At 36.1% G+C, this 144179-nt stretch overlaps 1 protein-coding gene across 5 annotated transcripts; it reads left to right on the top strand.

Annotated features, from left to right (window-relative positions):
- Positions 1–29165: 29165 nt before the first annotated feature.
- LOC149799847 (leukotriene A-4 hydrolase-like) lies at positions 29166–132748 on the top strand. 5 transcript variants are annotated; one of them, XM_089959271.1, is made up of 17 exons: positions 29166–29291; positions 40113–40273; positions 42395–42534; positions 48544–48655; positions 54003–54071; positions 57821–57978; positions 58508–58580; positions 62184–62324; positions 64951–65045; positions 97730–97844; positions 105336–105480; positions 106158–106261; positions 112063–112133; positions 113676–113826; positions 114638–114720; positions 128557–128661; positions 131116–132748. In XM_089959271.1, exons 2-17 carry the CDS (start codon positions 40118–40120, stop codon positions 131231–131233), a joined length of 1836 nt encoding a protein of 611 aa, XP_089815397.1. In that variant the 5' UTR covers positions 29166–29291; positions 40113–40117; the 3' UTR covers positions 131234–132748. The 5 variants fall into 5 exon arrangements, with proteins under 5 accessions (XP_089815397.1, XP_089815396.1, XP_089815398.1 ...); XM_089959270.1 differs by having other exon boundaries at positions 29206–29298; XM_089959272.1 differs by lacking the exon at positions 29166–29291 and adding an exon at positions 29339–29462.
- Positions 132749–144179: the final 11431 nt, after the last annotated feature.

Here is a 144179-nt window from a genome sequence, read left to right as displayed (position 1 = left end):
TAGACCTGGATCTTGGTGTGCTCTGTCAGCGCGTTGTTTTCTCATACCCTCTTCTTTAGTTATGCCATGATGATGTTTGCGAGAGAGTGTTGCTGATGGTTGACCCCAGGTAAGTAAAGTTGTTGACTGCTTCCAGGGTGACACCGTCAATTTTGATGCAAGGGGCACTGGTGGTATCTTGCACCCTGGCGTGTTTCTTTTCCAGGATGATGGTGAGTCAAATCTGCTTGCAGGCGTCAGCGAAACGGTCTCCCAGTCTCTGGAGGGCGTCCTCGGTGTGGGTCACAAGAGCCGCGTCATCTGCAATAAACATGTTCCTGATGAGAGCCGACCTCACTTTGGTCTTCGAGCGCAGTGTGGGGTGTGTGTGCGAGGCCTGGGCCTGACGTCCCGCTCGCCAAAGGAAAATGAAGCGTCTCTCACAGCCTCTCTTTTCCAGGTGTAGTAATCTCCGCGTGAGCTCAGTGTGTTGCTCAGGATGACAAGCAGACGGTAATTCCACACCAAAGAGATTCGCAGTCAACAGCGGCGTGAAGCAGGGCTACGTGCAGGCGCCCACGTTTTCAGGATCATCTTCTCACTGCTTCTGTCCTACGCCTTCGACTTGTCCACTGATGGCGTATACACACCAGGTCCTACGGGAGGCTGTTCAACTTGGCAGAAGATGGTTCTGGTCCAACATAACCAAAGTGACAATGCCAATTAAATGTTACGCATCTTAAAATCGGGTGTAAGAATAACTTTTTCTCTTTGTATCTCCCTCTCCCTCTTTTTGGATCAAAAGGTTACACTTTAATAACATCCATGCATCAGAGAACCATTTCACGATGTAGACTATTTGTGCCCAGGAAAAAATAGGCAATAACACGATCGGATCATGTTAGAAATCATTTGAATATCTTAAATTAATGAGAGTATACATTAAAGTAAAACCTTTTGAGCCAATCATATTTCGCCATTGACTTGTGCGCCGCATAGTGTACATGTTTTGAAAACGAGAGTCGCTTGAATACGATGTGTGCAGTGAAGAAGACAATATCTAATTTTTCCATGGAATAGGATTCCTAAAGTTGAATCGAGTTAATGGTAAGTAAAAACTCACTTTTGCATCTACCAATGTTCTGTAATTAAAGAAAGGGTGTATCGTAGTGTCGCAAACATGGTATATGCATCTCTTTTCACCTGTTGTAACATAAGCGCCACGTTGTCCCGGCAGAAAAAATTCGTGAAAATCGCACGTTTTGGAGCCCGTAATCTAAGGTATTTTTGTCACTCTGTATGATTTTTTTTCCCTTTAGATTATTGTTTTTTTTCCCTCAAGATCAAGCTCGCGTCGAACACCCGTGTATTGACTCAGACATCACCAGCTTTCCGGGAACCCGAGTGGCCGAGTGGTCTAAAGCGCTCTTCGTTACGGATCACTGCCATCTCACCTCTGTCTGCGGCGGTTCGAGTCTAAGATTCAGCCAATCTGGGTATGTGAGAAAGCTTGCCAGTAGCTTCTCGAGGGTCGGTGGTTCTTTCCCGGGTTTTCCCGGGTTCTTCCTCCACCATTAATACTGGCCGCCATGTATAGCCTATCTTGTGCTGAAAAATGGCGTTAAACCCCACAACAACAACAACAACCAGCTTTCCTTTTGCCTCATTCAAACTCCTTAATTATTTTTCTAGTGTCAACTTAACCGAGATCACCACATTAGAAACACTCCGTTTGTTACTAAACTTACGTATTCTGGTGATCGACTCAGGCTATGTACTAAATTGCAGTTATAACTCTGTCTGAATTATTCTATTTCTTTGCTTTTGTTTAGGGTAAACGTTTCGAAATACGACCTGCCATGGAAATAAATGTCTGTTGGGGTGATGGTACATGAGAGATAAGCCATACTGACGGTACTCGAGGTTCGATTCCCACTTAAAGTGAAATATAACTCTTTATCTCTAAGAGATTATATGGATATCATTATATATACCTGTATGTATGTATGTATGTATGTGCAATTTTCCTCAGTTAAAGAATAGTTGCAGTTAGTTTTCAAAATAAGAATAAAAAAGCGTTCAATCAAAATCTGACCCCCGCGCTTTAGGGATATTGTGATATTTCTTTTTAAAGCTGTCCGTCATTCCGTCTGTTTATTATCTAGTTCTCACGTAAAGCATTAGTTGCATGCACTGGATGTATCTTTTTCGTCATTCAACAGTGGACCTTGTAAGAAACGACTCAAAAAAACAAATAGTATGTATAACTAACCCAGTTAATAAAAACATCATGAAAGATCTTATTACTTTATTTTTAAATGCTTACCTACAGAAATGACAGAAGTGCCCCAGTGCTAGACATCACTATATACTGCTACACTGCAGACATCGTAGGGATATGACTAAAAAATTGTTACAGCTACGTTAAAAATGATGATCACTAAATCAACCCCGTATCTAATTTATTTATAGAGTTTCAAACTCGTATTTCTCGTATTTCGTTCTTTAGTAACTACTTTTTATTGTACGTCCTGTTCAACAAAAAAGTGGAATGGATGATAGTCAAATAATTTATGTATTCAGTCCATCAGATGTGAAGCAGTTGTGCTTTTCCCCACCCAACCTGTTTTTGAGCTCATTAAGGTTATAGTATGTCTTTACTCCTACCTCTGCCATTCCAATTAGGAGAAAAATGTTGATACTGCTTTTATTTTACCTGCCACAACAAAACTTATGTTTCGTTTAAATCGAGTTATATATATATATATATATATATATATATATATATATATATATATATATATATATATATATATATATATATATATATATATATATATATATATATGTGTGTGTGTGTGTGTGTGTGTGTGCATGCTTTTGAAAATGGAAATAGACCAGTGTTACATTCCTTGCGATTGGAAAGTCGGTTAATAAAGGCAGAGGGAAATCTAACACTGACCCAGACAATTATTTTCCTGTTACCTGTATTGTACAAACTATTTGAAAACTGCTTATTCGATGGATTTACTGGATGATGTGATACTGCTATACACAACTTCTGAAGTACCGAACAACAGGGGTCTTAAAAGAGACTGAGTAGTAGAACAGCGTCCTTCAACCCACATGAAACTATTTTTACACTTTAGAATTAAGTACACGAGTGTTTACTGCTTTCTTAAGTATTAAAAAGGCATTTGACTCTGTGAATCAAGGGAAAATGTTACATGTAACAAAGGAATCGTATTCAATTATGCAAAGCATTGTCCTGATATACAAATTAAAATCAGTATCTTTTCCAAAAAGACACGGCATCCAACAGGGATGTGTTTTAACAACCTTTATGTACCTTGATTATATTAAGAACCTTCTATTAGAATTACAGAAGTCAAAATTAGGACTACTTCTTGGGCCCACTCCATCCTTCACTAGACGATGATATAACTTTGCTTGAAAACACAATCCATTTGCAAATGATAAGGATGCTTGATATATATAACAGTTACTCTCTGAAATGAAACTACACCTTCAACGTTAATAAAAGCTGTGTATGCGTTTTTAGCCAGAATTCTTTCGGGCAAACAACATGGGAGCAGTTTAAATAGAAAATCGGGAACCATACTATACCTATTTTAAATCAAACTGAACAGACTGGAATTCCTATTAGCTCAAATATGAAATGTTTGACAAAAAAGGTGACAGGGCTTATATTAAAGGCAGAAAATTGTTTTATTCTATTGTAGGGATTGGCATATATGAAGATGGAGTCAATCCTCATACCTACGTCAGTTTGTACAGAACAACTGTGATTCTACCAGTCCCTTATGGCTGTGAAATTTGGTAAAAAATCAGACACAGTGAATTAAGAAAGTTTTATGAATTTCAGCATAGATCCACCACGTTTTCACAAAGATTTCTTCAAACAACACGATCAGGAATGATCTAAAGTTTACTGGGAATAAAGATAATTATATTTTAAATTTATAAAAGGGAACTAAATGTTTTTGGTATATTAGCAATCATCTAGAAAATGTAACATCCAAAAGAATATTTGTTGTTTAGATTATACTTATGTTTTTAGAAAAGATCAGAAAAGATCCTACAGTACACAAACATAATATTTATGTTATTATTTAACATTTTGTAAGAGACAAAATACTTCCAGGAAAAATATAATTGAAACAAATGATAAAACATGCTATTTTTTAGTATGAAAATGATGAGCGCTTTACAAACTTGTCCACACTGATATGTCCAACAAAAAAAAAATATATTCTTACTTTTATTATACCTCATTTTTATGGCAAACTCCCAAAACAATAAGAGAATTACAATCAATTACAACTCTTGCAAACACTGTGGCCATTGTTCCTACTACTACCACACAAGTTTGTAAACACTGCAGCTGTTCTTACATGGATGTAATAATTACATGTATTTATTTGCTGTCAAAGTATTGTGCGACACAGAGAAATATTTCTGAAACATATTTTAAATAATTTTGACATTCATCTTGGTTGTTCCTTCATAATATATCAGATAAGGAATTCTGGGTAGGGAATTCTCAAAGGTATAGGCATATATGATATAGCCCAAAATACTAAGAAATTAAAAAATGTCTGCTTCAGTGTTTTCTGCATCTGTAGTAGATGGATTCGTTTCTTAATATTAAGATCCACTGGAAGACACGTGATCGTAGAAAACATGACAGTCTTATCTCCTTGAACTCTGTTTATTACATAAGATATTAAATATTACTGAGTGTACAAAATTACTGATGACATGTACACTAATTAAGTATCTGGTTTCACAGGAGTACCTTACTTTGCACAAAATGTAATGAGAATGGGAATTTTCAAAGAGGAGCTGCGCTTCTAAGAGACTTTTTTATGTTCATCAATGTATGCATTTCATATATTAGTTTTACTATGTTCTTACGCATATTTTCCTATTTTCTGTCTCTGATAACGATGACCTGTAAATGATTACCTTGTACTTGCAAGGGATACTCTCTGGTTACATGAATGGTAAAACAATTTATTGAAACATTCGTTTTACCTGACAAAGATAAAAAGTATTCCAATTTTTGAGTTATATCGCTACGATGTCTGCAATGTGGCAGTTTATAGCGATGTCTAGCACTGGGACATCATGCCGCAGACATGTAGCATGATGTCCCACTCAGTCCAATTATCCTGACACCAGGCCGACCAGTCCTAACACTAACCTGTTAATACTGAACGCCAAGCGAGGGAGCTGTTAGTGCCATTTTTGTTAGTCTTTGGTATAACTCGGCCGGGGATGGAACCCACCACCTCCCGCATCCGAGGCAGCCGCTCTAACGACTAGGCCACCGGAGCGGTAATTCTTGGGTGTTGTCCTGAGAAAAAAGTATATAAACAAACAGACAGCCGCTGAGCCATAACATTCTGGGAATTTGTGAATTTGCTGTTGTTGTTATTTTCACACTGATGTCATCACTGGCATTCAAACAATTATTATTATCGTGTGCAATGCGTACTCAGTCATTTAACAGCGTCATGATCAGCAAGGCGCGGAGCCCGCAGTTCACCGTAGAACTTTGTCAGTGGACAGTTGTTCGCAATGCGTGACATGGTCTCCAGAGCTCCACAGCAACAGGAAGAGTCAGTGGCCTGGCTGCATTGGACAAAGTCGGATGCACAACGACCCTGTCCTGGCAGAAAGCGGTTCAGCGTGGTCCACAGATGACATGGAAGTTTAAAGCCAGGAGAGCAGACAGATGGCTCAGCTACGAGGGAGTGATCTACCACATCTGTTGAAAACCACTCCACACTCCATGCCAAAATAGCTGTCATATCATCCGGCAACGAACCAAACCAGATTAGGCATCTCGAAGTCAAGCGGACTGCTGGATGTATGGTGATGTGCATGTACTGTGGAAGTTTCTCACTGGCATATTCCTTAGCGAACACTTTTGTGGTTTCTTTCTGGTAACGCAGATGTGGAGGAGGAATATTGCCGAGTACCGGCAGCCATGGTAAAGGAGTAGGACGTCTTGTTCCAGAGATTATGCGCATTGTTGTATTGAGCTGGACATTAATTAACTTGGTGTGGGATGATCAAGCCCAGACGGTAGTACAATCCTTGGCTATCGAATAGCAGAGGGCCATTGCTGATGTCTTGAGTGTCTGACTACTGGCGCCCCAGGTTGAGCCAGACAGTTTGCAGAGTAGGTTGTTACGAGTGCTAAGTTTTGCTGCAGTTTTCTTCAGGTGGTTGTAGAATGTTAATGATCTGTCCAGAGTCGCACAAAGGTATGTTGGTGTCGGGTCGTGTTTTTATTTGCTGCCCATTGAAGAGGATGCAAAGCTCATGGTTCGCATTTGCATTGTTATGGTGGAAGTTGCTGTAGACTATCTTTGTTGTGCTTGGCTGTAGACGACATTTCTTGAAGAAGTCCATCATATCCTCCAGGTCCTTGTCCAACATCTCCAAAAGCCCAGCAAATGAGCGACTCTTAGGCCCGAGAGCAATGTCATTTACATACACGAACTTGCGCGACTGTGTTACAGGTAAGTCATTCATATAGACATTGAACAAACTTGGCGAAAGAACATATTCTTGTGGGAGACCGTTAGTCTGACGCCTCCACAAGCTGCAACTCTCTCTCTCTCTCTCTCTCTCTCTCTGATGTGCACTCCGGAGCGCCTGTCGCGAAGGAAGAGTTCGATAATCTCAACTATCCAGCGTGGCAATACTCTAGAAATTTTCAACAACCGCCAGCATGCCAGACCGTGTCATATGCCGCGGTTAGATTAAGGAAAACAACCCTAGTTTTAAGGTCCCTCTGAAAACCGTTTTCAACAAACGTAGACAGGGCAAAGACTTAATCGCAAGTGCTACGGCCATGCATGAAGCCTGCCTGATCAACAGTTATGATATTTTCCTAGTCTGGATAAATTCTTAGGAGAATCAGTCTCTCCAGTTCCTTAAAACAGACTGAAAGCAAGGAGATCGGCCTATAACTCACAGCATTGTGGGCATCATTGTCAGGCTTTGGGATCGCAATAATCTTTGCCGGACGCCACAAAGTCTGCATGTACTTTTCTCTAACAACCCAGGTGATAAAAGCGGCGAGCCATTCCTTTGCCTTCGGGCCAGGCTGCTTTAAAACTTACGTAGCATGTTGTCATATATTTGCCTAATTTGATGCTGCGTAGCACCGTTTAAAGTTATGTTGTTGTAAATGCCTCTGGAGTATTTTGATTTAATTCATCTGACTTCCGACGGCAGTATTGTCGCCACTCATCTCATTCTTGACGTCAGTGCTGTTTCTCCAGGGTGCTTTTGACACTTGTAATAAGTGGCTAGCTACAGCATTTGGGTTGACAACAAGGTGAGCTTGAACTAGTGGTTGCTGAGCGGTGCCAAGTCTTCGAATCAAGCTTTAACATTTCCGGCTAAAGCGCGTAAAGTTGAGTGATCCTGTAGTTTCTTCTCATCGAGTGCGCCTGGCAGTGTTCATGGATTCGATCAGGTGATCTGCTACGTCTGGGTCTTCAGATGCTTCATTATTCTTGAGAAGAGCATGGCATTCTTCATTCAAACAGGGTGTATATACTGGACGACGACCACGAGGGACATACTGAGTGGCTGCCTTGAATATGGCTCTTTGGAAACGGTGGTAGGATTCCTTTATTGGTATGCAGCTAGAAGGTATAGTGACAATGCTACGCCCCAGTATGTCAATGAACTTCGTCCAATCTGCTTTGCGAAAGTTCCAACGTCGTTTTGAATAGCCGTGCATAGCCGGCAGCTGAAGTCCAATATGGATAAGTATTGGTCTGTGCTGACTGTGTGGTCTAGAACAATTAGGCTTACTTGTTGGGGATGGTCACCAATGGAGCTGACCTAACAGAGGTCTGGTGAGTAGTTCTTTTACCATCTTGCAGTATGAAAGGTTCCACGTTGCTTGGAGTCGTGGTTCAGAAAGAGGTCACTGTTCACTGCCCACTCTACCAAGTGTTCCCCGTCTCATCGGGGTGTGAGTAGCCCCAGTCAGAGTGATGATTGTTGAAGTCGCCAATATAAGCTAGAGTTGGAAGCATATTGTTGTCCCGGTGGGCACTATGCGGGTTGTAGACATTAGTAATCTGGTACCCTCCAACCCGGACCACATCGCAGAATCTGGTAGAGGAAACTGGAGGGGCATCAGTAATGTCTCAGCGTGCGTACGTAGCACGGTCAAATATGGAATCTGGTGTTGATGAAATGAGGTCAAAGCTTAGCTTCCAATGGTGTATCGTCCTGCTACCTGGTCTGCTACATGAATCTCCTGCAGGCAGATTATGTCAACATTATGACAGTGGGCTATAGTACTCATGATGGTTTGTTTAGCTGCTGAGAGTTGTTGTTGTTGTTGTTGTGGGGTTTACCGCCATTTTTCAGCACACGATATGCTATGCATGGCGGCCAATATTAATGGTGGAGGAGGAACCCGGAAAAACCCCGAGAAGAACCACCGACCCACGAGAAGCTACTGGCAAGCTTTCTCACATACCCACATTGGCCGAATGGCTGCTGAGAGACTCTAGACGTTAAGTTGAAAAACTCGTAGGACCGGCCTGACGGCTTGAGAACGTGAATTACTGGATTTTCCTAGTGAAATAAATGATACATCGCTTGAGTGATTTACAATAGTTATTTTCGAGCTGTTTTTAGACGCTTACCTGGTGTAGTGGTAAGTATGGATCCCTTGCAAACCAACCATGTTCAAATCAAATAATGTGCACATAGTTTTTTCTTCCGTTTGTTTTCTTCGAGTGGGCTTTTTTTGTCTTGTATTAGAAAGAAAAAATGTGTTATTACTGATATTTACACAATACATAGCAAAACTCAAAGGATAAACCGCTAACATCGCGAGGGACACATTAAGAAATATGCTATCAGTCTGTTATGCATATGGCTTGCCAATACAATTCAACATTAAAATACAAAAATTCTTCTCCTGAGTGAATAATGGATATTTTTATCTTGTGTATTGTAGGTGAATTTATTTTTTATTATAAAGAAAGACATTTGAAAGTGGTTTGCAAACATAAATTTTTTGTTAAGTCTTATGACACATGTACAAATATAATGACCTATGGTTCATATACTGAATGATGGCTCATTCGAAATATGTCTGGTTCGCACCAAATTCCAGGCTGATGCAGACCATGTGAAACTTTATATAATGATGAAATACAATGGAACAATTATTCCTATTTTATTTTATTTTTGTTGTCTTTGTTCTCATTTTGATAACATAGTAAGAGAGTATAAAAAGCTGATTTTCTGTTCGTAAATTTACATGAAACAGCTTTGTCGTGAAGATGTACTAGTCTTTCCACCGTGCCAGTTAAAACTTATCTCGTACATTTCTTGCCGAAATCAGTAGAAAAAAAAAATAGATATGAGCAGGGCTATTCAAAGGGCTTTTGACGTCCCCTCCCCGAGACACTCCCCAAAAAACAAGAACAAAAATAATTAACAAGCACCCCACCTCCGTCTAATTTGGCGCCCAATACAACCTGGCGCCATTTGCGAACGCCTAGTTTGGTGAGTCCGGTCATGGATATGAGTTATATCATATTTATATCTTTTATAACGAAAATAACTTTCAGCATTTACAATAAAAAAAAAACATAATGTCCAAAAGCTTGTTAAAACAATGTTGTGCCGAATTAAATGCTGACTTTCACATGATCCATTTTTATTTTTGTCCGAATATAAGTTTTATTTTCCATGTTTTCATGATGTTTTCTGTGCTAGTAATTGTATTTTTTCTCGATAAAATAAAGCGTAATATTTAAATATTTCATTATTAAATTGGCATTGAAAAATAAGCTGCCTTAACTATTGGATATTTTTTTTTGTTTTGTTTTGGGCATCCGGGTATTTTTGTGCTGCTTTTATTCTTTAAGTAGAAATATTAATACCTTATTTGAACTGTTTTTCTCAAACTTGCACAAAAACATGTAATATAACAACTGCATACTGCGCCCGTCATACACTCTGCTTTTGCGGAAGATCTATATATATATATATATATATATATATATATATATATATATATATATATATATATATATATATGACTGAGTGTTTACGGGAACCAGTTTTCCTTTTCAACTATGGAGGGGCAATACCGCCATAATTCTATACATGTATCTTCTATTCTTCCATAATGCATTATTTCAAATGGCTGCTTGGAAGTACTACTTTCATAATTCTGTCCATGTATATTGTATTCTTCATTGATGCAAACTGTACGTGGCAGTTAGCAAGTGCTACTATCCTTGTGCATTATTGTAAATGGCTGCTTGGAAGTGTTACATTCATAATTCTAGTCATGAATTTTCTATTCTTCATTGGTGCAAGCTGTAAATGACTGCTCGCAAGTGCTTAGATCTACTTTCCTTCTGGGTCATGATATCTTGCAGTTTGTCAGCTGCTGAATTCATTATGAAGTTTATCGTACGGCATATGCTATATCAGTTATTACAAGTTTTAATGTTCTATTTATAAACTTGCTATAACACAAGTTACATCGTTTCAACTGTTGAATTTATTCTGCATTGCATAGATTTTGCCTTTGCAACAATGTAACTTCAAAATGCTCTCATATTCCATTCTTTATGCCAGATTGCACCTTCTAAAATCATGATTATAATGTTGCAAGTTAGCATCAGTGAAGTTAGCATAAAATAATGCCTCATTATGACAACAGATGGCGCCGTGATACGTCAATTTCTTACAAAACAACTACTCCCCTGACCCTAGCAAAACGTGGTTATACCACTTTACGGCATGTTTGGGCGTCTTATTTTAAAATATCGTTCAAGTTATATTGGGGCATTGCAGTCAGCTGCTTTCCAGCGTATTAACATTCGGGAGGGAGGTGGCCTGCAAGAAGCATAACATAAATTAAATGCATAAAACTGTATACAATTAGATGTATACACAATGTTACATTTCTGCTGACCCTTCCCACCCCATTTTTATTTGGACATTTTGTGGGTGTAAATTACGGTGGCAGAATAGGGTAGCCGCTTAAAACCAAGGTTCAAGGTCCTAATTTGTTTACACATTCTCATTCACAATGTTATCAATTTAGAGCATGTTTATTATTTTATAGTAATGCAGTGCAATTCTGCATTTTGTATCAGTAATGACCTCATAAGGTTTGAGCAAATTGCAGATAATTTTACCTCAAGACCGTACTTTCTCTTTCTCATCTATTCACGAGAGAGAGAGAGAGAGAGATTCATTCATAAGTAAGTTTCTTCATAGAATAATAGAATCCACTAGCAAATTTCTGACTGCATTTGTAAGATATCTGAGCAGAATGTAACAGGTACTTTATACGCATGCAATACATTTTAATGTGAGTTACAGGCCTCCAACTACTATTCCTCAGAGAAGACACAAGACTGGGTTTCAGAAATTGAAGCCACACAAGTACCAGTTTGTTAATTTGTGAAAAATGAGGTAGGTAGGTAGAGTGTATCTGATAGGGATAAAGTGAGTTTTATAGGGACAAACAGAGACCAATACACACACACACACACACACACACACACACACACACACACACAACGTACGCGTGGAGACACACACACACACACAGGGAAGAGGAAAAAACAAACCCCAAATATACTATCAACACAGAAGGGAGATAATAAAACCCCAAATAAACTATCCACACAAACGTACGCGAACGCATACAAACCCCAAATATAAAATCAACACAGAAGGGAGATAATACAAACCCCAAATAAACTATCCACACAAACGTACGCGAACGCATACAAACCCCAAATATACTATCCACACAACCTCGCTAACGCATACAAACCCCAAATATGCTATCCACACTCGGGAGGAAGAAGAAAAAAAAAACAAATATACGATCTACACAATGTACGCGAACACACACACATACACACACACACACACACACACACACAGAGGGAAGAGGAAAAAACAAACCCCAAATATACTATCAACACAGAAGGGAGATAATACAAACCCCAAATAAACTATCCACACAAATGTACGCGAACGCATACAAACCCCAAATATACTATCAACACAGAAGGGAGATAATACAAACCCCAAATAAACTATCCACACAAACGTACGCGAACGCATACAAACTCCAAATATACTATCCACACAACGTCGCTAACGAATACAAACCCCAAATATACTATCCACACTCGGGAGGAAGAAGAAAAAAACAACCAAATATACGATCTACACAAAGTACGCGAACACACACACACACACACACACACACACACACACACACAGGGAAGAGTAAAAAACAAACCCCAAATATACTATCAACACAGAAGGGAGATAATACAAACCCAAAATAAACTATCCACACAAACGTACGCGAACGCATACAAACCCCAAATATACTATCCACACAACGTCGCTAACGCATACAAACCCCAAATATACTATCCACACTCGGGAGGAAGAAGAAAAAAAACAACCAAATATACGATCTACACAACGTACGCGAACACACACACACACACACACATCACAGAGGGAAGGAGAAGAAAACCATTATACAAATAACCCTTTATATATACTATCAACAGAGAGTGAAGAAAATAACCCATTATATTCCATCAACACAGAGTGAAGAAGAAAAAGTTTTTTGAAAGCACCTAAGCCCTCACCTGCAATGACCAACTCTGCCAAACACCTACACCCCACCCCACCCCCACTCCCAACACTACAAAACCCATTTAACCCGTTATTTTATGGCATCAGTGTGTGATTTAGGAAACATCAAGACACAAAATGATGGATGAATAGACTGACTATTGTTTACCGACTTGCATGCCTAAAGAGCGTGCGTGAAGGAAAACATCCTTCCATTTCAATTCTAACTAAAACATGATCCAGAGGGATAGAGAGAGGTGAAAGAGCACAATTTCATAAAGTGTGAGTAAAAACAAAACACGCCATCCTTATTATACAATGTCAAGACCAAGAGACACTTACGTTTTCTTTCTCGTCTATTCTCTTTTAGAAGGTAGTATGAAATTTCACATCAGGGCCAACGTATCGGCTCACATTGTCAATTTTTCCATTTCCGTGTCTTTACTGGCACAAGTTCTTCATCATCTTCAATTTCTTCTTCTTCTGAATCCCTCTTCTCTGTTTCGTCTTGTTTTTGTTTCTTCTCTTTTCTCGTAGGGCACTCTGAATTCCAGTGTCCTTTCTCCTGACAACGATATTAGGTATCTTGACTTTTGTCTCTCTTTCTTAGACGAAGCAGGTATTCTGGAGACAAATACCCATTTACCTTTGCAGATATAGCAAACTTCATTAGCACTTACACACTTTCGTATGACTCTCATCAAATCAACGACCAAAAGAGTAAGTTCTGTTGCCACTTTCGCATGTGAATTATGCTTTCGTTTGACTTTTAGCAAATATTTGACCAGCAGGTCGATCTGTGCTGACTCTTCCATCTTCTTGATCGTTTGAGAGCGGAATGAATACTCTGACGCTAAGACACTCTCCTTATATACAGGGACCTGCTGCGTATGAAACTTAGTCAAATGTAATTTTGCAATAAGATGAAACGATTTCATTGAGGAAGTAAAAGGCAATGATGTACCGTATCGCCTCACACAAAACCTGAAGTGTTAGTTCAAATCCGTGTCAGCGATTTCGAAGACGACATAACTGAGCTTTAATCAATGCTCTTCAATTATGCCACAAAACCACGAGTCCTGATTCACGCCAAAAGAAATTTCGTTCGGTCCATAAAAATAGTATCACATCTGAGAAACGCAAAAACGAACTTCCAGAAAACTGAGAACGACGGCTTACACCTACAACGTAAATGTATGAGTTCAAGTAGAGTGCGTAAAACTTAGTCAAATTAAATTTTTATAGTCAAGACGAAACGATCTCTTTTCGAACAAGAAAGCAGACACCAAGCGACAATGGCGATCCGTGTCACACAACACTTTTCAAAATGTATATTATCAGAGGTTTGTTCTAGCGATCTGCACGGTTAAATTAAATGTTGATGTATTTTGCAATAAGACGGACACAATTTCCATGGGATCGCCCATGGTACGATTGTTCATGCATTAGTTTAATTTTTAAAAATATTTTTTTTATATAAATCGCCTATAGGATAGACCCAGTAAAGCATGGCCATTCTCGTCACTGTCTGAATAGCTACTCAAGTCAATTCGAAGCGAACGCGGTAAGAAAATAAATATAGCCAATGAAATGGCTTACAACGGGTGATGCATTGTTTTGTTCTAGGACTGTGTGGCATAATAATCCCTGTGTTCTTGCGTTGTTACCATTACAGAGCAGACACTGAAATGTGAACTTACAAGCCCTCTTTGTGTGTGTTGTACCATTTCCTCTTACCACATCAAAATACTGAGCGTCACAGTATTGGTTCGCGTTTTCAAGCTGACCATTTTTTTATATCTCACTTAAACATTTCGACATAAACACTCACACTCACATCGGTAGAGTCAGAACAGAAGTGTTACAGTATTGAGGGGCATGTTATCTTTTTTTTTTAAACTAATAAATTTGGTGTTTGTATGAAGTAAAGAACCGAAAGTACAGTGAAACTCAAGGATGATGACCCAATCTGTCTGTCTATTGATGCGTGTATTTACTTAAGAAGAAATATGACCTCTAAAACACAAAGAGATACTGCAAGCATGATTAGATTAAACACAACGATGTTTTCCTTCACGCCCGTGTAATTTAGAGTTTCAATCGTCTTTGAAGACAAACTTGGTCTCCTTTTGTAGGGCTTGAAATAATAAAAAAAAGCTGAAAAATCTTAAGCACTATGCTATAGATAATTTCATCAACAGACTAAACAACATAAATACCGTTACAACAATAGAAAGCCTTAAATCTTCTATCAAAAAGAAATGCATGAAAAAAATTAAAGATTAACGATAACTAACCAATGAAACCGAATTTAACAAAGGCAATGACATGTGAAGAAATGCCTCTCACTTGGGAAAGGTAGGCGAATGTACTCTGTCATGCACCATCAACTTGAAAAAAATTATAAACAGAGAGAAACCTGAATTCAAAATTCAGTTGTTTTTTTTTCTTCAAAATTATTTCGTCTCTTTTTTCTTTTTTTTTGAAACAAATCTAAGCACTAATATAGAGTGGAAAAGGCAAAATGCACATACAAGCTTTGATATTTCTGAAAAACTGAGGGGATATTCCTAACGTTCATAACCACCTATATATGCTTGGACTTGTCTGTGACTTATCCACAAAACAAGATGTACATATTTCTGGTCAAGCTGCAAGTGTGTGCGTGTTTTTGAAAATGGTAAAAATTGGATATACAATTTTCTCATGACACTTATAAAGTGAAGAGTCTGTGCAAGTGTCAAAAACCAAAGTCATATAAGTTTTGTATTTTGTATGGCTTGTAAAGATTTCCACTTTAGGAAATGTGAAGTATCACAAGTTATTATCACAAACAGAAGTGGAACATAGGGGCTTGCAAGAAAGAAAATAACCCAGACAGTTGGTGTCATCAAGAGTGCTAGAGACGGTACCCGAACTTGCTTGCTTGCTTACTTGAATTAAAGTGATTTTCGCTCTAATGGAGCATGTATCACTGGTTTAATAACGCACCGCGTGATTTTTAATTACTCCTGGGGAAGGAAAGAGAGCCTCATCCCCCAGGCTTTTATGTACTCACAGACTATTTTTAAATTTAGCCACTCAGGTGTAGGACTAACTAGTCCTTAACAACCTGACTGAAAGGCTTTAAACATGAGTGGGAATTGTCTCACCACACACTCATTTTTCTGTCCGAGCGTGGTAAAGGAGGAAAAAGGTGCTCAGCAAGACAACCATGGATCTTAAGTACTCACCAAAACGCTAGCCCGTACTTATTTCAAATCAAGTCGTGTCACCAAAAAAGACGACGTGTACGACATCAAAGGCATTGTCAAACGCAGAAACCGTAAAGTGGGCAAACGACGTGTCAAAGAAGTCGAAGTACGTTGGAAAGGATATCCGACCAGTTATCATTCTTGGATCGACGCTTCGCACGTCATCGACTATAAAAAGAAGTGACCATCATTCCCTTTCACACAGATTCAGCTACTGCGATCACTCCTTCACCCAATTCTTCTCTGCAAGATTTACAAAAACAACCCTTGTGGGTGAGGTATAGAGAACGTGTGCCTATAACGCAAATCGTCTTTTTCTGCCAAACCTTCGTGGTGTATTGTGTCATCGGTGCAGCCATCGCCAATTTGAGTTTGCAACAAGGAGACAAACAATTGTGGACCATTGTATTGAGCAGTTGCATCGGTTACCTGCTTCCTAATCCCTCCCTGAAATTCTCCTCGAACGGGAACCACGGGAACCTTGTGTCCAGTGTCAGTGCCAGCCACCACTCCAACAACAACTCCATTTTGGGCGGAGACACTCCTCTGACTTCCAGTAACACCTCGGAGAGCCACAGAACTCTGGAATTATGAGCAATAACAACCAATTTTACTTAACCTTACCCAGTGACAGTTCCATGGAGGTGTTTCGCAAGAACACGTTGTGCTGTTACACGGTCAAATTACCTCAGACCATTCAGTTAGATCACGAAGCCCATTGGGAAGTGGCTTTAGTGGAAATCATTCACCCAACACAAATCAAAAACATCACCGAAAAGCAAAACACTTTCGAGGTGGAAATCCTGAATGCCCAATTGGAGGAAGAAATCAATAAAATCGGGTTTTTAAGGGACACAAGACCAGCCAGCAATCCAGCCTTCATTATCTACACCTTGAAAATTCCTTTAGGTTATTATTTTAGTGGTGAACATTTGGTGGACACTATTGCGGACAGGTTCAACTTAGCCTTTGGCAAAGCACTGAACAGAGCCAAAAAAAGTGTGAAGATTGAGTACATTAAAGTGGCTCATCGTCTCATGATCAAATTTCAAGATACGGACACATTGTCCCTCAGGTTCAATGGTAGTTTGTTTGAAATTTTGGGTGGACATGCAGAAATGGTCGCAAACAATTTGAGCCCCAAGATCAAAAGTAATATGGATTTTTACAGAGCTTTTGGAAACCCGGTAGAACTGAACCAAGGACTTAATTTGATCTTTGTGTATTCCGATGTGGTGGAGTACAACGTGGTGGGACACACCTCTATTCCGTTACTGCGTGTCATTCCTTTCAAAGTGGATAGTACCACAAACAATGACCTGGAAGGTGCAAACACCTATCAGGTACACCGTGAATTTGTACATCCTCACTATTTGCCCGTCAGTAAGTCGTATTTAGACACTGTCAACATTGCTATAAAAGGAGATCTGGGACAAAATATTCCATTCTCCAAAGGGAAAGTTACAGTGAAACTCCATTTTCGAAAATGGTTCTCTAACGAATTGTAAGTCAAGACAGCGACGAGTGACATTTTCACCCTATAAAATCCGGCCAGATGCGTGTGGAATTTCAGTTTGCAGAAAATCTACGCGCAGATAATACGGTGAACGTCCTCCTGTATGCTGAATTTGACAATACGATATAAACCAACAATTTGAGAGAAGTCTTTCTACACTATTAGAAGTCATGGAAGACTTTTATCAATGTTTATATAGTAGGGATTCTTTGGACATGGAATGTGAAGATCCTGAGGAAGGAGAACCCCAAGACAAAGACGAAGAAGTCATCATGATGAAGTCTAGATGGCCAGAACAAGAATCACATTTAGTTTCCTGTTATGCTATAGTCTTGACAGAAAAAAAATAAGGAACTGATCAAGAAAGATTGCTATGGATGTCATAACGATCATCCCAGTCAAATTCAACACGATAAATGCCTGATGCCGAGTCAAGAAGAAATATCGGACGAGTATCTTGACGAAGCTTGGAGTCTCATCTCGGAAGAAGACGTGTTACAACAGTGGCATAAAGGCTTGCGTGAACATTATTGTCCTCCATTAACAACTCAAGAGATCCATCGCATCGAAGCTCTCTTGGATCAGAGTTGGGAGACAAGGCGAAGAAACGGTTACTTGTCAGACATTTTCAAGCAAAAAGTCAGGATCGAATTGATCACTTATCATTACCTGTGAAGAAGAAAAAAACAAAAAATGGATACCTGAGAACTTTATTACCTTTTGAACCACAGTTTGTACACTGCTTCTTGGAATCCTGTCGTCTGTGCTAAAGATGAACTCCCTCATTGCACACCTCAAAACCATCAAGCTTATGTGATCAACACGGACGACAGTCATCTCCCAGGAACCCACTGGGTAGCCGTCTACTTTCCTCAAGAAGGATGTGTGGAATATTTTGATTCCTATGGACTGCCCCCTTTGGAAGACGATATCATTGACTTTATGAGAAGAAATGCTCAGACCACATGATTCAATAATGTGAAATAACAAGGCACATATTCCTTGGTGCGTGGACAGTACTGTGTGTATTTTCTGCATCATTGCAGCCTGGGCTATTCCTTAGAACATTTAGTGACTCATTTTGATCCTCGTCATTCTTCTAGAAACGATGTGAAAGTACATCGATGGTTTTGTGACCAGTATGCTTGTCTTTTGTCTCTAACTAGGAAACGTAGTGTCCATCAATGGCCTAATGACTTCCAACAGTGGAAATCACAATTTCATTCACAACGTTGTCAGCCCTGTCCAAAATAATGTGTTACTTGAAAAAAAATGTTTGGTATTTGAAAAAAATGTTTGATGTTATATTGTTGGATTATTGTTAAAAATGTTAGAGTTGTTTGTTAGTATGAATAAAAAAAATGTTGTGTTTTGAAGAAAAAAATGCCTTTGTGGTTTGTTTGGCTATAGGAATCTTGATTCATGCTCTTTGACTTCTCTCTATCCCTCCCATAACACTATTTGAACGGTTCGACTCGAAAACCGTGTAGTAATGATTTCCTTCACGTCCGCGCTTTGAAACTAAATACGGGCCAGTCTCCAGTCTGCCCATCCATTGTCGACTCATCTTCCTACGAAGATGTGCTCAAGATTAGCCAAGTTGAACGAAGCCTATGTGAATTTGCATAGGGTCATGACAAGTCTGATACCGAGACCTGAAGAGATAGACAATATCATAATGTTGAAAGTCACTGAAGACCTGAAAGAAGAGCTCTTCAAGGAGGAATTCAAGAAGGAGAAAGAAGAATGGATGGAGAAGTACAGACTTCATAAACAGCAGAGAAAGCAGCAACAGCAGCAGCATGAACCTGACAGAGGCTTTGTCAACAGTTGTATCGACACCAAAGAGTTCTTCTTCTCTTTTCCGAAGAAGCAGACCTTATCCTGTGAGAAAGCCTGTCGTCAGAGGAGGCCGTCATCTTATAACCTACGCGATCGCCATAGCTTCAAGTTCCCAAAAAAAATTTCAGGGCATACTCTCGAAAAGAAATAACATGCCATTGCCTATGATATGTTAGTGAGTTAGAAGAAAAAATACAGAAGTGAGTCTATCAGCGCATGATTTCTTTATCTTGGTTAGAAAGTGTGACTCTAAGTTGTTCGTTTCCGTCGCTTATCAAAATTTTAAAAATAGTAATGTTCTGTAAAAAGTGAGTGAGTGTTTCTTTTAGGTCTGTGCGTTTTTGTTTTTGTTTTGTTGGTGATAATATGGATAATGTAAGTTCGGGTACAACGAAATTTAAAGAATTAGGCCCAGAACTCGGTGTGGAGGGAAGAAATATACGCAACAACAGCGGGAGCAAGAAATGCAGACCTAGCCAGTTAGCACTCCACCCACCTCGAGAACACAAATAACATCTAGTCAACAGCCGACTATATCTAACAAACAACCCGTCCCGGAAAGAGTGGTGGCAAAACAAAGGTCCAATTATGTTAGACAAACGGTATGGCAAACTCAAATGTAATTATCGGAGGCACTACGTTCTTTTCTCACTCCGATACTACAGGCAATCCCAGCTGAAAGAACAACCACAACAACAATAACAGCGACAGACACCATAGCAGCGGATTTGAAACTATCTACCTCAACTGAAGAATTAGTATCAGAACCAGAAGAGGAAATTGAGGCGGTTGAGGAGGAGGAGGGGGACGCTGACCCTCGTTGAAAAGTACACCGAAATGGGGCTAGATCAAGCATTGTATGACGTCAACATAGCAGGACAGTTTATTAGAGCCATACAATACGTTGCCTACAAATCTCTATACACCTTTAAACCAAGACCTTCTCAATGGGGATTTGGGGTCAGAGTTCTTCCCCAATTCTACAGACAAGCCTACACTGGATACCCCATCAGTCAACTGGTAGAAGCCGCTGCTTACATTACCGCCCATCATGGCTACGCATTTCCTGATATCAAGAATCATGACACTAGGGGTGCGGGAAAGAACTTGAAAGCAAAAGAGAGACGTGTTACCTTCTAACAGAAAAAACAGACTTTTTTTAGGGCTCCAAAAGATTGCTTTTTATTAAATAGGGAACCATATTTGGCTTGGTATTCCTCCTTGACTAAACTATTCTCGAAACAAACTTAACCCATTGGAACACCGCAACAAACTTAACTTTTTAAACCTAACAGTGACCAAACTGGTATATCTCGCTTAGACATAATAATTTAAATAAGATCAGTATGGCTATTTTTATGTACACTAAGTACTAATATTAGACAGATATGTTAGGAAATTTAACAGACTCGTTAGATTTGAACTAATTGCACAGGTGGTTAACACATTATTGGTACTTTTTACTGTCCATTAGCAAAAACGGGACTTGATTTGAAATAAGTACGGGCTAGCGTTTTGGTGAGTACTTAACATCAATGGCTGTCTTGCTGAGCACCTTTTTCCTCCTTTACCACGCTCGGACAGAAAAATGAGTGTGTGGTGAGACAATTCCCACTCATGTTTAAAGCCTTTCAGTCAGGTTGTTAAGGACTAGTTAGTCCTACACCTGAGTGGCTAAATTTAAAAATAGTCTGTGAGTACATAAAAGCCTGGGGGATGAGGCTCTCTTTCCTTCCCCAGGAGTAATTAAAAATCACGCGGTGCGTTATTAAACCAGTGATACATGCTCCATTAGAGCGAAAATCACTTTAATTCAAGTAAGCAAGCAAGCAAGTTCGGGTACCGTCTCTAGCACTCTTGATGACACCAACTGTCTGGGTTATTTTCTTTCTTGCAAGCCCCTATGTTCCACTTCTGTTTGTGATAATAACTTGTGATACTTCACATTTCCTAAAGTGGAAATCTTTACAAGCCGTACAAAATACAAAACTTATATGACTTTGGTTTTTGACACTTGCACAGACTCTTCACTTTATAAGTGTCATGAGAAAATTGTATATCCAATTTTTACCATTTTCAAAAACACGCACACACTTGCAGCTTGACCAGAAATATGTACATCTTGTTTTGTGGATAAGTCACAGACAAGTCCAAGCATATATAGGTGGTTATGAACGTTAGGAATATCCCCTCAGTTTTTCAGAAATATCAAAGCTTGTATGTGCATTTTGCCTTTTCCACTCTATATTAGTGCTTAGATTTGTTTCAAAAAAAAAGAAAAAAGAGACGAAATAATTTTGAAGAAAAAAAAACAACTGAATTTTGAATTCAGGTTTCTCTCTGTTTATAATTTTTTTTCAAGTTGATGGTGCATGACAGAGCACATTCGCCAACCTTTCCCAAGTGAGAGGCATTTCTTCACATGTCATTGCCTTTGTTAAATTCGGTTTCATTGGTTAGTTATCGTTAATCTTTAATTTTTTTCATGCATTTCTTTTTGATAGAAGATTTAAGGCTTTCTATTGTTGTAACGGTATTTATGTTGTTTAGTCTGTTGATGAAATTATCTATAGCATAGTGCTTAAGATTTTTCAGCTTTTTTTTATTATTTCAAGCCCTACAAAAGGAGACCAAGTTTGTCTTCAAAGACGATTGAAACTCTAAATCACACGGGCGTGAAGGAAAACATCGTTGTGTTTAATCTAATCATGCTTGCAGTATCTCTTTGTGTTTTAGAGGTCATATTTCTTCTTAAGTAAATACACGCATCAATAGACAGACAGATTGGGTCATCATCCTTGAGTTTCACTGTACTTTCGGTTCTTTACTTCATACAAACACCAAATTTATTAGTTTAAAAAAAAAGATAACATGCCCCTCAATACTGTAACACTTCTGTTCTGACTCTACCGATGTGAGTGTGAGTGTTTATGTCGAAATGTTTAAGTGAGATATAAAAAAAATGGTCAGCTTGAAAACGCGAACCAATACTGTGACGCTCAGTATTTTGATGTGGTAAGAGGAAATGGTACAACACACACAAAGAGGGCTTGTAAGTTCACATTTCAGTGTCTGCTCTGTAATGGTAACAACGCAAGAACACAGGGATTATTATGCCACACAGTCCTAGAACAAAACAATGCATCACCCGTTGTAAGCCATTTCATTGGCTATATTTATTTTCTTACCGCGTTCGCTTCGAATTGACTTGAGTAGCTATTCAGACAGTGACGAGAATGGCCATGCTTTACTGGGTCTATCCTATAGGCGATTTATATAAAAAAATATTTTTAAAAATTAAACTAATGCATGAACAATCGTACCATGGGCGATCCCATGGAAATTGTGTCCGTCTTATTGCAAAATACATCAACATTTAATTTAACCGTGCAGATCGCTAGAACAAACCTCTGATAATATACATTTTGAAAAGTGTTGTGTGACACGGATCGCCATTGTCGCTTGGTGTCTGCTTTCTTGTTCGAAAAGAGATCGTTTCGTCTTGACTATAAAAATTTAATTTGACTAAGTTTTACGCACTACTTGAACTCATACATTTACATTGTAGGTGTAAGCCGTCGTTCTCAGTTTTCTGGAAGTTCGTTTTTGCGTTTCTCAGATGTGATACTATTTTTATGGACCGAACGAAATTTCTTTTGGCGTGAATCAGGACTCGTGGTTTTGTGGCATAATTGAAGAGCATTGATTAAAGCTCAGTTATGTCGTCTTCGAAATCGCTGACACGGATTTGAACTAACACTTCAGGTTTTGTGTGAGGCGATACGGTACATCATTGCCTTTTACTTCCTCAATGAAATCGTTTCATCTTATTGCAAAATTACATTTGACTAAGTTTCATACGCAGCAGGTCCCTGTATATAAGGAGAGTGTCTTAGCGTCAGAGTATTCATTCCGCTCTCAAACGATCAAGAAGATGGAAGAGTCAGCACAGATCGACCTGCTGGTCAAATATTTGCTAAAAGTCAAACGAAAGCATAATTCACATGCGAAAGTGGCAACAGAACTTACTCTTTTGGTCGTTGATTTGATGAGAGTCATACGAAAGTGTGTAAGTGCTAATGAAGTTTGCTATATCTGCAAAGGTAAATGGGTATTTGTCTCCAGAATACCTGCTTCGTCTAAGAAAGAGAGACAAAAGTCAAGATACCTAATATCGTTGTCAGGAGAAAGGACACTGGAATTCAGAGTGCCCTACGAGAAAAGAGAAGAAACAAAAACAAGACGAAACAGAGAAGAGGGATTCAGAAGAAGAAGAAATTGAAGATGATGAAGAACTTGTGCCAGTAAAGACACGGAAATGGAAAAATTGACAATGTGAGCCGATGCGTTGGCCCTGATGTGAAATTTCATACTACCTTCTAAAAGAGAATAGACGAGAAAGAAAACGTAAGTGTCTCTTGGTCTTGACATTGTATAATAAGGATGGCGTGTTTTGTTTTTACTCACACTTTATGAAATTGTGCTCTTTCACCTCTCTCTATCCCTCTGGATCAAGTTTTAGTTAGAATTGAAATGGAAGGATGTTTTCCTTCACGCACGCTCTTTAGGCATGCAAGTCGGTAAACAATAGTCAGTCCATTCATCCATCATTTTGTGTCTTGATGTTTCCTAAATCACACACTGATGCCATAAAATAACGGGTTAAATGGGTTTTGTAGTGTTGGGAGTGGGGGTGGGGTGGGGTGTAGGTGTTTGGCAGAGTTGGTCATTGCAGGTGAGGGCTTAGGTGCTTTCAAAAAACTTTTTCTTCTTCACTCTGTGTTGATGGAATATAATGGGTTATTTTCTTCACTCTCTGTTGATAGTATATATAAAGGGTTATTTGTATAATGGTTTTCTTCTCCTTCCCTCTGTGATGTGTGTGTGTGTGTGTGTGTGTTCGCGTACGTTGTGTAGATCGTATATTTGGTTGTTTTTTTTTCTTCTTCCTCCCGAGTGTGGATAGTATATTTGGGGTTTGTATGCGTTAGCGACGTTGTGTGGATAGTATATTTGGGGTTTGTATGCGTTCGCGTACGTTTGTGTGGATAGTTTATTTTGGGTTTGTATTATCTCCCTTCTGTGTTGATAGTATATTTGGGGTTTGTTTTTTCCTCTTCCCTGTGTTTGTGTGTGTGTTCGCGTACTTTGTGTAGATCGTATATTTGGTTGTTTTTTTCTTCTTCCTCCCGAGTGTGGATAGTATATTTGGGGTTTGTATTCGTTAGCGACGTTGTGTGGATAGTATATTTGGAGTTTGTATGCGTTCGCGTACGTTTGTGTGGATAGTTTATTTGGGGTTTGTATTATCTCCCTTCTGTGTTGATAGTATATTTGGGGTTTGTTTTTTCCTCTTCCCTGTGTTTGTGTGTGTGTTCGCGTACTTTGTGTAGATCGTATATTTGGTTGTTTTTTTCTTCTTCCTCCCGAGTGTGGATAGTATATTTGGGGTTTGTATTCGTTAACGACGTTGTGTGGATAGTATATTTGGAGTTTGTATGCGTTCGCGTACGTTTGTGTGGATAGTTTATTTGGGGTTTGTATTATCTCCCTTCTGTGTTGATAGTATATTTGGGGTTTGTATGCGTTCGCGTACATTTGTTTGGATAGTTTATTTGGGGTTTGTATTATCTCCCTTCTGTATTGATAGTATATTTGGGGTTTGTTTTTTCCTCTTCCCTCTGTGTGTGTGTATGTGTGTGTGTTCGCGTACGTTGTGTAGATCGTATATTTGGTTGTTTTTTTTCTTCTTCCTCCCGAGTGTGGATAGCATATTTGGGGTTTGTATGCGTTAGCGACGTTGTATGGATACTATATTTGGGGTTTATATGCGTTCGCGTACGTTTGTGTGGATAGTTTATTTGGGGTTTGTATTATCTCCCTTCTGTGTTGATTTTATATTTGGGGTTTGTATGCGTTCGCGTACGTTTGTGTGGATAGTTTATTTGGGGTTTGTATTATCTCCCTTCTGTGTTGATAGTATATTTGGGGTTTGTTTTTTCCTCTTCCCTGTGTGTATGTGTGTGTGTGTGTGCGTTTGTCTGCGCGCGTACGTTGTGTGTGTGTGGGTGTGTGTGTATTGGTCTCTGTTTGTCCCTATAAAACTCACTTTATCCCTATCAGATACACTCTACCTACCTACCTTCAGTAGCGTGTATTCAGGTCAGCCACTTACAACACTGTTGACATTTATCCCCTAGTGTTCAGTACAGTGACGTCACTGACGCTGGAAATTTTGAGACTATAAATATGGACTAGGGGATTTCCATAGGTTGTAGCTATACATATGTACTAGAGTTCATAAACAGGAACGTCACTCAAGCCGAGGCTATAAAAAGATAGTGGGATTTTCCAAAGGAATAACCCACAAGTTGTAATATAAACAGATAGTGAGATTTCATAGGAATTTTAGCTGATTATAGCTATAAATAGATACATGGGTGTTTATCCACGATCGTCACACAAGTTGATATTGTAAGTAGTTGCTAATTTTATCCATTTTAGTCTAAACCATTGTAACTTAATTTTCGGGGATATGTTTATTTTCCTTAAAATTCTGGGACAATTTCGTCATTTTAGCGTTACTTTTAGTCACATCCATTTTGTCGTTGAGCATTTCCTTGAGTATAGCTATTTATAGCATCATTACAATTATGCAAATTTTTGAACACCCCAGCAAGATTTCAGGTCTTGGTAATGCTTTATATATAAATCTCACGCTTGTACTAGTGTATGTATGGTTCTGTCTCTGTTGTGTTTGACCCTCTACCATCATTGTCCCTAGACAATCCCACCATGTTCAATTCCCCTTGACGCTATACAGACCCACCATGTTCAAGTTCCATATGTTAAATTCCCCTAGTCCCTAGACAGACCCACACTCTATTGCCATGTTCAATTCCCTTTGTCCCTAGAGTGACCCAGCAATTTTTCCCATGTTCAATTTCCCTTGACGCTATACAGTCCCACCCTGTTTATTCCCATATTCCCATTGTTCAATTCCCCTTGAGGCTAAACAGTCCCACCCATATTAATTTCCCCTTGAGGCTATACAGTCCCAAAATCTATTCCCATGTTAATTTCCCTTGAGACTATATAGTCCCAGGAGTTTCCGTAATGTTAAATTTCCCACTGAGGCTATATCGTCCCACTTTACTACTCAGAATCAGTTCAGTAGCTGGGAAACTATAAGATACAATGATGCAGAAGGAAAGTAGATTTAAGCGCTTGTATGCATGAGTAGAATTATGAATGTAGCACTTGAACACCCCAGCAAGATTTCAGGTCTTGGTAATGCTTTATATATAAATCTCACGCTTGTACTAGTGTATGTATGGTTCTGTCTCTGTTGTGTTTGACCCTCTACCATCATTGTCCCTAGACAATCCCACCATGTTCAATTCCCCTTGACGCTATACAGACCCACCATGTTCAAGTTCCATATGTTAAATTCCCCTAGTCCCTAGACAGACCCACACTCTATTGCCATGTTCAATTCCCTTTGTCCCTAGAGTGACCCAGCAATTTTTCCCATGTTCAATTTCCCTTGACGCTATACAGTCCCACCCTGTTTATTCCCATATTCCCATTGTTCAATTCCCCTTGAGGCTAAACAGTCCCACCCATATTAATTTCCCCTTGAGGCTATACAGTCCCAAAATCTATTCCCATGTTAATTTCCCTTGAGACTATATAGTCCCAGGAGTTTCCGTAATGTTAAATTTCCCACTGAGGCTATATCGTCCCACTTTACTACTCAGAATCAGTTCAGTAGCTGGGAAACTATAAGATACAATGATGCAGAAGGAAAGTAGATTTAAGCGCTTGTATGCATGAGTAGAATTATGAATGTAGCACTTGTAAACCTGCATTTACAATAATGCAGATGGAAAGCAGCACTTGCAAACTGCCACGTACAGTTTGTATCAATGAAGAATACAATATACATGGATAGGATTATGAACGTAACACTTGCAAGCAGCCATTTACAATAATGCACCAGCACCAAGGAAGAATAAAAAATACATGCATATAATTATGGCGGTATTACCCCTCAATATACTACTGCTTCCAGCATACTCGTCTTTATGATCTTATAAAACTGTCTTGTGTGTGCTACCAACTACAAGTTAAATGGGGCCCCGAGTGGCCGAGTGGTCTAAAGCGCTCCCCGTTACGGATCACTGCCATCTCACCTCTGTCTGCATGGGTTCGAGTCTCAGATTCGGCTAATGTGGGTATGTGAGAAAGCTTGCCAGTAGCTTCTCGTGGGTCGGTGGTTCTTTCCGGGGTTTTCCCTGGTTCTTCCTCCACCATTAATACTGGCCGCCATGTATAGCCTATCATGTGCTGAAAAATGGCGTTAAACCCTACAACAACAACAAATACAACAACAAGTTAATTTCTGTCCTATACAAATCATTGCCTTCACTTCGTAAAAAAAATATTAAAAAATACAATTAAAACAAACAATGCAACAGAAAATTCTATGTAACAAACTAAATTCCTTCATTTTGCACATTTCAAGCATATCTCAGTTTCAATTTAGTCCTATGCCAGTACTGTTGAGTCCTCTATTCATGTTTCTAAAGTACCGATCTTGTTTTTGTTTTCATGTCATTGTGTTACGTATATTGGATTTAATTTATATTTTATTTAATAATATTGTTTGTACGTTTTAAAATCTTTTTATTTTTAATTTGAATACATGTCAAAATAATGTAGTTTTGTTTACTAGGGGCTCGATATTTTTTTCAGAAAATAGTTTAACCTTGACTTTTCAGTTGTAAACACCTAAAGCTGACTTAGTTCCCGACCTTAATTCAGAAATCACTGAGACAATTAAACAACTTTTTTTATTATCTTATTCTTAGAGTCAAATGATTGGCTTTTGTCAAGGTCTTACTGGGCCCTAAGTGCTTTTAGATGTAAATACTTCTCGAAGATTCTGGAAAGTTGACCCTCATCCGGGAATCTGTTATGCGTTTCAAGTTACTGTATAATCTTTGTTTATAGAGATATCTCTCAGTGGGGCTTCTAAACACAAGGACGTAAAGATGTTTGTTTTGTTGTGTCATTTTGGGAATTACATTTTAATGTTATTTCGAATTATTTGGATTCTAAAGGATAATTCTTTTTCCTGGAAAATGTTTGAGTGCTCATACAGAATTCTGGGACAAAGACATTACATTAATTCAAACACCTAATTATTGTTTGTTAATAACACAGAACTGAGGATGCAGTATACGTTATCGCCTTCCATCTTGGATTCTTCGTGGGGACTCGAACTTGAATTCATTAGAACATTTCATTATAAGAACTTCTAAAATTTAATTCCTGGATTATTCTTGGATTGATTTTTTGGATTTGATTCTTAAAACCGTAAGTTATATTTTCATTTTTACAGAGTTTTTCCAGCGAAATTAATTATTTGTTCAATTTTCAAAGCTTGTTGTTTTCACTCTTTTTTTTTTTACTGTTTATTCAAGCCTAAACAAGTAACATAAGAATTGTATAATACATATTCGAATCATTAAATCACGCATAATTGTGTTCTGTTTTCTTAAATGCAGTTTTGAACTGCTCAGCGTACCTGAGAAATATTGAGAAATAGCATATTTTAAACAACTTTAAATGCTACATTCACATCTAAAACAGAACAGAAAAATATTTCTTTTGGACTGAACGAGCCTATAATTGATATCCTTTATCGTTGCTGTTCACTCGATATACATTACCTTTGCTATCGATATGCTCTATTGTTGCTATCTACTCGATATACTCTATCGTTGCTATCTTCTCATTCTTCAAAGGAATCCATTAATCCTCTTTTTTTATTTTTATAAAATAGACAATACTTACTCGAGGCAAACAGTACTTGATCCCAATTAGACTGCTAAGGAAAATGAGAGAGAGAGAGAGCAACCAGACCGAGATAAACTTGGAGGAGAGAAAATGAACATTGCCACCGTTTCTCACGTGTGATTTGCCGGGTAAACGGTACACCTTGTTCTAAATAACCGATGCGAATGCATAACGTATCGACAGTGATTGTATTATCTTATCCCGATTTATTTAAGTTCACCATATTAATAGGAACTTGGAACACACGTTTACTGTTGATTTAAAGTGTTATCGAGGTGTCTTAAAGTGTGATGATAGGGGTGGGTGTGAATTGTCCAATTCGAAAGTAGGGTAAAATTTCCGGTGTAACTACATGTAACAAAAGAAATTGCCCATTGAGAAATGGAATATATGTTTTCGGACAAGTCTTTGATATAGACTGATAATCTGACTCGATAACAACATTTTTATTCAGATGTTATACACTAGTCTTACAATGTAAGACACCCACCCACCCCACCGCTCCGGTGGCCGAGTGGTTTGAGCGTCCGCGTCAGAAGCGTGAGGTCGTGGGTTCAAAGACTTACAAAAATGGTACTTCCAGCTGCCTCGCTAGGCGCTCGGCATTAAGCGGTTAGTGTTAGGACTGGTCGGCTTGGTGTCTGGATAATGTGACTGGGTGAGACGTCATGCATGATGCCTCAGTGCTAGACATCACCATAAACTGCCACACTGCAGACATCGTAGCGATATGACTGAAAAATTGTTAAAGCTATTTTAAAAACTCTAATCACACACACATACCCCCTTCCCGCACATACCACCGTGTCGGCCAATTCTGCTCATCGGGTAATTCTGCGCAATGATACGACATTCCTGTAAACATTAGATCACGTGTTGTTTTTCGTTGAAAATCCAATTTATATCAAGAAAGAACGGTCTTCCTTTCATTCAGGAATGTGATATTCATAAAGTACAAAATTGTCCCACATTTTACCCTAATTGTTTATGAAAATGTGATTTCTAAATGTCAACATTAAGACTCACTCCATGATGTTCTTGAACTTTTAACCCAGAAAATCCTATTTGATATTTATCTTTTATAATCATAAAATAAATACATTCTTTAAAAAATGGAAATTTATACTTTTAAATAAGACTGCATTTTAATCAAAGTTTGCAAGAAGCTGTCCCACACATGCAAAATCGTCTGCTGTCCAAAATGTTAACTTGCTACTAGAATGGGATTCTCAAGAAATTCTTTGGCATATAGTCTGTTTCTAAATTCTGTAGTACTTTTTTCCCCCATACATGCAAATACATTACATTCTATACAATAATACATTGTTACTCTTCAGCATATTTTTTAAAATAAAATGTTGAACTTTTTTTTACATGATTCATTTAGTTTGCTTAATATATCTTGCCATTTATTGGCATTGTTACGTTGAATTTTGTAAAACCAGCTATATACCTGACCTAATTACTCGACCGAAATGCTGACAGAAATAGTCCAATGTATTTCATTTCCATAGCCCAATTAATAAACATTACATCTTTTCAAAACTATGTGCAGAATATGCTGACATATCATGAGTCACGAAAACACAGGGGTGGTATCCATTGTGTCCAAAATTAATATTATTTTGAACAGACTATTCTAGTGACAATTGCCTCTTTTCAAATGGTAAGCATTGCAGTATCTTATTTTCATCAGTCTGTTGAATTCAGTATGCGTTTTGCTTCAGTATTGGTGACAGAAACCTTAGGTGCTCAGAAATGCCCGGCAACATTTTATATGTGTTTTTGTGGTCTCCATTGTAGGACTATGACTATGCTACACTAGTTTTGCTTTACCCTCAAAAGTCTGGCAAAACAGTATTGATAAGAGTTATAATCGGTTCCTCAGTGATGTCATAGATATGTGTTAATGTTATGACATAAAGTGGCAAAATGATAGTGAAATGATAGTTTAATGCAATTTTAGCTAGAAATAGAATTGTGTACATCCTATTACTGCATCTCTAGCTAGAAAACATACATCCTATACTTTTTTATTCAGTAATCAGCGTGTGGTGCATTTGTCACTGAATGATTTCTGATTTCTGATCAACCTGACTCTGAAAATCTCTAACAGAATGTGCTCAAAAGAGAATGTTCTATTGCCACAGTGGTTGAGAAATACAGTAAATGTCAGTATTACAGTATAAAAGTTCAAACAATATTTTAAAATTAGAAATATTATGGAAAAGCAGCACATTTATTATCAAAATGTCAACATTATAAATGCAGTCAAGATCTTTATCTGACATAATAGTAACTCCAGTAAACAAAATTGATTTATGATATTTTTATGTTATGTTACATGGCATATTTATAGAGAACACCTGTAAACTTTAACTGACTTTTTATGTCCAAAAAGCTTTTATGAATTTGAAGGGATGACATGATTCATTAATTATACTGGAGGTGCAGTATTAACAGTACATTATACAGGTTTACCAGTGGTGAAATGATACACCTGTGTCGTGTATTGATATGATTCACAATTTGCAGCCTGCAATATGATACATATCAATACATATATGAACTTGATGGTCTTTCCATCTTTGGAAGGTAGGTGGTGCCCTTTCATCAATATTGATATTCTGGTCCTATTTCCAGTATGCAGATTACAGATAGACATATAGTTGTCATATATTTATATGCAGTTCTCATTGAAGAGAAGATAAGAACAATACTTTCAAACTGACTACTTGTTCGTGGCAGTGCCTCTTATCCAGCGTTATAGGCCACTTAATGGTGGCTCTGTTTAACTCCCTTAGTGTTGTACAATATGAATAATTTGAAAGCATCATGTTACACGTACCTATTTTGTGTCTAAGTTACACTTGGAAGACCTTACGCTGTTATTTTCAAAACCAAAGAATTAATGAATTTCCTAGTGCAAAGAAAATCACATCTAGAACAAATTCAGGCATTGAGAATAAGGTTGAATACTAACAAAATCTATCACATTATACTTCTTGCAGATGCAAAAGACTGACACAGCCATGGGTACTTGTATTTGTTAGTGAAGAGGGAAAACTACTGATTACACCCAGTCCTATTCTACAATTTTTTTTATATCTTACACAAGGTGATAAGCTTGAGTTTGAAATCTGCCCCGTAACTCGTTCTATGCTAATTTCATTTATTCCATCAGCACCTTCATTCACAGGTTAAATATGTCTGCATAAATAAGAGAAATTCCATATTTGTTTCCCATGTACAATTTAATGAGAGATGATGACAGGATTTTATCTTAAAGGAGACCTCCCTCTTTATCAAAGATATAAAGAGGGGAGGAAGAACCAGCCATAGGTCAATATTTATCTAAACTTCAACATATGTCTCTCTTTCTCCCTGCTCCACTTTCTTAGAGCTCTACTGAAAGCGCCGTCTTTGACAGATATCACCTCTAGTTGTAAAAACATTATTCTGTTAATTATTTCTGAGCATACTCTGCTCCTTTTCTTTGTATCAATATTGTTCTGTGCTTCTTTCTGAAGGGGCATTTACATAGCTAGCTTTGTCAGCTTGAACAGTTGGAAGACTGATCATTGAGACTGTTATGTACAATTTTCCGGAGCTCAGAGATATTATCTTTTGGATACATCTGTTCCAAAATAGGATCTTTCACAAACAAAAACTTCCTTTGTTAAATCAGTAATTTACTGGCTACTATGCCAAATTTCTTATCTGTTCCATAATGCTATATAAGGACATTTAATCCATCAGTGCTAATTGTGCAGACAGGTATTAAAATAAATATCTTCACTTCTTAATTTCATTTTATTACCCTTAATTTATTCAATTTATCTTGCTCCTGATATGGATACATGTATATGGTTTTGTAGCATATGATCCACAGGGCAAAACTGATTAATTAAAAAAATGAATATTGCATTATACTTTAAATTGTCTGTATTTTAATTAGGCTCACTATTTTGCCCTTTGTACATTTAATTTCGAAATACCACTGAAAGGGTCATGCCGTCTATTTTTTATCCATTCAGCATGTACATCTGACTCATATTTAACACAATTTTGGGCTCAGTCACTCACTGGGATCTCCATTAACACTTTCCCCAGCTCCAATAATCTGATATACTTCATAACTTTAAAAATTATTGTCATCTTCACTGTCATCAGCAAGTATTTGCTGAATGAAATCATAATGAACCATGCTGGGAATCAGACATTTTGGGTTTACTAGGTAGCCTGTATTTTAAATATGCATTTGTAAAACTTTCTTCATGAATGGTTTCAAACTACGCCATAATGCTTATTCCAGGGCATGTTGTGCAAATCAAATTTAGTTTCATAACCATTCATGTCGTGCTTGAAGAACCCAGATGTGGAACGGTTGCTATCCGAAAAACAAATGCCTCGACAAGAATGGTTAAATAAAATTGCATACAACGTCGAGCAGATTTTCATATGTATGATTTTCAATGAATTTGTGTGAGTTCTAGCGTTTGTCTCTTCTCCTTGTGCATGTATTCATACAAATTTTGCATGATTCACACAATAGCACACCCTGACAGCATCACTGTAAGTACTTGACATATCTAATGACTTTCCTGTGAAGACTCTGTTGCTCTGCCCATACTTCTGTTTGTCATGCAGAGAATAAGCTACACTGCTGTCTGATTGGTGATTATTGTTTAATCTGGAGCAGAACAAGCAATAACCACAAATGAGAATTCAGTGTAATATATTTCACCATGCAACAAACTGGTAGTGTAGCTTTCAAACCAACCAAAGGCATCCAGTTATAATTCATAGTAGAAACTTTGTGTGAAAGTGGTTTTTAAATTGATGAGTAAAGTACTTCATTATACATGTGAAACATGTTCGGAATGTATGCCTAACATACCTCTGGGTTAAGATAATTAGCATGGAATGGGGGAGGGGAACCAGATTCGAACTATGTCATTTTGTGTTCTCAAATAGTCCTCTTCATTTTTTCTAATAAACATGGGTGCCTGTTACTGCAAATGCTGTTTCGGCTGGATTATAATTTTACAGAATAACAAGGCAACTGAATAATTATTTATGACTGCTAAAGACTAAAATAACATGCATGTGTTAAGTATCATTTTATATAAATTCTCCATCTCGTGTATCGATATGTGTATCGTTTCAGCAAAAGTATCACTGAATTGATATGTCAATGAATCCATTCACTCCTAAGGTTTACCTTGGTATTTTTTTCCAGTGGTATGTGCCATGGTACTTTTTCACTGTATTGGCACATTGGTAGTTTCTGTCAGAATGGAATTTAAAACAAATTCTTGATGTATCTTGTTATGACTTGATATTCATAACAAAATTGTTTTAAAATAAATTATCTTTTTATTACAAAAAGGTTGTATCTGTCACAAATTAATGGTGACAAATATAATTCTATTTATGATCCTTTAATGACATCTTTGATATGTGTCACATATACCAATGCAGTAGCCAGATAAATTGCTGTGAAACATTTGTCTAAAATCCAACTTTCAAATTTTTTTTAGATCAAACAGCACCCCCCACCCCCCATGGAATGTTTTAGTTATTTAATAGGGTATGTGAATATGTTAAGTAAACGTTTTCCTTTGTAAGACAGTGAATCATCCTACGATTTTCAGGAGCACATTTGTTGTCCAAACTATACTAAACATCAAGTCCATTAAATATTTTCTGGTTCGTTGAGTATGTTTATTACTTACCCTCTCTGATAAATATCTTGACTGGGTGCTGGCATCCCACTCAAAGTTCCCAGCCTATTATATCGATAGTGAAGCTAAAGAATTGTAGGCTTCAGTATTAGTGCTTCATATTTTTATCAAAAGGGTCTCCAATGTCAGCACAGTAACTTTCACAGTATCAGCTATATTGTAAGCTTAAATATCCCACTTCAGTTTGAGCTTTTAGATTGCAACTTATACAACAATTAATATACACACAGCTAATTCATCGATTTATTTAATTATTTAATTATTGGGGGGGGGGCTGCAATTACCATTTGAGTTGAAATATTGTCTATTTTAACCTAAGATAATTAATATTTCTTCCTAATAATATCAATCATGAATATGGTGTTATTTTGCTATAAATCAAATCAGAGCCAGATATATTTTCCAGTTATTGACTGACAACTTAAACCCCAAAAAGTATCAGGCACCTACCCCAGAACATTGAAGTTTTGATCCCTAATATAATTGTGGTATAGCGTTGTGTGTATCAAAATATATTGGGAAAATAAGTGATACAAAATTTTTGGTGGTATGCAGCCCTACTTTATATTAGAAACCTAACAGGGACCTGAGTGGCCCAGTGGTGTATAGTGCTTATCATTATGGATCACTGCCATCTTACCTCTGTCTGCATCGGTTCGAGTCTCAGGCTCAGCCAATGTGGATATGTGAGAAAGCTTGCCGGCAGCTTCTCGTGGGTCGGTGGTTCTTTCTGGGGTTTTCCTTGGTTCTTCCTCCACCATTTATAATAGACCATTTATAATAGCCCCCATGTATAGTCTATCTTGTGCTGAAAATTGGTGTTAAACCCTATAACAACAACAACAAACCTAACAACCCAGACTGAAATAAAACTCATGAGTTTGACAAATTCCCCCATAATGCCCCCCACCCCCACCCCCGAGTTAGATGTAAGTTCTTCTAATTGAAGAGTGTCAAAAATGTCACTAATTCTGCTTGTTCTGTTTAAAATGTGGAGCAGACAATTTGTAGTTATTGTGCTTGGCATGATTTTACGATTGAAAAGTACAATATATGGATTGGCATGAATTTACGATTGAAAATTACAAAAATTGGATTGAATTCAATATGGTATGATTAGTACTTGTTTACCTACTTAAATTTGTACATGTATACGAAATCTACAAATTTGTTTACCCTAAATAGAGTTATTAATTTTTTTTTTTATATTCACAGCTATGTTAGGTTCCGGACATTATGTTTACTTACTGGTTATTCATATGATTTGCATTATGATATAAGTGAACAAAAGTGTAAAAGCTGCTGTACCATGAAAATTGGCTACTACAATACCTTTAAAAGACGATATTGAACACTGACCACATGCATTGCCCACCACAACGTTTTGTCAGATGGATGTAAATGCTATTCATGATGATATTGAACACTGACCACATGCATTGCCCACCACAGCGTTTTGTCAGATGGAAGTAAATGCTATTTATGATGATATCTAACACTGCCCACATGCAGTGCCCATCACAACATTTTGTCAGATGGATGTAAATGCTATTCATGATGATATTTAACACTGACCACATGCATTGCCTATCACAACGTTTTGTCAGATGGATGTAAATGCTATTCATGACGATATTTAACACTGACCACATGCATTGCCCATCACAACGTTTTGTCAGATGGAAGTAAATGCTATTCATGACGATATCTAACACTGCCCACATGCATTGCCCATCACAACATTTTGTCAGATGGAAGTAAATGCTATTCATGATGATATTTAACACTGACCACATGCATTGCCCATCACAACGTTTTGTCAGATGGATGTAAATGCTATTCATGACGATATTTAACACTGACCACATGCATTGCCCATCACAACGTTTTGTCAGATGGATTTAAATGCTATTCATGACGATATTTAACACTGACCACATGCATTGCCCATCACAACGTTTTGTCAGATAGAAGTAAATGCTATTCATGACAAAATGTGAAACAACAAAGTTGGGCAATAAATGTGCTTGTATTAAAAATAAATATACATGTATTTGTTCTTCATTGCTGTTTGAAAATTGTCACAGAATCACAAAAGAACAGAAATGTATACATTTCTAAAGCAAAATTGAAAAAAATTTGAATTTTTAATCATAATATGGTTAATAAATTAGGTCTATGTGTTTATGCTATTCCAATCATTCACCTGTCAGTGTATAATTACAAAGTTTAAATCAAGTTTTTAAGAATAGTTTGATTACTTTTATTTGAAAAGATTGTTAATTAAGTAAATTAATGTTCCCTTGCCCGATTGGAATGTTGATTTTATCGAAGCAGTTGACGGATAAGCTTTGTCCTCGTCTCCTGTAGTCATAGTGTACGTCATATCTATACATGTGTGTGAAGATGTGAGATATTCATTTAAGCACACCAGAAAGAGCCTGGTATTGATAGGTTATGGGGGTCACTGTGTACCACAGGTAAACAAACAAGGCAACATTAAACTGTATTAAATATCAACCTAATATCTGTTGATGATGTGATGTGTCTAGATAGTAGACAATGTTCGTATACTATGGGCATGTGAAGTTCCCATACCCACTCAGTCCTGTATAAAAAATGGACTCTTCCACAACTGCAAAATGGCAGATTTTATATTCAAAGACCACTTTTTTCTCCAGCATGTATGGAATGAATGATGTTGCTGTTTATGTTGGTGGTTGTTGTTCTACGGTTTAACGCCATTTTTCAGCACAAGATAGGCTGTACATGGCGGCCAGTATAACTGGTGGAGGAAAAACCCTGGAAACCCCAGGGAAGAACCACCGACCCATAAAAAGCTACTGGCAGGCTTTCCCACTTACCCACACTATCCGAGCATTGGACTCGAACCCATGCAGACAGAGGAGAGATGGCAGTGATCTGGAATGGTGAGCGCTTTAGACCACTTGGCCACATGGGGCCCTGTTTATGTTGGTACAAAATGATTTGATATCATTCTTGAGCTGTAGACATGTTTATCGTTCATGATGCAGAGCTGAATGAAACTGTATTTGATATTTGGATATTATATTTTTTTCTTTAATAAATACTCACTCAGGGTTTAAATTAAAGCTAAATCAGTTTAATTTTGGCTTAGCAAGTATGTTTGAAAGGCATGATATAGTACAGTTAATGCAAAGTTTTTAATAGTGGTATTTTACTTAGTCAGTGGAGAGAATGTATTATTAGGCCATTACATAAAAAGTATTTTTTTGGCAATCCTAATAAATTTAGGAATATATATTTAATTAATGCTATGTGTAGGATTTTTAAGTATTTATATAAATGGGCTGCAAGAGCTGTGATAGTTCACTATGGGTAATTTACAATGAATCTTATAGAAGTATATATTTGAAAAAGAGTAGGGAGGTTTTACTGTTTAAATGTAGATCTTTCTAAAACATTTGACTGGACTGAACATGTTAAATTGTGGATGTGTCTTGGTTCAGAAAGTATCCTTAAGATCGTTTTAACTATTGTAAACAAATTGCAGTCATTAGTAAAGTTAAGTGACAGTTTATCTGAATACTTGGACGGTATTCTTGGGATATACAAAGATGTGTTTTGAGACCACTGTCATTTTTTTTAATTAATTTTTTTGATTTGGCTGCTGAAAAAATATTGTGGCAAAGGTATTCTCCCATTAATATCAGAAAATGTCCCTGACCTTATAGTACTCTTTCTTCTAATAAGGCACAGATTGAAACCATTTCAGTTTACAAATATATGGGTCTTGTATTTACACCAAAGTTATCCTGGACGAAGCCCCAACAAACATTGGTTGCACAGGGTATCAAATCTGTAATATCTGGGGGTTTTATTACCAAATGAAATGGCTACTTGAAGAAACCTTTAAAATATTTGATACTATGATTGTTATGTATATTTATATTGTGTGGTTAACTTTTGTCCGTGATTGTAAATTGTAATTTTAGGTTGTGGTCATTTGTAAAAAAAAAAGATGTTTACATGATTAACTTTTGTCCATGATTGTAGATTATAAATTAGTTGTTTTAATGAGATTAGAATATACTAGAAACAGACTTGTTTACAATTTGATTGGAAGCTTCCATTAGAATGACTTCTTGGTCAAGTGAAATTGTGTATATGTAGTAACTAGTTAAACAAATAACTAATTCCTACTTTAGATCAGTCTCTGGAATATCATTTGTTATCAGATTTTAAAGCTGTGTTCAGATATAATTTGAGAAGAATTTATTTAAATTATTCATTGGAATTGCTAAGTGCTCATTGACTTTGAATTAATACATTGTTTGGAATTATTGAGAACTCACTCAAAGACATTCCAGATTGTATCATTGTGGTACATCAGGACATAGAACTCTATTGGGATTAATTTGGAAATTTCTATATTTTTAGATTTGTAATTGAACATTTAGGATTGTTTGGGATTTGATTCACAATACTGTAAGTTTGTTTTAATTTTCACTTTGTATTCTAGGGAAATAAATTATTTGTTAGATTTTACTAGTTTTGCTTTTTCTGTTTACATAGTTTAAGACCATAGAGTCATAATATCCACTGATAGGGATGTCCTTGTTCTTTCTGCTTTTCTTATCAAGAGGCCCAAGAAGGTAGTAATCCCTCTGGTAGCTTTAAGGTCAGAATTTTTTTCTCGCACTCAGCACTTATACATTTTATTTTGTTTGTATAGCATGCATATTTTTGTCTGTACTTTGACGGGAAATCTACACTGGTTTGTTTACCAGAAATTGTTCCTTAACGAAGGTGAATATTTGTCCATTATATTTGGAAATATGGATCAACTGTAGGAAGTTTTGGCTGTTTGGAGTAGCCCACTATATTTAAGGTTGTTTTGTAAATCTTATTCACTTTGCAGATATTAAATATTTCACTTAAGTGAAAATGAAGTTCACTTAATTGAAATAAACAATTATTTCACTTTACCTTAGTTGAAAAGAATATCATTTGAGCAAATTGAACAAATTATTTCACTTACATGAAAGAAATTCATAGAAGTAAAAAAAAAATCATGAATTTAACTTAATTAAAATTATTTTGACGAAAAATGAAAACTAATTTTACTATCAGTGATTCTGAATCTAGGTGGAAACAGCTTGCAAAATATGGATCTAATTGTATTGTCCTTAAGTTCTTTTTATGACTTTTTTATTTCAGCTTCCATGATGCCATCATCAGATCCAAGTTCATTCTCTTGCCCAGAAGAATGTCGGGCCACAAGCCTTCACCTTGCCTTAGATGTAGACTTCCAGTCTCACGTCCTGAAGGGAACTGTTGACATCACAGTCAAGAAGCAGAATACCAGCTGTAATTCTTTGGTACGTGCTCACTTAGTCCATTAAAGTTGATGTTAAGAATTAATTAAGCATAAAAAAAGAATATGTGTGTTTCCAGTTTGCCGACCATCCCTGTTTTTCATTCCTGATTCTTGCACTTTTTCCTCCCAGTGTGTGTGTGTGTGTGATTTGGATTTTTAACTTAGTTTTAACAGTTTTTCAAAAGTAAGGCCAAACTGTATACTCTATAACCCAAATTGCACCTATAAGCCTTACACTAAAATAAATGGTATTGAAAGCTCTTTTAACAAGACCAAAGATATATAAGGTCTTTTTTAAATAGCCAGTATAACCAGTGAGGAAAACCTGGAATATTCTTTTTCTTTAAAATTCTAATTGTGCAAAATACAAAACTTGTGAGCAGTATCTAAGTAGATCAAAGCCAAGATTTTGTAATATGGAAGACTTCTCATCCAATCCAATAATATATGCACAAGTATATGAAATCTTCCATTTAGTGTTGAAACTTGTCTTTGATTTGGATTATCTTTCTTAGGGGATTTGAATCAGATTCACCAATCTCTAATCATTGTAGCCAGGCCAGCATGGAATCAGCCGGGTGCTGGGTACTTTATCATTTGGTTGAAGAGGATGTCCATTTCCTTAATGATCTTAAAGAATCTGCTACATTTTTAAAAAATGTCAGACTTTTTGAGCTGATAGCAGAAATGTCTGAAATAAGTATAACACACTGCCAGTAGATTTCATTTTTCTTTGCCAATCAGACTATGCAAAGACAAAAATGTCCATCATACTCTGTGCACTGTCATTTGGGCAAAATCAGGTACAAAAGATAGTGGCTAAATGAGTAAGTATATATCCTGGATTATGTTAATTACATACCCAAGAATAGGTGATAACTGGTGTCATTTGAGTGAGAATGCTTTGAATTCGGTGACAAGCTGTTTGTTTAATGAATTCGTTTTGAAGGGATACTGGTAAACATGAAAACATATTGGCATTGGTATATTGTGTATAAACATTTTAGGAAGGGCAGCAGGCCTAAGACACACATCCAAGCTAATATAAACATTTTAGGAAGGGCAGCAGGCCTAAGACACACATCCAAGCTGATATAAACATTTTAGGAAGGGCAGCAGGCCTAAGACACACATCCAAGCTGATATAAACATTTTAGGAAGGGCAGCAGGCCTAAGGCACACATCCAAGCTGATATAAACATTTTAGTAAGGGCAGCAGGCCTAAGGCACACATCCAGGCTGATATAAACATTTTAGTAAGGGCAGCAGGCCTAAGGCACACATCCAGGCTGATATAAACATTTTAGTAAGGGCAGCAGGCCTAAGGCACACATCCAGGCTGATGTGATGAAATAGCTGATCACTAAGACAATATTATTTTATGCTAAGCAGTGAATTACTTGATTTTCTAATTAAAATAATAATGATATTTCACTGTAGTGAAAAAATAACAATATTTTTTCACTACAGGAACTACTTTTTTGGGTCAGAACATCCTTACCTCCCTTTGATTTTGCACCTTAGGAAATTAATAATTAATGATTAATTACCAGCAGATTAATAATCCCTGTCTGTTATCCTTGAAACTTGTAGTTTGTTATTCTGGAAACATCAGTTAATTTTTATCAATCTGATGTGGAACTAATTTTGTGCGCAGGTACACATAGCACAGCAGAACATGTACGGTAAGCAGCTGACATTACCGTAAGAAATCTGCTAATTCACTGTGTCACAAACTTTAGGTAACCAACGTATGTGAGCATAAAATAAAAAGAATAGTTCGCTTGAAAGGAGTGAATAACGGATACATTTCATCTCGTGGGTGAAAAACTCGTGAAAATACTGAGTTTTTCATTCCACTCGATGAAACATATCCGTTATTCACTCGTTTCAAGCAAATATCCTCTATATATTTCAAGAGCCATATTTTTTTTGATTTAGAAAGTGAAATATGAGTTCTAGTTCACAAAAGTTCTTACATATGTATGTCAGAAAGGGGCATATATTTTAACAGCACTTTGGAAATTTTTACTGTATGTATTCTTTATTTCTTATTTCAGTAATTTCCTTGATTGATTTTGAATAGTTAGGTACATTTCTATAGGATTATTTTATTTTCTAGGTGTTAGACACTAAAGACCTCAAAATACACAAGATCACTAACAAGGCAACTGGACAGGAGCTTAATTACACCCTTGCAGAGCCAGTCGCTGTATTTGGCTCCAAACTGGAAGTCACATTGCCTATTGATTTTGAAACAAGGTTAGTATATGTTAATTCAGTGATCCCTTTATAGAAACAATCAAATACCTTCCAAAATCCATGAAATTATCTATCAACAACAATTTTATTTGTTTCTCTAAAAGCATAAAAGTTGAGCTAAAAAAATAAATACATTCACACCAGTGGAACTTTAAGGCTTTACACAAGAACAGTAAATGAAAAACTTGTTATTGCTGTTTTTCCAGAATGAAGTATCATATCAACATGGCATTTTCACAGAAGGACTTTTTATGATCTCTAGTTTGTCCTAAATAAAAATTGCATTGATTTAATCTTCAATATGGCCACCAGTGTTCCATCTTGAAAATCTTGTTATTGCTATGTCTTCATGATAGATGGTTTGATTGACATGGAGTTTTCACCAGAAGATGTCTTATGATGTTAGTCCTAAATGAAATTAGTGCTATTCTAACTTCCAGTATGGCTGCCATGGCAGCATTGTAGAAAATTTTGATTTCAACCCGTTCTGCATGAAACACATATCAACATAGGGTTTTAACCTGAAGACTTCTTATGATCTGTAGCTGGTTCAGTGTGATAAAAATGGTGTTGATTTAGAGCATTGTTATTGCTATTTCTCCTGGATTGATGGTCATATTGTCATTTTTGTTGTTGTCCTCAGTCAATGATCATATAGACATCAGTGTTGGCCATTTTAGAAAGCCTAATATTCACCCTCTTGAAGTGTTGGATGTATTAATGATCATATAGATAGTGTTGGCCATTTTAGAAAGCCTAATATTCACCCTCATGAAGTGTTGGTTGTATTGATGATCATATAGACAGTGTTGGCCATTTTAGAAAGCCTAATATTCACCCTCATGAAGTGTTGGTTGTATTGATGATCATATAGACATCAGTGTTGGCCATTTTAGAAAGCCTAATATTCACCCTCATGAAGTGTTGGTTGTATTAATGATCATATAGACAGTGTTGGCCATTTTAGAAAGCCTAATATTCACCCTCATGAAGTGTTGGTTGTATTGATGATCATATAGACATCAGTGTTGGCCATTTTAGAAAGCCTAATATTCACCCTCTTGAAGTGTTGGTTGTATTAATGATCATATAGACATCAGTGTTGGCCATTTTAGAAAGCCTCATATTCACCCTCATGAAGTGTTGGTTGTATTAATGATCATATAGACAGTGTTGGCCATTTTAGAAAGCCTAATATTCACCCTCTTGAAGTGTTGGTTGTATTAATGATCATATAGACATCAGTGTTGGCCATTTTAGAAAGCCTAATATTCACCCTCATGAAGTGTTGGTTGTATTAATGATCACATAGACAGTGTTGGCCATTTTAGAAAGCCTAATATTCACCCTCATGAAATGTTGGTTGTATCAATGATCATATAGACAGTGTTGGCCATTTTAGAAAGCCTAACATTCACCCTCATGAAGTGTTGGTTGTATTAATGATCATATAGACAGTGTTGGCCATTTTAGAAAGCCTAATATTCACCCTCATGAAGTGTTGGTTGTATTAATGATCATATAGACAGTGTTGGCCATTTTAGAAAGCCTAATATTCACCCTCTTGAAGTGTTGGTTGTATTAATGATCATATAGACATCAGTGTTGGCCATTTTAGAAAGCCTAATATTCACCCTCATGAAGTGTTGGTTGTATTAATGATCACATAGACAGTGTTGGCCATTTTAGAAAGCCTAATATTCACCCTCATGAAATGTTGGTTGTATCAATGATCATATAGACAGTGTTGGCCATTTTAGAAAGCCTAACATTCACCCTCATGAAGTGTTGGTTGTATTAATGATCATATAGACAGTGTTGGCCATTTTAGAAAGCCTAATATTCACCCTCATGAAGTGTTGGTTGTATTAATGATCATATAGACAGTGTTGGCCATTTTAGAAAGCCTAATATTCACCCTCATGAAATGTTGGTTGTATCAATGATCATATAGACAGTGTTGGCCATTTTAGAAAGCCTAATATTCACCCTCATGAAGTGTTGGTTGTATTAATGATCATATAGACAGTGTTGGCCATTTTAGAAAGCCTAATATTCACCCTCTTGAAGTGTTGGTTGTATTAATGATCATATAGACATCAGTGTTGGCCATTTTAGAAAGCCTAATATTCACCCTCTTGAAGTGTTGGTTGTATTAATGATCATATAGACAGTGTTGGCCATTTTAGAAAGCCTAATATTCACCCTCATGAAGTGTTGGTTGTATTGATGATCATATAGACAGTGTTGGCCATTTTAGAAAGCCTAATATTCACCCTCTTGAAGTGTTGGTTGTATTAATGATCATATAGACAGTGTTGGCCATTTTAGAAAGCCTAATATTCACCCTCATGAAGTGTTGGTTGTATCAATGATCATATAGACAGTGTTGGCCATTTTAGAAAGCCTAATATTCACCCTCATGAAGTGTTGGTTGTATTAATGATCATATAGACAGTGTTGGCCATTTTAGAAAGCCTAATATTCACCCTCATGAAGTGTTGGTTGTATGAATGATCATATAGACAGTGTTGGCCATTTTAGAAAGCCTAATATTCACCCTCATGAAGTGTTGGTTGTATTGGTGATCATATAGACAGTGTTGGCCATTTTAGAAAGCCTAATATTCACCCTCTTGAAGTGTTGGTTGTATTAATGATCATATAGACAGTGTTGGCCATTTTAGAAAGCCTAATATTCACCCTCATGAAATGTTGGTTGTATTAATGATCATATAGACAGTGTTGGCCATTTTAGAAAGCCTAATATTCACCCTCATGAAGTGTTGGTTGTATTGATGATCATATAGACAGTGTTGGCCATTTTAGAAAGCCTAATATTCACCCTCATGAAGTGTTGGTTGTATTGATGATCATATAGACAGTGTTGGCCATTTTAGAAAGCCTAATATTCACCCTCTTGAAGTGTTGGTTGTATTGATGATCATATAGACAGTGTTGGCCATTTTAGAAAGCCTAATATTCACCCTCTTGAAGTGTTGGTTGTATTGATGATCATATAGACAGTGTTGGCCATTTTAGAAAGCCTAATATTCACCCTCATGAAGTGTTGGTTGTATTAATGATCATATAGACAGTGTTGGCCATTTTAGAAAGCCTAATATTCACCCTCATGAAGTGTTGGTTGTATTAATGATCATATAGACAGTGTTGGACATTTTAGAAAGCCTAATATTCACCCTCATGAAGTGTTGGTTGTATTAATGATCATATAGACAGTGTTGGCCATTTTAGAAAGCCTAATATTCACCCTCATGAAGTGTTGGTTGTATCAATGATCATATAGACAGTGTTGGCCATTTTAGAAAGCCTAATATTCACCCTCATGAAGTGTTGGTTGTATCGATGATCATATAGACAGTGTTGGCCATTTTAGAAAGCCTAATATTCACCCTCATGAAGTGTTGGTTGTATTGATGATCATATAGACAGTGTTGGCCATTTTAGAAAGCCTAATATTCACCCTCTTGAAGTGTTGGTTGTATTAATGATCATATAGACAGTGTTGGCCATTTTAGAAAGCCTAATATTCACCCTCTTGAAGTGTTGGTTGTATTAATGATCATATAGACAGTGTTGGCCATTTTAGAAAGCCTAATATTCACCCTCATGAAGTGTTGGTTGTATTGATGATCATATAGACAGTGTTGGCCATTTTAGAAAGCCTAATATTCACCCTCTTGAAGTGTTGGTTGTATTAATGATCATATAGACAGTGTTGGCCATTTTAGAAAGCCTAATATTCACCCTCTTGAAGTGTTGGTTGTATTGATGATCATATAGACAGTGTTGGCCATTTTAGAAAGCCTAATATTCACCCTCTTGAAGTGTTGGTTGTATTAATGATCATATAGACAGTGTTGGACATTTTAGAAAGCCTAATATTCACCCTCATGAAGTGTTGGTTGTATTAATGATCATATAGAAATCAGTGTTGGCCATTTTAGAAAGCCTAATATTAACCCTCTTGAAGTGTTGGATGTATTAATGATCATATAGATAGTGTTGGCCATTTTAGAAAGCCTAATATTCACCCTCTTGAAGTGTTGGTTGTATTAATGATCATATAGACAGTGTTGGCCATTTTAGAAAGCCTAATATTCACCCTCATGAAGTGTTGGTTGTATTAATGATCATATAGACAGTGTTGGCCATTTTAGAAAGCCTAATATTCACCCTCATGAAGTGTTGGTTGTATTAATGATCATATAGACAGTGTTGGACATTTTAGAAAGCCTAATATTCACCCTCTTGAAGTGTTGGTTGTATTAATGATCATATAGAAATCAGTGTTGGCCATTTTAGAAAGCCTAATATTAACCCTCTTGAAGTGTTGGATGTATTAATGATCATATAGATAGTGTTGGCCATTTTAGAAAGCCTAATATTCACCCACTTGAAGTGTTGGTTGTATTAATGATCATATAGACAGTGTTGGCCATTTTAGAAAGCCTAATATTCACCCTCTTGAAGTGTTGGTTGTATTAATGATCATATAGACAGTGTTGGACATTTTAGAAAGCCTAATATTCACCCTCTTGAAGTGTTGGTTGTATTAATGATCATATAGACAGTGTTGGACATTTTAGAAAGCCTAATATTAACCCTCTTGAAGTGTTGGTTGTATTAATGATCATATAGATATTGTTGGCCATTTTAGAAAGCCTAATATTCACCCTCTTGAAGTGTTGGTTGTATTATGATCATATAGACAGTGTTGGCCATTTTAGAAAGCCTAATATTCACCCTCATGAAGTGTTGGTTGTATTAATGATCATATAGAAATCAGTGTTGGCCATTTTAGAAAGCCTAATATTCACCCTCTTGAAGTGTTGGTTGTATTATGATCATATAGACAGTGTTGGCCATTTTAGAAAGCCTAATATTCACCCTCATGAAGTGTTGGTTGTATTAATGATCATATAGAAATCAGTGTTGGCCATTTTAGAAAGCCTAATATTCACCCTCTTGAAGTGTTGGTTGTATTGATGACATAGATTTTCACTAAAACATTTGTAACTATATTTAGTTTTTCTTATGAAAATGGTGACAATATGGCCTTCCTAAATTTGACAAATCTTGCAACAGCTACATCTTCTAAACAGATGGACATTCCAGCATTTAAGAAAAAATAAAAATCATTTCTCGCAATATATAGTTATTTCAGTTTTAAAATGATGTTGATCAAAATTCCGATGTGGCTGCCTTGATGGCCATCTTAAAAATCTTCATATGGATACTGAATGGAAGGTTTATTTTGCTAAAACTTCGATAACGATATGTCACTGGTTCTGAATGGGAATGGTATTCATCTGACTGTAAACATACCACCATGGTGGCCATCTTGTGCTTTTTATTAATTGGTTATGAGTGATAATTGTGCACATCAGACTGGCAACATATCTGCACTTTGTGAGTTTTGAAAACCAGAGGTAATTAACTTCATTGAAATTAAGAACATGGTGACTTGTAGTTTATAGTCATCTTTCTGACATGGATTTTAAGGTTTTCATGCCCATTTTGGTCATTACACTGTGCATTTCAGTTGTATTTCTTCAAAATAGAGACTATAATTTGTCCTTGAAACTAATTTGAGTACTTAGATTACACTATTGTAATTACAAATAATTAATTAAATTTATTTAATCAACTGTGATTTGAGCTAGCAATTTTCTGAAGTCTCTAATTTAACTGAAAATGGTGACCTGCTGTACACACTTACTCATAAGCCAAGCCCGACTGCAAACTGTCACATACTGTGCTGTCAGATCTGGGTTTGTGCAGTTTGTTAAGAGTAGTTGATGCAGCAAACATCATAGACACTGATCAATTGGTCCATTATATAATGGCATATCAGAATCTGTGTTGTTTGTACCTGGACTCAACTTATTTGCACGTATAAATTTTATTTTTCTTGTGCTAGTAACTATGTAAGGCTTGTGGATTTTACCATAGCATTCCACAAAATTATTGCGAATTCATATTTCAGTGGCACAGTTTCCATACAGTATGAGACTTCACCCCAGTGCAGTGCCCTCCAGTGGTTGAAACCAGAACAGACTGCAGGCAAAAGGCAGCCTTACCTCTTTAGCCAGTGTCAGGTAGATATTTTGTACAAGATTTTTTAATGCACTGACTTGTGAGGAATAAGCAGGGATCATGTCATCCCACCTGTCCATCAGAGCTCTCAGTGACCTAAGGTTCCATGTCAAATAGGGTAGTGGGGGCCCTGGGTGGCTGAGGGATCTAAGGTGCTTGCCTTTACAGACCAGTGACATCTCACCTCTCTCTGCGGGGCTTTGAGTCTCTGTCTCAGCCAATGTGGGTATGTGAGAAAGCTTGCCAGTAGCTTCCTGTGGGTTTGTTGATCTTTCTATGGTTTTCTTGGGTTCTTTCACCACCAAATATACTGACTGCCCTGTACAACATATCCTTTGCTGAAAACGGGCAATAAATGCATAACAACAAATAGGGTTGTATGATTTGCAAAGAACCCAATATGATATTTCTGGCAATATATGTATCACCGAACAAATGAAGTGCTGTAATCAGTTAGCATAAACAGACTGGTAGCTAGTGTTAATCCTAAGCAAATAAAGTGGTGTACTTGGTTAGCATAAATAGACTGGTAGTAATTGTGACTGAGTCCAATGCAAATGAAGTGGTGTACTTGGTTAGCATAAATAGACTGGTAGTTATTGTGACTGAGTCCAATGCAAATGAAGTGGTGTACTTGGTTAGCATAAATAGACTGGTAGTTATTGTGACTGAGTCCAATGCAAATGAAGTGGTGTACTTGGTTAGCATAAATAGACTGGTAGTTATTGTGACTGAGTCCAATGCAAATGAAGTGCATTAGTTGAACAGCATAACAGACTTGTAGCTGGTGTGACTAAATATGAAGCAGAATGGACTGGCTGTTTTTCTGGAGTTGGCTATCCTAAGGGCAGTATGGTGGGATTATAATGTGACATTTGGAGCTTATATTGGTCAGTCTGGAATAATCACAAATGCAACACAACACTTTAAGATTTGGAACTTACATTGGTCAGTCTGGAATAATTACAAATGCAACACAACACTTTCACATTTGGAGCTTAGATTGGTCAGTCTGGAATAAACACAAATGCAAGACAACACTTTGTCATTTTCAGCTTAGATTGGTCAATCTGGAATAATCACAAATGCAACGCAACACTTTATCGTTTTGAGCTTAGATTGGTCAGCCTGGAATAATTACAAATGCAAGACAACACTTTGTCATTTTCAGCTTAGATTGGTCAGTCTGGAATAATCACAAATGCAACGCTACACTTTGTTGTTTTGAGCTTAGATTGGTCAGTCTGGAATAATTACAAATGCAACACAACACTTTGTCATTTTCAGCTTAGATTGGTCAGTCTGGAATAAAAATCACAAATGCAAGACAACACTTTGTCATTTTCAGCTTAGATTGGTCAGTCTGGAACAATTACAAATGCAACACAACACTCTAACATTTGGAGCTTAGATTGGTCAATCTGGAATAATCACAAATGCAACACAACACTCTGACATTTGGAGCTTAGATTGGTCAATCTGGAATAATCACAAATGTAAGACAACACTTTGTCATTTTCAGCTTAGATTGGTCAGTCTGGAATAATTACAAATGCAAGACAACACTTTGTCATTTTCAGCTTAGATTGGTCAGTCTGGAATAATCACAAATGCAAGACAACACTTTGTCATTTTCAGCTTAGATTGGTCAGTCTGGAATAATCACAAATGCAACGCAACACTTTGTCGTTTTGAGCGTAGATTGGTCAGTCTGGAATAATTACGAATGCAAGACAACACTTTGTCATTTTCAGCTTAGATTGGTCAGTCTGGAATAATCACAAATGCAACACAACACTTTGTTGTTTTGAGCTTTGATTGGTCAGTCTGGAATAATTACAAATGTAACTCAACACTTTGTCATTTTCAGCTTAGATTGGTCAGTCTGGAATAAAAATCACAAATGCAAGACAACACTTTGTCATTTTCAGCTTAGATTGGTCAGTCTGGAACAATTACAAATGCAACACAACACTCTAACATTTGGAGCTTAGATTGGTCAATCTGGAATAATCACAAATGCAACACAACACTCTGACATTTGGAGCTTAGATTGGTCAATCTGGAATAATCACAAAGGCAAGACAACACTTTGTCATTTTCAGTTTAGATTGGTCAGTCTGGAATAATCACAAATGCAACACAACACTGACATTTGGAGCTTAGATTGGTCAATCTGGAATAATCACAAATGCAACACAACACTCTGACATTTGGAGCTTAGATTGGTCAGTCTGGAATAATTACAAATGCAATACAACACTTTGTCATTTTGAGCTTAGATTGGTCAATCACTAACATAACACTTCACCTTTTGAGGCATAGATTGACCAATCTGGAATAATCACACATTGTTCAAAGACTGCTTAAAATACTCCTTAGCATTAACAAACACGAAATATCTTTATTTATTTGAAGTCCCGTTTACTTATTTGATCTATATCTTGCAGTACTAAACATGATACAAGATAGCACAACAAATTATTTTCATGTTAGTAGACCTGCATGTATATATCTGCCCCAGCAACTTACAGTATAGGAACTTCAAACCATGGGATATGTTACAAAGAGCTGAAATGATTGGCTGAAATACTTTAGACCCATACTCCATCCTTTTATTGCTGTTAGAGGTGTGGGCTAGAGAGAGTAAGAGTAGTTGTGAGTTATGTTGCTATTAGAGATGTGGGCTTGAGAGAGTTAAAGGAGTTGGAAGTTAGGTTATTATTAAAGGTGTGGGCTTTAGAGAGTAAAGGTAGTTGTGAGTTATGTTGTTATTAGAGATGTCTTGTTATTAGAGATGTGGGCTTGAGAGGGTAAAGGGAGTTGTGAGTTATGTTGTTATTAGAGATGTGTTGTCATTACAGATGTGGGCTTGAGAGAGTAAAGATAGTTGTGAGTTATGTTATTACAGATGTGGGATGTGGGCTTGAGAGGGTCAAGGGAGTTGTGAGTTATGTTATTAGAGATGTGTTGTTATTACAGATGTGGGCTTGAGAGAGTAAACATAGTTGTGAGTTATGTTATTACAGATGTGGGATGTGGGCTTGAGAGGGTCAAGGGAGTTGTGAGTTATGTTGTTATTAGAGATGTGTTATTACAGATGTGGGCTTGAGAGAGTAAACATAGTTGTGAGTTACGTTATTATTAGAGATGTGGGCTTGAGAGGGTAAAGGGAGTTGTGAGTTATGTTGTTATTAGAGATGTCTTGTTATTAGAGATGAGGGCTTGAGAGAGTAAAGATAGTTGTGAGTTGTGTTGTTATTAGAGATGAGGGCTTGAGAGAGTAAAGATAGTTGTGAGTTATGTTGTTATTAGAGATGTGTTGTTATTAGAGATGAGGGCTTGAGAGAGTAAAGATAGTTGTGAGTTGTGTTGTTATTAGAGATGAGGACTGAGAGAGTAAAGATAGTTGTGAGTTATGTTGTTATTAGAGATGTGTTGTTATTAGAGATGAGGGCTTGAGAGAGTAAAAATAGTTGCGAGTTGTGTTGTTATTAGAGATGAGGGCTTGAGAGAGTAAAGATAGTTGTGAGTTATGTTGTTATTAGAGATGTGTTGTTATTAGAGATGAGGGCTTGAGAGAGTAAAGATAGTTGTGAGTTATGTTGTTATTAGAGATGAGGGCTAGAGCAAGTAAAGGTAGTTATGAGTTATGTTGTTATTAGAGATGAAGGCTTGAGACAGTAAAGGGAGTTATGAGTTATATTATTATGTGTGTGGGCTAGAGAGAGTAAAGGAAGTTAGTGTAAGTAGTAATAAGCAGTTTACAAAAGATTGTGTTTAACCAGTGAAAGTAAAATCTATGGCAGAAGTTGATAAACTTCCTAAATGGCATACTTGCTTTATTTGACACAAGTAACAGAAAAAAGCATGAGGGAAGTGATCCCTGTAAGTTACGTGATATCACAGGCAAGACAAGGAAACACATTGATATATTGCTTCCTTGCTTATTTCTGGCTAACTAGCTTGTTGATATTTGGTGCATATCATGAAAATTGAGATGTGAAAAATATCCATTCTCCCATTATGAGGCCATTTGTAGTTAATTGTTAGGTATGATGCTGTTTCACCAGCCATACCTAAGCACAGTAAGGCCAAGGGATCTTTCTTCCATTCATAATTGATTTCTTCTCAAAACAAGGCTTGACAGAATTGTTTTACAAATTGAGAGAAAGCATCCAGGCATGAAAAATAGAAAAACCCTAAACAACTATTTCTCAACAATGCTCAACAGAAATGGAATGAATTTGAAAGAATGCCAGTTGAATAATGGATATGTTTCATCTGATGCGTGAATATTTTCACTTATGGATTCACCATTTATAAAAATATATCTCTTATTCTTTTGGAGCAAGCAAATCTCTGTGTAGTAGATTAAAAACATTTTCTGTTGCAGTATTCAAGAACAAAATATCACAAATATTTGGTTTTGCTTTGTATGAAAAGTCTTATAATATTAACTATTTTTATCCTCCTGTAGAGGGATATGGGGAAAAAGTTACACAGAAAATACTGAAGTGATGATGTATAGAAGGTTAGAAATGTAAAAGCTTGTGCTCAATATTTCCCACAGTAAATTTGTTCACACAACAATACCCAGTTCTAGGGATTCGTGTACTAAAATGGTATTGTTGGAAATCATATACTCTATCCATTAAATCACACAGCAAAGTAATCACAATGTACAAGTACATTAATGAACGAAAACTGACATTATTTACCATGTTCCATCTATTTACTTTCAGTTTACTAGAAAATACAAGCATATTTCATGCTAATTTCCTATATTTATGGTCTATAAAAGTAGATAAGCAATATCAGCATCAGTGGACATGTAGCGATTAAGTGCTCCAAATTTTTCTTTCCACTCCAGTTTAAAACAGCTACATGATTGCAATCATACCCACCTGGGTTTTTTGTGATAATTATTTTGATTATATTGTTTCATTTAACTCAGGTTTCAGTCAGCCGAACATCCCTATTTCTCATTGACAACCCTTGCACTTTTTCCCCCATGGAAAAAAAAAATCTCAATTATATACAATATTTTAAGAAAAACTAAACAAAAATCACACCCCTCCCTAAACAACCTGCTTGCCCTAATTTTAAAACCAGTGCAACTGGATACACATTATTTTGATTTGCCTAATGGCTACTTAGGGAACCACATGGATGTGCTCTTTATGAGCAGGTGGCCTTTACCTGTCTGTAAAAATATATCAATACACATATGGAGCTTGTTCTCTATATATGTATGATCACTGTAATAGCTTTCACTTCATTTGTATTTGATATTGTTTCATTCAATATACTTCTTAGTTAAGTTCAGTATTTATCATCTTATTTTAGCCAATCCATGCTCGAAGTCTTCTGCCATGTCAAGACACACCTGCGGTTAAATGTAAATATACAGCAAAGGTAAGCTTTACTGGAATATCACGTACCATATTTACCATATGTATTGGGACACAGTATTGGTTGGGACACCATAAATTAATTTTTAAAGTTAATTTTTTGTGCACACTATGTTCTTGTAAACATCTTTTTTTATCAAGTCATAAGTTGTGTAACACCTTTTAAATCATTCAAAAATTACTTGTTGGAAAATGCACTCAAACCTATATTTTATTGAAATAAATATTAAACTGTACTTGAAATAAAACTCTTTAATCCAATGCAGCATTACCTCATCAACCTTGACTCTTCTCCTGTATATGTACGATGCATCCTTTTGGAGCATGAATATTTTTAGCTCCCTTATGACGTGAACAATTATCATTGGAGACGACACGTTTCCTGCTGTGGAAACAGCAAGGTCTAAAGTTACATTTCTTTTATCTGTGTAGAATATACTTTATCTGTGTAGAATATACACATTATTGAAGGGATGTTCTGTCTGTTGAATATACACATTGGTAAAGGGATTTTCTGTTTGTTGAATATACATATTACTAAAGGGATGTTCTGTCTGTTGAATATACACATTACTAAAGGGATGTTCTGTCTGTTGAATATTCACATTACTAAAGGATGTTCTGGCTGTTGAATATACACATTACTAAAGGATATTCTGGCTGTTGAATATTCACATTATTAAAGGGATGTTCTATGTTGAATATTCACATTACTAAAGGGATGTTCTGTCTGTTGAATATACACATTACTAAAGGAGGGATGTTCTGTCTGTTGAATATTCACATTACTAAAGGATGTTCTGGCTGTTGAATATACACATTACTAAAGGATGTTCTGGCTGTTGAATATTCACATTATTAAAGGGATGTTCTGTGTTGAATATTCACATTACTAAAGGATGTTTTGGCTGTTGAATATACACATTACTAAAGGGATTTTCTGTCTGTTGACTATACACATCGGTAAAGGATTTTCTGTCTGTTGAATATACATATTACTAAAGGGATGTTCTGTCTGTTGAATATACGCATTACTAAAGGGATGTTCTGTCTGTTGAATATTCACATTACTAAAGGATTTTCTGGCTGTTGAATATACACATTACTAAAGGGATGTTCTGTCTGTTGACTATACACATCGGTAAAGGATTTTCTGTCTGTTGAATATACATATTACTAAAGTGATGTTCTGTCTGTTGAATATACACATTACTAAAGGGATATTCTGTCTGTTGAATATTCACATTACTAAAGGATGTTCTGGCTGTTGAATATACACATTACTAAAGGATGTTCTGGCTGTTGAATATTCACATTATTAAAGGGATGTTCTGTGTTGAATATTCACATTACTAAAGGATGTTCTGGTTGTTGAATATACACATTACTAAAGGTATGTTCTGTCTGTTGGCTATACACATTACTAAAGAGATGTTCTGTCTGTTGAATATTCACATTACTAAAGGATGTTTTGGCTGTTGAATATACACATTACTAAAGGGTTGTTCTGTCTGTTGACTATACACATTACTAAAGGGATGTTCTGTCTGTTGACTATACACATTACTAAAGGGGTGTTTTGTCTGTTGAATTTTCACATTACTAAAGGATGTTCTGGCTGTTGAATATACACATTACTAAAGGGATTTTCTGTCTGTTGACTATACACATTACTAAAGGGATGTTCTGTCTGTTGAATATACACATTACTAAAGGGATGTTCTGCGTTGAATATTCACATTACTAAAGGATTTTCTGTCTGTTGACTATACACATTGGTAAAGGGATGTTCCGGCTGTTGAATATACACATTACTAAAGGGATGTTTTGTCTGTTGAATATACACATTACTAAAGAGATGTTCAGTGTTGAATATTCACATTACTAAAGGATTTTCTGTCTGTTGACTATACACATTGGTAAAGGGATGGTCTGTGTTGAATATACACATTGCTAAAGGGATGTTCTGGCTGTTGAATATTCACATTACTAAAGGGATTTTCTGTCTGTTGAATATTCACATTACTAAAGGGATGTTCTGTCTGTTGAATATACACATTACTAAAGGGATGTTCTGTGTTGAATATTCACATTACTAAAGGATTTTCTGTCTGTTGACTATACACATTGGTAAAGGGATGTTCTGTCTGTTGACTATACACATTACTAAAGGGATGTTTTGCCTGTTGAATATTCACATTATTAAAGGGATGTTCTGTGTTGAATATTCACATTACTAAAGGGATGTTCTGTCTGTTGAATATTCACATTATTGAAGGGATGTTCTGTGTTGAATATTCACATTACTAAAGGGATGTTCTGTCTGTTGACTATACACATTGGTAAAGGGATGTTCTGTCTGTTGAATATATACATTGCTAAAGGGATGTTCTGTCTGTTGACTATTCACTTTACTAAAGGGATGTTTTGTCTGTTGAATATACACATTACTAAAGGGATGTTCTGTCTGTTGACTATTCACATTACTAAAGGGATGTTTTGTCTGTTGAATATACACATTACTAAAGGGATGTTCTGTCTGTTGACTATTCACATTACTAAAGGGATGTTCTGTCTGTTGAATATTCACATTACTAAAGGGATGTTCTGTCTGTTGACTATACACATTGGTAAAGGGATGTTTTGTCTGTTGAATATTCACATTATTAAAGGGATGTTCTGTGTTGAATATTCACATTACTAAAGGGATGTTTTGTCTGTTGAATATATACATTACTAAAGGGATGTTCTATCTGTTGACTATTCACATTACTAAAGGGATGTTTTGTCTGTTGAATATACACATTACTAAAGGGATGTTCTGTCTGTTGACATACACATTGCTGAAGGGATGTTTTGTCTGTTGAATATACACATTACTAAAGGGATGTTCTGTCTGTTGAATATTCACATTACTAAAGGGATGTTCTGTCTGTTGAATATACACATTACTGAAGGGATGTTCAGTGTTGAATATTCACATTACTAAAGGGATGTTCTGTGTGTTGAATATTCACATTACTAAAAGGATATGGACATTACTAAAGTAACTATAGTACACCCTGTATATTTATAATACACCCTGCAAATTTACATAATGTATTTGCCAGGAAGAATTAATTTAGAACATTTTTGTCACTGTCTTATGTGAGTCAATCTCTTTGACTCTGAAAGAGATTCGTAGGTAAATGCAGTGATACTTCACAGATTGGTAAAGTATCACTGAATGAATGCCTGGCTTGATGTGTGAAGAACAGATTCTTATAAAATGATAGGTCTTGACGTTAACACTATGATGATTCAGCAGTCGGTGAAATACCTGAGCGTTTAAGCTTTGGTGTTTTTCCTGCAACTTTGTGATGAAAAAATTGAAGAAACCACTGTGCCTCATTTGACTGCAACTATTGTTTAGATTATTGCTAGTGATGACATGTCATGTAGTCAGTGTGACATCAGTGAACTTATTATGATTTATAACAACTACAGGGTTGAGAGCATTTTATAATGACACTTATTTACATTTGATGAAGGAAAAAGGCAAAGGACATTCCAGTGTGGAGAAATTACAAAAAAGCAATCTTTCCGAGTAAGTGAAGACATTACAAACCAGTTAAATATTATTTCCCAATGAAGAAAATATGTTGTTAAGGGCAGAGGGTAAATATGTTTGCTATAGGACTAGATAATAACCAATTTCTCCAATTGATGTCGGAATGATTACAGATAATCAACCATTTACTATACTGCATTTAGATTACAGCACCAAAAGAAATCGTGATCCTAATGAGTGCAGTCAGACTGGGTGCAGAGTCTTGTCCTGATGATCCTGCCAGACTGGTTCACAGTTTTAAACAGGATGTCCCAATACCTAGCTACTTGATAGCCATTGTGGGTGGTGACTTGGAATCTCGGTAATGCTTTTATGACTTGTTACAAAGAGACTAGTTTGCTTCACACTAATATAAAAAAGTTAAGCAGTAAATTTTTGTGGAACAATATTTAAGCAAACTTTCACATTTAGGAAGCTTCTTTAGATAAATTTTCTAATATACCTTTAATACATTTTCCTTAAGTATGCATTTATCAGACTGTTAATTAAAGAAAAATTCATCTGGCAACAATTTCAATGTTTTGCCTGTGCAGAAATGATCGTTTTGAAATTATTTCTCTAGAGAAATTATAAATAAAAGAATCAAAATTATGGTAAGAAGATTAAAATAATGTTGTAACTTCTTTGCCTGAATTTCATCATTACAATGTATATCATTAGGTCTGTTCTTATCAGTAACATAACTGTTAACCATGTATTAAACTTGATCCCAATTTTTATTTATTTTTTTTATTTACTTTGCAATTAACTAAATTTTATGATCTGGAAGAGGATACTTGGTAGAAGACTGTTTTTATCAGTTTTTGAAGTTTATTGTCCTATATTTCCAGAGATATTGGTCCCAGATCCAAAGTTTGGTCAGAAAAAGAGTTCGTAGCACAAGCTGAGTATGAATTTGCAGAGGTAGGTTCTTCATGCAAAACGCAGAAAGCTTTGCAGTAGTAATTGTCAATTTTCTTAATTTAATTTTAAATTTACAGAAGATTTAAATCTTGGTTGACACATTTAGTTCAAAAATAAATAAAACTGACAGAAAAATGTACTTAATCTTTGTTTGAAATTAATGGTGAAGCAAAACATACTGAAAGAGATTGCAAATTAATTCATGATATCACTGAATTGTATATATAACTTAAGTCGTGTGAACTATAGGTTGAAAACTTTTTTCATCAACAAATTCTTGATTATTCCAGCATTTTATTTTCATTTTCATGGATATTTAATTGACAAAAGCTTACTATTTGCCTTTACTTAAGTTGAATGCTGTTTTTACTTGCGTTAAATTTATACGTCAGAGGGAATAATCTAAACTGTAACATGACCGCTCTGGTGGCCTAGTGGTTAGAGCATCTGCCTTGGATGTGGGAAGTAGCGGGTTTGAAACCCAGGCCAAGTCATACCAAAGACTTATAAAAAATGTACTTGCAGTTGCCTTGCTTGGTGTTCAGCATCAAGAGGTTCGTGTTAGGACTGGTTGGCCTGGTGTCAGGATAATGTGACTGGGTGGGACATGATGCTACATGTCTGCGACATGATGCCCCAGTGCTAGAAATCATTATAACCTCACACTGCAGACATTGTAGTGATATGATTGAAAATTTTTTAAAGCTACACAAAAAAAATAAAAAATACACACACACACACACACACACACACACACACACAAAATGTAACATAATTAAACCAAGAACAGGATAAGTTTTGACAAGTAAAATTATTGAATTACATTGTTGCAGAAATAAATACTCTCCTTTTCTTGTGGGAATTCAGTTGCATTGACATTTTGGGTAATTTTACCAATTGGTAATGAATGTCCTTCATTAAAAAAAAATTTCAGATAATGCATATAATATCCCACCATGCAGTGCTCCTTAATTTATTTAGTGGTGGGGGACACAAAGTCCGAGATGAATAAACATTGTATTGACTTCTAAATAAAGTATGCTCTTTGATCTTTCAGTACTTTATTCAGTACAAGTATTGCATGGTTTTAAACCGTGAGTATTTATTTTGGAAGGTATTCCAGTCAGGTATTCATTATTGTGAGCAGTTTGTGTAACAGCTTTTGGCATACATACAGATTTCCCTCCATATAACACTGTTCATGGAAGTGACCTTATATTGAGGTGTGTTCATGATGCTGCATAAAACACACACAAGAGGCAAGAAATGGAGGTAATTTTAATGGTTAAAACAATACAAATGTATGCATTAATTACATGCACTAATTAACAGCAAAGTGCCAATTAAACACTATGTATATAGTCTAATTACAGCACAAGATCCAGTTAAATTAAATATATGCACTAATTACATGCACTAATTAACAGCAAAGTGCCAATTAAACACTATATAGTCTAATTACAGCACAAGATCCAGTTAAATGAAATATATGCATTAATTACATGCACTAATTAACAGCAAAGTGCCAATTAAACACTATGTATATAGTCTAATTACAGCACAAGATCCAGTTAACTGAAATATATGCACAAATTACAGCAAAGTACTCGAGCTCACACTTCACTCATTTTTAAAACAACAAAATATACAGTGTGTATGTTAATTCTCCCAATACACACACACACAAACAGTTGTCTTATAAATAATCCGGAAATTACAAAATTACATAAGTCTAGTTTGCTGAAAGCCATGGATAATTAGGACTGATCTTACTGACATTTTGTCATGAGACACTTTTTTCCACCATGCATGAAAAGGTTGCCATAGTCTACTGTCTGCATTGATTAAGGGCAGTTAGTCACATGTTTCATTTCACATATTGAATGATGACATTATCTAGATAATATCTAGATAACTCATCTCTAATGACAACATAACTCACAACTATCTTTACTCTCTCAACATAAATGCTTGGTTTGGTGATTTTGATGTTGAGCACTTGATCTAAAACACTGTGTACAACATTGACTCCATTTTGATGTTGAGCACTCGATCCAAAACACTGTGTACAACATTGATATCAACAGGTGTTTAGTTTGTACTCATTTGTGGCATTTGTATTGTTTTAACCATTAAAATTACCTCCATTTCTTGCCAGCATATTTCGGTTCTTTTGTATTCTTTATTGTTGTGTTTTGTGGAGGTTAATCCACAAAATAATATATAAAGATGCAAATTCTCATGGAGCCAAATAAGTAAATTTAGCACCCACAAATTTGTCCTTCTACAAACCGAAAAGAAATAATACACATGGAAAAATATGAAAGCACGTTATCTGACTGTTTCATTCAAGCTTCATTTGTGAATTTTTCTGTAGCTCAGGGAAAATAATATTGTACATATCAATTTCTTGTTTGCTTTGTATTCCTGACTTAAAATTTCAATCAATGTCTACTTGTCTAAATCACATTGACTTACTTCCCTTTACATTTATTTGGAAGTATCTTTCAAAACATAATAGATTTTAGGCTAACACATAAGTGAGTTGATACTTAAGTAAACCATAAAGACTTATTTCTTTTCTTTAATGACATCAAAATGAAATATACCTCCCACTCAATATACTGAACTTTTCTTTCCTGTGAAAGCATCTACTGCATTCAGAAGATATTTTCCAATTGTCCCTTGTTCTAGACAGACAATAGTATGAATATTTTTAACATGGCCTGATGTGTTTGACGATGCATACTTAATTCGTATGTGATGAAGTCAAATCTGTTTGCTTGCAGCATTGAAGAGAAAAGCAACATTTTACATAGTCTGTTTATCAAGACTAATGGACTAATAAAAACATCCAGAATTTAAGGAAAATAGAGTTTTTTTGGTCAAAAATAATTCAAGTTGTTAGGTTTGGGAATTATTCCATGTATGCAGCTTGATGAAATAACGTAGTTTAAAGTATGATTAATGGATAGTAGACAAAGAGGTTAGATGAAACTTTAAGAAATTCTCTCCAAAGGCAAATATCCATTATTTTGCATCGTGAAATGAGTCTTACTTGATAATTTCTGTGGATCTTAATTGATATCTGTGGACCTTTTAACTTGAAAAAAAACCAAAACACATTTCAGTGCTTGGTTTATATTTTGCAAATATTGGTAAGGGCAGAGAGTAACACATATGTCATAGATGTAAAAAAAAGTTCATTTAGGTAGAGTGTTATTGTACACTGTGCTATAGAATGTACATTTCTTAATATATGGATAACTCCTTTGGTAGTACTGAATTATATTATCATTTTTTATAATATTTTTTTGTGCAAGTATCTTCCAATCTACATTAAATTTCATATTTAATAAAAGTTAAGTGAGAAATCATGAAAAGCATACATTCATTTTTAGTATTAAAAAAAAAACACACATCATTTTCTCATTTTTTTTATGACAGGATCTTTGTACAATGAATTAAATTTGTATGTCCCTTTGATATCTTTACACAGGAAGTCTATCCATCCACTTAAATGGAAAATTCTTTGAAATCAAGAAATAGAAATATAGCGTAAAAGAACCGCTCTTCAGCAGTGGTATGTGTCCTGTTTTTCAGACAGAGCAGATGATTCAGACCGCAGAGTCCCTTTTGGGACCCTATGTTTGGGGTCAGTATGACCTTTTAGTGCTTCCGCCATCCTTTCCATTTGGGGGCATGGAGAATCCATGTCTCACATTTGTTACACCTACCCTTCTGGTGAGTAATTTCTTTTCTATCTTTTTTTTTTATTTTAGAAACAAATTCTTTAAATGTCTTTGATACATCTGGTATTTTGTACAAATGATTCCAGTCCACCATCAGATATAGCTGTCACTGTTAAAACAAAAATTATAAATATTTAAAGACATTTTTTTAAAAAGTTGTTTAATTCTAAACCTTTAAAGACATTCTCTCAAAAACTGCATGGAGTTAAGATCTAACTTCACTGAGAATTTACTGGAATCAAGGTCATTTCATGTATTACAGAATGATGACTATGCCTTGAAATGTGGCTGCCAGTACGGGTATTCCCCAATATATGTAAGGGTTCTGTTCCTGGGACTGTTATCGCTGGCTGTATTTTTATTACATAAGTTGGGTTTTACTAGGCTACATATGGCTTTGACATCATGGTGATGAGTACTTTGAAAAGAAAAACATTAAAAATCCTTAAGATTATGAAAAAACAAATGATTTACACATGTACACAAGAGAAGAAGCGCAACTATATACTGTGGGTGCACATGATTCGAAGATCAAAAAATAGTCTGTGCACATGTTTACTGTTCATTACATATCTGTGAATTTATGTATGTCACAGTTTATGTATCTTGTGGAGTAACTGTACTGAGAGCAGTGTAAACAATTAACAGTATCTTCATGTAGGTCATTGATAAATTTATTTACAGAATACTGGCATTGAGAGCTTTTAAATTTGTACAAGTAATGCCAATATCATAAATTATTTACAGGATACTGGCATTGAGGGTTTTTAAATTTGTACAAGTAATGCCAATATCATAAATTTATTTACAGGATACTGGCCTTGACTGATTTTAAATTTGTACAAGTAATGCCAATATCATAAATTATTTACAGAATACTGGCATTGAGGGCTTTTAAATTTGTACAAGTAATGCCAATATCATAAATTATTTACAGGATGCTGGCATTGAGGGCTTTTAAATTTGCACAAGTAATGCCAATATCATAAATTTATTTACAGAATACTGGCATTGAGGGCTTTTAAATTTGTACAAGTAATGCCAATATCAAATTTATTTACAGAATACTGGCATTGAGGGCTTTTAAATTTGTACAAGTAATGCCAGTATCATAAATTATTTACAGGATGCTGGCCTTAACAGATTTTAAATTGTACCATTAGTGTCAGCTTCTTTACAGAATACTGACTTTCAGGTCTTTCAGATTTGTACAAGTAATGCCAGTATGATCAAACGTTATGTATATTTAATTTGCATTGTTTGTTAGTTTGTTTAGTTTTTTTAAATTCAACATATGCTATTGATAATTTAACATTGTATGTTAGACTTGACCTCTTCTAAAATCATGCCTTTTTTCTACTTTACCTGAATATTAATTTTTTAAATTTTGTAAACAAATAACATAGCTAAAATATTCTCTATGTTTGGTTTAATAATAGGATAATTATTAATAAAAGTAATCTTATTTATTTTGGTTTGGGTCTAGGTTATTGGATTTCCCCTATAAATTTACCTGGCCTAACTGATATATTCCACATTCTATATTATAATTTTAGCAACAGATCTACTAATTCTAACTAAGATTTTATTTTGTAAACACTTAAGAAGCTTCTAGATGGTTATTTTCCGTTAGGTAATAATTTATTTTAGAAAATAATAATTCTGACCTGAGGTCATGTAGAAGACTATATTATCATGTTTTTTTGAAATTATTCATTTGTGCTTTGAGATCTTAGCAGAATCAGTTGTATTACTGTGTTGTCCAGAAATTTGTTTGGGTTGGAATTTATTCAAACATTTATTCACTTGGAATATAGAGTGCTCATCAAAAATAACATTCTTGGAAATAAAGATGTGAAAATTCAAATAAGGATTTAATTCTTGGATTGTATTTTTGTGATCCAACAAAAGACTGTTTTGCACATAACCATTATATGGGCTATTACATGCACATCAACACTTTCAGCATTAGATTTAATTTGGATTTCCACTAAAGCTTACTCAGAACATTATTCATTAGGACTTGTGTCTGTAAGTCTGTTTTGTCATTTTAAACTGAGACATCTTTTGATGGAATGTTGTCCAGAATAACAGTTAGAAAGTATAATAAAGTGTTACTATTGTTTTTTTTTTCATTTCACCAGAAAATGTATAATTTTTAATGGGTATTATTATTAAATTTGAAAGCTTGCAAAATATTCTGTGTTGCATCCATCTGTATGTCATGACTATTGTTTCTGCTCAATAAAATTTTGAAGGACTTCATGGATTGAAGGACTTATTGGATCCAGGACTTCATGGGTTATAGGACTTTATATATTAAATGACTTCATGGACTTAATGGATTGAAGGACTTCATTGGGTTTCAAGACCGTGTATTAGGAAATCCTAGATCAACTTAAATTTTCATCATTTTCTGTCAGAAACAACAGAGTTATGGCCCCTGTTTGAATTGAGCTTTTGCCTTTGAATATTAATGAAGAGTTTTTCAATTTCACTATATTGTCGGGCCATCTGTTCGTATGCGCACATTTTTAATTCAACAGTTTCATACCAAGGCTACATGTATTTAACAACAAAATATTCTGATGTAACTTACATGTATTCTGTCATTTTAGGCAGGGGACAGGTCTCTAGCTGATGTTGTTGCTCATGAAATTTCTCATAGCTGGACAGGAAATCTGGTCACCAATACCAGTTTTGAACATTTCTGGTATGTAAAATTAAAGGATATGTGAATTTATTGACATGATATTTTAGTAACTATGTTAATATTTGGTGTTGCAGAGACATTCTTGTAAGAGATATAAGATGTGACTTTGCTTCTTTCATTCAGTACTCCTCTTTGAAAAATTCATAACAATTCTTAAAACTGCATTAAATATTTTACATTTGTAATAAATAATATCAGCCTATTTCATGTTTTACAAAACCAGCTCATCAGTAGAGATATTTCTCCAGACATCTATTTCACAAGATGAAATGTTCCATACAGGGTTTCTGTGGGTCCAGGAGTCCTGAAAACTTTTGGAAATTAAAAAATAAAATTTCAAGGGCCTTGAAAAGTCATGGAATTTCTGACAGTGGTGTTCAAAATATTTATATGTCTTAGTTTCATTGAGAGCAGAGCACCAATTCAAAAAAATCGTTCCAAATTTGACACAATTATGATTGATAGTTTCATTTCATATAACAAGTGGTCCCTGATTTTTGTGAAAAGTCACGGAATTTGTTTTTGTCAAGTCTGCAGGAACCCTGTCCATACATTAAAAGAGACTTAACAAGCATGAATTTGTCCACATTACTATCAGATTTTGGTACTGTTTATCCCCTGATATAGAGAATAAGCCAAATCATGGTTTCCTTCATTTTATAATTCATTGCACTTGTCACTTATTCCTTCAATCATATATAGTTTAACATTTACTCATGCAATTAAGCCTTCATTTATTTATTCATAAATTACATTAATTCAGTATGAGCCTGGAATAGCATCAGTCTGCAATCCCCATGTAATACAGGGTTCATACTGTCTTTGAAGGTCTTGGATTGTTTGGGAAAAATGAGGTAGCATTTTAACAGCCTTGAAAGTTTTGAAAAATTGAGCAGATTACCCTGAGGTCTTTAAAAGTCTTTGCAAATTGAGAAAAGCCCAAAACTTTTTAATTTCTTTCCAGAATCACAAATAACATTGTCCAAGGTTGTTAGATTCGGATGTAATCAAGTTTTCATTGTTTCTTTCTTTTGATGACCTGTTTAGTTTCATTTCATCAATAATGATCTAAAGTGCTCACAGTTACGGATCACTGCCATCTGACCTCAGTCTGCATGTGTTTGAGTCTCGGGCTTGGCTAATGTGGTTATGTGAGAAAGCTTGCCAGTAGCTTCTCGTGGTGGTTCTTTCCAGGGTTTTCCCAGGTTCTTCCTCCACCATTAATACTGGCCGCCATGTATAGCCTATCTTGTGCTGAAAAATGGCGTTAAACCCCATTACAACAACAAATCAATATCTGGAATCCATATGACCTACACTTATAAAATTCAGTATGTGGATGAAACTTGTTGTGAGTAATTCAACGATACAAAAACTAGATAACTGTGACCTAACTTCCAGGGTTTGAGTCTTGGGCTCAGACAATGTGGGTACCTGAGATAGCTTTGCCAGTAGCTTCTCATGGGTTGGTGGTTCTTTCTGTGGTTTTCCCTGGTTCTTTCTTCACAATTTATACTGGCTGCCATGTATAGCCTTTTTTGCTGAAAAATGGTTTTAAACCCTATAACAACAACAACAACAACAACCTGACTTCCATGCTTCTCTTGACTTTTGTTTTTTTGAGCTATTCACTCAGCACACCCATATTTTATCTGAACTCATTAAAAGTTTTACATTGGTGCAACTCTGGGGTAGTAATGTGGTCATACCAAGCTAGGTCACAGTGATCCTATTTTCGCTTTTGAGTGACTTTGTGTTTTTTCATCTGTTCATTACACTCTCAGTATTTGACCTATTTCACCTTAAGCAATGAAAATTATGTGTTAATGCATTTCAACAAAAGTAACTCGCTCATCTCAAACTAGGTCAGGGTGACTCATTTCTCATCTTTGAGTTACTTTATCATTTAAAGCTTCCATTCATAACATCTACAGTATCTTGGAATCCTATTTCACCTACAGTGATGAAAATTAGTGTGTGGATGCATCTGAGTGAGAGTAACTTAGCCTTGTCAAAACTAAGTCATATCAGCCTATGTTTTATTCATGACTGGCTTTTTTTAAATTTTCAGCTGTGTTCATTAAATCTTCAATATTTTGTACCCTATTTTGCATACATTCATAATAATTTGTATATGGATATTTTTTAACAAGTTTAACACAAACATACTAAAATTAAGTCCATGTGACCCAATATCGCACGTGAGTGACTTTATATTTTCATCTCTCCATTTATTTTACCCACAATATCCTAAACCCAATTTTCATGCTTGAGTTTTTTTTTATATTTTCAATTTCCATGACTCATCTGCTACACTCATCAAAATTGGTAATGGTCAATGTTACCTAATTTTCATGCCAGATTGCCTTTTATCAGCTATTTGTTAAACCCATTATTAGACTTGATTTCATCTTTGCATGTGAAAATTGGTACACCTCTCCCTTGATAACTCATGCACAGCTGGGTTCAAAAACATAGACCACACTAAAAACAAGGGTGGGAGTTATCGAGGGACCTCCATAACAAAATTAAATGATACCATCCTTGCTAGACCTCGAGAAAACTGGGGGGTGGGGTAGGTGGGAGAATGAACTGGTCTGTTTAATGGCTGAATACTCTTTTTAAAATTGCAGTGGGAAAAATTGCCAAGCTTTTTCTAATGAAGTTATTCGTTTTTATATAAAAATGACGTTTATTTTGAAGATGTCCAACCGCTGAAAGAATCGTAAACATTATTCCAACTGGTTTCAACAACCTTCACTTGTATGCAAAAACATTGTGTATTACATCACAGCTTTATGTTGTTGATGAATATTCTATGCTCCCTACTTTGGTCTCACTCTTGTGGAAAGCAGGGAACCAGACAAGTTATCGATTCAAATTCACAATCAAACAAGATTCCTTTTATTTAGAAAAAAAAAACCTGGAACATTTAGTTTGTGAAACAGCCATCATTGTCGAAAGTCAATCTTTTTGTATTGTTCTATAATAAAATATTGATGCCATGATTTCATTGCAAGTAATAATGAAACTTCTTCTCATCTGTGAGAAAATCTCCAAGTGCAAATTCTGGAATTACAAATTAAGTACAAACTCTGAAACTAGGTAGTTTTCATTTGCATCATCAATTATTCATTTCTCTTTGTTATCTTTCTGTCATTGATCACATTTGTGAATGAGTATGTTAATTTAAGGCAGTATTATATTATGTTCTCCAAAAATATTGTAACAGTGTTTGATTGATCGCTTGAAATGAGTTGACCTGACACTAGATTGGGGCTGCTAGCTCTTTGGATTTGCATGCTTTTTTACTTCTCAGTTTGCCAACCCCATTTATTTGATACAAAAGATGTCATTAACGTGGTAATACAAGGAGGCCACTTTTAATTCAGTGCAACAGTACAACAAATACTTATGCAAATTGGTTATCAAAACACTGTCAGCACTTAATTTGGTTCTCACAGAAACGCTCATGGACATAGCTCTTATGGTAGATTGACAACACAACAGGGCACATTGTATGTATGATCATTACAATTTTTGCCAACTAAAAGATATAACTAAAAAATGCATTTGACCTGATTAAAAAAACTTATATAATTGGTATTTATTTATTAAAGTGCTGCCTCAAGTAGGCTGTGACGTTCTGTCGTATTGGGGTGGGGTTCTCCCAATATAATTTAATTAAATTAAATTGAAAGTTCCACCCTGGCTCGTTAGGTTAGAAAGTTAAATTAGTGATGATGTAGATTTACAGCTCTGAGCCCCCAGTCAGCAATGCCGACGGTTAAATTATAGAGAACACGAAGATGAAATTCAATCAATAACAATTTAATAAATGTGATAATTTAAAACGATAACTTCCAATCACTCGTCTTTCCCTCGACCAAGTGACAGCCTAATTCATCCCGTGATTTACAGTGTGAGTTCGATTTTCCCCTTGTCCTTGCATCTACTCATCTATTTCTTCCCGCTGATTCTTCCTTCTTTCCGTTCCTCTAACTCCTCCTTTGTCTGTTTCCCTCTCTACTATCTCCTCCTCCAACTTCACTCCAGACTTCACTTCACTTCCTTTCTTCTCTCCTTTCTTCTCCTTTCCTCCGTCTTTTATCCGAGACTGCGGGACCAAACTTTAACTGATCTGTCCCTCAAAGCTTCCTGTGAAAAACCACAAGGCGTTAACAAATGTTTTATCGAACCTCACCTCACGCTATAACGACAATTAACCATCAGATAGCTGTCACTGTTTCGGCCACGCATGCATACACATCGAAATTCCCACACACTTCTTGCAGGGTAAACAATGGCGTAATAACACAGTATCAGTGAATTGTTATACAGACATCAATACATTGCGTCACGTCAGTATATACACATATATATTTAATCTCATCGGACTACAATCTGACAAAATCAGACGCATGTCTGTACATTACAAATATTCAACAATGGCAAAATCTATAATCATATGAACATATGTGTTAGTCTACTATAAAATACCCACATAGTAAATTACAATATTAACTCTTACGATGGCTGGCAAGCTATATAATTCTTTACAAATATCAACTCATTTCTTCAAAATATGCAAACATATTAACAGAACAAAGTAATTCTTCGTACTACGATTATAGTACTAATAAAGTATACATACGACCTACAATTAAAATGCAGTCGCATTCCACAAAGACCGAACAAATATCTACTGACCTTTGAAGCTTTCTGTACTTAGAATTTCCCGCTCTAAGATTTTCCCGCCAATAACGAATGGCTATTCAGAGTTACGCTAACCTCTTCTCTGGGTAATTTCTCTCAGCGAACTAACTTTTGCCGGAAAACTCAGGGATATCATTCTACCCAAATCAAGGTCTCCCCCCATCTCGATTCTGATTGGGTGGCGCTGTGCCCCTGTCCAATCGTCTTAGCGGCCAGTTCAACCTGTCTGTCTGTTTGCAGGGGAAAGAAGTTAGGACACTCCCACTTCTTCAGGCAATTTCTTTTGATCTTGGAAACATTTCGACACCTAGGTGATAATTGGCTATCGTGACTTCGCAACTCCGATGTCCGGTTCTTCTATTCTAGCCACAACAATCTTATGTAACAGATTAGTGCTAGCCTTCGGCAATGTTTGACATCAATCAATGGCCTGTCAGAATTACTTTGATTATACATGTTTGAACTGGGCTACTCTGGGTCGGGGTAAACATGACATAGGCCTTAGTGTTAATTTCATTGATCAAAATTTTGTTGCATACTGTTATTTATGGTTGATGAAGAAAGTTGTTTGGATAGAAAGTTTAACAAAATACATGATTTCTTATTAAAAGTTGATAATTTCATAATGTTGATTCAAATTTCCAGGTCATATCAACTGTTTTTGACGATATAAAGAGCAATATATCAAGGTTTCAGTTACTAATTTGGATTGTGACTTTCTTCATGTTCAACAAATAGGGGTCAAATTTTTTGTACTTTCTAGTTAAAAAAATGGGATCCATGACTGACCCTGCATCATAAGCATGTTTGTGAGTTATTAGGGTGTGTGATATTGAGGGAGTGGTGTATATGGATACATATCAAAGAAAGTTGCACTTCCATCCCAATAGTTGGTCATTTTGACTGAATTGTTGTGCTTGAGTGACTTTTAAGCTGTTAAACTCTCAGTATTTGAGACTATTTCACCTAAACCCTTGAAAATTGCTTTGTGAATGCCTGTCATGGTGAGTAATCTCACATATGGAAACTAGGTTATTATGACTTGATTTTCATGCTTAAGTGGTTTTTGTATTATCAGCTAATAATTTCTTACACCCTTGATATCTGAGGCCCTTTTACTTATACTCATGAAATTTGGCATGTGGATGCATCACATGGAGCATTATTCATCCATACTAAAATCTCGTCACTGTGGCCTTATTTTCAGGCATTAAATGACCAGCTATCAGTTTGTACTACTCTCAGTATCAATGTAATATTTTTGAAAGCATCTCAGGTAGAACAACTCCATACCAAAAGTAGGTTGTAGTCACCTAATTTTCAGGTTGAGATACTGAAAGCATAGGAATCTGAAATTTTGTAGAGCATAAAACATTGTACTACTTGAGAAGAACACGGAAAAAAAGAAGAAAAAATAATCAATTTTCCTTTTACTATTAAATTTCAAAGAAATTTATTAAAATCGTTATAGGTACAGCACCATAAACTCTGACAATTTTAAACTGAAACAAAATGAAATCAATGGTGCATTTAACTGCAGAATCATGTCCTATTTGTTTATCTTGTGTGCCCATATTTCCTGTTATAATTTCTTCATGTCCTGTTTGTTTGTCTTGTGTGCCCATATTTCCTGTTATAATTTCATCATGTCCTTTTTGTTCATGTTATGTGCCCATATTTCCTGTTATCAAATCATGTCCTGTTTGTATATCTTATGTGCCCATATTTCCTGTTACCAAATCATGTCCTATTTGTTCATTTTGTGTGCCCATATTTCCTGTTATCAAATCATAATCCAGTTTGTTTATCTTGTGTGCCCATATTTCCTGTTATCAGTCATGTCCTATTTGTTTATTTTGTGTGCCCATATTACCAAATAACACAATTGTGTCTTACTTGTTTAACTTGTCACTTCATATTTCCTGATAATGAAATCATGTCATGTTTGTTTGACTGTGTGCTCATGTTTCCAGCTATCAGAATTATGTCCTATTTGTTTAACATGTGTGCCCATATTTCCTGAGATCAAATCATGTCCTATTTGTTGATCTTGTGTGTCCATATTTCCTGTTATCAAATCATGTCCTATTTATCTTATGTGCCCATATTTCCTGAGATCAAATCATGTCCTATTTGTTGATCTTGTCTGTTCATATTTCCTGATATTGAAATCATGTCATGTTTGTTTGACTTGTGTGCTCATGTTTCCTGCTATCAAAATCGTGTCCTATTTGTTTGTGTGTGAGTTGGATTTTTAATTTAGCTTTAACAATTTTTAAGTCATATCACTACAATGTCTGCAGTGAGGCAGTTTATAGTGATGTTTAGCACTGGGGCATCATGCCACAGACATTTAGCATGATGTCTCACGCAGTCATTTTATCCTGACACCAGCCAACCAGTCCTAACACTAACCTCTTAATGCTGAGCACCAAGCGAGGCAACTGTTAGTACCATTTTTATAAGTCCTATTTGTTTAACATGTGTGCCCATATTTCTTGATATCAGAACCATGTCCTTTTCATTTAACTTTTGTGCCTATATTTCCTAAGATCAGAATTCATGAGTAAGACCAATCACAGTAGGATACAATATTTGCTTGTAAGCTAGTTCATTGCCCTCATAATGTATGGTTCTTGAAAATGGTATAGTCTTATATTTAGCTGGAATACTTTTTTCACACAAACTCACTCTCATTCACACAGCAACAAGGACTTTGTCTCCACTATATACATGTAGTAAGTTATCAGTGACTCCCTGGTTTTGATTATTTATTGACCAAATTTCACATTGAATACAGCTAACAGATCATCAGATGTAGTATTATTTAAATTTGACAAGAATGAAGACAGCATTAATGTAGATTTTATTTCAGTGTAATATTTATTCAACTTTTTTCTGTTTTCTTGGCATACTGGTCTTATTCAGGATAGGTAATGAACATTAAATCATATATGAAAATGAAACATATCTTTATAGGAAGTATTTATTCTAGGTTGTTCATTTTCTTAAATTGGGTGAACTGATACCCATATAAAAGAAAAACCTTTTCAAAGCCGAAAGCTTGGGTGTGGCGATAATGCTTATTTAAGAATAGTGACAAATGACTACTTTTGTCATACTATACTCCCATTGTATACACAGGAAGAGGGAGATAAATTTGTGATTGCGTATGAACCTTAAACCAAAACACAGAGTGATAAACGTACCCAGTATAAAGTCACCGATTTGTGTTGATAAAAGCAGAGGCATGCATATCATATCAATAAAGAATGCTTTCTTAATAACAGAAAATGAAACAAGTATAAATTAAAAAATAAAACACAAACAAGCAGTTGAAATTGCCACAGAAAAATTCTGACCAATTAACTAAAAGTGTTCCTAATCACCAACATTGGTGAAAATGAGAGAAGGAGAGAGGTCTGCCAAGTCCACTGTAATAAGCATCACATGACTTACTTTCTAAAGAAAACAACCAAGCAGATCTTCCACATTTCTTTTTATCTAGTAAAGTTTTGAGTTTTTCTCTATTGGGGTTTATCAGCCTTGACTCTTCCCAAAACATGCTCAGCATTTCACCATGAATCGGAACTCTAGCCTCATCATATTTTTCAGTCAATTTTTTGGCAATCAACAAGGACAGTTTCCAGTGGTCAACTAAAGTGCTTACACACTGAAAACTAAAAACATTCTTTATTCAAGCTGCATTTAGAATTAAACAGAATATGTATTACTTTAAATTTTGGGTCAGCACAATTTGATACTAAACATAAAAATTTGACTTTTCTAAGCACAATGTCAAGCTCACCAATTTAGGCCCACTTGACTAATTGTGACTTTCTAGAACTTTTTAATTTCTTTTTAAATTTAGGTCTACTTGTAAATATGTTGTTTAGAGGAGAAAAATGGGGAATATTAGGGTTCCTGCCTCTATGTCCCTCTTTCACTGCAAACTGTTTAGAGGAGAGGAATGGTGAATATTTGGGTTCCTGCCTCTATGTTCCTCTTTCACTGCAAACTGTTGAGAGGAGAAGAATGGGGAATATTAGGGTTCCTTCCTATATGTCCCTCTTTCACTGCAAACTGTTTAGCATTTTGATTGATGAAACTATTGAATATTTTCGGTTTTATTTTGAATTACAAGTCATGATCCACAGCTTACATTTTGTAATAAACCAGTCTTTTTACATAAGCTGAAATTTCCAATAGTGTGCTCATTGTCAATGCAAGAAAACATGGAAAGCGTGATAATGAAATGAAAATACAGTGACATTTTTGCATAGTTTGCAACTAAATTTTGTTTGTGCATTTATAACAAGAGGACAGATGTAAAAAATCTCACAGTATTTCAAGTTTCATTTTGTGTATTTTTGATTTTACCTTTTTTGAATTCTCGGAAAGATAATAATAATATCATCCTTATACGAGTTACCATGTGAACAAGATAAAGTACCTAATTTGAAGAATTTTCCTCTAGTTGTTTAGGAATATATATAGTAATGGGACAAACACAGACTGGTAGAGGGTGTCACAATATCCTTAATGCTAAATTATTAGCCTGGTCCATTTCATGCAGCAGGTATCATGGCAGAAGAACTCTCATCCATGATATAGTTTCTACTTGCTTACAAATAAAAAATTAGATGCATTATTAGGGGAAAAAGCTGGCTTTTTATATGGTCATGCACCTTTGTAAGCCAGCAGAAATGCCCATAACAACCTAAAATTGTACGAAATCACTGTATATAAATCGTAATGAATGGACAAGGTCATTCAAGGTCATGACCCCAAAGATACAGTTAAACCTAGATACACAACCACTTTCTATTTCTTAGGCTGAATGAGGGTCATACCAAGTTTGTAGAGAGGAAGATAGTGTCTAGAATGAAGTTGGGTGGGGCTTATTACCATTTCCTGGCCCAAGGAGGCTGGATCGCTCTTCAGGAGACTGTAAGTGGATATCCTCACATAAAATACTGTTTTTTTCTTAGCTCTAGGTTTCAAGACCAACTAGTGGCTGTGAATAAAGAATGTTGTTTGGCTTTGGAATTATAGGTTTCAGTGAGTCGGTAAAGTACTTTTTTTGCAGATACCTTTTTTTTATTAGAAGTATCAATCAACCACAGAGAATATACATGTATGGTAACAAAACTGACCTGAAAAAAACCCCAAAATCATATTGATTTTAGTATGCTTTGCTTCTTGGCTGTGTACAAATAACATGTTGCTTGCTGTGTACAAATAACATGTTGCTTTATGTGTACAAATAACATGTTGCCTTGTTTAATTTACTTATGCATGCAGTTTCTTAAAAATTCCAATATAATTCTCCTTTTTTCATGTTTATAAACAAAATGTCACTTGCACCATTATATTCAGAATATTTTATCTGTGTTCTAGAACATTTTGTAGTATTTGCAAAAAAGTTTCAACAAGATACAACATTGCTAAAGCAGTGATATCATATCACTCAGTATCTACACATCATGCTACACTAGTATTCATGGTGCCAACAGAGCTGAACCCATTCAGGAGTAATGTAATATATGGCATTGTGTTGTAGCCCCTGGTAAGCTTCATTAAATTATTTACTTCCTCATTTTAAAAAGAGTTTGATTTATTTATTGAAGTATTAACAACTCAAGAATATCAAATATGTTTGAGATTAAACAATCTTATGTTGAATTCCAGGAAATGTTTGTGATTAAACAATCTTATGTTGAATTCCTGGAAAATCTTTTCAGACAGTAGAGGTTGAGTCCCTGTAAGGTACTCTTTGTTTTAGATGTCTCTTGATCCCTGACACTATTCAAAACATCACCCAGGTAGATAAAAATAATTGAGCTAAGCTTTAGAAATGTAGTTTACAGGTGATAATGTTCTTAGAGAACAATGATTTATCTTGATGCCTTTTAATCCAGATTATTACATGAATTGGCAGGTTGTAGAATTATTAATGTACATTTTACTGATGTTTTCCCTATTCCCCCTCCCCCTCCTTTCCTTCTGTCTTATTTGTACATGCAGTTATCAAATTGTAGACTCCAACTGCCACATTACATCAGGACTCTCCACATAAATAACAAGTCAGAGTACTGACTCTCAGCAGCAGAGGGGGCGAATCGGACATTTTGTCCAATCGTTATTTTGCTTAATTATTACTTTCTGCAACTCAACGATCTAGTGTCGTCAGCGCCTGGTAAAAAAAAAACGACGACGTCGTTGGGGGATCGTCCAATCGTCATTTGGTTTAATTAACACCTTCTGCGCGCCGATCCCCAGCGTCGTCAGCGTCCGGTAAGCACATCGACGACCGCGTCGATGTCATTGCCCCCTCTGCTGCTAAGTAGTTATTTACAATGAAAATTATTTACAACTAACCGAATATTTGGTCAAGTCCGATACGATATCGTGTCCGAGGATCATGTAAATTTATCGTTACGAATCCATGTGGGGTCGACTGAGCATGACTAAAAAAGTTTCGAAAAACATTAAAGTCCATGTCACCGCCGCACCATGTCTGCCAAATATTTCGTAGCGTGTGTGTATCAACGCCGTTGAACACAGCAAGAATATTACAGTTGTCTCTAATTACTTTTGGAATCTGAGTGTATCGTTGAGTGACATATATCACGTCAGTGTTTTTATGCCTGCCTCTGGAAAATATCCTAGCTGGGTTTTTTTGATTGTCTAACATAACATCATCGTACACGACTAGATTGTTAACGTCGCCATCAATATCATCAATACCCGGTGCATCATTGATATCTGTAATAAACTCGATGACATTTTTTTTAGCGATCGCTGATGCATTCTCGTTGAAATCTTTCAACACCTCGTAGCATCGTTGATCATCTACGCTAGGAGCAACCAAATACAACTTATCCCACTTCATCCATCTCATTATTAAATTGAGTAACAATTGCGTCTTGCCGGATCCAGATGGTCCGATGATAATCATCCGGATCGAGTTTGGTAACGCTGCAACATGCTTAACTGGTTCTCTTGTTTTAGTCGCCGAAAAATCAATTATATTCATATTTCTATACATAAATTATGGATCTATATTGTGTGAAGTGTAGAGTACGTACTGGCACAAATGATATGACAACCGCTACAACAAGAAATAACAGATTGGCGCTTACTGGTAAGTGTGTACAATGCGGTACAAAGAAATTTAGATTTATTTCTGCTAGACCCGGGGATGTTTTAAAAAAAAGCGAGGAGGTGACATCGCAGCCAAATTGGCAAAACTCCCCGGAACACCGTGGGCAAAGTATCCAGGAGAAAAACACCTCCCAGGATATAACTACTGTGGCCCCGGAACACGATTAGATATCAGACTCGATGATCAAAATCAGCCCAAACCCGGTGAGTATCCAATAAACGCTATCGATAAGGCGTGTCATGCTCATGATGTTGCTTACAAAAGTACCGATCTGCAACAGCGTCATATCGCGGATGTAAAATTAATTCACGCATTAAATGCTATTCCTGATAAATCCGTCAAAGAAAAATTGGCCTCATGGTTGGTAAAATCGGCTATGAAAGGTAAATTAATGATTGGAAGCGGAGCTTCTCGCGCTGGTAATTGAAAACGATAGCGTTTATAATAACAACATGGAATCCATCTATTATTCTCCGAGAGGATACTGGAAGGGGAAGGCCGCAATTGGTAAGCTTGCAAGCGCTGCAAAGGTAACAAAGGCCACTGCGGCTAATTGGTTATCCAAACAGGCTATATGGCAAATTTATCTACCACCGCCTAAACAAATCAACTTCTCGCGCTTTGATGTCAGCGTACCTAATGAAGTTCATCAGGCTGATATATTATTTCTGCCGCATGACAACGGTTACAAATACGCGCTAACCGTAGTTGATGTTGCGAGTCGATATAAACAAGCGGAACCGTTAAAAACAAAGTCAGCAACTGAAGTAGCCGATGCGTTTGAAAGAATTTATCGAAGAGGCCCTCTGCGCTGGCCAAATCTATTACAAGTTGATCCCGGTAGTGAATTTCGCGGCGCTGTTTTATCAACGCTGAAACATCATAGCGTCGCGATACTACGAGGTCATACTGCGCTACATCGTGATCAGGCAATTGTTGAACGATTCAATCGGACTCTCGCTGAACGGTTATTTGGATATCAATACGCGAAGGAATTCATCCAAGAAAAACGATCTCGTGAATGGGTCAAAAGGTTGCCAGGCGTAATTGTAGCGTTAAATAACGAGATTACCCGAGTAATCAACATGAAGCCCAGCGACGCGATTAAATACGAGTATATACCCGGAAGATCAAAAATAGATAGCGTTTCCAAGCCGATTCTTGGCGATGTCACCGTGAGATATCTATATGAACCAGGAGAGCTTGAAGGCGGTAAAAAAAGAGCTACTGATCCTATTTGGAGTGTTACCACACATAACATATCAACGATAACACGATCAACTGGTAGACCACCGATCTACAGACTGGATTCAACTGCTCCTCAGCGCGGATTTGCACGCGAGCAACTACAAGTGATACCTGACGATACTCAATTACCCCCGCGTGGTCTTAACTAGCGCCGTTGCGTCTATTGCACTCAAGACATGTCAACCTCACATTGTTTTTAACATGACCGAGACTGTTATCGATCCTATCCACGGTAAATTGGCGAGTGTCTTTATCCGAATAACGCCAACTCATTATACAATTGCAACTCGCGCAGTGATTATTCTGTTGTTGTCGTAGCGAGATTATTAATTCGGCATCAATATCAAAACGCCGCTGTTTTTTTTTATCCTGTTGGCGGTAACCCGAGAGTTTTCTATCAATGACGCTTGCATCGATGGTGACTTTGTCGCCGGCTTCGTCAGTGACTCCGTCACCGGCTCCGTCAATAACAATTCTTCGAAGCTGATTTATCCTTCGTACTCTGGACACTGCAAGATAGACTAGATTCGACCATTCGATGCGATTATCAACTATCCAAACAATTGTGTCCGTGATGGTTAGTCCCTGCGAGGAATGTATTGTTGTTGCGTATCCTAGCGTCCACGGGGATTTATCAGCACGTAGCGCGTCCTCGACGACGCTGATATCAACGAGCACAATATCATTCAGCACGAGAATTTGTTTTTTTGTCCCCGACGCTGTCGGGGCTGGAATTTCAACTTCAATGTTCTGCCGCCGTGTGTCCGCGGGTCTATAACATAACGGCACTGGACGCGTTGGAAACTTTTCCTTATGCAACGTAAACAACTTCCGCTGAAGTGTGTCTCTGACTATCTTTCTACTCGCTACAATCAAATCGTTTGGTCTCCATGTTTCCCAGAATTCATTCAACGGCGTTTCCGGAATCACCTCACGGATTATTTCACACTGAACTCTATCCGGCTGTAATCTGATTAGTTTTTTAACCTCGCGCAGTTGTTCATCAAGTGCTCGGTAATCAGTATCGGTTTCTTCATAATAGTCTACGAACCCGCTCAACCAATCATGTGGACCCTCGCCGACAAATGGTGGTGGTTGGCCATGGTCCCCACACATGATTACCGCTGTATTCGCGCGCAGCAACCACTCAAGAAACATTTGTAAAGTATCTAACGAAACAGTACATATCTCATCCCAGATGATAATGTCGGGAATAAATTTTTCACCCATTCGATCAGGAGTCCACTCACCGCCGCTGTATCGAAAAAAGCTGTGATAAGTAACGGCGTCAACATTTCGTTGTTTTATCTCTCGCGCTAGTCTATGGGTCGGTGTAAGCACGATTATACTTGCCCGCGTTCGAAATAATTCAATTGCCCGAGTCGTCTTTCCTGACCCGCCACAGCCGCTTAAATAAACCGTCTTGTGTCTACAAATTGGATCAGAACACGATGGTGCATTAGACCATTCTGACAATTTATCACCGCGTAAGTAGTTGTTCTCAACGGTGACATCTGCTGACGGGGAATAATCGCGTCGTATTTCATTTTTAATTCTCCATGTACCCCAACTCTCGTCCGGACTAGTAAACTCGGCTACGTTTCCCTTATACGCTACGTCAATATAAAACGAATCAACTGCTACTCTAACCGCGGTATCGGGGAATCTATTTATCATCGAGAATAAATTGATAGCGGCATAACCCAGCATAGACGCCCTCAAATGCGGGTATGCTGGGCTGTCTCCATCGCTGTAGGTAACAACTGTACCCAACCTCGTTCCATTGGACAAGAAAGCTGTTTTGCAGTTCACGTATCTATTTTTTGCCACTGCGTCCTTGATTACGAAATCATATTCTGCGTCATCTATAATCAGCCGTGAGCAATATCGTTTGTAGTCGCAGTTTTTTCCACCTTGTGTGAACTTACCGATTATTCTTCTACCGAGATCTTTTGCCTCGCGGTTTCGTTGGTTAAATATCCTCCTGGACCATTCGATGATATATTCCTCGTCGGCATCAATGTTTTTTCTGGACTCGTCAATTATGCTATCTAGACGCTCCGGTTCTGGTAACCAGACTTCAGTCTGTGCCCGGTATGATATAATCGCGTCACTGACAATCAACGAAACTAGCATGCTACAATCAATCATATACCGTAGCAGCGTTATTGGCAGCCACTTCTTTTCAGCCATGTGTCTACCGATCCAAATATAGCAACAGCGATGGAGTCCTGCCGCGAATTCAAATGATACTATGCGAGCGAATCCGGTTAAATCAAAATCAGGCAGTGGTCCATTAATAGCAACACGAGTCATTTCATGACTGGGGTGTCCAAATCGTCTAAAGTACTCGGCGGCGGATCCATACCCGAGAAAACTCGCTGGATAACAGGCAACCATATCAACCGAGATCATAGCGTCGCGGTTGTATTCAGTGTTCCATAATCCACCGTGATAATACTCCAAACAACTGGATTGTACATCCGGCAGAAATTCCTTGCGCGTTGGTCTCCACGCATTTTTCCTTGCTGCAACATGAGCCGCAACCGATGGAATCGTAAAACAATTTGTTAGCAGTTGTTCATCATGCTCCTCAAATTCTATGGCGGTTTTTTTCATCCTGTTGTGAAATGCTTCAGTGCGATATAATTCACCGTTTGGCCTTACAAACTGATCAAAGGTATCCGCATCGTTTTCAGCGCTGCGAAGTAACCACACTGATACAGGGTCGTTTTTACACAAGTAGGCAATAGCATCAAATAGTTTCCTCTCCGCGAGAAAACCGTCCTTGGAGAATTGTTCTCCCAGGAATTCTTCGGGTATATACTTTACTGTTCTATTCCGTGGAAATATTGTGATCACGGGCGTCCATGCGTGTTCGTTATGATCGATAATTTTGATTGGGGCTCCCTTTGATTTGTACTTTGATTCGTGTAATACTTCACCGGTTATCGTTGTAACGGTTATTGGAAATCTCAGCGATGTTTCTAATCTCGCTATGTCGCTGATGGTCGCTCCACGCTCTTTTACGGTTAGTTCCCACTGGTTGATTTTGCTACGTGGTAAATCAGTCAATTTGTTTCCTCGACATGCATTTGTAAAATGCTCTATTATTCGTTCTGCTACACAATTTATCCCCGTTGACTGTTTCATCGGTTTCAGTTTTCCGATATCAGGTTTCTTATTTAACGGGTATATTCCATAAACAACTGCTGTTTCAGGATACGCTCGTTCATAGTATGGTCTGTCAATTCCGGTTAACAACCCCGGCTTGGAGTCGCGGCTGACAGTGACTGTTTTCTTGTCGCTGAAAACTGGTTCAAATTTATCACGTATGATCCAATCGCCTGATTCCACCCGGACAATGAATTTTACTCTGAAGAAATACCTTTTACTGTCAAGTTGTGATATTATCATTGCTGCGCGGTTGTCGTTCATGGTAGCATCAACAACACCATCAATTCGAAATGTTGACCAACTATGAGATGCACCATCACGTTTGAATTCATTGATACAATCGCGTATTTTATTCAACAGGGTTTTATCGTTTATTAACGCTTTTGGTGTGTCCTTGAGGACTCTATCGAGATTGAACTTAATATTTTTCCAGGGCTTAATTACTGCTAATCTCTCAAACTCATCCATATAATTAAAACAAGTATTTAAATGAAAGAATATAGTATAATGAATCACTGCAAATGGTTGATGATTGGGTCGACAACCCCGTGCAATAAATCATGTAGAGGTGAATTCTGCGGGTATCATTTACAAAGCGTTCGTAATGGTTCTCTTGGCCCCCTCCCGTGCTTGGTTTGTCACGTCGGTGTAAGAGGAAAATCGCAGTTGTGTATTAATTGTGGCGGAAAGCGATACAGGGAACTAAAACGCTATTATGACAAGCGAATTAAAAACGCCGTCATTGACCCCACCGCCGATTTCGTCATTAAAACCCCCCAAGACTACGTTGAAAGATTCATAATTAAACCAAATAATAAATTAGACAAGTAGTATTATTATACAAATGGACCAAGAATTTCAGCCACATCCCCTGGTCGTCAATTACGAGGCATCTCGCGACGGCATTGTTAGAAATCGTAGACTGAAGAAGCCGGTTGGATGGAAAAATAATCAGGGGTATTTGATGTTTGGTGCCGGAAAAAAGAAGTATTATGTTCACAGGATTGTATTTGAAGCATTCAACGGATTAATCGAAAATGGGCTTGTGATTGATCATATTAATAATAATAAGACTGATAATTCTCTTACAAACTTGCAAGCTATCTCGCAAAGTCAGAATGTCAAAAAAGGCCAAACCGGTAAATACCCAAAGAAAGCAAAACCCGTAAAGTCATTTGATACAACAACTCACGAGGAAAAAATATTTCAGTCGATGAATGAAGCCAGTAGATACTTTGACATTTATATCGCCTCAATACGATTTGTTGCAGAAGGAATACAGAATTCAGCGATCTCAAAAAAGACCGGGCATAGAATTCGATTTTCATATATAACAGAAATCAGCGAGTGATGAAGTCACCGGCGCCTATGGCGCTGACGAGGTCACGTCTAACGAATTATTAAACACCTTCGGAATTGATACACGGGGTTTCATTTTTCTTTTTATTTAAAAACAAGATGTTTTATAAGAATAATGAATATCGAAGACATCAATAATATATTAGCCGAGATTTCAAAATTAAAAAATCAAGGAATTGAATTATCTGATGGTCTCGACAGTGAAAAAATATTATCCGATTATGAGATTATTAACGAACAATCGAAACGGGGGCGTTTTACCCTGGCCCGCGAGTACTTTTTTATAAAACGATTACAACATACGATCAATGAAAACTTGTACCACAATGACGCAAATGCATTCATTGGACTATTCACTGCCGTTGAAATAATACGAAAAAAACTCGGACGTGTTTATGAACGACGCCGGGAGATTTCTAGTAAGATCAAAAACATTAGAAGGATTATAGACGAAAACTCCGTGGAGCCCCCGATGGTACACTCGGCGGAAAATTAGAAAATTGCGGATCAATTTACAATAATGGTAGGTGAATCACTTACTACTCGGCTAGCCAGAGAGCGGCTAGCAGCGCTTAAAAAGTTTATACCGTTACGAGACAGAGTGAGAGAGAAACTTCAAACGCGACAACAAATGCAAACTGATTTTGCTGTTGGAAGTGAACAGTTATTTGCCCCGGTAACTAAAGCGACTAAGGATGTTACGGCGGTAACTGTACCCGTTCTTGGTGCGCTTGAAAAGATAGCGGCAGAGACAAAACAAACAAAAAGGTCTTTAGAAACACTCCCTGCAAAAATAGCGGCTGCTACAACACGGAGGCCACCGCCACTCGCTATAACCGAACCACAAGAACCTTATGTTACAATGGCCGACGAGGAAGAATTAGGTGCTACTGCGAAAGAACCAGAAGAAGAAATACCAGAAGAAACACCAGAAGAAGAAATACCGGAAGAAAAAGAGGGGAATATACCCCGTATTGTACTCAAGAAGAGCACAATAGATGAAATTAGAGGCTTCAGCAACAGGGAAGAATTAATTAATTTTGCTGCCAACAATTTTGCTAAGAGCATACGAGATAAGAAGCATATCAATAGCGGTTACGAGAAAAATATAAAGTCGTTAAAGGACTGGGCAAGAATAGTGTATTTAGCGAGTAAACATAAAGATGCATTACCACATCGTAGTAAATCCGATTACGACGCATTCCACAAGGAAGTTAAGAGTATAACACCAAAAAAAGGAAAAGGATACTCTGTTGGTAAAGAATCCTACGGCGTTACCTGTCCTAATAGTGTTCTCAGTGATATATCACGGCTGGAAGTACTAATCGGAGGAAAACGAGCCGGAAATAACTCTCCGGAAATAATCAATGAGGCCGCTGATATTTGCAAGCGGTTATTTGCAGGCGGTATTATGGACATTAATGCATATCGAACGCTCATAGACGAGCTCGTGGATGATTAATTGGAAAACTGGTGTTTTTAATAAGGATGATCATACACTACAACCACGATAAACCAGTACTCGTCTACGTGGTAAACTCGCGATTGCCTGTTTACCGCGCGTACTATGGAGATGGTCTCGGTAGCACCATTGCGGGGTTATTTACAAGAATGGCTCCAAAAGTAGCGCCGTTAGCCAAACAATTAGGAATGAAGGCTATTGATGTTATTCGTGATAAGGGAATCAGCGCTATTGGAGATGTTGCCGGAAAGGCGCTTTCAGCCGCGCGGGACAAACTAATGTCGTTGGTGAAATCCAAAAGATTTTCAAGAAAAAAACAGAAACCACCGGTGATGCCATCAACGACGGTGATGCCTGCAAATGTCAGTAAAGTAATAAATAACGCCGTGGAAGAAAAACTAGAGTCGTTGGCGACGACTCAGTCGTTGGCGACTTCGCCATCCGCCGATGCGGCAACCAACGCGCTCATGAACGCGATAGCGGGGAGTGGTTTAAATTCAAAGAATTTACGACGAAAACGACGTTGATGGATTTCAATTGAAAACATCAACATGATAAATAATAGAATGTTTGCGCGAACCGCTGATCCCGCGTTTGATATGGACGCCCCAGTGCGCAGGGATGATTCTGTCCGTGATTATCAATTTTATTCTTATTATGCAGCGCAACCCGACCTACGATCGCGAATTGAACTTCAAGTCCAAGATACCAGTAAATATTTTTTGCCGTGTGAAGCGTTTATCGAAATCGAGGGAGAACTCGTGACAAATGCCGCCGATAATGCACCATACGCAGATGACCATCGTGTTCGAGTTGGCTTCGTCAACAACGGTATCATGGCGTTATTTGAGAGCGCCAGATATCTTATTGACGGGCGAGAAATTGAATCAATAGAACGCGAGGTTGATGTTGCAACAACGATAATTGGGTTGGCGAGATACTCGGATGATTATACAAGATCGGCGGGCCCATCTATGATGTTTTCGAAGGACACCACCAATAACGCTGACCATCTTCAGTACGTTAACGTGCTGGCGGAAAGAGATACCGCAGTTGACCCACAGGCTGAAGCAGCCAATCCAGACCGCAGAGCAAGACCAGGCGCTAATTTCAATATTATAAAAAGCACCAACAATGATTACAATCTAGGATTCGCAGCACGAGTAGGAATGTTGCAAGGACCACGCCGACAGTTTTCATGCGCGATTCCACTCCATCACATATTTGGATTCTGCAGAAATGTCAGAAAAGTTGTCTATGGGGCTAAGCATACAATCGCGCTGACGCGAAGGGGCGATGATAACAATGCAATATGGCGTGCTGCTGGCGTCGCTGCCGGTAAAGTCGTTTTAACTAAAATGGCATTGTGGATGCCGGTGCTGACTCCATCAGTTACCACGGAAGCACGATTGTTAGCATTTATGGAACAGGGAGGGAAATCGTTGTTGAGTTGGCTAGCGGTAACAACTGATGCTAAAGAGGATAACGTCGCCGATACGTTTACATGGCACCTGGCGTCAAAACAGGGTGTTTCAGCCCCGCGTCATATATTCATAGCGCTGCAGAATAGGGAACGATTGGGTAGTCAAGAACGCAGCCATATGATATTTGATCAATTAGGAGTCAGGGATGTTTCGCTGAGAATAAACGGACAACAGGAACCATCCGAGGATATACAGCTTAATTACGGCGACAACCATATCGCACGTGTATATCATCGATTGCTGTCGTATATGGGTCGTGATCAAAACGTCGACACTGGTTTGCAAATATCACAACTTGATTTTAAAAACCTGTATCCGATTTATTATTTTTCGCTGGAACATCTTGATTTAACGAGACAATCCGTCGTTGATATACACTTCCGAGCTCGTATAGCCCCGGGTGGTGTTAATTATAGAGCGGTTGCTGTCATTCTCAGCGATAAATCAATGCTGCTAGAAGGCGTTGGTGGACGAATGAGAATCGTTGATGCGCCAGTGGAAAACATGTAATTGAAAGCACAAAACGCGTTTACAATAAATGTCGTATAGTGTCGTCAGTGTAGAGTTGACTGATGGTCAAGTCAAGAAATTACGATCAAAGTCGGCTAAACAATGCGGAACCACAATAACGCTGAAGCCGTCACAGATGGCAGGTGGTAATCATAAGATATCGTTGACGGCGCGTCAAATAAAACATTTCAATGATGCGATGAAGAATAAAAAGGGTGTTCAAATAGATTTTTCAGCCGCAGCAATTAAAAACATGGAAAGGACCGGTGGGATATTTCCACTGTTAGCTGCGATTCCAGCGTTGATTGCCGCGGCCGCACCAGCAGTGGCTAAGGCGGCGGCGTTAGGAGCCGTTGGTACCGCGGCGGGGATGGCATTGAAGAAGGCAACCGGGAAAGGCTACAAAAAAAAACGACCCGTGGCCGGAAAGGGTCTAAGACTACCGGGAACCCCGTATTCATGGTACTCGGGAAAGGGTCTAAGACTACCAGGAACCGTTTATTGACTCGGGAGTCAATGACTCCCATGTCTAATTTTGATTTAATAGGCGCCGCAAACGCGCTAGCGATAAAAAACTTCAGAGGTGTTTTTATGAGGGATCAATTACCGGCGGCCCCAAGGAATACTGAAACAGGCATAATTAACCTCGATAAATCCTCCGGAGCGGGAACTCATTGGGTTGCGTACGCGATTGATCCGCGTGCAATCGTCTATTTTGATTCATACGGGTTAGCCCCGCCGAAAGAGTTCATGCGGTATGTCCGGGCGTGTTCAGCCCGGGTTTTTTATTCCACGCTGCCAACACAGCGATTAAGTGACCCACCGATATGTGGCCGTGAGGTATTGAACGTACTCGCGGCGATTTCATCATCGCGGAAACCACCTCATGTGGTTGTAAACGAATACACTAGTGGGGTTGTAGAAGCTCAACGGATTTTAGAGAATAACATTTACAATAATAATGATTGATATCTGGGGGCGACCGGTTTCGGCGCTGAAACAATCCGCGGAAACGACCGCCGCCGACATAAAAAAACTAATTGAGGATGAAATCGCTGATATGTTGAATCTAACAAGTGTTGACCCGGGCGAAATAGTTGTATTTCAAGACCGCCAGGGTAAATTGAAATCCGGTAATGTGTCACTGAATGACGTTTTAATACGACAGCGTGATGCCGCCGAGAACGCTATCGCGCTGTATACCAGCGACGGACGACTCAGACCAGGTAAACATATAGTGGAGATAGAGAGAATAATAGAATTAATCCGAGACGGTATTATAAGGTTGAATGAATCCGTGATCGAACTTGACGCGCATGTGAAAAAATCTGCCACCGAGGTGAAAAAATCTGTCACCGATATACAACTCACTACCGCTAGTTTTTTTGGAACCCCGACGGTAACCGAACCGAATCTTGCAACAATAAAAAATACTATTTTGGAGTTTACGACGCTGTCGGGCCAATTTACCTCGTTACGAAAAAATGTTAACAGGATCGATGACAACTTTGATAAATTCCTTGGTAAAAAAAATGCCAAACCGGATGAAATCACAATAACTATAAATGATATCACTGCGTATGGACAGGAAATAGAAACAATCAAAACTGATGTTGCAACGAACAAAAGGAGTGTAGACGCGCATGAACGGGAAATAGAAATAATCGGCGCTAATGTTGCAACGATCATAAATAATGTAGACTCGCATGGACGGAAAATAGAAACAATCAAAACTGATGTTACAACGATCATAAATAATATGGACACGCATACACAGGAAATAGGAACAATCAAAACTGATATTGAAGCGAACAAAAAAAATGTAGACGCATATTGGCGGGGAATAGGATTAATTAAAACTGATGTTGCAGCGAACAAAAAAGGCATAGACGTGCATACATATGAAATAGAAACAATCAAACTTGATGTTGCAGCGAACAAAAAAAGTATAACCGAGAATACACGGGAAATAGAAACAATCAAAACTAATGTTGCAGTGAACAAAAAAGATGTGGACACGCATATACAGGAAATAGGAACGATTAAAACTGATGTTGAAGCGATTAAAGACGGACTACCGAGAGTAGCAGAGCAATTCGAAAAAATAAAAATCCCTCATGAGAACATCATCAACACAGTATACACAATTCGGCATGGATCATTCGATTGGACTCCTACACAGAATACAGTAAATATCACCGCAACTGTTAAGGGCATTTATCGATTGACACTGGTTTCAATGATGCAGTTTAATATATTATCGTCGAGTTCATCCGGGTTTAACAATACAATATCAACAATTATAGACAAGAACGCAACTGAACAGTTTACAATTTATGCCGTTGATAGAAATCTAGCCCGGGCAAACATTACATGGTATGTGGAATTTGCAGCGAATCTAAGTAATTAAAAACACTAGCTCTTTTAAAATAAAAATGACCACCAAGGAAGTTGAATCAGAGGTATCACCGACGTCACATCAATATCGATTCGATACCGCAAAAGAATTTTCCGCGAACTTAAAAACGCTTTCCGAACAATACCGTGCAAAAATAAAAAAATACCGCCGAAAAATAACCGCCATCGACACGGTCGTGTACTCAGTGTCGGGCATAGTAGCTGGCGCCGGTGTTATTTTATCCACGGTAACCACGATAGCCCCGATCGCTGTTCCAATCGCTGTCTCCGCAATGACAACAGTTGCTGGAGTTGCCAACGCAATCACTAGGAAGATATCATCGTGTTTTCAGAAAAAACTCAACGAGTATACAGTAAAACATCAAATAGTATCCGACGCATACTCGAAATTATCCGGGTTGATCTCGTTATCGATTGATAATTTGTTCGTATCCGATGTTGAATTCTCCACGATGGTCCAGTTATATAGCTCCGCGATGTCAAAAATCGAGGATTTTCAACTGGAAGCCGAAACCACCTGGTTGTTAAAATTAGACACTAAAAACAACGAATAATAATAATGTCGCTGAACCCCGAAGGGTCTCAATTACTTCAGCGGATCGCGGAGAACACCACTCCGGTACAAACAAGTATGATATCGATAACATCAACGAAACCCGAATTCAGTGTGAACTTCCCATCACCGGTTCCAGTAAAGGAAATAGCGCTGGCAAAATTGCGAGTATATCACAGTTGGCCTAATATCCGAGCGGACGCATTTAACGGACAACAACCTAATAACTCGCTGGTTTTTGCACGGACAAATAAACCCGATGGGACCCCAAACTGGGAGGAGGTTACAATACCAACTGGGTCATACCAAATAGAGCAAATCAATAAAGAATTTCAACGCAGGATAAAATCGATCACAGGAAAGGAATCAAAAATCGCTATTACGGTTCATGAACCGACGTTATCGTCGACGATTGAAATAAGCACACCGGGGTATATGGTTGATATTTATAACAGTTCAATAAGAACCATACTAGGATGGCCTGAGAATCCACCCGCGGACACCCCCCCATCAACTATCCTCAGACACGATAACGGAGATGGTGGTAGGCATATTGCTCCATACAACGTAAATATCGCATCAGTGATAGCGATCAATCTAGTGTGTGATGTTATCGAAGGGAGTTATCAGGTGGATACCAAGCAATCAAATCAAGCTCAACAGGGGTATATCCTTTATTCGTTTTCACCAACAGCCCCTCCGGGATTTTTGATCATTGAGAGTCCGATTAATCCGGTCTATATGCGATGCCATGATCGGTTTTTAACGAGAATTAATTTCAGACTTACCGATCAGTCAAATAACCTAATTGATCTGCAAGAGGAGGAGTTAGTGATCACTCTGTTTGTAAGATCATAGCAGCAGAGGGGGCAATGACATCGACGCGGTCGTCGATGTGCTTACCGGACGCTGACGACGCTGGGGATCGGCGCGCAGAAGGTGTTAATTAAACCAAATGACGATTGGACGATCCCCCAACGACGTCGTCGTTTTTTTTTTACCAGGCGCTGACGACACTAGATCGTTGAGTTGCAGAAAGTAATAATTAAGCAAAATAACGATTGGACAAAATGTCCGATTCGCCCCCTCTGCTGCTCTCTCAGTATACCACTTTTGTGTAATTTTTTTCACTGTTGGCAGTATTTTGTCCAAACTACCAATTCACTTTACATTAGCATTTCCCTGTAATACATAAATAGTAGGTCAGTGTCCTAAATCTCATTTTATCTCTGTTCTGTACTTATCATTGTTGGCAGTATGTAGTCCAGACTGCCATACCACTTTACAGTATGATTCCCCTGTAATGCAGAAATAGTAGGTCATTGTACTAAATTTCACTATACCACTGTTCTGTACATGTCACTGTTGACAGTATTTACTCCAACTACTGTACCACTTTACAGTAGAATTCCCCTGTAATACATAATAGTAGCTCAATGTACTAAATTTCACTATATCACAGTTCTCTGTATATCACTGTTGACAGTATTTACTCCAACTACTGTACCACTTTACAGTAGAATTCCCCTGTAATACATAAATAGTAGGTCATTGTACTAAATTTCACTATATCACAGTTCTCTATATATCACTGTTGGCAGTATTAACTCCAACTACCAATTCACTTTACAGTAGGATTCCCCTGTAATGCATTAATAGTAAGTCAGTGTACTAAATCTCACTTTATCTCTGTTCTGTACTTATCACTGTTGGCAGTATTTACTCCAGACTAACATACCGGTAAAACTTTACAGTAGGATTCCCCTGTAATACATAAATAGTAGGTCAGTGTACTCAATCTCACTATATCACTGTTCTGTACATATCACATTTGGCAGTATTTACTGTAGACTACCATACCACTTTACAGGAAGATTCCCCTGGGAAAATATGAACCCGTTTTTCTGAATGTACTGCACGACCTTGTGGAGTACAGTATTTTCAGAAAAATGAGTTCGTATTTTTTCCGTACAAATGCAGTAACTTTTTTTATTATATGCTCATTTTGTTAAATAAACTAAGGCTTAACAATAAAAGACATTACAAGAAACAATGTAATTGAATGTGTGCTTTATTCCAAAATAAATTCACAACCGTAGATTCTTCAGTATACAGTAAAGGTATTCATGCACACTTACCTCTGCCCAGCTACCTTTTAACTTCATAGCTTACCATGCACTCAATCACTCATTTAAAGAAGAAATCCCATTTTGCTCTATCTAAAATTGAAATTTAAAGTCATGTTATGAATGACTGTGCCATTGAACAAAGTTAAAGCTGGTCAGGAAGGGAGGGATTTAGTTTTTCTGTCAATCCAGCTAAATTTTGAATATATCCTTCTGGGTGTTTTCCACACAGTATACATGTGGCTTAAGGGACAGGCATGGACAAGAAGCTGCATAATTGTTTCTGTTCTGCCGTTGATAGTTTGGAATTGTGAGCAGGAAAAATATGAAAGTCCTTTAATTTAAATTCTCAAGAAGATGCTGGATTAAACATTGTTTTTTAGTGAAGAACAAATATTTTTTATTTTGGAGTGCAGTAAATTCTCCTTTGGAATGTGATTTCTGTTTAAAAAATATAGTCTGGCTTATAGGCCTGCATATTACAGCTCATTTCCACGATGTGAATCATTATTTGGAAACTACGTAATTCATATTAGCAAAAATAGCCCACAAAGTACATTTTGACAAGATGCAGAAAGGCAAGTAGATATATTCTCATTATTATTACCAGTTGTAGTTGACGTCATTTTATGCCCAGTCACTTGCATGATCTTTGTTGGAGGGACCCAAGCTTTCGACAGGGTTTTCACAGTAGTTTTCCTTACTGAATGGTTGGTAATTCTCCCCTGGATTTCTGCCCTTTCTGCAGCTTGTTTCATCAGAGTTCCCAGTTGATTAACCTGCATTGGCCTCGGATAACACCTGCAATTTTTAATAATTTGTCCAGTAAAATATATCTTTTTTTTTTCAGTGCACACTTGGATAAATATGTTTTCTTATATTTTGCAACATTGATTGATGCATTTCATTGTGAAAATTTTTTGGGACACATTTTATTACAGATTTTTCCCAGACTTTTTGCTTGCTTTGATATATTTCTATTTTCATTCATTCTTTATATTGTCTGAAAAAATTTGATTACGTTTTTGTCTTTATTTATGCTTTTAGTTGAAATAAGGGCATTAATTGAATCTTTTGAAACATAATTACCATATATGGGAAGTTTGTGTCAGTTTCTGCATTGGAATTGGTGTCAGATAAGATGGGCTGTCATCATCCATCATTTCCAAGGGCCTTCGTTTCAAATACTACAGATAAAATTGAACAGCACTGATGCTGTTCCAGTGGAAAAAATGCAGGTGTTGTTGATCTGTAGTTATTCTTCCCAGTACCGTCAAGGGTTTCGCTATCCCTCTCAGCATATTGAAGATATTTTGTACCGGTTGAATTGGTAAAAACTGATACATCTCCAAACTTTAATTTTCTGTGCTTATCTTGGCCTCTAAATCCAAATATTTTCAAAACAAAAGTAGAACAGGGAAAATTGCAAAGCATTGGGTGTGTGAGAGCCTGTTTTACCTGCTGAAAATAAAGTTTCTTCATCATCGTGGCTTATCGGCTCTGATGCTCTTGCTTTTTTCCAAAACCAGCCTTATTCAATTGCATTTGTTTAAAATTTAGTGCTTCGATTGATTTCTGAAATGAACGGTCTCTAAGAGAGACGGGATACCCTTTAGCCTTAAGATGCCATTCTGTGCTGTTTCTTATAGAATCTAAGGAGCATGGCTCATAGTCAGAACCATTGGCTTTGCTAATCGTTATAAACATCTCGGCTAAATATGTATTTAAATGATCCAGAACGATATTTTCAGTGCAGTGTGTCACACATTTGTTATCACACACCCATTGCTGGACACTTCTAATATCACATTCAGTTGCCTGCCTTCTTGAAATATACATTTGTGACTATGAATTTATCCACATTGTCAACTTTAGAATCTACTTTGAAATGGCTCAGACAGCTGGTTTACTTATCCACAGACAAATGAATCAAAAGTGCTGGCATCTGTGTCCAATGTTTGTTTACAATAGAAAGTATTTCCTATCATTTTTAGGCACACATGTCATGCATGTGCATGCAACATAAAGATGTTCATAAATTATTATATGCTCATTTTCTTCTCTGTTAACTTTACATTGTCAGAATCATGCAGTATTAACTAATACTGAACTCACGTGCAAATACACATATTGCGTTCACATGCAAAAAAGAACTACTTTCTATTTTAAGCAAACAATGGATGCAGACACCAGCACTTTTGATTTGTAAATAAATCATATACACTCATGTAGTAGGCACTTTACGTTGTGGTTGTTTAAATTTGTTTCTGAATAAAGTAAAGCAGAAGTTTCGTGGACTGCCACATACCAGCTGCTTTGGCACTTTCCGCATTAATTTTTTTGATACGATATTTTGGATTTAGGCTAGCTATACAACAGATGCAAGAAAGGGTCCTTACAAATAAAATACAAGTGACAAGGCATATACTGTACTGTCTTCTTTAGCTGGTGATAAGAATGGCAAAAAAATATACTTACAGTTTTGCAACCTGAATTTCCTCAAAATATACTTTCTTAGTTCTGCAAATCCGAATTACATGAGCCATGTCATAGGTTCTCAATCTTGATTACACATTTCAAAATTGTACTGTTATTTCGAATATAGGTGCAATTACATCCTCATTACTGCACTCAAATGAAATAAGCATTAAATTCCATAATGTCTTTTTGATAATTGCAATTGAAAGACTTCATATTTTTCCCACATTATGATTTCAACATTCAGTGACAGAAACAGAAAGACATTTGCAGATGTCAACACGCTTCTCCCATGTTTCTTCAATCCGCTGGAATTGTCACATATAAATCCAGTCCATAATCATGAAATTTCATAGAATAAAAAAAAGTACCAAAATCCATTCATTCCAGATCAAATGGAAAAGTTGTTGCAATGCACATTCATTCACAATATGACTTCAAATTTCAATTTTAACTAGACACTCCATTTTCTTTCGAAAGTTATGTCTAGCACACGACTAAGTTCAGATTTATCTGGGCGGAGTTATGTGCACAGTAATAATGTTGTTGTGTTATGATGAATCAGCGCTTGAATATTTAGTTTGAAATACAACATACATTCAGTTACTTTGTTTCTTGTAGTGTACATGTATTTTGTAACATAAATTAAGCATTAGGAAGAATAAAAAAATGAGCATATAATAAAAAGGTTACTGCATTTGCATGAGTTTAACATGTGGACAAGATAACTACCAGATTTGATGAATTTTCCCCAAGCTGTTTAGAAAGGGATAGGGTAATGGGAGAAAGCACAGACAGATAGAGGGTGTGACAATATCCTTAATGTTAAATTATTATTATGGTCCAATTTAGGCAACAGATATCATGGCAGAAAAACTCTCATCTGTGAAATAGTTTCTGTAAAATTTAGATGCATTATAAGGAGAAGTTGGCTTTTTAATACATTCATGTCAATAGAAGTGCCTATGACTCCTTAAAGTTGTACAGAATCACTGTGTAAATCTTAATGCATGGACAGGGTCATTCAAGGTCATGTCTCCATATAGACAGCTAAACCTAGATACACAACCACTTTCTATTTCTTAGGCTGAATGAGGGTCACACCGAGTTTTTAGAGAGGAAGATAATGTCTAGAATGAAGTTGGGTGGGGCTTATTACCATTTCCTGGCCCAAGGAGGCTGGATCACTCTTCAGGAGATCGTAAGTGGATATCCCACCCCCACCAAATATACTATTTGCTTAGCTCAGGGGTTCAGGACCCGCCAGTGGCTGTGAAGAATGAATGTTGTTTGGCTTTGGATTAATTTATTATTTATTTCCCATGCACATTACCAATAGATATACACATAATATATCCCCCCTGTCGAAACAGTTGTACAGCAGTTTGCGTTTAATTGTTCCTTGTCAGGGTAATCATCAGGTACTATATTGTGAGCATGACGTTTCAAGTGATGATTAAGTTGTAAACTAGAATATAGGGAGTCAGATTAAAATTTCAAAGAAAATCACCACCTAATCCAGTTGAAGTAAGTGAAATTTGTTGAAATATAAAATTGTCTTTAAATCCAAGAAAGTAAATAGCCAGCATAAAAATGTTTTTTTGTGTTTTACTTACATAGGCATGTAATAGGAGGAAGTTTCATCAAATTCCAATATAATTTTCCTATTTTCTTTGTAATAATGTAATTGTCATTTGCAAGATTATATTCAAAATATCTTACGTGATGTGTACTAAAACCCGTCAAGCTGTATTTGTAAAAATATTTCAACAAGATACAACAGGGCTAAAGCAAGAATGTCACATCACCATGAATCAACACTTCATGCTACACTAGCATTCATGGTGTCAACAGAGCAGAACCAGTCAGGAGTGGCCTAATAGATGACAGCGTAAAACTTGATGCTACACTAATTATCATGGTGGCCAACAAAGCAGAACCAGTCAGGAGCGGCCACGTAGATGACAGCATTTAGTAGTCATTGATAAGCTTAATTAAAATTATTTACTTTTTTTAAAAATGTTTTATTTACTTTAGAATACCAACTGTCAACTAATTGCTAAGAATGTATTTAAAAATATGGCTTATCACATTTGGATATCAACTCATTTGAAGAATGAAGGATTCATACATGTTAGATTATAACTTCTGTGCATCCGAGTGTAACTATTTTCATGGGTGGACTTTCTTATATTTTTGTGATTCAGAAAGTAAGCGAAGATTTTAATGGAATATTCTTGAAGATTTCTGCAGTCTTGCGTCTGAAAATTCCTGAGTTCAGAATTTTTATAATTTTTAACTGACTTAGGAAATTCCCATAATTGTATCAATCAGTTAAAATACAAATGTAGATAGTTTGGGCAGGTAATCCAAGAAATTGTAATCATGTTAGTTCTAAATTTCAGTTCACACAGGTTTGTTTGTTTGAGATATACATGTACATTACCAAAACAAATTTATCCTATCATCTTTTTGCTCATATTTAAAATATCGGATCATTTATTTTTGTGACATTTCAAATGATCCATCCCATGTTACTGTAGGAGTACCTCAGGAGTCAATTATAGGACCACTTTTCTCTTTACTGTTTGTCAATTACCTCCCTTTATTATCTGGCCATAATGCTATATATTTTCATATAGCTGTTGAAGCTGTTATACAAATGGTGATGAAATTGAGCATAAGCTAAATTCTTACATGTCAGACTTTTAAACTTGAAGTGCCAGCAATGTTATGTCCATTTCTTCCAATGAAACAAAGCAGCGTTACTAATTGGCACTGATTCAAGGGAAAACAAGAATGCAAAAGAAAATTTCTTCATACTTCAGACAACACAAGCTTGAATGTTATTTTGTTTGAAAGACAATTATTGTACATTTCATCATTTGTAAAGGTAAAATGCAAGCACGACCTGTATAGTTTTTGTACATGTACATACTTTTGATTACCTTATATACTCAATTATAGTCAAACTGCAACCAACAAAGATCCTGATCTGCTGAGGCATAATGTGCCAGCAGATCAGAGTCTGTGTTGTTCATTCTGCTGATTACTCCTAACAAACTGCACAGACCCAGATCTGCTGGTGCTTTATGCGATGGCAGATTTAGGTCTGTGGAGTTTGCAGCTGGACTCACTTATGAACAAGTATATATGGTATTGTTCAAATATTTGGGGACATTGTTCATGTTATCTTTTAAAGTATACTGGACAACACATGTATGTGGCTTGAATTCTTTTTAGATTAAAATATTTTGCACCCAATGAAATATTTTTTATTTGAGAAACAAAAATAGTTACTTTTTAAAGATGGAATATAATAAAATAGTCTGCATTGAGAAAGTTAAAAATAACCTGTCACCAGGCCATCTGAGTATGTGTACTCTAGACCAGGGGCCTCAACTCAAACCACCCCGACGGCCACATGAGGGCATTTTTTGATGGCTCAAGGGCTGCACCAACTTTGTTATCCCTCATGACACCTTGTCAATCAGTTTGCTGACCACAGGATATGGCTTGGTGGGCCACATGCAGCCCACAGGCTGCGTGTTTTAGACCCCGGCAATTATGTATCCCAAATCACAAGACTGAAATGATTAAAAGAGTCATGGTTTTTTAAATATGAAGTACTGTGCCATGTGATATTCAATCGTAAATAATCTTAAGTTTTTTTTTATTGACTCTAGTCTCTGATCATATATCTCTTATGTACAGTGTGGTTTACATATTTTATATTGTATTTAGTGTCAGTTTTATAAATTTTAGCAAGTCTCAACCCTTTGTGACATAAGTCTTCAGCTTGGCTGGCTGTGTGACATAAGCCTTCAGCTCAGCTGGCTGTGTGACATAAGCCTTCAGCCCAGCTGGCTGTGTGACAAACCTTCAGCTCAGCTGGCTGTGTGACATAAGCCTTTTTGGCTCAACAGCCCATTATTGATAGAGTTATTGTATTACAATGTTTGACAAAGTTGTTTATTGTCTGCAGGTTAAATGAAGGCCACACAGTTTTTGTTGAGAGAAAGATCACTTCTAGGTTGAAGAATGGAGAACCATTCCGTCAATTTATGGCTGAGGGAGGGTGGAAAGATTTGCAATATGCGGTAATAATTGTCATGTATTTATTGTGGTCAAGATGTGTCACACAGCGAATCACTTTGCTGTATAGAAAGTAAGATGTTAAATGTATGAATTTTACTTATAAAACAAATTGTGTGCTAAAATCTTAAATGAATATGAAAAGAAAATGAAAAGATTATTTGGAAGGAGAAGACACAGATTGTGTGCATAATATTCAGTTCTTTTACTGCGAAGATTATGCAGTTTATTTCTGTAAAGAATTTGTAAAGCTTTGTAAAATTTTTAAAAAGTTTCCATTTGAACCATAAATGTTCTGATCTCAGTTTTATAATCTCTAGTCCAGATCTGCCATTGAATAATGCACTGGTCTGGTATATCAGGGTCTGTGCTTTTCAGTCTTTTAGTGTGTTTTGCAAACAGAACAGACCCAATAGTGTGGCATGTTAGTGATATATAAGATTATTGCATTATTCCCATACTATGTGCTTTTTCATAGGATGATACAATGTCATGTGATTTGCATTAATTAATGTTATTATTGCATCATTATGCCATCATAATGTTGAAATGGCATTTTCAGTATATTATTTACAATAAAATTCATGATATTGCATTGTCTTGACATTGTGCAAATGAAATGGTAATTTTACTTCACACCGAAACAAATTCAGTTTCAAAACTTTGCTTTGAATCATGTCATTAAACAATTATAGACTTTTGTTTTAATTAATATGAAGATTTTTGAGTATGTAAATTTTTCATATTGACCAGTGCTTTGTGTTGACTGGTATGAAGTTTACTTGTTCATAACACTTGATATTTACATTGAGAATGGTTGTATAAGATGTACACTTCTGACAGAAGGCAAACATAATTAGTATATATAGTGGGTGTTAAGGCATGCTGGCTTTGAAATTTTAGGGAAGCCAGATGTTAGGGTAACATTTTTATTTCAAACATCAAGGGAAATAATTGGGCTTAATGCAGAATTTTTCCTACTATTCTTTTAGTGCTTGACCTATTTGCTTGCTTATAAGTCAAGTCCAACTTAAAAAAAAAACAACATAGACCTTAATCTACTATCACATAATGCACTGGCAGAACAATGTTTGTTCTGCTGATTATTCTGCCAGTTATTCCTAACAAACTTTATAGACCCAGATCTGCTATTATATGATATGGGTGTGTGCAGTTTGCAGCCAAATTTACTTGAACTTACAAGCAAGTATACATGTATTTTCCACAGTATAATACATAGGATGTATCAAAGCTAAATGTTTTGGTTTTGATTTTGAATCGTTTCATTTAAAATAACTTATATACTCACTTATAAATTGATTCCAGTAGAACAAACAGCATAGACCTTGATCTGCTGGCATATTATTCAACAGTAGATCATTATCTGTGTTGTTTGCAGTTGGAGTTGAGTTATAAGCATGTATATATGGTGTACCACATATATCACAGTTTTGATAAAACATAATGTTGAGCTAATCAGTTTCCTTTGGCAGATTACTCTGAATGACCATTGATTAATGCAGCAACGGAACAGTAAACTTCGTTGAGAAAGCTGGTGTTTTATCCAGTAAAAAGTACACTTTACATGTAGTATGTGCAATTTAATTTTTTTAATATTACAAAATGTTAACCAGTCTATTTATATGATTTTGATTGGTCCCAACAAGCCCATGAAATTCTTGCACAGTATTCCATTTACTGATTGGCTGCGACTAGGGGACTTCTACTTATCCTGCCTACTGGAAAAATTTTGTTTTTTGCTATTAGTATCAACATTTTGGTAGTCATGTTTTGAATCAATTTCTCAAGGAGCATTGTGAAAAGGCTATATATTTTGGAATATGGCCAATTTACCTCACCCACCCTTGTTACAAATAAAAACCTATGGTAGCAGTCATTGGATAGAGGTGGGAAGGCACCAGTAAGCAGTAAGATGCACCCAACCATGTCACAAATTGACTTAAATATTTACTTAAAAGATTAAATAAACTCAGCTCTGTATAAAAAAAATGTGGACATATGCTGTTCTCCCATTTAACAGAATGTTGTCCAACCACAGCATTTATTTATGTAGTAAAATAGCTGCAATGAGCTAATGTTTATTATTATAGGATGTAAATTCTGATTCAAAATATGGGACTGTATCTATTGTACTGTTTCAAATCCAGATAATGCAATTTTTCAGTCAGAAATGCATCACAGTAACTCTATCCATTGATCATCCCATCACATAAATACCCAACAGCTGGAATGCCTAGTAGAGGAATTGACACACTTTAGGTGGAAACATAAACATTCACATGAAAATCGATGTACATGGAATGACTAACCTAAACCTAGTAAGCTAACTGTGACATTACACAGGAATTTTGATTTCTCTCTGATGATTCAGATGATCTGCTGATTTGCAAGGACAGTTGCTATTTGAATTATAATTTGTATTTTTTGAAAATCTATTTTTAAATGTTACTGGATATTGAACTGCACATTTTTAATTAAATTTAAAATCTAGGACTATTTTGTATGTGCAATAAATGATAGGTGCAATGTCTGAGCCAGTGAGAAAGAAAATATTTCTTCTTTTTCTCTAAACTATTTCCATTAAAATATAAACTTTGTGATAAACAGATTCTCATTTGGTTAATGATTTAAGATTAAATTTATGAAATTCCTTGAATAATGTGCAGTTTTGCTTGCCAAGGCTCTCAAAAGCCAAATGTTATTCAATTATTTTCGTAAATTCAGTATTAAAGCATTACTCTTTAGCAATCATCTACATCTTCCAGAACATACTCAAATGAATTATGTGTGACTGGAAATTGAGATAACATTGTTGATTATCATCGATAACTGCATGTGATGCTTTCTATCACACATTGCTGTCATATACCAGAATAATATAACTGATGTTATTGGACCTGCCTAAAACCAGTATTGTAGTCTGTTTCCCACCAGCATCTTGTATAAAAATCCAAGTCATTACATAAGGCATACACATTTATAAACCCAGAATCTGTTCATCGTGATAATCTCTCTCTTTCAGCAGTAGTTGATTGTAGTTGACTGTGTTTTTCCACAAGTTCCATTGAATAATTGGGATAAGAAGCAATGTCTTCAACTTGCCAAAGTACCGTATTAACCATATATGTTGGGACACTGTAAATTAAATATGTAACTGATCTCTTTTAAGACCATTGTACACTGTATATTAAATATGGATATGATCGCTTGGAAGACCATTGTACACTGTAAGTTAAATATGTAAATGATCACTTGGAAGACCATTGCACACTGTAAATTAAATATGGAAATGATCACTTGGAAGACCATTGCATACTGTAAGTGAAATATGTAAATGATCTCTTTTAAGATGATTTTACACTGTAAGTTAAATATTTAAATGATCACTTGTAAGACCATTGCACACTGTAAATTAAATATGGAAATGATCACTTGGAAGACCATTGTATACTGTAAGTTAAATATGTAAATGATCTCTTTTAAGATGATTTTACACTGTAAGTTAAATATTTAAATGATCACTTGTAAGACCATTGCACACTGTAAATTAAATATGGAAATGATCACTTGGAAGACCATTGTATACTGTAAGTTAAATATGTAAATGATCTCTTTTAAGATGATTTTACACTGTAAGTTAAATATTTAAATGATCACTTGTAAGACCATTGCACACTGTAAATTAAATATGGAAATGATCACTTGGAAGACCATTGTATACTGTAAGTTAAATATGTAAATGATCTCTTTTAAGATGATTTTACACTGTAAGTTAAATATTTAAATGATCACTTGTAAGACCATTGCACACTGTAAATTAAATATGGAAATGATCACTTGGAAGACCATTGTATACTGTAAGTTAAATATGTAAATGATCTCTTTTAAGATGATTTTACACTGTAAGTTAAATATTTAAATGATCACTTGTAAGACCATTGCACACTGTAAATTAAATATGGAAATGATCACTTGGAAGACCATTGTATACTGTAAGTTAAATATGTAAATGATCTCTTTTAAGATGATTTTACACTGTAAGTTAAATATTTAAATGATCACTTGTAAGACCATTGCACACTGTAAATTAAATATGGAAATGATCACTTGGAAGACCATTGTATACTGTAAGTTAAATATGTAAATGATCTCTTTTAAGATGATTTTACACTGTAAATTAAATATGGAAATGATCACTTGTAAGACCATTGCACACTGTAAATTAAATATGGAAATGATCACTTGGAAGACCATTGTATACTGTAAGTTAAATATGGAAATGATCACTTGTAAGACCATTGCACACTGTAAATTAAATATGGAAATGATCACTTGTAAGACCATTGCACACTGTAAATTAAATATGGAAATGATCACTTGGAAGACCATTGTATACTGTAAGTTAAATATGTAAATGATCTCTTTTAAGATGATTTTACACTGTAAATTAAATATGGAAATGATCACTTGTAAGACCATTGCACACTGTAAATTAAATATGGAAATGATCACTTGTAAGACCATTGCACACTGTAAATTAAATATGGAAATGATCACTTGGAAGACCATTGTATACTGTAAGTTAAATATGTAAATGATCTCTTTTAAGATGATTTTACACTGTAAATTAAATATGGAAATGATCACTTGTAAGACCATTGCACACTGTAAATTAAATATGGAAATGATCACTTGTAAGACCATTGCACACTGTAAATTAAATATGGAAATGATCACTTGGAAGACCATTGTACACTGTAAATTAAATATTTAAATGATCACTTGTAAGACCATTGCACACTGTAAATTAAATATGGAAATGATCACTTGTAAGACCATTGCACACTGTAAATTAAATATGGAAATGATCACTTGGAAGACCATTGTACACTGTAAATTAAATATTTAAATGATCACTTGTAAGACCATTGCACACTGTAAATTAAATATGGAAATGATCCCTTGTAAGATTAGGATTAGATAGGTATTTACCATGAGTTTTAAATATATTATTTGTGTTGAAGCTGGTTCTGCAATGTGTTGGATAAGATAGAAGAGCATTGTACATAAGATGAATACCTTAGACGAGAGCAAGCTTAATATAAATTACAGGTTGATAAACAGAATCTCATATGGGTATTGACTTACCAGGTTATAACAATTTGCAAAAAGTTTCTCAACCCATCCACTTTTCAGGAGGAACCTTTAATCAGACAACTTGTTGCCCAAAATTTGTTAAATAACCACGCTTAAAAGCCCACACATACTAATTTTATGCCTTCTGCCAGATGTGAACATCTTAAAGTCACAATCTGCTCTACTGTTTATCTGCTGGTGATGGTGCATTATGAGTTTATGTTGATTAAGTTGAGAGCACATAGATGGCTAAAGGTGATACAAATAGTTTGAAAGAGGTGTTCATGGATGTATACCTCTAGCTAAAGTTCTTTGGACAGATTGTAAATGGATATATTCTTTTACCTAATGTTCTTTGGACAGTTTGTGAATGGATGTGTATTTCTAGCCAACAGTCTGTGGACAGTATGTGAATGGATGTATATTCCAAGCTAATGTTCTTTTGACAGTTTGCAAATGGATGTATATTCCCAGCCAATGATTTTTGGACAGTTTGTGATTGGATGTTTACTTCAAGGTAATGTTTTTTGGACAGTTTGTGAATGGATTTGTACTTCTAGCTAATATTCTTTGGACAGTTTGTGAATGGCTGTATACTTCTAGCTAATGTTCTTTGGACAGTTTTTGATGGATGTTTACTTCAAGGTAATGTTCTTTGGACAGTTTGTGATGGATGTTTACTTCAAGGTAATGTTCTTTGGACAGTTTGTGATGGATGTTTAATTCTAGTAATGTTCTTTGGACAGTTTATGAATGAATGTATAGTTTTAGCTAAAATAAATGTTCTTTGGACAGTTTTTGATGGATGTTTACTTCAAGGTAATGTTCTTTGGACAGTTTGTGAATGGATGTATATTTCTAGCTAATATTCTTTGGACTGTTTGTGATGGATGTTTACTTAAAATAATGTCCTTTGGACAGTTTGTGATGGATGTTTACTTCAGGGTAATGTTCTTTGGACAGTTTGTGAATGGATGTATAATTCTAGCTAATGTTTTTTTCTGTTTATCACATTCAAATCTCACTGTGAACTTTATCAATAAATTGCTCTGACAAAAGAAGTGCACTTATATCCTGTTTAACTTGTTTAATTATCTTGATGCTGTATTCATCATAAAACTGCATTTACAGTTTGCATTTTCATAAATAAATTTTTATTCTCCTGAATAAATCCTTTACAATACTTTCTTTACAATTCTTGGCAAATTATTATGCTGTATTGTATGGTGAATAATTATATTGTATTATATAGTAACTAATTGTGTTGTATAATTATGTTGTATAGTAAATAATTGTGTTGTATTGTATTGTGAATAATTATATAGTTGTTGTTGTTGTTGTAGGGGTTTAATGTCATTTTGCAGCACAATATAGGCTATACATGGTGCCCAGTATAATTGGCATAGGAAGAACCCTGGAAAATCCCGGGAAGAACCACTGACCCATGAGAAGTTACTGGCAGGCTTTCTCACGTACCCATGTTAGCAGAGCAGTAATTATATTGTATTTTATAGTGAATAATTGTGTTGTATAGTGAATAATTATGTTGTATAGTAAATGATCATGTTGACTTGTAAATAATTGTGTTGTATTGCATAGTAAATGATTGTGTTGTATTGTATAGCAAATAATTGTGTTTTATTGTGAATACATTTGTTGTATAATGAATAATTTTTGTTGTATAGTAAATAATTCTGTTGTATGGTAAATAATGATGTTGTATAATTAATGATGCTGTATAGATGTATTGTATAGTAAATAATTATGTTGTTGTATAGTAAATAATCATGTTGTATTGCACATAATTTAAATATTATCTGCCACACCTGTTTACAAGAATGCAGAACTCTCCATGTTTTGCTTGTCAGTGAATGAAAAATTGTCTGGAGTCCAGGACAAACCATACACTGATATGCCTTGTTAATAGTCTTATATCATTTTGTAAGATTGAAGGTTATCTTTGTTATCAATAATCTATTTCTGTTGGACTGTTTTGACCTTGTCCTGGTTACTGTAAATACCTTTATACATTTTCTGAATGATAAATCTTGTAAATACAGGCAAATTATATTTGAACACATGAATAATTAGTCCAAAAGAAAAGTCATAATATGTATATCTTCAAAATTATTTATTTGCCAGAGTTTGTCCACATGATTAAAATGTTATCATTTCTTATTACACTTGTTTGCAAATAGTCGTGTACCATTTTTACTTTCTTATCAGTTGAGTCTATCTATGAATGGTTATATGTGTATCGTATGTAACACCTGTGTACAGGTGTGTTTTTTAATTGAAGTGCTGTAATTGTTTTGTCTTTTTTTTTGTTCATGACCTAGGTCAGTGTTCTGGGAGCAGAACACCCATATACTCAGCTTGTGACAGACCTGAAAGGGATTGATCCAGATGATGCATTTTCCATCGTGCCATATGAAAAGGGTTTTGCCCTGCTCTTCTACCTGGAAAGGTTACTTGGGGGCCCAGGTAATTCTTGGGCAATTTTTCCCATACTAGTTGAGGAAGAAGTTCAAAGCTTTTGCTGTGCTCATATATCTGTGCATTTGTATCAATGATTTTTTAACAATTTCGTATAAACTGTTTAAGATGGAAACTTCAAATTTGTAATATTTTAAAAAAAATTTTTTAATGGGTTCCAGATGCACTAAGTGGCGTAGGACCTTTTGATTAATCAGGGGAGGGTGGGGTAGGGTGAAGACATTGATAGGTTATTTAGTTTATTCTCAAAATTCCAGTTTTCTTTTTTTTAAAATTAATAATTGTTGTCATTTCCCAAAATACATCAAGCATAATTCTGTTTAGAAAATACCTTTAACACAGTTCTTGTTTGTTGAAATGTTGCCATCCAGAATATCTTAAACATAAGTATAACACCAGTGGTCCCCCCTTCCAAAATTGTTTTCCTACTCTTAAACAATAGATTCAAGTTACAAATGATAAAATGCTTTGTCTCTTGTGGAATATGTGCTTTGCCTCCACTGAAGCAGGAATCAGTGGAGAACAGGATGTCACAGTGTCCTGTTTTTTCAAATTACATGAAACAATTTGAGAAGACTTATTACATATTGGTTCAAATACAAATTAATGAGATGTTGTGTATGAAAATAGTATTCCATTAAAGCCAAATTTCTATTTTATTACAGAAGTGTTTGAACCCTTCTTGAGAGCCTACATAGAAAGATTCAAGTACCAGTCTCTAGACACGGATACATGGAAAGATTTCCTGTACTCATACTTTCAGTCAGAGGTAAAACTTAATGCTGCTTTATGACTTTTTTTTACAGTTTTGATAATGAACAAGACCAATGCATTTTAATGAGGTGATCTTATACCTGATTGGCTGAGCTAGTTGCCAGTCTTGAAGACACTGTTTTATCTGATTTTGAGTAGACATCAGATATATGGTTAAATGATCGATATCTCAGTTTTATAATGTTTATGATCCTCACTTATTAATGGTGTGAACCTGCGTTTGATTGGCTTGGAAGACCAATGTACACTGTAACTTGCATGTGATTGGCTGAGCTTGTTACAACGCTAGAAACTATTCCCAATCCAGTTTTGATCAGACTTGGTTAATAGGCTTACAAAATGAAGATCGTGGATGAGCAACAAATATATGCATATTTGTGAGGTGATTTTGCATCAGATTCATTGAAATTGTCATCACTTGACTGATTCTATTTCTGTCATGTTTTGTTAACGTTGGTAAGTGGGTTATATTGTAAGGATGTCTAATTAATCTTTTACAATCATGATCTACTCGTATTAATGAGGTCATCAGGCATGTTTTGGCTGGAATTATTACTTCTTGAGAGACTATCACTGACCCAGTTTTAATTAAACTTTGTGTATATTGTCAAGATTTTGGATGATTTTATTATGATCGAGACCTGTGCATATTTTTGTGATCTTAAACTTACATGTAATATGGAGATTCTTGTTTTTATTAATGCAGAGACGATATTTTTATAGGATTTTGATCAAACTGGGTAAAGCCTGTGTCATGAAGATCATGGTTGAGTATGACTATGAATTAAATTTATCCATTAATAATGTGACTGTCCATAAGATCCACTGTAACAACTACATTTTCAATTAAGTTTTGATTAGACTTTTTGATGACCTTTCCTAATTATTTTAAATAACATTGATATGATCTAATCACATTGATTCCATATCATGCCTGTGAGTTTTAAATGAAAATATATATTTAAAAATTAATTATGCCTTGCATACTTAATATGTAATTATTAATCAATCCATGGGATCCACCCCTCTTATTAGGTCACTTTTCTGCTGCACTGTGGGTGACCTTATAAGAGATGGACCAATGTAGCAAATATAAGGGATATTCCAGTAAAACATATTTGGGAGAGCACTTTCAGTATGGAGTAGTCAAAGAATTTTGTATCATTTTCATATGAGGATGTAATCAGAGTACCCTGGGTGTGATATATGTTTAAAATGGAACAGACTTGAGTGAAAGCCCCAGTCATATAAATGGTGTGAAATTAAGTTGTTCACATAACACATGTAAGCAAGGATACATACCAGGTGCAAAAATGATCTTGTCCACTAATTTAAAAGACCTGCTTTAATTTATTAATGTACAACATATAAGGAGTAACATTCTTTCCAGTCTTTTTGAAGACCTCCTTCTGTAGCCCCACTTACATGCAGACCTAGCGGTCTACATGGTACTAAACTTCAGCAAGATAGCTTCCACACAGGCACTCATTGCCATGAATAAAAAAGGGAAATTAATAATAATACCCACTCTCTTTTTCCCACTGATTGAGAGGAGTGGAGTTAGTGTTGTCCATAGCTTTTTTTGTATTGAAGATACAGGTGCCTCTGCATTATGGTGCAAATGCAGATATAGATACTCATTTATAAGTTGCATCCGCCTGAATACAACATAATGTTATGTTTATCTATATTTTTTAAAACTCCTAGTACATAATTTTGTCTAATTTTTGTCATTTTTATTCATGGATGTAAGTTATGGTGATTATACAGATTTTGTGACTAGGGTCTGTTTTACAGATATTAAGAGCGTAAAATTACTTAATGATCTATAAATAGATGCTTATGTATGTGCTGACAATTACTAATAATTATCTTGATAATAAGACTGGTTGATGACTTTGGGTTAATTTCTCATTGGCTGGTGGGGTTTGGACAGTTCTAGAACAGTCAAGTAATTTCCATTTGTATGGGCAAGGTCACTTGAATATGTATTTAAAAATATTTATTGAGTAGTATGATCTGTTGCATTGGGGTATGATGTGAAACATAACAGAAGGTGAGAACTGAGCAATCAAATTTTATTCCTGTTTTGGAGTCATTCTTATTTCTTGTGTTCCAGTTGTAATATCAAGTCTGCAGATGTATTTTATGTTGTACTTAGATATTATTTGAGAGGAAAAACATTTGTTTGGACTGTTCAGTGTAAATAGGAAGTTCTCATTTTTTGGAGAGTAATATTATTCTGGAACTATATATTGTGAATTATTCATACAAGGTCTGGTCAATGCGATTTTGACAATGTCACAAATCTTGGCAGACCAGTACATTTCCAGTTCTGAAATTTTTGTTGTTGTTGTTGTTGTTGTTGTGGGGTTTAATGCCATTTTTCAGCACACAATAGGCTATATATGGCGGCCAGTATTAATGGTGGAGGAAGAACACAGGAAAACCCCAGAAAGAACCACCGACCCACGAGAAGCTACTGGCAAGCTTTCTCACATACCCACATTGGCTGAATCTTAAACTCGAACGCTGCAGACAGAGGTGAGATGGCAGTGATCCATACCGAAGATCACTTTAGACCACTTGGCCACTCGGGGCCCCTGAAATTTGTATGGAACCTTTCATTCTTTTGGACTTATAAAGAACTATTTTGGGCTTATTTTGGATTCTCTTCATAATACTATAAGCTCCTCTTACATTTTCATTTATAACTTTGGTAATTGAATTATTTGTTAAGTTTTACAGAACTTGTTGGTTTTGCTTCTATCTGTTACTTAGTTTATGACCATTGAGTCATAACATTACATCCTGCTCTGCCATAGCATAATGTGCTTGCAGACTAGGGTCTGTGTTGTTGGTTCTGCTGATTACTTACAAACTGCACAGATCGAGATCTGTGAATTATGCAATGGCAGATCTGGGTCTGTGCAGTTTGCAGTTGGACTTATAAGCGAGTATTTACAACACATGTAAAGGCCAGGACTGAATGTTAGAAATTGCTCTACATTATATATAATCATATAGGTTTACATGATATCAGTCTATGACAGTAATTACTATAAAAGACTAAGAAACTTGAATCAGCCTCATCATTTACAATTATATATATATATATATATATATATATATATATATATATATATATATATATATTGCTGTAACTTAAAAGTAACTTTTGTCTAATAAAAACAGGATAACACCATTTTAAATTTGACTGTCATTATGGAAATCTAGAGAAAATTTCAGATCAAGTAACAAAACAAATTCTGTCAAACTTGAATGACAGAAAGAAAAAGGAACAAATGGGATTATTGCATACCTCTTCAGCCAAGAGACACAACTGTTGTTCAGTGTGACAGTCCCCAGATGAGGCCTAATGATACTAAAAAGATTTAACCCATATACAGATACCAAGTGTTAATGTTAAGCATGGTTTTTAAGGTCAACTGCTTAAACTACATGAGTTCAGAATCTACTCACAGCTTGTGCAGGCTACAAAAATACAAGTTGGTCAAACAGGTGAGGCCAGTAGTTTCCTTTGGGTTGGTGGTTCATGCTGGGGCTCTCATGGATTCTTCTCCAGCAGTCATACTGGTTGCCATGTATAGCCCTATCATGCACTGAAAAATGGTGTTAAACAACAAAACAACAAGCATCTGAGTGAGGCTGAGTCACAACTGGTTCAATACAAAATGCAGGTAAGTATAGAATGACTAATGTTACTTTGAAACCTCTCAAAAAACAAATTTGGGGATTCTCATTCCACATTGAAAGCCTTGCAGAATCTTAAACCCGATGGCCCATTGATATTCCAGAGATTGAAGAAACATGATGTTTTCATGCAGTGTGGGAAAAGTATTCTGTACTGTTGGCCTCCTAGTCACATTGAAATAAAGGGCAAATGAAAGGGCAGATAAAGCAGCCCAAACTGCTCTGCAGTCACCCATTTCTGAATGGAAGATTCCACATATTGACTTCAAATTGAATTGGCATGTTCATCACACTTGGCAAAATACGTGCAATGAAAACTCCACAAATGAACTTATGAAGATCAAACCCACTATTGGAGAGTGCCATATAGAATAATTCAGAGAGATGAAGTGGTACTGTGCTGGACACACCTGACTTGTACTTACCTCCTGAAGCGTGAATCTTGACCAGAATACATACCTTGCCAGCGTCCACTGACAATGGAACACATTCTTGTGAAGTGTGTCAATTTCCATCCTGCAAGACAGAAGTATTTGGACATAAACTGCTTGAAGAAACTGTATGAGGTCATACTACCTGAGAAAATTTTGACATTTTTAAGGGAATGCAGTTTACACAACAAATTTTCATGGTGTTTTAAGGTTTGGTTTTATGGGGTTTAACACCTTTGTTCAGCACATGATGGGATATACAGGATGCGCAGTATTTATGGGAAAGAAAGACTCTGGGTAAAACCACCAATCCACAAGAAGCTAATGGCAATCTTTCTGACATGTTGTCAAGCAGATGTGTGAGTAATCTGTAAAGGCAAGGCTCTAAGACCACTTGGCTAAACAGTGAAGATTAGATACCATGCAGGAGCCAAAAATAAAAAAGTAGGCCTTGACAAATAGTAGATGCTTGAATTTATGCAGGAACAATAAAATCATTTGACACATATTTTGGCTATAGAAGTTTTATTTTAGAAAAGTCGTTTTATCTGAAAGCAAAAACTTGTAATTTAAGATAAATTTACATGTAAACATAAACATGTATGAATCTGTATATCTATACATTTGTATGTATTTTTTGCACATTAAATGGGCATAAATTTATTGTGTATTTATATTTGACCTTCAATATATGTATAAGAAACATAATGAACAACATTAAGCATTTTGTCAATATAAATCTGTCAAGAATTAGACATTTTTAAAAAACAAAAAGTAGCAGGCTACAAGGAAAAGCTGTAAGACATGCTGCATTTTCTAAATGTATATTGAAATTACAAAGCATGGATAAATGGGGAGAGGAGCCATGCTGATAATATATGTTGATTCAATTCCTGCAGGATTAAAGCAAGTATAATTAGCTATATTATTATGAGGAAAAACAATTCTGAGTCTACGCCATTTCTCATAGAATTTTGAAACTAATTTTTGCCCAAATACAATTTGAAAATTTTTAATAGTTGTTGTTTTGTTGTACATTACATGTGATGTATGGTAATAAAATAAGTATGGTTGAAGGCTTCTGAAGTTTTTTGTGTATCGCCAGGAATAATTTTGCAGATGTAAAAAATTAATTAGGAATTCAGTTTTTGCATTATGTATTCATAAAGATTTGGCAAGAACTTCATAATGTTGTTATAATATATATTATGTTGAATGATTTCTTCTGCATCTTCTCTGAAACTACATAGATTACACTGGATTATGCCTATTTTGTTTAATTACATTTTTATAGGTGATATTCTGTGACGTATTCTATACTGGAACTGGTCTAAGAAGTTTTAACAAGATCACATTTTTATAGATTTTACATTTCTGTATAGAAACCATGAGGACAGTGCATGTATTATGTTTACCATATATACTCACTTTTAAGTCAAGTCAAGCTGCAAATTGCGCACACCCAGATTGGCCATCACATAATGCACCTGCAAATCAAGGTCTGCACTTTGTTAAAGGTGATTGGTAGAAAAAAAGAAAAAAAAAGCACATACCCTGATCTGTACATTATGCGATGACAGATCTGGGTCCATATTTTTGGCAGATGAACTTGACTTATAAGCAAGTATAATTTGGTACTTTAATTTTCCAGACTGAAAAATTAAATGCAGTGGATTGGAAGACATGGTTCAAGGGAGTTGGCATGCCTCCTGTTCATCCCAGGTAACATTTTTCAATATCTTATCTCCAGAATGTCATAATTCTACTCATTTGATGTTTTTTAAAATTGTTTTATCATCATTACATTTGTTGCAAATGTAGAATTTAGAATATTTTCATCATAAGATTTTGATGATTTCCTTTAACAATGTGAAAATTGTATATTGATTGTATAAGTTGAGATGATGTACCAAATTACCTTTTACTTCGTGTTTGATTTGTATTTTCAAATTATTCAGCTGTTTTTGGGGGTGGGATTTTTCCTTCCTAAGGTGAATAATCGTATTAGTGAAACAGAATTGTAACTGCTTTCTTAAGAAAGACAGGACAATATAATGATAAATTTTTATTTTATATTTTATTTTGCTACATTAACAAAGCAGTTAACTATTCATTTTGCTTTGTTGCACAAAGATTGTTCAGTCTTAAGATGATAACTTCAGAATTATACATTTAGTGAAAAAACAAACATGGCATTAGGCAACTGTTTTCAAGGCCTTCACCAAATGATTTTATTATTAAGATCTTGGAAAGATCGATACCATATATACTTGTTTATAAGTCTGGTCCAACTTAAAACATCATAGGCCCTGATTGCTATCACATTATGTGCCAACAGCTCCGGGTCTGTGTTTTTTGTTCTATGCAATGGCATATCTGGGTGGGTGCAGTTTTCAGTTGGACAAGACTTATAAGTGAGCATATAAAGTAATTGAAACAGGATATCAGTTAAATGGGAGCCTTCTTAATGAGATTTCATCATCAGTGAATACAAAATCTAACTGTAAATGTAGAAATATCTTTTGTATGAAATCAAATTCACTGTGTGTGCAGGTGTGTGTGTGTGTGTGATTGCTGTCCTGATGCTAAGCTTACACTGAAGAATATGACATGGTAATTCACACTATACAGAACGAACAGTAATTTATATAAATAAAAGCTGTATTTATTTTATAGATTTGACATATGTATGGTCTAGTTCTTAAATGTATAACACACCATCATATAATACATGATAATTAGTAAAGTGTTTCGAACAAAACGTTAAAAGTTGTTTCCAAAAAGAATTTTGCATTTTACATGTCATTATAAAAAACTTTTGTATTTCATGGTGTTTAATAATTGTGTGCAGGAATAGCCTAAATACATATTCACGGTACTGATTTTTATGTACAATGCTTCTGATGGTGAAAAAGAAGCTTTTTGACTCATTGATCAAATAACACACATGGTATTTTGGGAAATTTCTGCCTTTTTTGTGACTTTCATGACCTGATCATAAATTTGAAAAAGAAAACAGAAAAGAAAAATTACTTATGAGATTCTTATCCTAGGACTTAATGACATGAAGAATATGATGTTGTATTTCATCAATGTAAGTGAGACCGCTATTTAAAATTTTCAAATCTTTGTTTGCAAAATATCGGAGAATGATGCAGATATTTTGTAATTTAATTTTTATAATAAAAAACATAACATTAATTTTTCTGTATATGGTAATTCACTGTCTGGTATTGAGATATACTGAATTTTTTCTCCCCATAGCTATGATGACAGCATGGCACAAGTGTGTGAGGATCTGGCAGAGCGTTGGAGTTCGGCCCCAGACGAAGATCTTTCGCAGTTCACTTCTGAAGACCTGAGGCTTTTGCTGTCAGTGCAAGTCAAGGATGTCCTTGTCCGGCTTAACAATAAGGTAATGTTTTAATAAGGGCTTGTCTACTGCCAAACAAATATGCTAGATTCTGGTGCCACTTTCTTGCACAGTCATGTGGCGTTCTCAAATCATTGTAAAATCTTATAAAAGAGATGGCTTAGACACTCTCACGCTAATTATGAATTTGTCGAAATACTGACAACAGGATTCCCACCCTGCTAGGAAACTAAAACGTCAGGAGAAAGAAAAGGTTTGTTCCTGACTGAGAAAAGCCCTTTAATTTTGTAAGTATTCTTAAGAATCGGGGGGAAAAATTGGAGTTTTCAGCAGCCTCTTGATAGCAGATAAAAGATGTAATTGAGTCCTAACTGAAAAAAATATGAGTTAAACTTACTGAGTTCTTACCATAATTTGTGGAGGTAGCAGAACTCCTGTCTTCTGAGGTACAATTGCTATATGGATCCTTTGGGTACTAGCATTAAACCTAATTCTGCAGTCAATCCAATCACTCAGGTAATCAGAATGATCAGGTAGACTGGTTACCCCATAGTCAGCTTTATATTGGTATCTTTACTTCTATAGAAGGTATGAAGACAAGTCTAGCATCACATTCTTTCACTATAATCTTTATTTTCATAGCATGTTCAGCTTAAGTATGTGTGCAATACCCAGTAATTGTCCCAGTCATGTAATTTTGTGCATACTGTATGGTTTGTTTGTTTGCTCTTATGCTTGTTTGCCATTCCTTGTCTATAGGGTGCTTAAATCAAGCAAAAACCGCACTTTGCTATGAAATATTTGTTTAATATGTTCATACTGTTTGAACAGCTTTGTTGTTTATTTTCTTCAGCCTGTCTTATCTTTGAACAAAGTGAAAAGGATGGAGGAGGTGTATGGTTTCAGCAGCGTACGCAATGCAGAAATCAGATATCAGTAAGCTATAAGAATTATCAATGCTTTATTTAGTATTATCATGTATATCCATAATTGCCTAGTATCATATATAAGTTGAGTCCAACTGCAGACTACACAGACCCCAATCTGCATCTTAGTAAATCAGACACATTACCACATTATACACCTGTCCAGCAGATCTTGGTCTGTGCAGTTTCTTAAGAGCCTGGTACATTGTAGTTTGACTCAGATTACAAGCAAGTACATATGGTATGTTCCATATCAAATAATGATAATGGTTACTGAGACAAAACTAGATTTATTCATTGAAAATAAAAATTAAATCAGTCATTTATAACCTTGGAATTTAGTTATCAGATTTTGTACTGAATTTAAGAAGCCTCCCAAAAGAAGCCCTTTGGGGGCTGATGGGTTTCTCTGTCTGTCTGTTCCAGAAAATAATCAAATGTATAGACTATGTCTGACAAATTAAAACTAAAGTTTTATTGACTTTAAGATGTGTTTTCAAAAAGTTTTTGTTTTTAACATTCATTAGTAGAATTTTGACATGAATTTCTCACACTAATTTATTGAACATGAGTATGTATTATGATCTGTAGCTTAATATGTTGTTACTTGTAATGATAACATCTCTTGCTGGATAGATTCACTTTTCTTTTCTTTTTTTCTTAGTACGTGGACGTTTTTGCCCTTTGACACAAAAATAGACAATATTACTTACTCACCTAGAAACTTTCCATCCAGCTTGTAGTAATAGACAGTATTACTTACTCACCTAGAAACTTTCCATCCAGCTTGTAGTAATAGACAATATTACTTACTCACCTAGAAACTTTCCATCCAGCTTGTAGTAATAGACAAAATTACTTACTTACCTAGAAACTTTCCATCCAGCTTGTAGTAATAGACAATATTACTTACTTACTTACCTAGAAACTTTCCATCCAGCTTGTAGTAATAGACAATATTACTTACGTAGAAACTTTCCATCCAGCTTGTAGTAATAGACAATATTACTTACTTACCTAGAAACTTTCCATCCAGCTTGTAGTAATAGACAGTATTACTTACTTACCTAGAAACTTTCCATCCAGCTTGTAGTAATAGACAATATTACTTACCTAGAAACTTTCCATCCAGCTTGTAGTAATAGACAATATTACTTACTTACCTAGAAACTTTCCATCCAGCTTGTAGTAATAGACAGTATTACTTATTTACCTAGGAACTTTCCATCCAGCTTGTAGTAATAGACAGTATTACTTATTTACCTAGGAACTTTCCATCCAGCTTGTAGTAATAGACAATATTACTTACTCACCTAGAAACTTTCCATCCAGCTTGTAGTAATAGACAATATTACTTACCTAGAAACTTTCCATCCAGCTTGTAGTAATAGACAATATTACTTACTCACCTAGAAACTTTCCATCCAGCTTGTAGTAATAGACAATATTACTTACTCACCTAGAAACTTTCCATCCAGCTTGTAGTAATAGACAAAATTACTTACTTACCTAGAAACTTTCCATCCAGCTTGTAGTAATAGACAATATTACTTACTTACTTACCTAGAAACTTTCCATCCAGCTTGTAGTAATAGACAATATTACTTACGTAGAAACTTTCCATCCAGCTTGTAGTAATAGACAATATTACTTACTCACCTAGAAACTTTCCATCCAGCTTGTAGTAATAGACAATATTACTTACTTACTTACTTACCTAGAAACTTTCCATCCAGCTTGTAGTAATAGACAATATTACTTACTTACCTAGAAACTTTCCATCCAGCTTGTAGTAATAGACAATATTACTTACTCACCTAGAACCTTTCCATCCAGCTTGTAGTAATAGACAATATTACTTACTTACCTAGAAACTTTCCATCCAGCTTGTAGTAATAGATAGTATTACTTACTTACCTAGAAACTTTCCATCCAGCTTGTAGTAATAGACAATATTACTTACTTACTTACCTAGAAACTTTCCATCCAGCTTGTAGTAATAGACAATATCACTTACTTACTTACCTAGAAACTTTCCATCCAGCTTGTAGTAATAGACAATATTACTTACTTACCTAGAAACTTTCCATCCAGCTTGTAGTAATAGACAATAGTACTTACTCACCTAGAAACTTTCCATCCAGCTTGTAGTAATAGACAATATTACTTACTTACGTAGAAACTTTCCATCCAGCTTGTAGTAATAGACAGTATTACTTACTTACTTACCTAGAAACTTTCCATCCAGCTTGTAGTAATAGACAATATTACTTACTCACCTAGAAACTTTCCATCCAGCTTGTAGTAATAGACAGTATTACTTATTTACCTAGAAACTTTCCTTTCAGCTTGTAGTAATAGACAATATTCCTTACTCACCTAGAAACTTTCCATCCAGCTTGTAGTAATAGACAGTATTACTTACTCACCTAGAAACTTTCCATCCAGCTTGTAGTAATAGACAGTATTACTTACTTACTTACCTAGAAACTTTCCATCCAGCTTGTAGTAATAGACAATATTACTTACTCACCTAGAAACTTTCCATCCAGCTTGTAGTAATAGACAATATTACTTACTTACCTAGAAACTTTCCATCCAGCTTGTAGTAATAGACAATATTACTTACTCACCTAGAAACTTTCCATCCAGCTTGTAGTAATAGACAATATTACTTACTTACCTAGAAACTTTCCATCCAGCTTGTAGTAATAGACAGTATTACTTACTTACCTAGAAACTTTCCATCCAGCTTGTAGTAATAGACAATATTACTTACCTAGAAACTTTCCATCCAGCTTGTAGTAATAGACAATATTACTTACTTACCTAGAAACTTTCCATCCAGCTTGTAGTAATAGACAGTATTACTTATTTACCTAGGAACTTTCCATCCAGCTTGTAGTAATAGACAGTATTACTTATTTACCTAGGAACTTTCCATCCAGCTTGTAGTAATGGACAATATTACTTACTCACCTAGAAACTTTCCATCCAGCTTGTAGTAATAGACAATATTACTTACTCACCTAGAAACTTTACATCCAGCTTGTAGTAATAGACAATATTACTTACTCACCTAGAAACTTTCCATCCAGCTTGTAGTAATAGACAATATTACTTACTCACCTAGAAACTTTCCATCCAGCTTGTAGTAATAGACAATATTACTTACTTACTTACCTAGAAACTTTCCATCCAGCTTGTAGTAATAGACAATATTACTTACTTACCTAGAAACTTTCCATCCAGCTTGTAGTAATAGACAATATTACTTACTTACCTAGAAACTTCCCATCCAGCTTGTAGTAATAGACAGTATTACTTACTTACCTAGAAACTTTCCATCCAGCTTGTAGTAATAGACAATATTACTTACTTACCTAGAAACTTTCCATCCAGCTTGTAGTAATAGACAGTATTACTTACTTACCTAGAAACTTTCCATCCAGCTTGTAGTAATAGATAATATTACTTATTTACCTAGAAACTTTCCATCCAGCTTGTAGTAATAGACAATATTACTTACTTACCTAGAAACTTTCCATCCAGCTTGTAGTGGTATCACTGCCTGATTTACTAAGATACACATGTGGTATCATTTCCTGATACTCAGACACATGTTGTATCACTGCCTGATTTACTCAGACACACATGTGGTATCACTGTCTGATACTCAGACACATGTGGGATCACTGTCTGATACTCAGACACATTTGGGATCCCTGTCTGATACTCAGACACATGTTGGATCTCTGTCTGATATTCAGACACGTTTGGGATAACTCTCTCATTCTCAGACACATTTGGGATCGCCCATTCAATCTTACATGTTGATCTGGCATTTGATTAATTACCCATTTAATCTTACATGCAGATCTGGCATTTGATTAATTACCCATTTAATCTTACATGCAGATCTGGCATTTGATTAATTACCCATTTAATCTTTATTGCTGATCTGGCATTCAATTAATTACCCATTTAATCTTACATGCTGATCTGGCATTTGATTAATTACCCATTTAATCTTACATGCTGATCTGGCATTCGATTAATTACCCATTTAATCTTACATGCTGATCTGGCATTCGATACAGCTGTTCAGCCTGTATTTCTGTATCATATACCTGGATTCAAACTATTTAGATGTCTTTGACGTCTGCACATAGATATTTTTAGATGCAGTGAATTGAACTTTTATAAATCCCAGTTCATTTTGAATTGCATTCATATAAGAGAGCTAAAACTATTTAGAAAGTGTAAAAGAGGGTGTATGTAATAAATATAAAATCACATTTGATATTTTTGTTCTGAGGCAGGGAAGGAGATTATTTGATGTGGCTTATGAGTACATTTTGGCCTGATGGCCTTGACATATACCCATATCAAAACTTTTTTTTTGCTGACTTGGAACAAAACACATTTGTAGTTTTGTATTTTTTCACCACTAAGTTGGAATTTTTACTGATGAACACACATATCATTTACCCAAACATAAGAGAAAACATTATTCTAAGTAAAATTACAACAAAAAAGAGCAACTGCTTTAACTTGATTTATCAATTTAATCTTGTCAAGCACATTTGTGAATATAATCCATAATGGCCACCACTGTCTGCACACATATTTGCATCTTACTTAATTTAAAATTTTGCATTTGACAAAATTTATGCTCACTGCAGTGTGAGAGCATGTATTTCTTAAGATATGTATAAACAATTCTAAATGACCGCTCCATTGGCCTAGTGGTTAGAGCATCCATCTCGGAAGCGGGAGGTTGTGGGTTCAATCCCTGCCCAAGCCATACCAAAGAATTACAAAAATGGTACTAACAGCTGCCTCGCTTGGCGCTCAGCATTAAGAGGCTTGTGTTAGGACTAGTCGGCCTGGTATCAGGATAATGTGACTAGGTGGGACATCATGCTACATGTCTGTGGCATGATGCCCCAGTGCTGGACATCACTATAAACTGTCACACTGCAGACATCATAGTGATATGACTGAAACATTGTTAAAGCTACGTTAAAAATCCTAACCACACACACACACACTTCTAAATGGGTAAATGACATTGTAGGAGCTCCATTTATATGGGTAGAAAATACTACTGACATCTTAGTTGTGAAACTTGGACAGATTTCCATTTAATGAATTAAATTTATATGTCGACTGCTTCAGTGGCCTAGTGGTTAGAGTGTCTGCCCCAGTTGCAGGATGTTGCGGTTTCGAACCCTGGCCGCATCATACCAAAGACTTATAAAAATGGTACTAACAGCTGCCTTGCTAGGTGCTCAGCATTAAGAGGTTAGTGTTAGGACTGGTCAGCCCGGTGTCAGGATAATGTGACTGGGTGGGACATCATGCTTCATGTCTGCAGCTTGATGCCTCGTGCTGGACATCACTTTAAACAGCCACGTTGCAGACATCATAGCAATATGACTAGGAAACTGTTCCAGCTATGTTAAAAATCCGGATCACACACACAAATTTATCTGTCAAATAACAAGAATAATAATATTGTGGAAGTTTGCAGATAATGTATAATGACTGATTCATAGAAAATACACTTTCAGTTGATATAATTGTAACACTTCATGGAAGTAACCCCGTAAAGGCATGTATAATCGGATATTTCATTGGTTGTTAGTTGGTGCAATGGACATTTTGTTAGATGCTTCAGATTTGTGTGCTTGTGTTGTTTCATGTTTATTCCATTGCATGGTCAGGAAGGCATTTAGATTGGACTTGTATGTTGTGCAGATATATTGTCTGTAATGTATAATACTGAGTAATTCTATTGATTGGGTCACGTGTGTTTTTTAATTTCTTTTGTTCTCTGATCAGGAAGGCATATTCATGTGCATTGGGCTTGTTCAACAGTGCATACATTTCTCTGCAATGGGAGATTGGTGTGGAATGCTTTTCATTCTACATGAATGGCCAGTTCCATATTTTGAGTATATCAGATATTGCCATTTCTAACAAATTTTCCCAGGGTAACTGTTTTATTCAATAATTATTACCTTGGAGCTTAGGACATTCATTTATCTGTAGCATTTGATATCTGTCTTAAAGTTCAAGTAAAATTTTTACTACTGTATATTCTTACTTATAAGTTGAATCCAACTGCATACAACATAGATCCATATCTTCTTCTATCATAAAAATCGCCAGCAGATCAGGTTCTAAACTGCATGGACCTAGATCTGTCAGTGTATTATGTGATGGCAGGTCTTAAATCTATGCAGCTGTTGTGTACTTAAAATTGTTTTTGAAACATGCCATTTATTTCTGCAATCATCAAAGCATTGTTTTAATTCCCAAGCTGCATTCCATATTATCTTAAAACATTGCAACGTGGAAATAGTTCAGGTAATTTTTAAATAAAGTTTGATCTGGGAATGGTGGAATTTTTGAAGTTTTGGAAATGGTAAGCCCTTGCAATGATGCTACTCAAACTATGAAAATTCCCTGCCAAGATTGTGATGACGTGTAGATAAGAAATGTAACTACATGTTCCTCTACATTATATATTCACTGTAAAGGATGTCATAATTTATGTCATAATTTTAGAATTCATTCATATTTGAATAATGCCTATAATGACATGTCACAAGGAGGAAGATCTTTGTGCAGACAAAATTATCATAACTATTTGTACATTTTAGACTCTTTGCAATGAGCATAGCCTAAACCTGCAACATATTAGCAAAACTTAATCAGGTGAATGCTTGACTTCTAGATCAGCCCCAATAAGCATTTGCTTGCTAAGTGAATTTTTGTAAGTGAACAGTGAGAAGCTTTAATTGATTATCAAGTACTTTAAAGCATTCTAACAACTGCACTTGGTAAGGTTGTACAAAGGTGGACATGCAGAGTACGGCTTTCTGTCGGTATATCTTTGCTGTTAAATGCAGTATTAATGTAAATATCAAAATACCTTTGTTATAACACAATCACTGTCACTTAACATATATTGAAGATAAAAACTAAATTTTTATTCATTAAAATTTGTTTATGACAGACATTGTTGACATACTCAAGGGAGTATATTAGAGAGATACAGTTCTGATATAAAAACTGCCCCAGCCCCAGGACAAAACTGAAGTTAGGTTGAGTTCTCTGTGGCAATCCTGGAAAAATCAGTTAATGGATTTATGACATCTTACCAATAAATTTTGATGCAAGAGCCCATTGGTTAATGTGAGGATATTAACATGTTCATGTGCACATAGCTTCAGAACAATACAGAAAAGTTTGGGAAGTACAGACTTTCAGCTGGCTTACTGGAAATACATACTTTCATTTGACTTACTGCAAATACATACTTTCAGTTGGCTTACTGCAAATACATACTTTCAACTGGCTTACTGCAAATATATACTTTCAGTTGGCTTACAGCAAATACAGACTTTCATCTGACTTACTGTAAATACAGACTTTCAACTGGCTTGCTGCAAATATATGCTTTCAGTTGACTTACTGCAAATACAGACTTTCATCTGACTTACTGTAAATACAGACTTTCAACTGGCTTACTGCAAATACAGACTTTCATCTGACTTAGTGTAAATACAGACTTTCAACTGGCTTACTGCAAATACATACTTTCAGTTGGCTTACTTCAAATGCATACTTTCAACTGGCTTAATGCATATATAGACTTTCAACTGGCTTATTGCAAGTACAAACTTTAAACTGGCTTACCACAAGTACAGTTTTAGTTGGCTTACTGTAAATACATACTTTTAGTTGGCTTACTTAAAATGCATACTTTGAACTGGCTTAATGCATATACAGACTTTCAAGTGGCTTACTGCAAATACAGACTTTCAGCTAGCATACTGCAAATACAGACTTTCAACTGGCTTACTGCATATACAGACTTTCAGTTGTCTTACTGCAAATACAGACTTTCAACTGGCTTACTGCATATACAGACTTTCAGTTGGCTTACTGTAAATACATACTTTTTGTTGGCTTACTGCAAATGCATACTTTCAACGAGCTTACTGCAAATACATACTTTTAGTTGGCTTACTGCAAATGCATACTTTCAACGGGCTTACTGCAAATACATACTTTTAGTTGGCTTACTGCAAATTCATACTTTCAGTGGGCTTACTGCAAATACATACTTTTAGTTGGCTTACAGCAAATTCATACTTTCAACGGGCTTACTGCAAATACATACTTTTAGTTGGCTTACTGCAAATTCATACTTTCAACGGGCTTACTGCAAATACATACTTTTAGTTGGCTTACTGCAAATTCATACTTTCAACGGGCTTACTGCAAATACATACTTTTAGTTGGCTTACTGCAAATACAGACTTTTAACTGGCCTACTGCAAATACAGACTTTCAACTGGCTTACTGCAAATACAGACTTTCAACTGGCTTACTGCAAATACAGACTTTCAACTGGCTTACTGTAAATACAGACTTTTAGTTGGCTTACTGCAAATGCATACTTTGAACTGGCTTAATGCATATACAGACTTTCACCTAGCTTACTGCAAATACAGACTTTCAACTGGTTTACTGGTTTACTGCATATACAGACTTTCAACTGGCTTACTGCAAATACAGACTTTCAACTGGCTTACTGCAAATACACTTTTAACTGGCTTACTGCAAATAAAGACTTTAAACTGGCTTACTGCAAATAGAGATTTTCAGTTGGCTTACTGCAAATACAGACTTTCAGTTGGCTTACTGCATATACAGACTTTCAACTGGCTTAATGCAAGTACAAACTTTCAACTGGCTTACTGCAAATACAGACTTTCATCTTGCTTACTGTACTTTCAGCTGGCTTTTACTGCAGATACATAATTTCAACTGGCTTATTGCAAGTACATACTTTAAACTGGCTAACTGCAAGTACAGTTTCAACAGTCTTACTACACTTTTTCAACTGGCTTACTGCAAGTACATTGCAAGCAAGCCACAAAGGAGGTCAATTTCCCACCTGCACTGTCTCCATTCCAGTGGAAAGATTTTCAAGGCAATCAATGAAAAGATCACAGGGATGCCCTAGGACACAAGTCACTGGGAAGCAGTCATACCAGATCTACAGCCATCAAAAACCACAGTTCTTCTGAACAAAAGTGGACAAGAGACAGAGAGAGAATGATTTGCCAGTGTTTCTTTTCACGAGAGCCTCCTTATCTGAAAAAATGACATCTTCAGGCTGCCTTTACAGAATCTGGTCGGGGAAAGGCTCCATATTTTTGCTGCCAAATGGGATTAGATATGCCACAATGACCTGTAGCAAGTTGTTTCCAAGGGACTCAGTATCATTTTCATTGCACCTCCTACTTTGTCTAAGGTTTCCTGAACTAAAAACACAGCACTCTTTGCCCTGTCATTGACCTCAGTACGCAAGATTCATTAATGCCCCAAGACTCAAAATGGAAACACTACAACAGATTCTAAATGCCATCTAGGAGGGAGACTTTGCAATCAGTGTGGACTTGAAAATTGTGTATCTTCCCATCCTCAATCACACGGCTTCCAGGAAGTTCATGTGATTTGCCTACAAAGACACTGTTTACCAATTTAGGGCACTCTTGGCTAGACTAAACATCAGTCCCTGGGATTTCACTCGATTGATGGACTGGGAAAATGGTTTATGTCCTAACCACCTCCATGGAGGAAACCAGCTACCTCTACTACATTCTGTGAAAACATAAGGTGAGTCATCTCTTGGAGCAAGACATGATATACCTTGTTAATATCTTTCTCAACTTGGCTTACCTTGTCAGCAAGGACGAATCTGACATTGTACCATCAAAACATTTTGTTCATGTAGGTATGAAGTACCAGAATATATCTCCCTCATCAATAAGCATTTAAAATCAGCACAATGGCAGCTTCCTTACTTATATGGGATGATCTACCCTTCCAAAAATTCCATCACCTTCAGGGTTGGCTCGGTGTGCCAGCAAACCTCTTATTCCTAGGTGGCCTATTTATATGCCCATTACAAATGAATTTTTGTCCAAATGGAGGCTGAGAATTTGTTGATTTGGCCATCTCACAATCTGCACACATATGAGGTTCCATCTTAGAAGATGGGACAATCTCACTTGTCTGAAGTTGGGTACACCTCTACAGTGCAACCACCAGAAATCAGTCTGTTATGGATGTCAGCTCAGAGGGCTGGAGGCACACCTTCTTCTGTCATTCTGAGAAGCCAGTAGAGTGTAGCCTCTCATGATTGTCATTTAAATATCAACATTCTATTGAGCAAAGTCATTTCTAAAGCTTTTCTTTGATGGCAGGGGATCTAAATGGGAAAAAGTTTTCATTCTGTCTGACAACTACACTGTGGTGACTTATCTCAAACAGCAAAGTGGAACCAAGTCCTCTAATCTTTGCATTTTTTTGGGGGGGGGGGGATTTTCTAAACGAGTGTCTTCATCTAAGTCCATCATATTTCAGGCTGACTAAACAGATTTGTTGTCCCAGAGGGATGAACTAATACATATGGAATGGTCCTCAGGCTGACTAAATAGATTTGTTGTCCCAGAGGGATCAACTAATACATATGGAATGGTCCTCTTCACTCAGATATGTGCCTGATGGGATCAACCAATGGTGGACCTATCTGTGATAAGGTGGAATGACAAGCTTTGAACCTTTGTTGCACCAGTCCTGGATCTGAAAACCTGGGCAATCAGTGCTCTTTCTATAGATTGGAATGGCCTGGATGCGTTCACTTACCCTCCAACACTTTTGAATCCAAAGTAGATACAAAAAGCAAGAGAATCAGATTGTTGCTTCATCCTGATTGTTCGACTCAAATGGGAAAATTGGATCAATAACCTCATCAATTGTGCAACAGAAATCTCCAGGAAAATCAACATATTCCCTCATCTACACAATCAGTCATGATGGCAGTTGTTTCATCCAATCCCAGAGCTGCTTAACTTATATGTCTGGATCATAGTAAACAATCCCTCAGGAACAGATTTGGAGAAATTGCTCAAGTGCAATGGCACTCCAATTTAAAAGCATACTAAGGCAAATGGAAAAATCTTAGTACAGTGGTGTGCCCATGAACACATTATACCACTGCAGGCATCAATACTGCAATGGTTACCTTCTACTGTAGCTCTTTGACAAGAACAGTTAGCCCCGGTTAAAATCATCAAAGGCTACTGTTCCATGATTACTGATGCCCTCCACCATTATGAAAGAGAGAATATTGGACAAAACAGAGATCTGATCTTTTGTCCAATTTTGATTACACATGTCCAAAGATATTAGCTCTTTGACCAAAGTGGAATCTATCATGGGTACTAACATGGCTGAACAAGACACCATTTTAGCTGCTTTCAAGTGCCTCATTGGTTTACTTCTCATATAAGACCTGCTTCCTTACTGCTTTGCAAACAACAGGCAGAATCGGAAAAATACATGCTCTATTGGTGGACCTTAACTACATAAAATTCTGACAAGATGGGTCACTATCACTCATGATGATCTCTGCTCTCAGTGCCATGAACATGGTCACAGTCATCAGACTTTTGCAATGAAAAACCTGTCTACTATGGACACTTCATTTCAAGGTCATCTACAGGACCCAGCACAAGCTCTGAAGTGGTAAGGAGGACCAAGCTGTTGCAAAGAAGAAGATTATGCCTATTCTTAATCCTTACAGAGGGAAACTATGATATATCAGTATCGACACTTTTGTCCTGGAGAAAGCAGGTGATTTGTTCCACATATTGGAAAAAAAACCCCAACAAATGATATTGCTTAGCATCTTGGATCATGAAGTTAGGACAGTTGTCACAGACATTTCATTTGAGTGAAACTGTTCTTTAACTGATATTATAAGTGCCATGTGATGGAAATCTGAGTCCACTTCTCCAGCTTTTATCTCCAAGATTGTTCTTTCTACAAGGCTCCACTTGATCTGGTAGCCATGGCAAAACAGATTACATTCCCGGGTTGGACAGCAACATAAGAACATGGCTTCATGACTTCCGCTGGATTTGCAGAAGGGAACATTTTTGCTTTCTGAAGCCATTCCCCAACATAGACTCCCTATTCTCCAGTGGGGTTATCTAGAAGCTGTCTCATATCTTAGGGGAGCGGCAATAATCTCTGCAGGTTAAGAAGATTTATCTCTCCACCTTTGGCCTATTCTTCTTAGGAAACATATTTGAAGAGATCAATTTTTTCTAGTAAAACATGTTTCTTCAATAATATTTACCTGATCATGTTACACATACACCCTCCCTGCAGTGACATCGATATAGAGAGCATGCCTTTTACTCCTTCAGTAACTGAAGTATTCATGGAATTTGGCACCAGTCCCAGTATCAAGGGGATATCACTGAAACTGACACATAGATGTACAGATAATTTTAAGCTCTTTAGCTAAAAAGTTTTATATTGGGAGGGCTGGATTTGTGAAGTAGTAGTATATCTCCTAAGGTATTTTGATTGGTTCAGTATTGTAGAGACATATTTTGCTACAATAAATTGGTTTAACAATGTTAACTCATAAACAAGGCTGTTACTGGATGCACTATGGAAAACAGATGACATCTTGGTGTGTGAGTTTTAATAATCCTAACATAAGAGAAAGCAACAAATAATGCAAACCTTTTGCAGTGAAAATTAAATCCAGAAAACAGCACTTAACACAAAAGTGAAGCCTTTAAGATTTTTCATTAGGACATTATCTGTGCAGCTTTTCACAAAAGATAGAGAATGTTCATCTCAGGTGGTTGCAGGTTTGAACCTGGACCGAGTCATACCAAAGACTTATAAAAATGGCACTAACAGCTGCCTCGCTAGATGCTCAGCATTAAAAAGTTAGTGTTAGGACTGATCAGCCAGGTGTCTGGATAATGTGACTGGGTTGGACATCATGCTACATGTCTGTGGCATGATGCCCCAGTGCTAGACATCACTATAAACTGCCACACTGCAGACATCATAGGGATATGACTGAAGTTTTTTTAAAGCTATGTTACAAATCGAAATCACGCAAACAGACATGCACATGCACACAAGATGGGGAAAAAATACAAATCTTTGAATTGACTATGTATGACCCTGACTGCTCCCTTTAAAGATGCAGTTGTTAATATTAATGGGGTTATATGACATAAGCATAACAGCAGTTAGTGGCATGTACTTGAGTCTAATTTGTGATCTGTAGAATATGACACTACCTGCATGAACTGAAGACTTTAGGAACTGGCAACCAGACTACAGTTTTTTTTAAAAGCACAAATCTTCTTCATGGCTACAAAGGATTAAATAAAGTTCAGTACCATTCATCATTTTTTTTTTATCTGGTTGTTCATAGTAGTGTTGTTTTGAAATATCTGCACTTTGGTTGCAGTCCATTCTAAGTCATTCTAGTTTAAAAGGGATTAAATAAAGATCAGAAGTATTTATCCATAATAAAGTTATTCATAGCAGTGTCAAATTATATTTTGCCTAAAACTCATGGTTCCTGGTGGCAGTCAGCAGGTGGTTGCTCATTTAATATATTAAAATATAATAAAACTGATAAATGAGGGATGATGATGGTCATAAATGACAGGTGGCCCCTCAAGACGGGTTTTGCTGTATTTACCCTACTGGGTGAGTAGACTTTTATTTAGTTTGCCAGTCACCGCTCATGCTACATTAAACAGTTTGTCATAGTTTAATAAATTTCTCCACTGTTAACATGTTTGAACATGGTAAATGTTAAAAGATGGAAGAAACATTGCTACAGATTCTAATTAGTGCTTACAGGAAAATGTGTTTACTTCTATAATTTGCAGTTCCCTGAATATTTTCATAACATATTTTTGGTTATATTTAGGTGGCTGAGACTGGGTATAAAAACCCAATGGGAAGAAATCATACCCAGAGCTCTCCAGTTTGTTACAGAACAAGGCAGACTGAAGTTTACACGCCCCATCTACAGGTATATTTACACTATACATGAACCTGAGAGCTTGGTTTAGTTACATTTTAGGTTTTGATGTGTTAACCCTATCAACATCTTGGCAGATCATTAAGATATTTTGGTGCTTCAGGTCTGTGAATTTCATTTGATGCAGTGGCAAACCACTGCATCCAATCAGAATCAGGTTGGTTAATTTTGACACTGTTCCTACAAGATCAGGACAAGTGGAGCACACAACTGGAATGGACTCGTAAATAAGCAATTTTCCATTGCCAGTCCATGTTTGTACAAATACATACTTTCCCTCAAATTCATATGTAATGGCTTCTCTCTGATATAAATCATACTTTTAATGTTAAACTTATAAAGTATCTTTCTGAGGTCAATTGCCTCCACCATTTTCAGCTGATGTACAACACACCATTGTTATATGCAGTTGGTGAGTTGGCATTACACACTAAGGGAAACAACTCATGAAATCTAATAGCTGTCACTAGGACAAAACTCTGAAATGTCTGTATGATCTTTGAAGGTGTAGATAGGGTTAACACAGCAGAACATTGACTAGTGAAGATGAGCTTAGTCATTGATTGTACATGAACTTGAGAACTAGGCTTTATCATTGATTTCAGTTTGGTTATAGAAAGGTTCTTATATCAAATGCTTTTGATGACAGAGGTGTTACTCTAGTGTGGTTTTTGAGGTGGTAGAAGTGATCGAAAGTGTATAAGAACACCGATTGTAGACTGGTAACCACATTCTTGTACACAAGGTAGAACCTGGGATCAAAGAAAAAACTCAGAATACAGATCCTGAAATGGGTGATTTTACCACTGAAATGAAAATGGCATTAAAAAAATGCAGAATGAATGAAAATGAATGCTGAATGCAGAATGAATGAAAATGAATGCTGAATGCAGAATGAATGAAAATGAATGCTGAATGCAGTATGAAGAAAATGAATGCTGAATGCAGTATGAAGAATATGAATGCTGATTGCAGTATGAAGAAAATGAATGCTGAATGCAGAATGAATGAAAATGAATGCTGATTGCAGTATGAAGAAAATGAATGCTGAATGCAGTATGAAGAATATGAATGCTGAATGCAGTATGAAGAAAATGAATGCTGAATGCAGAATGAATGAAAATGAATGGTGAATGCAGTATGAAGAAAATGAATGCTGAATGCAGTATGAATGAAAATAATTGCTGAATGCAGAATGAATGAATAAATAAATGAAAATGAATGCTGAATGCAGAATGAATGAAAATGAATGCTGAATGCAGAATGAATGAATGAATTAATGAATGAATGAAAATGAATGGTGAATGCAGAATGAAGAAAATGCAGGATTAGAATACAGAACATGAATGGTATATAAATTAAGTTAAATGCAAATGCATTTCCTGAATGGATTTCAAAATCAGTTTACCTGTAGCTTGGGTTGCCACTAAATTTCCTCGATTGGAACCAGTATGCATGAAAATCTGAGATCAGATTCATTTGTTACACTGCCTAAAGGTTATGAAAGTATTCTAACAACTGTCAATAATGTCAACCTCTTCAAATTTCCTTAATTAGCTCAGATTTTTTGCATCATCATTAATAGTAATTTGAACTCATTAGTTTTATATTTTTGTATGACTGAGAGTGGTAACTAGCTAGAATGGTCATAGCTGTAGTGATGGAAGTGTCAAGAAGATCCCAAAGTTTTGTATTTAAGCCAGATGCAGGGGCATTAAACAGTGTACAAATGTAGGTAAAACATGGAGATTGATGGAACATTTGTCTTTAAGTAATTATTTGTATATATTGGTCATCATAAAAGGTATTGATGTAATCTTGAAATCTCAAGTTACCATGCTTGTGTCTAATTCAGTGCGCTTAGTTGACATAGGTAATAAAGATCACATTAACTGGAAATGCTTATTTAGTTAGCAAATTATAAAAAGGACTATTTTAAAAAAAAGATATTTTCAAAAATTTTATTATTGCCTATTTCAGTAGATTACCAAGAATTAAAATTGAACTATATTTATTTTGGTTTGTATGGTGCCACAATGATTTTTTTTTGATTGGTGGTGGAAAAAAAACTATATAATGAATAGATTGTTGTTGTTGTTGTGGAGTTTAACACCATTTTTCAAGCATACGATAGGCTATGCATGGCGGCCAGTATTAATGGTGGAGGAAGGACCCTGGAAAACCCTGATAAGAACCACCGACCCACGAGAAGCTACTGGCAAGCTTTCTCACATACCCACATTGGCTGAATCCTAGATTCAAACCCACGCAGACAGAGGTGAGATGGTAGTGATCCGTAACGGAGAGCGCTTTAAACCACTTGGCCACTCGGGCCCTGATCATGAATAGATATGAGATCATTGTTTTCTTCATTTAACACTTAATTAATAATTTGTTAATTGTTAGGTAGTTATATAAACCCTTCTGCTATTCGATTATTTTCAGAGATCTCTACAACTGGGAGAAGTCACGAGATGCAGCTATTGCTAACTTTCTGGCACATCGTGCAGAGATGCACAACACAACAGCTTCAATGGTTGCCAAGGAGCTCAAACTAGCCTGAAAACTTAAGAAACTAGCGAACTGTCACCACACTATATGTACTATTTATTCAAGTGCAGTGTGGTGCTGGTCCATTTCAATGCAGTTTACCATATCAGGAGAAAGCTACATAGTTTTTACTATGTCAGTTTGTAAAAACAACAATTTATAAAAATTCTTTGGTCTCAGGCTTTCAGAACGTCTACATTCTTAATTATTGATTGCAAACAAGTATATGAGATGTTACATGATGGACTTACTTGATTGCATTTGCTGTTTCATCATCATGTGCATATATTATTCCAGCTTCTTTGTTTTTTCTACATTTAAAAAAAAAACAACAAGGAAACAAGAAATCAGAATACAGAATACAAGGTTTTACATTTTTGTGTGTTACATTTAGTTGTTTTTTTTCTTCTATCAGCTGTCATGGTTTTGTAAAAAAATTACATCTTTGTTGGTAGCAAAATTTGCAGATTTGGGAAAGGAAGACCAGCATTTCAGTAATTATTAACCAGTTTGCACTCAGTTTGGAACATACAGTATAATCATGTACTTCTATTACTCCCTGTAGTATTTCTATCCTTGGGTCATGACCCAGTTTTGGACCATAGGGTAGTTCCCTTGACATATGAACAGCTTGCATTGAGAAGGGGTGGAAGATATGTTTATTAAATTACTTATTATTATTTGTTAACAGTTCTTGTTTCTTTTCATGTACACATGTAAACAGCATTGAATTTCTCTGAGATCTCACATCTTCGAATAATCTGAAGATACAAATGAGCATGCTTGTAGTGTAAATCCACATAAACAAAAATTTTATATTCTGAAATTGTATGATATAAAATATGTTCGTTTTTATATTTGATTGTCCAACAATTTCTCTTAACTTAGCATAATCTTGACAGGTTAGTTGAGGCAGTCTTTAATGGGTAAATTTGTATGATGCCACCAAATTTAAATATTCCTTGCATATTTAATCATTTGTTTATCAATATTGCACATAAATTACAAAATTAGCGATTCCTTGACAATTTGTAAGAAATTTCCAAAAACCCTTGTTAACCCCTGATCCCCTGTTTAAGCATCAGTAGGTGGTATGCTACTTCCAAACTCCATAGCATCAAGGTGATTTAAGATACACTAAAGTGGGTGGTATTACAGAAAGGTAGACAGATGTAGCTCTACAATGGTACCAAATAATCTTCCATGTTCAGTGATAAAGGATCAGACCTCCCGCTTGGCTTGTTTGTGTGCTTCATGTACATGAATTAAAATATTGATCAAAAGCATCACAATCAAAGTATTATCAGTCATTATTATTTAATTGATCTGTGATTTCTCCAAGGCCTACATATTTGCTTGCTTACAATATTTTTGACAGTTTTAGTGTAGCAGTCTTACTGTTGTATTCAGAATTACAGGTGTTCATATCTGTCACAGTGCTGTTGCTTTATAACCTTGCTATATTAGTAATCAGAAAAGAATAACAAAAAATGTCATTTTTAATTTTGAAATAAAAAATGAAATGATATTGCTATTCCTTTTATATCATTTTTCTCTATATATCACATATCCTGAGTTCATTTAATACTTTTAGGCCCATGCTAGATTAATATAACTTTACTTTTAAACATGTCTGTACATTTCAGTATGTTACAGTATTTAGATTATGCAATAGTTATTAATCACAAATTTTCTCCATACTAAATATAATTCTATTTACTTATAGTTTACTGATATCGAACCAATACTAATCATACTGAAAATGATAAATAGTTATAGATTTACTTACCATAAAGTAATGTTAGTGTTTGAAAGGTTTAAAATAATACTGTTGGTGGACTTTGTTCCAACTAAATACAGCATTCTTTTTTCAAAGAACTTAAATGTTATTGATCTGTTTTAATTATGAAGGTAAAATACTAATCATAATAATGTAGAACAATTATATTGATCATGTTTTAGTGTGAAGAGAGTACTGTTTATGAAAAGTCATACTAATGGAAAACTAGTTTTGTCATTTCAAAACTACTGACAGGCAGAAAGGCAGATGACTTTCTGATCTTTATGTAAACACATCTATATCCAGTTACTGTTGCAAGCAAGAATAAATTTGACGTATGCATGTATTTCTTCTATAAATGTGACAAATGTAATAACTGACACAAAATCCATCTGCAGATTTGTCGTTGACTGCAGTAAAATGAAAGAAATATAAATTTTTCTTTCAAAATAAAAAACACTGTTGAAAAATTAAGGGCTGTTCCAGTAAAACATATACCCCCCGGGGGGAAGGCACTTTCAAATTCAACCAACCCACAACAGAAGCAGTTTAAAAAAGTTATGATCCACCATCAGATGTGTTTTAATCGAGAAACACTGCCCCCTACAGAAGCATAACTTTTTAACATAATTTCTGGCTATGGGTTAGTGGGTGGTAGAAGTGATTTTAATATTGGGTTGGGGACAGAAGCGATTTAAATGACAGCTGGCTGTAGGTAATCTACTGAATTCTTATAGATCACATAATCTACTGCATATTTTTATTTGTATTCATTCATTAAAATCAGTCTTTTGTCCTTTTCTTTGTTTTTCTGTCAGCCAAGTATGTCTCTGATACTGTGAAATCACAGATTTTCATGGTGGCTTATTATTTGTAGATGTCATTGATAAGTCCCTTGATACCTACTAATTTAACATCCATGAATACAGATTTTATACTAGATATTTCTATTCTAATAGAGAAATCATGAATTTGTATCCTTACTAAACTCTGTGTTTCCTTTAAGTGATCAGTATGTCTTGCTATTTTTCTTTGTTCTCAGGCATGCTGCTTTTGATTAGAATAATAGTTAAATCTTGTATTGCTTTAAATGTGGTCAGATTCTATGATTCATTGTTATTATTTTTTCCAATAAATGTTTTGGTAAACTGTTATGATTTGTCAGAAAAAAAAAAACAATGATGCTTGTGGAAGTGATGTTGCATCATTTGTCTACTTTTACACAATATCATTTCTTGTAAGAACATCTTTTTCAGTTACCGATGTCTTATTTTTACGCATTGTTGCAAGACTAATATAAAGTTATAACAAAATATAGCAAGTCAAACATTTTTATATCATAGATTTTAAAAAATGGATGAAAGTCAAGGAATCATTTTTCTCAGAGCACTCATAAAATCAATGTCATTGCAGTTAACTGCATTGTCAACAGCATCATCATCACTGATGGCCTAGCAGCAACATTATGCACTTTCAATCCAGTTGTCACAGTTTCTATCTCCCACTTCTAGTCTTTCATATGAGACTTATACCTATGGCCTAAGGTGCTTTCATGACAGAGTGGTATAAGATGCTTGTCTTGTGATAAGATCTGAGGGGCTTCCATGGCAGTGGTACAAGATGCTTGTCATGTGATTACTTGCCTCCAATGGGATAATGAGAATGTTGCCAGTTACTTTTGGAAGATCAGTGGTTCTACATAAGTGGTGTTTGGTGTCTCAAAAGGACTTGGATTTTCTTCAGCAGTAAAACTGGCTGCCATATATAGATTCTCTTCATCTGAAAATGGTGTAAAGGCCATACTAATCTACTGAAATCCCAAGAGCTCATGTCTAAATGACTTCAGCTGTTGGAGATAAACATCAAATCAACAGAGGCTCCATGTGACCAAGTGTACTAAGGTGCTTGCTTTTACATCACTTAAACATCTCACAGAGTGAGTTTGTGTCACAGATCAACTAATTTAGTTTGGTGGTCTTTCTGGGTCCTTCCTCCACCTAATATATTGTAAAAAAATCACCAAAAAACCCAAAATCAAACCACACTGAATCAACCAACTAATCAACTGTAGCAACAGCAGCCAAGGTATTAGTCTGTCATTTTTGCCACAACTGTACGAGTTTACAACTTTCGACTTGAGTAATTTTTGTAGACCATAGAATATCGTCAATTATGCATTTCTGACAGTTACCTAAAAGTCATCATCAGTTGGTGCAAATGGATTTTTCATGGTGAGCATATGAGATGGACATGTCTTGAGTAATCCTGCATCACACACTGCCAAACAGTTTACATTTTAGCTCACTTAAATTTTCTCTTAACAATGTTAATTGTTCCAACTAGAACTGTTATAACTTATTCAAGCTATATTCACCAATATCTGATGATATGCATCTGTAATAAATATTTGTAACAAAGCATGAGAATGCATCAATGTTTTTCAATGATGCATTTGAATTGAGCAACAACCACAATCAACAAACCAAGAAATAAAATTATTCACACTCTCTCAGACAGAAAGAAGTAGGGTATAATCATAATCTGCCAAAAGATTTTTAATTTTTTAAATTTGCCAAATATTTTTTCAAACCATACTGATTCAGTGGACATATCACCAGAATGGACAGAAACAGACCAGAAGGTTAAAATCAATTTGATACAGCTTTTAAGTAGCTAAATTCATATTGGTTTAGATAACTGTACACCCTTTATTGTCTTCCTTTTGATGAAATTTCTTACTGAAGCTAAGAAAATAATGTTGCACACATAAAAAAAAGAGGCACACTTCTACTCATTATTGTTTTTATTATACTTCTCCATTCCAGCCTGATCTCCCCCTACATACTGTTTGTCTTGTTTATGATACGTATCTAAATTTCTCACTTTTCCAACTAATTACTATACAAATGTTCTGTGAATATGCATATCGGTGTGAAACACAATGGGGAAACTAAATCCAAGATTAAAAACCTCTACATTTCTGGATATATTCTGCTTGGATTCCATATTTCTGCACAAAACTCAAGAGTTCAGGACTCTGCACTAATTCAGTTCCCACTGTAAATTTGTGCAAACACCATGATATTAAAATTTAGTAACTTAAAATTTTGAGTGCTCAGGATCAAATTTAGTATAGGCACATCTATGACAACAGCTTTTGTGAAGAAAAAAACCCATAACAGCTGCACCATTTTCTGGATCTATACAAATTTGAAATGTGTACTTTCAATACTGCACCAATGAGTCAGCTGCTGATTTCGTTAATGAGTCGTCCAAACTCAGGTCTGTAAAGGGATGGAAATTATGTTAATAAAACAATGTCCCTCACTTTTTTCAGTTACAAGTAGGACAAGCTCTCAAATGATTGTTTTTACTAAAATCTTACTTTCATTATCAACCAATCAGGGACAGTCAAACACATATATACTCTATTTTATCTTCACTGATTTATAGTATGGTTCTAGTTCTTTCACATCTGTAGTAATGGGAGTCCTTGAACAACTCAATGGTTGTAAGCCTTTTTCGACCATGCTGAATGGACACACTGTAAGATAATGTTCAAGTAACATAAATACCATGGGACAACCAGAGACCAATAAAATTGAATAGTCAAATTATCTCCTCTGCAGGGATGCTGCCAGGATTTCAGGATGTGCTCTAAGTTTTGTGTGTGTGTGAGATCTCCAATGAGGAAGTGGTGGTGGGAATAGCCATTGTTAAATATCTCCCTAACACTTAAATATCTGTTACTCTTTCTTACTGTTCCACTCTGTTACAGCTCTACTGAAATCAAAATTCTCGAACAGATGTCATCTCTAGTTGTATAGCGATTATTACTGTGATGTCATTGGGCATGGTCACGTGGTTGTGGTGGGGTCTTGGTTGGGATGGCATAAAGACTATAGGCTTACTCCATATTTGACAGCTAATTATGATGTTGTCAAAAGAATTCAAAAATTTCTAGCAATTCAGTTGGACTTGGATACTTGATTTATAGTCAATGAACAGGTTCTAATATTGATGTGTTTATTTTGGAGCTATGTTCCTCCATCACATTCAAAATTTGGATATACCAAAGGTGAACTTGGTTCAGTTGCATCCTAAACTACTATTGTGGCTACTTCAAATGTTATTTAATGTGAGACTTAAATGCAAGAACTCATAGCTTCAGTGATTTTTGGGTTAAAAAATTAATTTCTTCTCAAGCAACTCAATTTGGTGCAGATTACATTGTATTTTAATGATACGGTGAGAATTCTTGATGTGTAAAAATTGCACAAGAAATGAACATCAGATCAGAAAATTACTACCACTGGGAAAATACTGATAGGAATATACAGAAATAATGATATAATTATTTAAGTAGAATATGTGGTGACAATACAAGCCCTAGTTCTACAACTCTGTGCAAAATACATCTTGTACAACTATTCTGTTGTTTCTAACAGCACTGTAATATGGCAATAATTTCTGTCCACTTTTTACTCTAGTCCCTTGCTAATTAATAGTTTTAGATTTTACAACACTAAGTACATTTTATCTTTTGACAATAACACATCATTATAAATATTTAGATTGCAAGAAAATAGAAGTTACAATTTTATTAAAAACACTGGTACCAGTAAGACTAAAGGAGATGGTAAAAAAAAAAAATCAAAATGAATAGATTGTGTATTGTAGTAAAGAATACATATATCAGAATGACATTAAGTATTTTTTCATCAACTTCATCATCAGTTAATGATACTGCTTAAAAATGTATTGTACTAGATAATATACTTTCTTAGTTATCAATTTTGCAATACAAATACCAAATGATGGCTTTGAACTAAGTGCCAAAAGGTCTGCAGAAAATACCACCATGATCTATATATATGGAAGAAGTGAACATAAACAGGTCAAATTTTATCCATCTTGCTTTGAGTTTACACAGATCAGTCAGTCTCTTATGTTTAATGTCATTTAATTTTTGCACACAGAGAGCATGTACATCATTTGGTCATACATCTGCATATGATACAAAAGTTTGTCTTTTTATTCTTTTGATGCTCAGTGGTTCTGCCAACTTGAGATCTACACACACTTAATTATGTTGTATGGGGATTTTCTGATGTTCCTTATGAGCATTAATCTGTTAATTGTTTCTGAATTTAATATGATCCTCCTCGGTGTACAAATATTATTCTGTGCTGTGAACTCCTTTAATTGCCTGCTGTCTGAAACGCATATGCATAACTAGCTTGAACAAGTTACTGTGCTTTATGGTTGTGCAATTTTCAACATCTCACATGTATGGCCCCATGGGTATTCTCGCTTGGATATCTCTGTGCCAAGGAAAAGTTTTGAACCAGAGGTCTCGTTAGGATTTTAAAACTAAGAGTCCATGGCTCCCATTTTGGTAAAAATATGAGTCCCATCAGGAAAAATTGCAGTCCCCTCTCAGAAAACTATGCCAATTATAGTGACTATTGGTTGCCATAGAGTTTAATTTCTTCATTCTTTATAACGCTGACATAGCTCTTGCTTGTCCATCAGAGTGAGTCTGAATTTTTTCGATCCAAGGAAGGTCTTATTCAAAGCACTAAGCTAGGCATCACACACTTTCATACACTTGGCTAATGTCCCTTTCAAACTATCAGTTCTAGCAACTTTAGCTCTCTCCTGAATCTCACCATCTTCGTCAGTTTGCCGTTGAACCCCAAAATACTCATTCAAGTCTGTGTCTCAACATGTCACGATTCCGAGGTCACGTGCACTGCTTATTCCGTTACACTCGGAAATGAACACAAGAATGAAAGCTAAAGTTGTTTATTTGATGTACTGTTATAAATGACCACATGTACATCTCTGGGTATTTCTGCCTCTGAATTCAAGCACTGTAAATATCAGTAGATTTTCCCACCCATCTGCCATTCAAAGCCTTTGATCTCGCCGCTTAGCTATTGCAGCATGTTCTTTTGATGTACTCTTATGATGGTGACGACGGGAGGGGGGGGGGGGCTTGTCATTGTAAATATCATCACAGCTAACTGATCAACACATTTTCCCGCTATGCAGGTGACTGAAGCAGGGCTGGCAAGTATTTGAATTTCACCGCCCGCCTAAATAAAAAAAAATTGGCGTCCAAATACGCGTAATTATAAGCGTTTCCGAGACCTCTGTCAGTTTTCACTAACATGAATCCTGCCAAAGATTCATTTCCTTGAATCAGTGTTTTGCTGCCTCTTATGCCAGATTTTTTTCTTCCATAATGCTGTATTAGGGTTTTAAGTCCAACATTCTCATAGTCTGCTTGTTTAGACATGGGTATATTTAATAAATATAACCGTCATATTGTCCATCCAACACGTACATCGGACTCGCACTCAACATCAATTTTGGGCTCAAAATCAGACACTGGTATTTCCAGTGACATTTTTCCAATGTCCAACAGACCGATATACATGAAATTCATTGTCATCATAGCTATCACCAGCCAGTATTTGCCGACTGAAAAACGTCGTCTGAAGACAAACCGTGTTGTGATTCAACCATTTTGGTTTTCTGTGTGGCCCTATTGGAAACACGCATTTGTAAAACTTCCACGATGAAAGTAAGGCTAAAACTCCTGTTCCAGGGCCAATGAACGAATCAAATTTCGTTTAACAGCCATTCATGTCGAACCGAATTATCCAGATATCTGGATGTCGCATTAAGCGTTGTGAGACAGCTACGGCAGCGTGAATTACGTCGCGAAATGCACTTTTAAAGTTAAAGTTAAAAGTTTAATAAAAATTGCATACTGCGCAAAGCACATTTTTTATATCCGCGGCGTTGACGTAATTTGCCGAACGCGTATCACTGCTTTAAAAGTACGCGAATTCGTACAAAGTACATGCACTCGCGTGTACTGGCATCATTTTCTGACCCAATGTTTTATTCACGTTAGACCGCTAGGAGGGGGGTAGATGCGATTATATATATATATATATATATATATATATATATATATATATATATATATATATTCGGTCTTTTTCTTTCTTTCTTCTTTCTGATAAACCCACCAGCGATTTCTCATTTTGTTAGCACAACCCACAATAGAAGTCATTTTCCTAACCAACCTTCCACAGTCAGAATCAAAATAGTGCGAAAGACAACCTCCTACAGAAGTTTTTTTGAAGTGCCGTCCCCGGGGGGGGGGGGGATATATGTTTTACTGGAACAGCCTTAAGGATTTCATTCATGGATTTAATGAATTTCTTGACTTGTACTGAGTAAAATTTTATTTTTGCCAGCTTAACTAAATCTTATGTATATCTTTCCTTCACTATCTATTAAAATGCAAAATCAATACATATCAGTGGTATGGGATACATTATGTCTTTAATTTCTTTAATAACTTTTATAATTAGTCTTTTCTTTAATATATGACAGCACATTTAGTTTTACTTTCTTTACAGTTCAGGTTGTTTTAAAATCTTATTTTCAATACATCTCCCAATGTTCAGCTATTTTAAGCACAACAGTCAGTGGCTTACCAAATAGACATTTTTAATTCTGTAATATTCTGGTCATTGTCGAGTTAATTTAGCTGTACAAGATTCCATGGTAAGAGCAGAATAACAAGGACTAGATGCAATTAAGAAGTATCTTCCAGTCCATGATTCTGTAAAAGAGCAGTTACAACAGTGCCAGGAATGTGGAATTAACAGAAGATACAGAGCAGTTATTTAAACAAATTGTCAAACCAACCCAAAAAAAATTTGTTACACTGACTGAGGCAACACAAAAAACTCTAGAGATATTCCCTGCTGATATTGTTGGCTGTTTTCAACCCCCACCACCACCAGTTCAGCCACCACCCAAAGTTCAACTTTCACCACCATCACCGAGAAGTAGAACCAACATAATATATAAATTTACTCCAGAAGGTATTTCCGCTATTAGGGATCCAGACCAAGTACATGAAATTGCTGCATTTGGAAATGGTGGTAGAGATAGATACGTATAAACGGAACATGTTTTCAGTCTAAAATCCGCCAAATGGGTCAAAGATGTGTATCAAATTGCTACTAACACTCAGCAAGTCAGAAGAGATGATGATGATTTTTAAATGTTTAAAAAACAGTAGATGAACATGCTGCAATATAGAATTGGAATGGGAAGCAAAAGAAGAATTGATGCATTGATTTCAAAAAGTAGAAGATAGGAGAAAATCTGGTGTAAAAACTAAATCAGAAAAAAAAGGAACGGGAAAAAATGAATAAAATATCCACCCGGCAGCATTCTTCAATACCACAACCAGATCCACGATGAACAACCTGAAGGAGCAAGGAAATGGCCTTGCCACTTGCGATCGACGTCTTAGGAAACAAGGTATTATGTGATTGCTGAATCACCGTTGTTTTCAAGATAAACTTTGTCCCAATAACATCCTTGCTGATGTTGATCGACTAGAAATTCTGATTGGTGGAAGATGCGTTGGCAACAATTCCCGCAAAATCAATAATGAAGCAGCTGCTATTTATCAGCGTTTATTTACCGGTGGTATCATGGACAGTAGCATCTACTGGGCGTTGATGAAATTACCAACGATTACTACAGTGAGTGATCAATTAGATCGGCAATAACAAAATAACATGGTTATACATAATGCTGAAAACGTCAAGGTGATAAATTCATAATTACCTGTTTATAAAATAATCTACAATTAGGTATGAAAGCCATCAAAGTTGTTCATCATAAAGGCATTGGCACTATTGGTGATGTTGCTGGTAAAGCATCCTCAGCAATCAAAGACAGACTCACATGATTAGTATGATGAAAACCACAACAGAATGTGAAGCATTCCAGTAAAATTGTCCGGCACCAAAGTGATACCAGCAAGTGTCGGCAAAATAAATCAAGCTGCAAATTAGCAATTAAAAGAATGAGCTCATGGGCCATCTCTGACAAAACAAGCTGCCGACGAGATAGAAAACAAAGCATAATCACAAACCTAATAGCGGCTAGTGGTCTGGCCCGTTGTCATTGCTGATCAAACCATTATTGATCAGTGTTAGAACATCATTTAAAACAGTAGCAAATATAATGAAAATATTCAAGTGTGTGTCTGATCCTGCATTTGACATGGATGCACCAGTACTTAAGGATGATTCTATACATGATTATCAATATTAGTCTTATGAAGCACGAGAACCAGACCAACATGGAAGAATCGAATTACAAGTCCAAGATACATCAAAGTATTTATTGCCCATCCGAGGCATTTATTTTTTTGAACTTCATGGTAAACTTGTGAAAAATGATGCAGCAAATGAACGATGTGGATCCATTAACAGTGCTGTTATGGCGTTGTTTAACAGTGCCAGATATATCATTGATGGTAGATAAATCGAAGCATACCTACAAAACTTTGATGTTGTACGACGAGTATCAGTTTTGCAAGATACTCTGATGACTATTCACGGTCCGCAGGTCTGTCCATGATGTTCATAAGTGATATTACTGACCACCCCGACGATAGACAGCATCTTATACAATTAGAGCTGGTCAGCGCCATTAATCCACAGCCAGCTGGAATGATACCTCAACCTGCCGATGCTTGTGCAACACTACAGAGCGCCAATCTAAAATTCAACCTGGGATTTGCAGCATGGTGATCTCGGGTTAATGCAGATGGTGGATTTTCATGTGTTTTACCACTGTTACATATCTTAGGATCCTGCAGACATGTTAGAAAAGCTATCTTCGGAGCAAAACACACGGTTGCGCTGGTTCGAAGGGCCACCGACAACGATGCTATCTGGCATGCTGGGATTGGTGGGGGTGGTGCTAGTAAAGTAGCACAAACAAAGCTAACATTATGGATTCCAACGATGACTCCGTCGTTGACAGAAGAACGAGTATTATTGTTCATGAATAGTTTGTAAATCAACACTGTCGTGGCTGACAATGACCACAGACACAGCTCCAGGTACAGCAGGAACATTTTCATAGCAGGGAATTTCAGCACCACGACACAGACAATAAACCCAATGGTATTTGACAGATTAACAGTGTCTACGATTTTACTGAGGATAAATGGACATCAAGAACCATCTGAAGACATAATACTGATTTTTGACCAAAACAACGTTGCATGGTTGTGTCATAGTTTGATGAGATTTATGGGGCGTGATTAGAATGTCAACTCCGGCCTGCAGATATTTCAGCGGGATTTCTCGACATTGTGTCCGATTTAATATTTCTCGCTTGAACTTCTGGATTTATTCAGACAGTGAGTCGTTGACGTACATGTGCAAGCTATTGTTGATCCTGCTCCAGCTGGTGGTTACAGATCAATTGCTGTTATGTTGTCAGATAAAACAATGCTGCTTGATGGTGTTGGTGGACAAATGAGAGTCGTTGACGCGTAAATGTTAATTAGATCATTCCTGATATTATAATGTCATATCGTCACCTCAGTGTTACTCTGACACCTGGTCAGATTAAAAAACTGCAATCAAGGTCATCAGCACCAGATGGCATTGCCGTCCAATCTCATTTTAAACAGGTTAATGGTTTATAATGGTAGATATGTATGTAAGATCTGCTAGCGACAAGGCCCAGCGTGACATTGATTTATCCAAATATGCAACACGAGATGAACTTGCTGATCTTTTGCATCTCACCGATGTTGACACAAATGAAGTTGATGTTTTTCAGGATCAGCATGGGAGGTTAAAGACAAACCATATCTCGTTAACAGTTCCTGGCGCGACCAATAACAATTTATTGGTGTTTATTAAAACCGGTAAAATTAAAAACTCAGAGGAGTCATATCTAACAATCATGAGATTCCTGGATGTTTTAGAAGAATTGGAGATATAATGCATGGCGAACTCAACATGAGCAGAAATACAATTATCAGTGTGAGATAACCAAAATCAGACAAAGATGTGGCAATCAGTAAATGTGTTGCTAAAGCCGGTGATACAATGACTGGCGATCTCAAGATGAGCAAAAATAGCATTGCTAATTTGAGAGAACCAGAATCAAACGACGACGTTGCAACAAAGAAATACGTGGACAACAGCAACATCCCGATGTTGACCTTGTTAATGACAATCAATGATGGACTTATTCAGGACAGCTCTCATGAATGGGTTGCGAGACTACCTCGTGTGGTGGCCGCATTAAATAACGAGCTCACCGG

This window comes from Sinohyriopsis cumingii, chromosome 5 (assembly GCF_028554795.1).
Source record: "Sinohyriopsis cumingii isolate HCF-2022 chromosome 5, ASM2855479v2, whole genome shotgun sequence".
Classification (NCBI taxonomy): Eukaryota; Metazoa; Mollusca; class Bivalvia; order Unionida; family Unionidae; genus Sinohyriopsis; species Sinohyriopsis cumingii.
This window is presented reverse-complemented; position numbering and strand designations above follow the sequence as displayed.

What these genes read in the sequence shown, in the direction of transcription:
- LOC149799847 (XM_089959271.1), top strand. Translation starts at nt 40,118, where the DNA reads ATGATGCCATCATCAGATCCAAGTTCATTCTCTTGCCCAGAAGAATGT. An exon ending in ACCTCTTTAGCCAGTGTCAG is followed by an intron (nt 48,656 to 54,002) that starts GTAGATATTTTG and finishes ATCTTATTTTAG; the next exon opens with CCAATCCATGCTCGAAGTCT. An exon ending in TTGTTACACCTACCCTTCTG is followed by an intron (nt 62,325 to 64,950) that starts GTGAGTAATTTC and finishes CTGTCATTTTAG; the next exon opens with GCAGGGGACAGGTCTCTAGC.